Source organism: Artibeus jamaicensis, unplaced genomic scaffold (genome assembly GCF_021234435.1).
Source record: "Artibeus jamaicensis isolate MK-2021 breed Jamaican fruit bat unplaced genomic scaffold, CSHL_Jam_final contig_391, whole genome shotgun sequence".
Taxonomy (NCBI): Eukaryota; Metazoa; Chordata; class Mammalia; order Chiroptera; family Phyllostomidae; genus Artibeus; species Artibeus jamaicensis.
Window position 1 is genome coordinate 24,395,827 of NW_026521814.1, and position 144,179 is coordinate 24,540,005.

A 144,179-nucleotide genomic window follows, 5' to 3' on the forward strand; every position below is an offset into this window, starting at 1 on the left:
TCTGATAAGGGACTTATACCAGAATATATAAAGAATTCTTAAAGTTCAATAATAAAAAGAAAAATAACCCAATTAAAAATAAGCAAAGAACTTATATATTTACTTAAAGAAGATATACAAATCACCAACAATCACATGAAAACATGCTCAACATTATTAGTCATTAGAAAAATGCAAATCAAAACAATGAGATACCACTTTTCCACTAGCATGGCTATCATCAAAAATTTGGACAAAAGTGGACAAGGATATAAAGAAATTTAAGTCTTATTCTTTGTTGGCAGGAATGAAAATGATGTAGTTGCTTTGGAAGACAGTTTCACTTCCTCAAAAAGTTAAACACAGCCCTGGCTGGTATAGCTCAGTGGATTGAGCACAGGCCTGTGAAGCAAAGGGTCGCCAATTTAATTCCCAGTCAGGACACATGCCTGGGTTGTGAGCCAGGTCCTCAATGGGGGACACATGAGAGGCAACCACACATTGATGATTCTCTCCCTCGCTTTCTCCTTCCCTTCCCCTCTCTCTAAAAATAAATAAATAAAATATTTTTAAAAAAAAGTTAAACATAGAGTACCATATAACCTAACAATGCTAGTCATAAATATCCATCCAAAAGAATTGAAAACATATGTCCATACAAAATTCGTACATGAATATTCATAGCAGCATTATTCATAATAACTAAAAGGTAGAAAGAACCCAAATGTCCATCAACTGATGAATGGATAAACAAAATGTGGTATGTATATCTACACAACAGAATATTATTTGGCCATAAAAAGAATGGACATGAATGAACCTTGCAAGTATTAGGTTGACTGAAAGAAGTCAGACACTGAAGGACACATATTCTGACTCATGCACTGGCCTGCAGTGCCCATGGCATTATGGATGGAAAATCAAGACAAATTCACATGGACTACCAAGTCCTGTGGAGGAAAAGAGACAGCACGGCTACTCCCTCAAGGGGAGGGTGCCCCAACCCTTGCCTAGACAGCCTTTTATTGTTTTTTTTGCACAGGAGTTGAGGTACAACTTATTAATCATTGTCAGGCAGTAAACAGTAGATAGCATACAAAGAACTATTAGGGCTTCGTCTAAGTCAGGGTCTATCAGCTAAAAGGCTACAAAACTTTGGGAAAACAAACCCATTTTCTGCCTGGGCCTTTATCATTTAACTAAGAGTGTTCTTAGCAAAGCAGGCTTCACAGGATTTCACATATCTTTTCTCAGGCCTAATCACCCCTGGAGCCGGTCATTCCCAGCACAGGGCTGCACCACCCTCAGTCATTGGCTTAAGTCAGGCAGAGGAGGCAGATAGCCAAGGAATTCTCGGAGACTTCTCGCAGACAGACTGAGGACTCAGGCTTCGTCAAAGCCAGGGGGCGGGGGTCTATCACCCCCCTTTGCTGCAGTCCCCCAAGTCCTTTGTTGATGGCCTCCCAAGTGATCGTGTCTGGCTTAGGTTGCCCCCCCCCCCAGGGGTCTTACCAGTCATTGACTAACCAACCAAGCGTTGAGGGCCAGAGATGGATGAAGCAGAAGCAGCCCTCCTGCCAGGGAGATAAGCTTTGTCTCCTTAGTGGCTCACAGTCTGAAGGTCGCTCACTCAGCCTTATCTGTGGGGGGTGTACAGCTCCTGTAACCAGGCAGGGTGGTTCCCAACAATATTCCATGATTCGATTTACATAAAATATCCAGAATTGTCAAATAAATAGAGATAGAAAGTAGAGAAGTAGTTACCAGGGACTTCAAGGAGGGGAAATGGGGAATGACTGCTAATGGGTTTCTTTCTGGAGTGATGAAAATATTGTAAAATTTATGCTGATGGTTGTACAACCTTGTGAATATACTAAAAACATAGGATTACATATATTGAAAAAGTAAATTTTTGATATGTGAATTACATTTCAATAAACCTGTTATTTCAAAAAAGAAAGGAAGGAAGGAAAATAAAGACAACTGTGCGAAAACTAATCTGTTGGTTTAGGTCACCATCAGCTTCAATGATGTCAGGTATTTGCATTTATTAGCTTATGTGTAGTTGCGCCTTTTTCTTTTATTTTTTTCTTTTTTAATTTTGAGGCTTCAATCCAAGTCATCCAGCCAAATAGATTCTCAAACATGTGTTTCCAACCTTTCTGAGTTCATGGCCAAATGATCCAAATTCAGATAGGAAATCATAACCAAATTCATTTTTGTCATAGCTTAACAGACAGGGAGTCTCTAGAGATCCAAACACTTCTCTTTTCAAACATGGTGACATATGTATAATTACTAAATTGGTGATTGGTCCCCCTTAGCACCAGGTTAATATCCTAAAATTGATAATTAATTTAAAAGTTAAAGTTAATTTAAAATGGATAACAAATGGAATGAAACACACAGAGACATTCAAATGTACCCTGAGGAATGCCCTTTTATATCACTATATTAAGAGTATATTTTAAAAAAGGAGCTGTACCTGTGGGTGAGTAATGATTTTAGGTAATTAGCCAGTGTCCTTCTTTTGAATTGCTCAGAACGCTTCATAGTGTTTACTTCAGCAATTGTCACAACATCCTCGTAGATGGCAAGCATTGTGCTAACTCTACAGTACAACCCCAGTCAGACAATCAAGGGACAGTTATCACAGGAAGTCTAGAGCACAGGCAGGTGTGAAACCAGATGGTCCATCTAACAATGCCTCATCCACATCTGACCAAAGTGGCATCTTCTTGGACCAATAACCTCTGTAATGAAGATGGTTTTGAATTCCCATTATTCTGGATTTCCCAAGTGCATCTGCCATATCCTAAACAGATGGTCAGTATCACACAATATGACTGTTTTTGATGGTAATAGAAATCACATGGCTAACACTTCTTTAAAAAAACTGGATTAGATATTGAAAATTGGAACTTGGTATTTTTTCTCATCTGATTTCCTGTTTTATTTCCAGGAATGCATAGGAATTGTGAAAGCTTATAAAGAGGGTTTTTTCTTTTTTTGTTCAATTACAGTTGTCCCACCATTTTCCCTGTTGCTTTCCCCTTCCCCCCACCCCACACTTCACAGTCAATGAATTAATAGTTTTATTTGTTATACGGTATACAATTGGAGAACTTTAGAAGGACCTACAAGATAAGAAATGCTTCATTTAGATAGCAGAACTAGAGAGGCTAAAAGCATAACCAGTTTCACTTATATAGCATTTTTGACCTCATTTATAAAATAAAAGTTTGGATGAACTAATCCTTTGGTTCTCATGCAGCACTGGATTTGGTGATTATGATATTTTTCCTGATCAACTCAAAGCTTGGGCAGGGACATCCATGTGGGGGCAGCATCCATCTTATTTACCAGTATGATCCCCATGCCTAGCACAGAGCCTGGAAAATAAGATGTGCTCAAAAATAGTTTTGAATAAATAAATGTCCACAATATTTGCCTTATAATGTTTTCTTTGTATTTCTTTAAGGCACTATAGTTGAACTTAAATTTGTCATAATGCCCCCTCCCAAGAATATATCTGTTTTATTAGTAATGTGCTTTTATTCTTCCAGATTTCTTTCTTTCCCAATGCACTTTGACTGGTCATTCTAACAGGATATCATTAAGCTTTGAAGATTTCCAAACACCTTGGGGAGGGAATTTCTACAAGTGTTTCCATGTTTCTATTTTAAAAGGTTATTTATATCTTCAGTACTTTTGACATTTAACAATTGAATTCATGATACATCAACACTTACTTCATTGTTTTTCTTTTAAAAGTTCTTAAAATTTTTTTGAACATCTTCTCTGGTTTCATTTCTCTAATCTCCATTAGTTACCAGTGCTTACTCTGTTCTTTCTATTGCCAATATTCCTCTGGAAAACTTAGAGGGATGACCTATTCATCCTTGATTTTTGTTTCCAAAGATGCACAACCAAAGAATAGGAACTCCTTATAAAGTGCATATGTCTTAAGGGCACCTGTCTCTTGTCTTTAACTTGACAAAAATGAAAAAATAAGTTACATGTTTCCTTCGCACATTTAAAAGCCAGAAACAGATTTAGACGTACATTTTTCAATCTACATGACAACCCATTAAGCACAGTGAAACAGACTGCTGCAAGGATGGCCGCCACCACCCACCATCGTGCTCTTCCTCCTCTGCTGGGACCTGTTGCCCACAGCCACCGGAAGCCCCACCAGCTGCTCCCCTGGCAGCTGTGATACCTCTGGGGCTACTGTGCTATCCTCGTGTTTCTGGATGTCATTAAAATCATAGCATCACTGTGTGTCTTTGGACTGGCTCCTTGACACCACTTAATTTCTGCACATTATTTACTCTGTTTTAAACTCTTCATAATTTACCCACTAGAAGGGGTTGACAAGATACTGGGACCAGCAGATTCAGCTGCACTCTCCTGGGCATCTTCAGTCTCCTCTTAAAACAAAGGTCAAGAGAAGTGTCCTAGGTGCCCAGAGAGACGGACTTGATGGGGCAGGTCTGTCTGTTACTACTCTTCACCCTTCAAGGAAGGAAACCTCCAATGCTTCTGTGAATATAGAGCCCAGTATTATAATTATGCTTTTCAGAAGCATGTACTATATACAGGGTGGAGCAAGAATAAACTCTGTTACACACACACACAACTGTACACCTACTTTTGCCCCACCCTGTATATATACACAGTATACATTTTTCTTTAAAAAACAGAAAATCAGTTCTGTAATGCCTGTTACCCTCATCTTTGTCACCACACAATATATCGAGTGAAGACTAGCCCTCTGGCCTGAGGTGGACGGATTAGAGTCTCTCTCACAGAAGTTTGGAATTGAGACAGAAATGCTCACCTCACTCAGTCTGTCATGGTTTCTCCAACAGAAAAGATGTGCACTGGGGAGCTGTGGATCAGCAGTGTTTGGAGCTGTGTGCCCTGAGGCAGTAAAAACATCTGCAGAAAGAGGGAAAGAAAAATAAATCCACAGAGAGAAAAACAGAAAGGAGGATGCTTTCTGGCTTCCTACAGGCTTTCTGGCTTTTGGTTCTAGTCCCTCAGGAGACTGGGCTGCATTCATCCACCCTTGGCCTGAAGTATATTTTTCTTATACACAGTGAAAAGTCTTTCCTAAAACATTGACTTTTCAAGTTTCCTGATAACAAGCACAATTATAAACCTTTTATGAAGCTCAATTATCCAAACTCTCAAGAATCTGAACTATAATTAAGAACCGAGAAGTAATCATCCAACATTCCCAAAAAGCATGATTTTGACCCAGAATGTTGCAGAGCATCACTTCTGGCTGTGCCCAACCCTGCCAACTATCCCCTATTAAAAAAAAAAAACACTATTCACCAAATATCTATTGGGCAGCCGCTGTATGCTCTGTACTAGGTCAAATGCTTACGTTTTGAAAACCATCAAGAATGTCTCCCTCGCCTACTAGGAGCCTTCTATCTATTGGGGAAATTAAACAAGTAGAGTGGACGTATTTTCCTAATGTATGCTGGTGAAAGAATTCAGCCTTCTTTAACATCACTCTCAATAAAAACCTGAAGGTTAGTTAAGAAATGGTAACATTACTTTGCACATTTTCTTTGTTTAATATTTCAAAAGGCCAAGCATGATCAACTACACAATATCTCAAGAATTTTAAAAGTATAACTAACTTAAATTCTTTCAAAGATGTTGAACGAATATTGCAGAGTTCTATATGAGGACAAAACAAGGTCTTCCAAGACACTTACATAGCCAACAGATGATTTATATACACACCTGAACTTCCCTCCACTGGTTGTATGGAATAGGTCATACAACTCTGATATAGTCACACTGAACTTTGAACCAGGCTGTCTATGCTGAGAATATAGTAAAGTCCTTTTTGTCAAGGAAACAAAAACTTACTGTGACAGTCAGAGGTTAGTTATAATAACAAGTTGATTTTATAAAATTAATGCAAGGAAATCTGTATATTAATAATTTACTACTTTTATAATAATTATACATCAAAGATTTACATTGTGTTTTAAAGTTAAATTGGTATTTGGAATAGGATTTATAAAAGTAGTTTTTATCTGAATATATACTGACACATTTATTTTAAAAATTTGGATGATGTAGACTAATACTGTATGACCTAATCTACAAAACTGTTTTATTGGCATAGTCATAACTTTTATTTTTATAATTAATTTCTTAGATCCTTAGGTTCTCCCCAAATTATCTGAAGACCCCAGGGTTTTAGTCCAAAGGACAGGATATGTTCCCAATGCCAGGTCTAGAGGGAATTGATCTACAAAGAAAAGGTTTAGACCCTTCCACTAGGTAAGTCCATGCTGTGGTAATGCCCTTCATGGTTTTGGCCCCTGCCCAGCCAGAGGAGCCTCTGACCTGGGGAGCTGCAGTTAGAACTCTCTTGAAGTCCCTCACATACTCAGCAAGAGTCACCATTTTCCCCTAATGCACAGTATTGAGCCAAGGAGACTGGGTTCCAAGGAGCTTCCCGCTTAGCTGTGTGATCTTCTTCCTCCCAGAATCTAGGCCCTTATGTTTATGCCAGAACACCAACTTAGGTTTGCTCATTCCTGAAGATAACTTTATTTGAGGGCTTCATTGCTCTTCTATGATAATGGGCTTTTCTCAGGCTACCCTGATAAATCTCAAAAACAGTAGGGTAAAATATTTAGCCCTGCCTTTATAGATGGTTAGAGATCCATACTCAAAATACACAACTATTTCATCAGGAATTAATTTTGCCATCACTGTAGTATGTGGTAATATGTGATCACTGTAGAAAACATTGAATATTACAAAGAAAAAATTGAAGTAATTCCAACCACAAATAGCCACTGCTACTATTTCATAGAAGGATTCTTGTCCTGACTTACTTCCCCAGCCCCCTCTTGCACTGCTCTCCCATGCTCACCCTTGACACAACAATCTGGACAAGCTGCTGCTCTCTGAACAAACCCTACTTTCTCTGTCCATTGTATTTCCTTTTCCTGAAACACTTTCTTCACTATATTTGCCTGTTGATACCTACCTCTTTTAAGGTCCAGATTGAATATACCTCTCCCTTAAAGGTGAAGTTATAAACTTATCCTCTGGTGGAAGCTCCACCTACTCTGACCACAATCTGAATTTCTCTAATGAAACTACTTATATTATCATGCCCTTGTATGGTTCATATTTTTCCAGTAGTCTCAACTCCCTGACTAAATTGCAGCCTTGACAGTAATTCTTAATTGAAAGTAAGAATTTTGTTTTACTCAAATTTTCATCCTCCATGTCAACTGGTGCAATGCCTTTCTTGCAAACAGTATGTATTAAGTAAATATTTGTTGAAAATATATGTATGTACCAGCAATAGAAATATCAAATATCAATTCAGTCCAGTCACATTCTTTAAAATCAAAATAATGAGTATCAAGTGCTTATTACATGTAAGACATCAGGTATAAATGAAGAGCATTCATCATGAACTGTGCCTAGTGAAAGGGTCTAGACCTTTTCCTTCTAGATCAATTCCCTCTAGACCTGGCACTGGAAACACATCCTGTCCTTTGGACTAAAACCCTGGGGTCTTCAGATAATTTGGGGAGAACCTAAGGATCTAAGAAATTAATTATAAAAATAAAAGTTATGATTATACCAATACCAAGTTGAAAGTTATTTCAAACTTTCCTTGAATTTATTTGGGAAAAGTTCAGATATGAAAAATTATAAACAATATAATAAATAGCCATACACCCCTATCTATATTAAGAATGAAAACACTACCAACATAATCAAAGCCCTGTGAAGCCTAACTCAAATACATCTCTTTCCCTTTCTGCCATCTTGAGTCAAATCCTGAACTTGGGATTGACTCTTTCCAAGTATTTGTTTTATATTCTAACTATATGACATATATATTTATACTGTGTTTGTTGAATTATTTAAGAATATTCAATTCTGCTATAGAAAATAAGAGAAATAAGTATATAGGGAGAAGACTGAAACTAAGAATCAAAACAAATAGCTTGTGAGACAGGCAAAATTCATAAAATATGTTAAATAAGAATAAGTAACTTGGTAACCTCTGAGATGTGTTAGACATAATTTGTGTAATGAACATAATTAGAAAAGGATGCAAAGAGCAAGAGACACCTAGAAATCATGATATACTACACATATGCGGCTGTGAATGATCAAATACTCATGACACACCAAAGATACATGAGGCACACAGGCAGTTACTAATTATGAGGTCTTACTTGAGCCAACCATTGGCTCCTCATATCCTCTGAACAAGGAATGCAAAATAAAATCCATAGATGTTCACTGGGCTCATTGGTAAGCTATAGAGGTTCTTAATTCTAGCCAACACTTTGTGTTGTCAGACTTTAAAAGTTTTGCCGATCTGATGAATATCCATAGATGTACTCTAGTTACAAAGAAGTTAATGAACATGGCAATTAAAAAACCTCATGGAATTTCCTCAGTACTTCAATTATGAGGAAAAACTCTGTGCTAAGTCTGTGTTAAATTTTTGGACTATCCCATTCCCTGCTTAAAGCCAACTAGGAATTTCCTCCTTCTCTTTTTGACTGTGAACACTGAAGGAAAAACAACTTTGCAACAAAATCTGTCATTTTTCCCCAGGGAATTAGGGTTTGGAAGGATACCATGTTGGTTACTTTATGTCACAAAAATATCCCTCTGAGTATAAAGGGGCACGAGAAAGAATTTAGCTGTACCCATGCAAATCTGTTATCACTAAGCACATGCCATGATGACGGTGGGTCGGTAGCTAAACAACTCTTACTCATAGGCTGGAAATGCACTCATTTTAAAAATTCTAGAAAGTTGTTCCTTGCCCCAGAGTATCTACTCCAGGGGCGGGGCTTGTTCCATGCCTTAAATTCAACTATTAGAAGTTAATGTACTAGGATCAAATTTTTTCATATTTAAGAAAACCCCAAAAGAAAATACATCTCAAAAAATACATTTAGTACTCGTAAGTCATTAGCACCTTATTTGTCACATTTCTTTCAAAAATGCAAAGGGCATGGGTCACGGGACATGTGAACATGATCAGGCGTAAGATGGAGGCCACCCCCAACTTCCTCTCCCTAATCCAGCACATTCAGACAGGTAAACCTTTTGTTCTTAATTTCTTGCTTAAACCTTTTGGGTAACTCCCCAAGGGCCCTAGCAGTGCTCTCAGAGTTTGGTCTAGGAGTTCTTTGTGGTTTCTGATCCTCTAAGGTAATTGTTTAAAAATGCAGATTCCTTAGTCCTAAAATAGTTTTTCTCAACCGGAATTTCTGAGTATGATTTAAAAACAACAACAACAAAACAAACCCCACCTGTTTTTACAACCAAGAAGCAAAACATAAAAGTAGTGAAAACATAAATACGCAATACAATAAGTTCTTAGAAAGCCAACATCCCTATAACCACAGCCTAGGACAAGAAAGTGAGCCTTGTCAGCACTTCAGAAGCTCGTTCCAACTGCTGCCCTCTTCCCTCACTGTAACTACTTTCTGATGTCTAACACCACCAGCACGATTCTTACATTCTCTGGAGATGGGAACCACACTGTGGATTTTTATCCACACTGAGGATAAAAATCTATGCTGCTTAGAGTGTAAGTGAGGCCACTGCGTAACTTGGACTTTACAACCTCGACTTCTACCTCTGCCCTCCTCATATTTCATTCTCAAGTCATTTGGAACCAGTTATCTTTCATTTTACAATTATTGCCCTAATTCTCTGCTCACGCTTCACACTGTTTCACTGCATCTGTATTTGCTGCAGAGTGCCCTTAGTCCCTGAGTCTTTCTATTAAAGTCATCTTTCAAGACCTGTCCAATTATCACATTCTTCTAAGTGTCACGACTTTCACCCTCTGCCCCCATCCAAGGCAGAGCCATCAGTCTTTCCATTGTGTGGCTAAGAACATTGTATAACGTGGAACAAGTATTCTTTGACATGGCTGTTCTCCTTTCTAAACCAGAAATCAAGGCAGAGATTTCTTTCTTTAAAATTCTCTTGCATAAAAAGGCTTAGCCTGTGTCCCTCAGCAGGTGCTTACTTGTTGAACAAACAAATAATCTCCAGTATGCACGACTTTGGAAAAGTGGCACACTGCAACATTAACACCTCAGGTCAATTCAGATCAAATCATGTTCTGCCTTGTCAGGAAACAAACTCAGACATTAGGAGAATGCCGGGTGCCTGAAGGGAGGTGAATGCAAGCAAAGGAGGTGGAATGAAAAATAAAGGGGGAGGTGGGAAGACAGAGTGATACTGTCCAGACCTGGGGGCCCTGCAGAGAAGGGAACAATGGGACTGTTCCAGGCAGCACTGGAGGACTTGCCTCGCTTAAGTCCTTCCTTCTTTCTCAAATAGGACCCCTAGTTGTCAGACCAATGTGCTGTGTGGGAAGCCTAGACTGTTCTGTCTTTTTCTTCACATCTTTTCCTGCCTCTAAGTATCCCTAGACTTCCCATCTGCTTTCTGAGTACCCATTCTTGCTCGAGAAATGCCACCTTATAGGAACCTGCCTATTTCTTGACCTTAGCATACAAGCAAGGTGGAGCGTTCAGTTCTTGAAGACTCCTACCCATCCATAGTATGTGCGAGTAGGAGTGGAGGGCAACAATGGGACACACAGAAGAGCCTTGTGTAATGGCCCTGGTGCTCAGAGGATCTGGATCATAAGCATCTGGGCAGTTTGCCACGGGAACCTTCGCAGTAATGTAAATAGTCCTTACTCAAATGAACGTCGACTGTTAGGCAAACTGAGAGATTGGAAGAACAGGAATGAGTAGAATGACTCAAAATGGATATAATCCAGAAAAGATACTGTAAAACAAAATGAAAATCTATGAAAAAGTATTCTGAGAGAGAGGCACTGCTGTTGGTTTAATCCCGAGGATGGGGATAGGGGTGGCTTTGAGTCTGGAGGTGAGTCAAGGCCAGCCTGGAGCCCACACTCTTGGGAGGTGGCTGTGCTTGTGAAATGAACAAAGAGCAGAGCCCTGCAAGCTGCAAGCCTTGGGGACAGTGGGCTCTTCTGTCTTCCACCAAGGAACCACAGCAGCCTCCAAAAGGGTCTGTAGCAGCACTGGACCAGCACCACATCTGATAAGCCCAGTCTGCAGCAGCAAAACAGAGGCAGTGAGGAACAGTGACATCAGAGGCTGCCCTGGCACCAATTCTGTCACTGTTTGGTTATGAAGCCAAAAGAACTAACGCTACTCTGAATTACAAAGCCTTGGGACTGCCTAAGTCCCTGGAGTAGGGGTAATCAGACAAATAAATGACCACAACGACCAATTAAAGCAGTTCAAGCAAACTTCATCTTATCTGACAGGTGGCAGACTCTTCAAGACATGTGGGTTATACAAGACTGGTTTACATACAAAAGGCCTCAATTTGTTTGCTGGGAAACAATTTGTTTCCTGATTTTTGTTGTCCTCCTCAATCAAGTAGATAAACATAGTAAAATTTTAATTTTTTTCATTGTAAACCAATTTTGAAGTAAGATCTTTGTTAAAAATAACATTTAAAAAATTTCTCCATTTTCAAAATAATGCATGTTTGTTGAAATTTTTGAAAATTAAAAAGCATAAAGACAATAAATATTATCTACAGTACCATCGGCCAGAGATAATCTCTGTTATCATTTGGTAAATTTCCTGCCATGTATATGTAGGTAGAGAGATTATAGATTATAGATTGTTCTGATCTATTTTGACCAATATTGTATCATGAACATTTCCCAATACTATTAAATATTAATTAAATATATTCCATTATAAGGATGGGATATAACTCAACAAAATCATTTATTAAATGTTTTGATTTTTCCATTTTATAAATAAAGTTGTGATAAATATCCTCTTCTTAAATGTTTATAAACTTAGAATAATATCCTGGGAGTAAATCTTGTGCATCAAATCATGTAAACACTTTGAAACTTGTGGTTCAACTTGCAAAACTGCCCTTGTAAAGGTCATTTACCTTTTTGCCAACACTTTGCATACCAGTAATTTGTATAACAAGAAAATTTGGGAACTTTTATTCAAGAAACATATTTTATAGTTGGAAAGCACTCTCACTCTGTCACTATTAGAGACTGTTCTTATAGTAAGACATTAAAAAAGATAATAATAGATTTAAAATGAAGAAATCAAGGTCCTTAAAAATTTTGACTACCATATATTATCGCCAATCCTGGGCCAGTTTATGAGTCGCAATGTCTAAATCTGGGTAAGCACAAAAGTATAATTTAAACTATAAACATGTTACTTGGCAATTAAATGTAAACAGAATCATGTTTGATTTACCTTTGTTTCAATGGTTTTAAATTTCTTATTGTCCTTTCAAAGTGTCTGCTTTTAGAAGGCAGTCAGTGTGACTATTAGCTCAACTCACTAAAAACCTCAATTTCTTTATATCTTTCCCTTAATCCTCAGGACATGTTTATTGATTTTCTTAGAGAGAGAGAAAGGGGCGGGGAGAGAGAGACATTGATATGAGAAAGAAATATTGATTGGTTGCCTCCCACATGTGCGCTGACCAGGGATCGAACCCACAGCGTTTTGGGGTATAGGATGATGTTCCAACCAACTGAACCACCTAGCCAGAGCAATTTCTTTATATTTTAACTAGCATGATGAAAGCACTTGCTAGTTAAGCATAGAAAGAAATGGGTTTTTTAAACCCATTCTGCTTTTCTTTCCTTTTTCTGATATATACCTATACCTGTCACATAAACCACTTCTTCCAATCTAACCAAAAGATATACGTATTACAAGCTCTCTTCAGGTGAAGAGCGAGTGACTGCTCTTTCCCTATGCATTCTTCCTGAAGATCTGTCCCAACTATTCCAGGCCATTGTTGCCATCTGTCCCAGGTTAAGAGAACACTTTTATGGCTTAGAGGGATTTATGTGAAGATGAGCACTTCTCTGTCTCTTCTTTTTTCCTCTTCAGGAAAGTCATGTACTTCAGTACTTTTTCTTTGTTTTTTCATTTCTACCAGAATTATTATGTCCATTGTCATCAGCTTCTCACAAGTACAGTTATTTTCATCCTTTGCTCTCTACTTTCTTCCACCTCTTGTCCATTTACTTCAAGAAAGGCTGTCTTCTTTCCATGCTTTCCTCCCAGTTCCTGGCTCCTTTTAAGAGCTAGAAAAAGCCCCACAGCTTGGCTGACAGATCATACATCTTTGTCAAGGAAACAAACACCCTCATGTGGAATGCTTAAAAGGGGTACTCTAGCTGGTGGGTTTCTGCCTGCAGAGTGTAGATCTAGAGAAGGAGAAACCCTGAGACAAGAAGGAGAGTAAGCACAGACTTGCTATCATTCTCAGTGAATTGGGTGTAATAAAAGAGCAAAAGCTAATCGAGGGGTCGTGAGGAGCAAGAAAGCTAAGAATTAAGTCTGCGAATGGAAAATGGTTTGGATAAATTCCAGAGACTGGGAGCAGAGTTGGGGTTTTTTTTTTGTAACTACTCTCCAATCTGCCTGTTTAGCTGGCTAAGAATTATAAATGGCCATTGTCTTAGTACATTCAAGCTGCTATAACAAAATATGATACACTGGATGCCTTAACAACAAACATTTATTTCTCTCCGTCTGGAACCTCAGAAGTCCAAGGTCAAGGCACCAGCAGATGGTTCAGTGTCTGGTGAGAGGCTGCTTCCTGGTTCATGGATGGCCATCTTCTCACTGTGTCCTCATGTCCTCACATGTTTAAAGGGGCAAGAGAGCTCTCTGGGGTCTCTTTTGTAGGGGCACTAATCCCACTCATTAGGGCTTCACCCTCACGACCTAATCATTTCCCAAAGACAGATGGATTTCAACATAAGAATTTTGGAGGGATGCAAACATCCAGTCCCTAAAGGCCAAGGGTGAATGGACAATAATCAGTGTTGCTGAGACCTGAAAGTGTTACAGAACAGTTCATTATACAAATCCTGCACAGCAGGTGCCAGAGAAAGGGGAAGAGCAGAGAAAGAGCAGATGAACTGTAACCACGATTGCCAGAGGGAAGGAATTGAGGAGGAAGAAAAACAAGGCTCTAATCCTAAAAATATGTCTGGAAATTCTCTTTAGAAAGTCTTTCAAAAGTTTCCGTTTACATCCCAGTCTTAAACATAGCTTTTAAAAATAAACCCCAAATTACTCTTCATTCAATTAAATATTTGGTTGTATTTACTGCCTAATATTACATTATTTTCTGCTCTTTATATTAGCAGTGTATGGTATAGATTTACTTATCTGTAGGAGCCAATAGGATTAGGTGACTTCTAGTATCTTACCTAGTCCCCCCAAAGTCTATAATACTATCTTCTCACTTGCATTTTATAGGAACTTGAAGCCCATTCCAGGGATCTAATGATCCCATTTCTTTTTCCAGCTGGGACTGATAATTAGAAGTTCAAAGTAACCAACTTATAAGTAAACTATTGTAAACTAAACTTGTTGTAATATGTGGAATTTCTGCAAAGTATCTAAATATATTTTGAATGTACAAAGGAGGTTGAACTAGGTGAACTTCATAATCATTATATCTTAAAAATTCTATAGTATCTTGTAACAAAAAGCAATGCATAAAGATTTTCTTATTTTTTAGGAAAGCAGGTATTTTTAAAGTCATGGCTCTTGAACTGATAATTTATCATATATATTCCTATTTATTTTACCTTTAAGAAAGTTGTTTATAATTTCCATATATTTAAAAATATTCAAATATCCACATATTAAACTATATTTAATCTATAATACACATTTAAAGTTTTAAATTTCATATTGCAAAATGTGCAATATGAATTTTATATTTAATTATATTTAATTCATAGTAAGTATATAGATATATTTTATATATTTAAATATAAAATATAAACATACATAGCTGTATATATACAACTATATTATATATAAATATATAATATATAATTATACCATACATATATAGTTGTTTATATTAAATTATATTTCTGGTAATATGAATATTGTATATGACTCAATTAATTGTAGGGTTACCACCACATATAGCAGAAAATTCATTAAACATAGAATTGTTCTGAGGTAATAACAGAACAGGAAAATAGAATTATATTGTCTTAGATATTGTAGGTCATAAACCATATTATTCTTTCTCTCCTCTAAGAACATTTTAAATCTATTATGAGTTCTTTTTGTTTCAATCACTGAAGCATTTTAAAGTAAGAAGTCTTTCTGAAAGTAAAAATTAATGCTCTTTCAGTGAAATTTTCACTCTAATGCCAGAACCACTACTAATGTTGTACATTTTTTTACTAAAATTTTTTTAGTTCCACAATGTGGAAACATTTTTTTTAATCTAAAGAATTTTTTATTTTTGCAAATGCACTAATAATTGAAGTATTTTTAACAATGCATTTAAAAATACTTTTAAGAAAACATATATTTATTGAATTCAAGAGAATTTTAAGTATAAAAGATACTTACAGGATGGAATGAAATACGGAATAGACACCATCATTGTTCTTACAGACAGAATGCTTTTCCTCTGCAAACCACTAGGGCCTGGTAGAGAGAGAAGATCATGTGGGTGTGTGTGTTGGAGGATTGGAAGCAGTGTTTAGGATGGGATGACTGTCAAAGGGGAGGTGGTGTGTACTGGTGGAATGGGTGACAAAAGTGGTGAGGAGATAAACAGGAATATGAGTTGTCTCAGACATAGGTGAATGCCTCAGTTCTCCTTCTGAGCAGCCACATGGACTAAAGTGTTGTGATATATAATACAGAATTGGATGCCTAAAAGCTTAACATTTTATCTTCATTTTCCTTTCTCCTACCACCTGCCTCACTATAAAAGGGCAATGAAGGCAATGCAAAGTGGGCCAAAAATGCCATTGTTAGTGTGGGAAAAATATACTATCTACACGTGCCTAGAAAATGAAGAGAGATTTCCTTGTTTAACTGTAGAAATAACCAGTTGCAAGGCAGAAGAAAGGGTATCTGCCCTGATACATTTCCTTTTCAGCCTCATGTTCAGTACTGAACAGACTACACCACTCAGGAAGAGGACTTAATGTTATTTCTCCCAACTCTGGAAACAGTTCTAATGGGAGGTTCAATTAGTCCATGTAAAACTATTCATTTCATGACTTGTGAATCACTAATTGTATATTTTTTGTGGAAGGAAGTTATTTTTCTCTAGCTGTTCAGAACCAACAATGTTTGCAAAACATCAGGATTCCAGAGAACTGGAAGAGAAGAATTTTGCAGATTCCACTGCCTGAAAATTTACTGACCTATATCTTCTCAAGAAATTGTTTTTATTTAATAGCAACCTAAGGTAACTCTTTAGCAGAACAAGGTCCGCAGCTATAAAATCGTGACAGTTAGGTTGGGAGAAACTTCAAGTAGTGATTTTTTCAGCTGAAGAATTAGAGGAAGCAAATGTGCTTATTCATTTGCAATATCAACACAACTACCTCAGACAAAATCTTTTACAAACACTGGAGAAATGTTTAATTATATTGATTATATACTCCATTGTGCCATCGCTCATTTCTATAACATGTTTTCGCAGAAAGAAAAGAAAAAGGTTCAGTACTTTAATAAGGTCTTTTTCTTTCAATGTTATCATCCCATCCATTGCGCCAACATAAAGATGTGGTATGAGGAATTTCCCATCTCAAAGAGTGCCTTGTATCCCCATCAGGAAAGTAGGCATACTCTGGGAGGCCAGCCAGGATGTGGGCATGGCCTCCTATAAAAGTGGATTTTTATATGTACGCCAAAACGGGATTCTACCTGTACTTGCACTATTTTCATATTTACTAAACGCTCTCTTTCAAGAACTCAGTGCTAAAATTAGGGGAATTCTTTCATTTTCCCAATTTTTCAAAGAAAGTAAAAATAAATTCTGTAACAAATTTCCAATTTTTTTGGCAATTGTGTAAGTACATTTTTGGAGGTGTTTTAATACTTTCTTTGGTTAGCAAAGTTCACGCAAGCCAAACTAAAAAATTCTCTAGCGTGCCTTAGGAACGCTATTGTAACACACCCCAGAACTGTTCTAGCGCTCTCGAATTTCTACACAATGAAAATAGAAAATACTTACCAGCTAAATAACTGGCAGGTTTTCGGGAGAGTTCATATGGTTGGGATTAAGTTACCAACAAGCAGGACACTTGTCATTGCTGCACTTCGGGTTTGTGGGTTCTCATTCCTCCCCTCCACCCCCACTCGCAAAGCCAGGGCAGTGGTGGGGAGAGGGCAAGATGGACGAGACAGATTCTCTTTGAACCGCCAGTTTTCCACCCAGCTCCGCGCACCTGCCGCCCCCACCCTAGCCAATTTCCCGCCGGCAGTCTGGGCATGGGGCGCACCTGGCCCACCAGCCTCCCGACTCCGGGGGCGAGGATGGCGGTGAACCCTGTGCCCAGATTAGTGGGCCGAGAACTCTATTTTTTTAAAAGTCTGTCTCCCAGGGGAGAAGAATTTGGCCAAGTGTGCTCTTTGAAATACTATATTGGGAACCTCACACATTAATTTTTTTTTTTTAATCGCAAACCTTCCCAGTTCACTCGGCAGCTGGAAAGCAGGCCCGACGCGGCGTCCCCTCCCTCCACGCCACCCCCGTTTCCCTCCTTCCCCTCACCCTCCCTTCGCCTGGAGCCCTACTCGCGGGAGCCGCCCCCTCCCGGTCGCCCACTTGGTTCCTCCCAGCTGCCGTGTGAATGGGCCGCCCTCCGGATTCCGCGGAGAGGGAGGCGGGAAGAAGCCGTGCCCGGCCCCGGCGGCCGCCCGCCGCCCCCGCCCCGTGGCGGCCCACGCCGGCATCTGCGTCACTCGGCCGCGCGTGGGTGGGAGCAGGAGCGGCGAATGTAGCAAGAGCGGAATCTCCCCATGTGACAGCGCGCGGGGGGGGGGGTGGAGGCGGCGGAGGCGGGCGGGGGAGGGGGCGGTGCGGCGCGCCGGGGGAGGGGAGGAGAGGGAGTCCGCGGTGGGGGAGCCACCGCCGCCTCCGCCCTCTCGCCCGGGAATCAGGGAGCTGCAGCCGCCGCTACCGCGACCGAGCGACTGCCGTCGGGGCTGGCGGGCGGGAAGAGCGGCGGGTCGGAACTGGGGGGGAGCAGGAGAGCGTGCCCACCACCTTCCCTTCCCCCCTCGATGGGCGCGGGGGCGTCCCGGCCGCCGCTGCAGTCTGTGGAGGGAGAGCCGGGGGCCGTCACTTCGGAGTTGAGGTTGAGCAGCCTTCGGGGGAGAGCGCGCCAAGACCGCTGGCCGAGTACGTACCAACTCCCTGTCTGCCTGCTGCAGGACGCGTTTGTGTTCGTGCAGCCGCGGGCGAACTTGGGGCGACGCGGGCACAGTGGGGTGGACGTCCAGGGGAGTGGGCCCAGCGCGGCCGCCGCCTGAAGGAGAGGGTGTTATCGGGCTCGTTTGGGCAATTCCCGGACAAATTCGGTGCGCGGGGGCAGCGAGAAGAGGACGAGCAAGGCAGCGGGCCTGACTTGTGTGGTCCCTCCGCAAGAAAGCCGGGGTTGCCGAGTCCTTTCTAACCCGGCTGGGGTCGTCGTGTGGAGCAATGGTGGGGTTGCGTGGTAGGTACGCGCGTGTACCTTGCCATGGGGCAGAATCTTTTTGTTGGTTTGTTTACTTTGTAAAAGTGTTATACTTGCAGTCTTAATTTTCGTCCTGGGTAGCGTCTCTCTCTCTCCGAATGGAATGTACAGTAGTTTTTAAAAGCGGAAGGAGAGTTTTGCTTGGAAGTGGCTTGCAGAAACTTGGCATCGAGGTGCAGAGAAGCGAGACACTCATTGTGCTTTCTAAGGCAGAGTGTGGAATTTGCAAGCGCACGTGGGACATACAAGCCTTGGATGCAGAGATGTGTGACCTTATTCATGGAGAAACATTGCAAATGCTCTACAATATTTATGGCTTGCAACCCCAGGGTTCACAAAGCTTAAGATGTGAAAGGATACTTGAAGTAAGCCTAAATAAGGTCTTAGGGAAAAGGATACTTGAGTAGGAATATGCATTTATAGGATCCGCAGACCAAGTTTTGCAGCTGGCGATCTGGAGGAATCCCTGACTTGCGTATATTTATCTCCCGCTCCATGAGATCTTGGAAGAATACAAAATTTGGGGCTAGCTGTCAATTTAAAATTTCATTCGAAAGAGTTAACCTGTCACTACCAGTTGGTTTGCTACTGATGTGTCTGCAAACTTGCAAACTTAAGGAGTGCAAAGATCAGAAGCTGAAAGGGAAATTCTCAGATCTTGTTTTAAAATATTTTGGCAGTTTTAATAGGTAATATTAGATTGCATAGGAACAGAAGAACGGAATTTAAAATAGATTAGTCACGTAGGAAATGCTAGGCTGTTTTGTTGGAAAAGTGTGCATGCAGCGAATTTCCTTCTTAGATTTTCACTTCTTGAAAATTTCTCCCTGTAAAACATAGCAAATTATGACATGTGTGGGTTTTAAGGAGGAATACTGGAAGAGAAGATGCTTGGCATTTACTTGTTGGAGGCTGATAGCTTCTTGACTCAAAAGCTCCTTCTAATCTTATCTAATCTAAGTGCCAATAAAGTGGCTCTTAAGTTCCAGGGTATTCTTTTCCCTCCATTTTCCGTATTATTTGATATTTAATAAGTCCTTTCATCAAGTTTTTAAAATTATGTTGTCCTTCAGGTGTTGACATGCATATAAGGATTTTCTTGAGAATTTATAGATGTCTGATAACGTGGAGAGCATTTCCTTATTCCTTTTTGGGTGTTAGATACTGGAAAATAAGGTCTTGAAAGAAAATTTCAAGGAACCATTGGAATGTTTCTTGTTTAAATTTTAATATTTTTGGTATCTTGCACAAAAGTTAATATGCCATCTTGGTAGTGCAAAAATTTTTGTTGTCTTTAACTCTGGTGAATTCCTTTTACATGTGGACATTAATAATAAGAAGAATATGAATAATAAACACAGTGAGGCATTGTAGCTTTTTATTTTATTTCATTCTGCCTTCTGGTTAAAATGACAAAATCCTTAGGAAAATTATAACTGACATAAGGAAATGTAGTGAGTGCATATGTCTAATAAATAACTTGCTTTACTTAATAAATACATCCTTGTATTTTAGAATTATCAATAAAGTTGAATAATCTCAGCTAAATTAATTACAAAATTTTTTTTTGTGGCTAGTAAATTGCTCTATGGGGAAGTTAATAGGTTTTCATTCTTGTTTAGAGAATCATTTAAGTGTTAGATATTTTCTTTTAATCTTACTTTAAGATAATATTGGTTTGTTATTAAGGATTTTGGGGTTTGCACTGTGGATTCTTTGAAAGAAGAAATTACATGTATTACAAAGTGAGGGAGACCTTTGAAGAATTTATTGCATAAACTTTTAAATATTTAAAGCAGAAGATGGTTGGATGAAAATAGAAGTATGTAAGGGTATTGTGTCTGTTGACCTAGACTCTGTCCTAAGACTTAGGCCTCATCTGTTCCACTGTAATAAGTCTAATTGTTTTTCTTGGTGCTATTTGTGTACATTATTAGAAATGAAATCTCTGTAAATAAAACCTTTAATTGTGAGGCTCTATTCTGGATACCACAGAATCATAATATATTTTGTTATTTTCGTGGAAATGACCATTGTATATGTTTTACACAGTTTAAGATCTTACCAATGTATAAGAAACTTGGGTACATACATTTCACTGTGTAGTTTATTAAATATATTAAGGAATAAGTCTTAATCATTCATGCATAATATAAGTTTGCTAGCCCCTTTGTTTGGATTTTCTCTTACCTGCTTCTTTCATTCTATTTTAATAGAATGAAGAACTGTACAGTTATTATGTTAAATGCAAAATTCTTTTCTGCTCTGATGTGTTCAGTATCTAGTACAATTGAATGTACTCTGTTAAGCTTAATGATGGAACAAGTGGGAAATTAGAGAAGTTGATGTTGGGGGAAAAATAGTAATCCTCATATTGTCAGAATTCTCACAGCTAAAAAATAACCATTAAGTTTTCAACTAGTTTGTCATTTCTCAACACATTACATTTAGGGGGCTGCACATTCATTTACACAGTATGTTAATTTTATAATTTTTAAAGAGAAATTTCTGAAAGCAATAAAATTTATATATACTGCATGCTTACTACATGATCAGAGAGCACATAATGTTTGATGAATGACTTGACTGTTGGTTGATTGAAGAATTTCCAGCCATATTAAATAATTCTGGTTTTTACCTATCGGTATTAGAGTTAAATTAGTGTATAGTTATTGTTTAATTGTAGGATAAATCTGATTTACTTTTTTCTAATTTTGATAAATTTAAACTTACACTTTCATTAAAATTTTAAGGAGTCATAAGAATTTTTTCTAGTGTCATTCATAATTCAGAAAAGGATCATCAATAGAGGAAATTATTTTAAGTTTCCCAAATTATCATTAATTCATTAGAAGCTAATGTTTATTTATAGCTATGACAGAAATAAGATCCAAAAACATTTTTTAAAGATTTTTTTATTGGTTTTAGAGAGAAAGGAAAGAAGAGAGAGAGTGTGTCATTAATTTGTTATTTTATTTATTTACACATTTATTGGTAGATTCTTGCATGTGTTCTGAGTGAATTGAACCTGCAACCTTGGCCTGTCAAGGCAACACTCTAACTAACTGAGCTACCCAGCCAGAGCTAATAAGGTCCAAAAATATCTGGACTTAATATCACTGAATTCTTATTAATATAAATGCCCCTGGGTAACTCGTTTGGTACTTGAAACACAAACACTGGAGTTTAATACCTAGGCCAACCCTGCAATCTTAAGTAACCAATGATGTAACTGAACTACGATTAATTGGTAGTTTTACGATTAATTTTAGCTTGAGCTTTAGGACTAGGACACAAGTGAGAAGAATTCATTTCCTAGGCTTAAGGCTCATTCCTCCCTAAGCCAAATTCTTTTTATAAACCTTTTCAATTTCAACCTTCAAGTGTAGGTTGAACAACCATTACACCCTTCTCCCAAGGCCTTTAAGCTGCCCTCTTCCAAACCTGGTGGTACTTGAGAGGCTTAAATATAGTCAGTGCCCTCAGATTTCCTATTTCCTTCCTTGCTATTTTCCATCTGTCTTTTCATTCCATTAGTGTGCACCGGATCTCATCTAGATGTGAAGAAGAAAACAGTCTGGTGGAACTAATTCACCTTAATATGTAAATGACTCATAAGCTAACTCTTCCCAAGTTTTTTCTCATTTTTAATAAGTCTGTAAGTTGCTGTTAACTAGATATTTTACTGTAAAAATTTCAGGCTGTGTTGGGAGGAAAGGATTTATATTTTTCTGTGTAAGCCAGGTCTTATCAGAATTTTTACCCCATGTTTCTCCCTACTCCTGGAAGAGTGTCTCTTTGGAATGCCATTGATTTCCTAAGTGTGTATACATGTGTTATGTATGTATGTGAGTGTGTGAATAGATATATGAAATACCTATATTTATATTCCCAACAACACGGGGAGGAGGATTTGAGAGTAGTGATTATGAGTCCCCTTGACTATAAATGATCATTTATAATATATTTTTTATTTGAGGATAGCTTATGCTGCATTTTAACTTCTAAAAATAGTGGTTGGGGCTGGACTAACACATGATGTATATTATAACACTCTCATGTGTAGTTCTTGTATTTGGGAGAGCATCCTTTGATTATTGGAAAAATATCTGTTATGGGAACTCACCACATAGCCTTGTAAGAAAGACGAAGTAATGAGGTTGAGCGAATGAAGAGGATTGTAGGTAAAATAGCAGGATATGCTGTTATTAAATTGTTAATGCACTGGAACACCAAAGGAAGGCATCCCTTTTGGAATATGAAAGGAGGCTGTTGATCAGATTCTGACTCAGATGTTGAGTTTTATATGAGAACTACCTTTATAGAAATGTCATTGAACACTATGGTAGAAACAGAGGGGGATAAAAGATGAATGAGACCCAATCCCTACCCTCAGGGAGTTTATAACCTAACAATAACTCCTGCATAGACCTTGAACCACAGGGAAGCACTTAATATGGCTGTGGGAAACAAAACCTCCCTGACATTGCCCAGGCTGGGATGTGAGGACGGAGGCCCTCAGTGGTGTCTAGGGAAAAGAACTGTTCCTTCAGTCCTGCCTCAGTCTGTTCCAAGTTTCAGCCTGCAGTGTGGCCCCACAGCGCTCTCAAAACTCTTGAATAACTACTGACTTATCACCCGCCTCTCTCTCTAATCTCTCCGCAGCTTGACATCCTTGAAATGCTTTTCACCTATCTTCCCTTTGCAATTTTTTGCAAACCTTTAATTTCAAAATTTTAAATTAAATCTCTTTTCTACTGTCTTTCTATATTCTCCCTCGATGATAGCATCCACTCCCAAGCTTCAACTCTCACCCCTTTCAGACTTAACTTCCAAATTGCTAAATGTAGCTTGGATCAGTAGTTCAGGGGTCAGGGGCCATGAGTTACTCAAAGTGTTCTGAAATTCAGAAGCACACCAAGCACTGGCTCTGAAGTAAGATGCCTCTCAACATGTCCATTTAGCAAGTGAAAAGTAAATAAATTCATACTTTATGACTTAAGGAAATATAAACTCATTTTAAAGTGTAACCAGATTCATAGTACTAGTTGTCATATGTATTCTCAATCAACAAATAGTAAAAGTGAAACTATCAATGAATATTTGTAATTTTTAAATTTAAAGTGATCTTCATACATGAAAAGTTTGAGAACTGTTAGCCCAAATCATTTTTATGATAATTCAGCATGTTGTACCACCTGGGGATTATCAAAATCTCAAAATTGATAAGTCCAAAAGCAACTTAAGTTTATCTGATTTCCTTCTTCCAGATTCCCAAATTATTCTTCCCAACTTATTTCTTTTAGTTGCACCATTGCTCTCCCAGTTTCTTGGATTAATAAAAGTAGGGATTCCATCTTTGTGTTTTGCTCTTCTTTCCTCAAATCTACATGTTCTTAAGTCACATTACAACCCTTTTTCTTTCTCTGCCTAAAAGCACCTAATTCTAGTTTTCACTGCTTCTTGTCCCAACTTTGAAAAAACAACTTCCTGACCTACAATGCATCCCTCTCTGCAGAGCCAACTTTAATTTCCTTAAGTACAGATGTGGCTCTTTAATCACGTGTGCAAATTCCTCCAGAGCATAGATAGGCATCCCAGTCTCACACCTGCCTTTCCACCTTTCTCTCTAGTCCCTATCATGCCCCTATGCTCCTATCAAACAGATACGCTGGCGTTCCTCAAAGATGCCTGCTGCATCCCTGACCCCATCTCAGACATCCTTCCACCCTCATATCTGCATGGCTTTTTTCAAAAAAAACCTATTCCATGCGCCTGGCCATAGGTGTACTCTGCCTTCTCTGAACCCCACAATATGTTCTCTCTCTCCCTCTCATTTTATTTTTCACTTATTCAAATATGCCAGTTACTGAGCCAGTCCTGGGAATACAGAGGAAGGATGGTCCTTCATGGCGAATCCCTTAAGAGGGAGGAGACACAAGGAAGCAGCCACTTAAAACACTGGTAAAGACTTTGCTAAGTATTACATATGAGGAGTCATGGAATAGCCAAGTAGATTTACTGTACTATTATAGCTACGTGTGTAATGTGCTAGGATTCTTTTATATTTACTCCAGATGGAGAGGTGCAGCTAAAATGAAAGCTCTCTCTTGATCTGACCTTCATGTTGAAGCATGATTAGAGTTTGTAAAAACAAAACCTCATTTTATAAAATATTTTCTTTTAAATCCAGTTAATATATGAAGTGGTGGGTGTTTAAATGATCACAACATGCTTCTGTAGGAAACACATGGTAACAGTGGGCCTTTAGAAAGTCTCCCGGGACTCTGTCTTGACTTTGGAAATGTATACTTGGTCCTGTCAGTCCTTACAGAGATACTATAATCACAACTACTTCTTTCTCACCAGCACATGAGCGCTTACTAGGTGGGGTTCCTTTATGGGTAAAGATGAGAAAGGATAAACAGTTGAAAATGAATATCTTTAAAAATCATTGCCTTATCTCAGAAGAATAAAACCAAAGTTTGGGTCTTCAGTTCCCCTTTTAAGTTTTTTAAAAGTTTATCTACTATGTATTTTTTCTTATTGCTTATAAAAAGATTAAAAAATTCTATTCATCTAGTTACATTCTTATTTTTTTCATATAGTTTATTCTCTATTTCATAATTTGGGGGAGTACATATGATGAGAGAATTGATGATAGCATGCACCTTGCATAGTTACAGTCCTCTGATAAAAAAGATTGTGTGTGTGGGTGTGTGTGTACATAGGTGTGTATATGTTATTTTTTTATATGCTCTTGAGTTTGTAGCCTGTGGAGCTACAGCATTAGATGTGTGATGGGAAAGTAAGTTTCTTAACTTTAAACACTTTCTAGAAGCCTTTCTCTTTGGTGTAATGGAGAAAAACAAAATTTAACTTGTGTCTGTAAATCTTGAGAGCTGTGTTTTTGTGGGGTAATTTCCAGCTGGATGATACACTTTCTCACTGGAGTCTCGTGTGGGCAGTTTAGAAGATGCAAGAGTCTTTTTGTCTACAGGACTGAGGTGATACGAACATGAAGGTGGACTTAACCTAGATGATCACAGAACATATAGGGGTTTGTGGTACTAAATAGGAATCTTCTAGTATGGTTTCCCAAATTTGCTAAATCATGGGAGCCTTGTGAGATGCAGCTCAGAAACCTGGAAGTGTTCTTTCGAAAGCACCCCAGGTGATTTCCTGGGTGTTTGTAGAATCTACTGGGGCCCAATTCAATTTATTTTATGTCTCTTGGAAAGGCATCAGTTCACCTGGTGATACAGACTTTTTAGAATAAAATGTCTGAAGATTTAAGGGAGTCACTAGTTCATCAAAGAAGATGGTAGTTAACCCACAGGTTCCAGGAGATGGGGCTTCCCAGGAATCACTCCTTAGGGTGGTAAAGAGATGCATTCTCCTTGGATAGGATGACTCAGACTAGAATTTTGGGTAGCATTCTGATTGATGGCATAAAGCAGAAGTCCACATTTGGTCTCTTCCTGGCCTTCAGGGATGTTCCTTATATTCCCCTGCTTGCCTTATCTTCCACTTAATGATTGCTCCATACTATTTTGAATTGAGAGTGGAGCTTCCGTTCTCCTCTGATGTATGCATTTTTTGGCCTTCTGTAATTTTCTCTATAGAGGACTACAGGGTCCTTTTAATCCTAAAAGGGTGCATTATTACACGTTTGTTTCTCTTAAATGGAAGAACTTGGCCAACTCCTTGTATGTGGGAGGTCTCCAGGCAACTGAATAACTTTTAAAGGCTACTAAGAGGTCAAGACATACTTTGCTAGGTCTTGTTCTTTCTCGTTGAAGGCAGGCTCCTCTGTCTTGCTTGGGCTCTAAAATGTTTCTTCGTGGCTCTATCTTAGGCTCTCTGTTGCTTCTTTGGACGGTTTACTCACCGGCCTTCGTTTCATCCTGTATCTCTAACCCTTACACCCTTGGACTCCAGTCCTGTGCCATGTGCCATAAAGTACAATGTATTTGAAAGGGAATCCATCCTGATTTTTCTGTATCCCCAATGCCTGTCACAGTTGTAGACTCTCACATGTGTATTCCAATCCTCATGTTACTCTTTTGTTCCTGGGACTGTAGGAAGTGTAACCGTTTACTCTCCTTCATCACTTATACCTAAATGATCACCAAGTCTTGTCATTTATTTGTTTGAATTTTTCCTGCCTCTTTTTCTCTTGTTTCCTAATACACTACCTTCTATCTTCTCACCTCCGATTCATACTGAAAACTATCTTCCTTTGCCTGTCAGACTTAATGTTGTTATTTTTTCTTTATAGAAAGGGAATAGCTATATCTATCTTGCAGGGCTGTGATGAGGATTAGACATAATGTAAGATAAAGTGTTTATCATATTATCTGGCACAAAATAAGTATTCAACGAATGGTGTAATAATATCCTTCTTACCTCCTTCTGAATTTGATTATCCTTCACTTCACCTCTGTGTCCACACCATAGAAGCAGCAAAGAATAGTAAAAAATATCGGCCATAAAGCCCTATGAGCCTTGGTTTGAGTCCCTAGACTTCTGCTTAACTAGTTGTGAGATCTCAGGCAAATTACTTCTTATCTTGGAGCCTTTATATTTTTCTCTTTAAAATGGAAACAATTATACTGACCATTGGGATTGTTAGGAGAGAAAAATGAGATATTTGTGTTCAGAGAGCATGCTTCCTTAACAGTCAGTTGCTATGCAAATGCTTCTGGTTTCTGTCCTTCCCATACTTCAACCTTTTTTTAAAAAAAGATTTTATTTATTATTTTTAGAGAGAGGGGAAGGGAGGGAGAAAGGGAGAGAAACATCAATGTGAGAGAGAAACATCTATTGGTTGCCTCTTGCACACGCCCCCACTGAGGACCAAACCGTAATCCGGGCATGTTCCCTGACTGGGAATCAACCAGCAACCCCTCGCTTAGCAGAAGGACACTTAACCAACTAAGCCACACCCTTCGGGGCCCATACTGTGTTCTTAAATTCTGTACTGTCTAACAAATACTGAGTTTAAGAAGTTTGGAGCAAGTGTGATGAGTATTTCCTCTCTTTTTTTTGCAGGTTAAACACATCCACAGTAATGGCTGCGGCCTTACCCAGGACCCTGGGGGAGTTGCAGCTGTATAGAATATTACAAAAAGCCAATCTGCTCTCTTATTTTGATGCCTTTATCCAACAAGGTGGTGATGATGTCCAGCAACTCTGTGAAGCTGGAGAAGAGGAATTCTTGGAAATCATGGCCCTTGTGGGCATGGCTAGCAAGCCCCTTCATGTTAGAAGGCTGCAGAAGGCGTTGAGAGACTGGGTTACAAACCCTGGCCTTTTCAATCAGCCACTGACTTCCCTGCCTGTTAGTAGCATACCCATCTATAAGTTACCAGAGGGATCACCAACGTGGCTGGGAATATCCTGTAACAGTTATGAAAGGAATAGCAATGCCCGGGAACCTCATGTAAAAGTCCCCAAGTGTGCTGCCATCACCTGTGTGCAGAGCTTGGGACAGGGGAAATCAGATATGGGGAGCTTAGCACTGCAGGGTGTTGGCGAGTCCAGACTCTGGCAAGGCCACCATGCCACTGAGAGCGAGCACAGCCTCTCCCCAGCAGATCTTGGCTCCCCAGCTTCCCCTAAAGAAACCAGTGAGGCACTGGATGCTGCAGCCGCGCTCTCTGTAGCCGAGTGTGTGGAGCGAATGGCCTCTACACTACCAAAAAGTGACTTGAATGAAGTGAAGGAGCTGCTAAAAACCAACAAGAAGTTGGCCAAAATGATTGGTCACATCTTTGAGATGAGTGATGATGATCCACACAAAGAGGAGGAAATTCGAAAATACAGTGCAATATATGGCAGGTTTGACTCAAAGAGAAAGGATGGGAAACATCTCACACTTCACGAGGTAAAAAGACCATGTTTTTCTCTGTTATGTGGCATGTTGTGTTCCTAGGAGAAAAGTTTGGTTAGCATTTGCATCAGAGGAGATATACTCTCTGAAAGCAGTATTAAAAACATTTAGGTCTTCACAGAATATAAGTCTTTTATGAAAATAGACCATATGTATTGTGTTAGGGTATTTTTATGTTGAACTTTGGAACTACAGTGTAGGATGGCTTAAAAAAATTAAACAGTGAAGGCATAAAGTCTTTGCCTTTACAAGACAGTTTGTTTTTTTAATTAATATATCAAAAGGGATTTTAAGTGTTTTCTCATTTAAAAAACATTTTTGTAGAAATTTTTTAGAAAAGAAAATTTGTAGGAATTAACCAGAACTTAAAGTCATTTTCAGCTAGCATAGAATACAAAATTATATTAGGTGAATGTTGGAAGAATTAATTATAACTTTGTTTTCATGTATATGGATTTATATTATTTTGGTTTGACATTTGGCATTTAAATATCTGATTGTTTTATCTTCAGTGCTCTACCCAGAAATATTTTGCTTAAGTGTAAGAATGCTTATATACATAACATTTCATTTACTCCCTCTCTGTTGTCCATTTGGCCAACACAACATTTTTAAGATTTAACTCAAGCATAAGCTTAACTCTCTTCTGATATGTTTTCTCTCAATTAGAATGACTTTTTCATTTTTATCCCTACCTATAGTACATTGCAGTAGCTTTAATTTCAGCACTTTATTGTATTTATTTGTGTAATAGTCTGTCTCAGTATATTTGGGTCTCTTCAATGCAGAGATGATAACTCATTCATTTTTATATCCTCAGAGCCTAACTCACCCAACAAATACTTGAAAAATAAGTGCATTTTCAAAACTTAAAAAGGATATTTCATAGCTAAATTTTTAATAGCCATTTATTTTTTAGAAGAAAGAAATAAGCCCTGTTTGGAAAAAAAGTCCAGTGGGACGCCGAATTTCATCTTAGAAACATGAGGTCTTTCCCCCAGACTTACACTTTATAACACCAAAAATAGAATATGTATTTACTGTAAAATGTTTGTTTTTTGTGTCACATTTATTTGTATTATATTCATTTATTATAAAATAACTGCAGTTATTGCAAAAGGATATAAAATGATTGAATCTGTGAACTTTTAGGTGCTTTTCTTTACATATACAAATATGAGATCATATTTGCACACTGTTTTTCAAATTCTTTTCTTTTTAAAAATTAACAGTAATGCATAGTACGGTATACTATTAGATATGTTTTTAAAGTATATTTTATTGATTATGCTATTACTGTTGTCTCATATTTTTCTCCCCTTTATCCCTGTCCTTCCAGCATTGCCCCCCTTAGTTCATGTCCATGGGTTGTACATAGAAGTCCATTGGCTTCTCCATTTCCTGTACTATTCTTAACCTCCCCCTGTCTATTTTGTACCCACCAATTATGCTTCTTATTCCCTGTACCTTTTTCCCCATTCTCCCCTAGCCTCTTCTCCGCTGATAACCCTCCATGTGGTCTCCACTTCTGTGATTCTGTTCCTGTTCTAGTTTTTGTTTTTTTATTAGGTTCAGTTGTCGATCATTGTAAGTTTATTGTCATTTTACTGTTCATACTTTTGATCTTCTTCTTCTTTTTCTTAAATAAATCCCTTTAACATTTCACATAATAAGGGCTTGGTGATAATGAGTTCCTTTAACTTGACCTTATCTAGGAAGCACTTTATCTGCCCTTCCATTCTAAATGATAGCTTTGCTGTATAGAGTAATTTTGGATGTAGGTCTTTGCCTTTCATGACTTGGAATACTTCTTTCCAGCCCCTTCTTGCCTGTAAGGTCTCTTTTGAGAAATCAGCTGACAGTCTGATGGGAACTCCTTTGTAACTAACTGTCTCCTGTTCTCTTCCTGCTTTTAAGTTTCTGTCCTTGTCTTTAATCTTGGGTAATTTAATTATGATGTGTCTTGGCATGTTCCCATTTGGGCCCAGTTTCTTTGGCACTCTGAGCTCCCTGGAATTGTATGTCTCATTCCTTTACCAGATTGGGGAAGTTTTCCCTCATTATTTGTTCAAATAAGTTTCCATTTTCTTGATGTTCCTCTTTTGGCACCCCTATGATTCGGAAGTTGGCCCAAAGTTTCCTAAGCCTCTCCTCATTTTTTTCAATTCTTGTTTCTTCATTCTATTCTGTTTGGATGTTTATTTCTTCCTTTTATTCCAAATCATTGATTTGAGTCCAAGTTTCCTTCCCTTCATTGTTGGTTCCCTGTATATTTTTCTTTGTTTCACTTTGTATAGCTTTCACTTCTTCCTTTATTTTGAGACCAAACTCAACCATTTCTGTGAGCATCCTGAATACCAGAGTTTTTTATTCTGCATCTGATAGGTTGGCTATCCCCTCATCACGTAGTTTTTTTTCTGGAGTTTTGATCTGTTCTTTCACTTGGGCCATATTTCTTTGTTTCAGGGCACAGTTTATGTTGTAAGAGGCAGAGCCTTAGGTATTCACTAGTGTGGGGTATTCACAACCCACTTGGCTGTGTCATGGCACTGTCTGTGGGGGAGGGGTCCGAGATGGAACAGTACCACTTGTTCAGCTCTTGCCCGCTTTCAGTTACTTCCCACAAGTGTATTGTGCCCTTTCAGATTCCCAGGTGGGTGGGCTTGTGTGCGGTCTGGGATCCTGTGAGCTCCTCCAGCAGACTCTCCCGTGAGGCTGGGCGTTTCTCCTGCTGCAGCAACCCCCACAGATTTTTTACAGCCAGAGGTTTTGAGGCTTTAATTTCCCATGGTGGAATCCTGGGTTGTATGGTGTCTCACTCCCTAGTTGTTCCTCCCAGCTTATCTGCACACAAATGTGGGGCCACCTGCTCTGCCAGCTGCCACCTTGTCATGTGTCCCCTGTGCCCAGGGTTCCCATCTCCACCCCTCCTACCAGTTTAGATGAATGTTTCTTCTTTAACTCTTTGGTTGTCAGACTTTCATACAGTTTGATTTTCTGGGAGTTTGGGTTGTCTTTTGTTTTTAAATTTTTTTAAAATTGGTTCTTATCTTTCTTTTGGTTTTGCAAGGAAGCAAAACATCTTGGCCAGAAGACCTGTCAGATATTTTTTAAGTCAGTACACATAGAGCTATCTTATTTATGAGTCACATTCTATTCCACTATTTGTCTTAGCCATTCACTTTTTGATATTACATAGGTTGTTTCCTTTTTTGATATTAAATATGGTGATAGTGAACATTTGATATTAAATATGGTATAATTGAACATTATACACATGCACCTTTACAGACTTCTGCATGTTTTTCTATAGGTTTCAACATGTAAGATTATGGGATCAAAGGATATGTATGTTTAATATTTTAGTACATACTCCTAAATTGCCTTCTAAAAGCTGCAACAATTTACGTTTCCACTATCATTATACACAAGTGTCCATTTCTCCACTTCACTGTTTTGCTAATATTGTGTTTGTCATTCTTTTAAAGTGTTTTTTGTTTTTTCAATTACAGCTTACATTCAGAAGTATTTTGTATTAGTTTCACTGTATAACATAGTGATTAGACAGTCATATACTTTACAAAGTGTTTCCTTGCTATTTCCCAAGCAGTAGTACATAGTACTATCCTGGCACTATGTATTTCTTAGCACCATACATAGTTATTACAGTATTGTTGACTATAATTGTTTTTAGTCTTTTCCAGTCTAGTAGAAGAAAAATTTTTATTGCTCAAATTTACTTTGCTTAGTGAGGATAAATATCTTTCATATGTTTAACAGATTCAATTTTATGTTTATATTCTTTTCTTTAATGTTGAGATTTTTGTCTTTAAAAATATTGGTTATGAGCTTTTTATATTCTGAGGATATTAACCTTTTGTCTTATGTTGTAAATATCTTCCCAGATTCTCATTTGTCCTTTGGATTTTCAGACTACCATGTAGAAGTTTAATTTTATGTCTTATATGAATTTACCAGTCTTTCTTTAATCTTTCACCAGTATAGAGTTATTTTAATTAATTTAGCTAAATAATATAGTTTAATGTCTGGAAAGGCAAGTGCCCCTTCAATAGTCTTATATTGCAGCCTCTGTTTTTTTTTTTTAGGTAATTTTATGCATTTTTCCTTCCAAATCAAATTTTTTAATATACTTGTCAAATTTCCCAAAAATTTCTGCTGGTATTTTCATTAGAAATGCCTTACAAGTAGAGATTAATTTGGGGGAAAAATGACATTTTACAATAATGAAAACTCCCATACAGTAATACAGGGTATGTATGGTAGTTACTTTCTTAGATCTTTTATATTCCTGGATAATTTTTAAGTTCTTTATTTATATAGGTTTTGCATCTTTCTTGTTAGGTCATGTACTGCGTAGTGTATATATGTATGTTAAATGTCTATATAATGTATATGTAAATTTCTTTTTAAATATAGGATATATAGACATATAAGATTGTTATAAATAAATTGTTGTAGATGAATGTTTACCACATTTTTAAAAATTTCTCTCACTGCCTGACTTTTGTATATTAATCATGTTTGCAGCAAGTTTACTATCTGACTTTTTTAAATAAATGATTTTAGGTATGAGTGTATAGTGGAGCTTAAGATCATAGAATTGTTTGGCAAAATTACTTAAATGCAGTGAATCAGTGATTTGATCTTTTTTGGGCATATCCTATTACAATTGTTATGTATTGTTGTTGCCATACAACATCTGACTCACGAGAACTTGTGAGTGGAGCTAGAAAATACACTTATGGTATAATTCAGATATACTTGGATACTTTCACTACCTATGAACCAATAAAAGAATCTACTAAAAAGCTATCAGCAATAGAAAACAAAGGGCATAACATATTGGCAGTTTCATTTCATGCTTTAATACAGTTTTCATGTAATTTTTAATTGCTTTTTTTGTTTGTGCTCTTACAGTTGTCTCCACTTTTTCTCCTTTTGCCTACCTTCACCCAGCTCTCTCCCCAGGCAGTCCCCATATCATCGTATGTGTCAGGCATATATAAAACACAGCAAATGAAACACGAAGTTTAGTGATAAGACTTGTATTTTTATCAAAGCAAAAGTATGTTAAAATTACTTTAATAAACCCACTTGACCTCACATTATTTAAAAAAATTGTAATGTATGTTAAAAAAATTCATAACAAATTATTTCACACTTGGCTTTTGCTTAAGGGCTTTTTGCTTCTTTGGATAAATAGGTACAGATGGTATTTAAGTAATGAAACCATTGTGATTTTCCCAAAATAAGGGAATACTTAAAAATGAATGCTAGTAGGCTGAGATGTGGGGGTGGGGGCTTTGAAAAATGTGGCTTATGTTTTTGAAACTTATACCATTTGTTATTTGTAACTCAAGTATGTGAATCTGGTCCAATAATATAGTTCAGGAGAGAAGTTTATAAATCAGGATTGTTTTTCAAAGTAGTAACCATTTAAAAGCATAGCAGAAGTTATAAAATCCTGAGGAAATTAAAAGTACTATTAAATGTACCTTTTAGGTATTATGGTAATTTCACATTTTTTACTTGACTATTTAAAATGAGAGAGATTTTTTGAGTTTTTATAAATTCCTAAGATTAATGAATTAATGAATGTTACTTCTTTGTCTTCAATTTCCAAATAAGGAAATATATGCCTTATTAATTAACTGTTGGTAGTATTTCTGAGAGGCTTTTTAAAATATATAAACCCCATGGACAATCTTCTTTTAATCTTTCAAGACAGAGAGCTGTATGTAGGTCACTGGCGGATGAAAGATGTAGGAGCTTATCTACATCTGAAAAGATTTTTTTAAACTCTCACAATTATGGAATGAATTATTGTTATAAATACTTTTTTTATAAGCTAAAGAATCAGTGCTCATCTTAGGAACTGGCTAGGGATGGCCTGGTTTATAGGAGTCAGATCATGAAGATAGTGTGAGGGGCTGAGGCTTAGAACTACACTGATTGCTGGTGTGAGGGGCTAAGGCATAAACCCGGAAGCAGTACTAGAAAGAAGTGCAGGCAGGCATTGTTCCATCTATCCAAAGAAGTGTTAGCAGGTATGTGGTAAACTAAACAGTCAGATGTTAAATCAGTGAATGGATGAAAAGCAATAAACTACAATTTGAGAATAGCAAGGCAGTAGAGAATGTAGGAGCTCGTAATATTTAGAAACAAGTAAGTGGAAAACTTGGCATAATAGAATATTTCTCAGCAGATAGCAGTCTCTAGCCAAGGTAGCTCTAGAACTCAAAAATAGGAAGAGGAAGAGGGGCATGTATATAGATTGAGTCATTCGGTAGATTGTAGACCTAGTAGAGCTTCTGGAGGAATTGGAGTGTTAAGCACATTATCGAGATAAGGATGATGATAACTTTATAAGGTCAGTTTCCATTGTAGTATTGAGAAGTCAAGGCTGAGTGTTTCATAGGAGTTCAACAGTCTTAGTTTTGAGAGAGGAAGAATGCTGAATCTGGGAACCCTATAGACCTGAATACATTTATTAGTAAGATATGCTTTATTCTGAAGTCTAAGCTTAGAATGGATAGGTTTCAGCATCTAATACTTAAACACAAACCGTGGCCATTTCCTTTTCATCATTTCAAAAAATGGATTATAGGACTTTTAGGGTAGTCTGTTTCTTTTTCATTTTATTTTAATTTCTTAAAATATTTTATTTGTTTTTAGAGAAAGGGGAAGGGAGGGAGAAAGAGAGGGAGAGAAACATCAGTGATTGGTTACCTTTTGCACACCCCCAACTGAGGACCTGACCCAAAACCCAGACATGTGCTCTGCCTGGGGAACAAACTGGCATCCCTTCAGTTTGCAGGTTGGCATTCAGTCCACTGAGCCACACCAGCCATGATGGTAGTCTGTTTTTGGGCCACTTTTGTTAAGTCACATTTTTCTAAGAATATGTTCATCTAGGTTTACAAACTCACTAGCATAAAGTTGTTTGTAGTTTTTAAGCTCTAATATTATTTTTATAGTTAAATCCATTTTCCCCTGATCAGTTTTGCCAGAGGCTTGTCAATTTCATTAATCTTTTCAAGGAGCTGCAAACCAGAGCCTGTGGCCAAATTTGACCTGCCTCCTGATTTTGTAGATAAACACTGGAGCACAGCTCATACCCATTTGTGTATGTGTGTGATTGCTTGTAAGCTATGATGTCAGAGTTCAGTAGTTGTACCATAGACTATGCTGGCCTGGAAAGGTAAAATATTTTCTGTTTCACCTTTTGCAGAAGAAAGCTTTCTAATTCCTAATCTTTTTCAAGAAGCACCTTTTGATTTAGTTGATACAAACTTTTTGGTTCTTAGTTGTGCTGTATGTGTGTTCTGTTTTCTTAGTTTATTTTATTATCCTTATTTAAGTTGGGTGCTTAGTTAATGATTGCTAGTTCTCTAATGTAAAAAATTAAGGCTCTAAACTCTCACTATGTATTGAATTAGCATCCAAAGTCTTAATACAAAGTTATTCTTAGTATTTTTCAATTCTGATTATTTCTCTTTATAATTTATTTGCTGACTCTTGAGTTATTTAGAAGTGGGTTTTTTTCATTTTTCAAGTATGAGGGTTTTTTCTTCATTATTTTTCCTAGTGATTTCTAACTGAATTATATTATAGTCAGAGAACATAGCTTGCATATTGCCAACCCTTTAAAATTTGTTGAGATTTTAGTAATGGCCCAGTATGTAGTGAATGTTTTCTTAACATGTTTCTGCAGTTGTGGTCAAAGTGTTCTGTGTATGTCTGTTTCAACAGGCTTATTAACTCTGTCCTAGTGTTACTTTTTTTTTTTTTTTTTTACTTGCTCTATCAGTAACTGAGAGTTGTGTGTTAAAATCACCTACTGTGCTCTGGCTGGTGGGCCTGTGAACCAAAGGGTCACCAGTTCAATTCCCAGTCAGGGCATGTGCCTGGGTTGTGGGCCAGGTCCCTGTTTGGGGGCATGTGAGAGGCAACCACACAGTGATGTTTCTCTCCCTCTCTTTCTCCTTCCCTTCCCCTCTCTCTAAAAATAAGTAAATAAATATTAAAAAATATGAAATTGCTTATTGTAATTGTAGAGTTATCTATTTCTCTTTATATTATGCAATAACCTTACATATTAGTCTTTAATAATGCATTTTGCTTTAAAAACCTATTTTCTTTAATAGTAATGAAAATACAAGTGCTTTCTTTTTGTTAGTAATTGATCGTTAGAACTTTTTTATAATCTTTTACTTTTAAGTCTTTCCTAATTCATGTTTTAGCTATATCTTTTATAAATACCATTAGTTGGATTTTTTAAAAATTCAGTCTTACATTTTTTTTCCTCAAAAATTTATTATTTATTTAGTTAGTTTTAGAGAGAGGGTAAGGGAGGAAGAGAGAGAGAGGGAAGCATCAGTGTGTGGTTGCCTCTTGAGTGCCCCCTACTGGGGACCTGGCCCACAACATAGTCATGAGCCCTGACTGGGAATCAAACCTGCAACCCTTTGGTTCACAGGCCGTCATTCAGTACACTGAGCCACACCAGCCAGGGCCTAGTCTTAACATTCTTTGTCTTTCAACCAGAACATTTGGTTCATTTACATTTATTACAGTGACTGATATTTTGAATTTATTTCCATTAATTTGTTTTGTATTTCTCCCCCTTTTCAATTTTTTATATCTCAAATTGACCATCTGGAATAAGTTTACTTTCAGCCTGAGGTACATCATATAGAATTTTCTTAATGAAGTTCTACAAAGGGCAAGCTCTGTCCTCTCCACCCCACTAGAAAATATTTTGCTCCGATTTTTTTTACCCTGATTCTTATTTTAAGCTGTTATAATGGAAAACAAAGTAGAAAGAATAATACAATAAATTCCCATGTTGCCATCACCTAAATTAAAAATTATCAACCTTGTTTCATACATAACCCAATAATTTCTTAAATAATAGTTAGATATAAAAAGTTGATTATATTCAGTTATTTTACAGAAGAATAGAGCATACACAGGTCTTGCTCTGTATTTCCTCTCTTTTCCCTTTTATCAAATTTATTGGGGTGGTACTGGTTAACAAAATTATACAGGTTTCAGGTGCACAGTTCTATTACATATCCTATGGCCTCTGTATAGTGTGTTCGCCACCCCAAGTTAGGTATCTTTCATCACCGTTTATCCCTCTGTACCCTCACTACCCTCTCCTGTCCCCCCAGCAATTACCACACTTCTGTCTGTGCCCAGGAGCTTCCTCTCTCCCTCTCCCCTGTCTCTCCCTCTCTTCTCTCTCTCTTTTTTCCCTCAATCCCTCCGTTAATCAATTCCTCCTAGGACTGTTTTCACTTTGTCCCATAGATTTTGGGTTGTTGTATTCTCACTTTTATTTGTGTAAAAGTATCTTTTTGATTTCTTCCTTGATCTCATTGTTAACACATTCATTGTTTAGTAACATGTTATTTAGTCTTCATGTCATTGTGTGATTTTCTTGTTTTTTCTTGTGATTAATTTCTAGTTTTGTACAATTATAGTCAATAAAGATGTTTGATATGATTTCAGTCATATCAAATTTATTAAGACTTGTGTCCTAAGATATGTATTCTAGAAAATATTCCATATGCACTTGAATTCTGCTGCTTGGGAGTCAAATGCTTTGAAGATATCTATTAAATTGATTTGCTGTAATGTATCATTTAAGGCTGCTGTTTCCTTGTTGATTTTCTGTTTGGAAGATCTATCCATTAATATCAATGGGTTGTGAAAACCCCCTTCTGTGACTGTATTACTGTCAGTCTCTCCCTGATGTCCATCAAGATTTGCTTTACTTACTTAGGTGCTCCTTTGTGGGATGCATAAATGTTTACAAGGGTTATGTCCTCTTGTTGGATTGCTTCTTTTATCATTATGTAGTGTCCTTTGTCTCTTACTGTAGCCTTTTTTTAAAAAAGTGTTTTGTCAGCTGTAAGTATTGCTACCCACCTTTTTTTCCCCCTTTCCATTTATTTGCATGAAATATCTTTTTCCATTCCTTTAGTTTTGGTCTGTGTGTATCTTTTATTCTGAGGTGAATCTCTTGTAGACACCATATATATGGATCTTGTTTTCTTATGCATTTAGGTAACCTGTGTCTTTTGATTGGAACATTTAAGCCATTTACATCTAAAGTGATTATTGATAGGCATGTCTTTATTGTGATAGGGGGTTTTCACAACCCATTGATATTAATGGATAGATCTTCCAAACAGAAAATCAACAAGGAAACAGCAGTGATTATTGATAGGCATGTCTTTATTGTGATTTTTAACTGTGTTCCTTTGTGTTGTTGTCATTGTCGTCTTCTTCCTTCTCCTCCTTGATCCTTTAACATTTCTTGTAATAGTGGTTTAGTGGTAACAAATTCCCAAAGCTCTTTATTTCTCCTTCCATTTTAAATGAGCCTTCCTGGGTAAAGTATCTTTGGTTGTAGATCCTTACTTTTCAGCACTTTTAATGTTTCATGCCGGTTCCCTGTGGCCTGAAATATTTCTGTTGAGAAATCAATTGATAGTCTTATGGGAGCTCCCTTGTAGGTAATGGTCTGTCTTTTTCTTGTGGCTTTTCAGAGTCTCTCTTCATTGCCAACAGTGCAGTGATGGGGTGAGGGTGGGGGTTGTGGATGGAGGTGGAAGAGAGTATAGGCAGGATAAATGGTAATGGAAAAAATACAAAAAATAAATAACTGGCAAGTTTGAAATATGAAAAAAATTTCTCTGGGTTTTTAACCTTTGCCATTTTAATTATGATGTGTCTTGGTTTGGGCCTCTTTGGGTCCATCTTGTTTGTGACTCTCTGTGCTTCATGGACTTGTGTGTCTTTTTCCTTCACCAGGTTAGGGAAGTTTTTGGTCATTATTTCTTCAAATAGGTTTTTGATTTCTTGCTCTCTTTTCTTCTCCTTTTGGTACCCTTGTAATGTGGATGTTGTCTCAAGGTCCCTTAAACTATCCTCATTTTTTTTAAATCTTTTTTCTTTTTGCTAGTCTGATTGGGTGTTCTCTTCTACCTTGTCTTCCAAATCACTGATTTGATTCTTTGCTTCATCCAACCTACTGTTTATTCCTTCCAGTGTATTCTTCATTTCAGATAGTGTATTCTTCATTTCTGACTGTTCTTTTTTTATGGTGTCTATGTCTTTATTTTCATGCTGTTGAGCATCCTTATAACCATTACTTTGAACTTTATATCTGATAAATTACATTTCTCCATTTAACTTAGCTTTTTCCTAGAGATTACTGCTGTTTTTTTTAATTTGGGTCTTATTTCTTTGTCTCCCCATTTTGGCTGCTGCTCTGTGTTTGTTTTTATGTATTAGATAGATGTGCTATGACTCCTAGTCTTTGTGGGTGGCCTTATGTAATAGGTGTGGCCTGTGGGGTCCAGTGGTGCAGTCTTCTTGATCACCTTAGCCTGGTGGTGCATAAATGTCCCTTGAGTGGATTATGTGGGCCTTCTTCTTGTAATTGAGTCTTCATTGCCATTGGCCTGTTCATGCATGGGATTGACCCTTAGGCTGGCTGACTCTGAGGTTCATCCCCATCTACAGCATGTGAGCTGCTGTGCAGGTAGGTGCTGATCACTCCAAGGGGAATTTGCCTCAGCAGGGTTTGGTGCCTGCTGAGATCTCCCTTTGGATATATTGCTTGTGGAGCTTGTTGGATCTTACTCTGATATTGTCTGAAGCTGGGTTTGTTGGTTCTGAGCCTCTTGGGAGGGTCTCTGGTGCAGACCAATGTAAGATGCTACCTGTGACTGGTCCTCTGAAACCTGTTAGAGCTACAAGTGATCCACAGTGTGGCTGCCTCTGCTGGGCCCGGGTGTGAGTGGAAAGTATCAAGGTGCATACCAAGCCCATCTTTTACTAGCACCAGGCTTGGGGGCAGGTCAGCAAAAGTCCTAAGGCATCCTGACATCTGCCTTGGCCTACCTCTGCCTTCTGGCTACCCATTTGGCTCAGTCATTGAAAGAACCTCTGGCTGTACTCCCCAGCAGTGCATAAACTCCAGAGGGTGGGCCTATTGCTTTCCCCCATGCTAATTCCACATGGAAGGGAATTCTCCATCCGAAAGATGACATCTGCGGTATGGGAGAGGGACTCAGCATGGGGATCCTGACTGCTGTTCCTTCAGCTCCCTTCCCAGAGCCACAAACCCCAGTTCCTCCTCGTGTCTCTAGTCTGCTCTGCCTTCCCTCTGCTGGAGCCCAGGTTCTGGCTGCAAACAAAATTTTGTGTGGTGGTCCTTTTAAGAAGGTGCTGGTGTCTCTAGCAGACTCTCATCTCTTTCTGATGGGATAAACTCTTTCTTTCCACAGCCTGGTGTTATGTGGGCACCTCTTCCTAGCTCTGGTGCCCTGAGCTGGAGAGCCCAGCTTGGGGTTTAGATCCCACACTGCTCAAAGGGAACTCCCCACAGCCAAGATATCTCTCCGGCTGCTGCCTGTGGGAGTGGATCCAGCCCTTTTTGTGTCTCTGCTCCTCCTACCAGTGTCAACATGGTTTCTTCTGAAAATCTCTGGTTATAAGACTTCTCTTCAGCTAGTCTTCAGTTGTTATTCAGGATGCTTCTTTTATAATTCATTTGTGATTCCAGTTTGGTCCTGGGAGGGCTTGAGGGCAGCTTTCACCTACTCCACTGCTATCTTGGGTCTTTTGTCCTGATTTTTAATTGATAATTACTCTGGGTGTCAAATTCTATATTGTCGGTTATTTTTCCTTAGCAATTGAAGATACCATTTCCTTGGCTTTTGGCTTTTGACTTTTGACTTTCATTGTTGTGTTTAAAAGTCAGTGCTTATCTGATTATTGTCTGCTTTTGAAATTCTGTTTGTCTTTGCCCCAGTTTCTTCTCCTCTGATTTCTCAATTTTTAAAAAAAATTTTTTTACCATATTACTCTTTAGTCATGTTTTCAACTTTTATTTCTGTAAGTGAAATTTTTGACATCTGATTCTATTATCTGTTTTTTTCTGCTGGTTTTTACTTTTGATGATTTTTGTTTTTTGGATGTTTTATGATTTCTGTCTATGATCTCATTTTTCTTGGAACTGTGGGACTGTTTTGAGGCCTAGGAAGGAAAGGGATTCTCCTAGAAGTTATTTGCATTTGCTTCTACCAGGTACCTATACTGTATACACAGTGCAATTCTGGGGCCCTGTGAAAATAAAATCTCAAGACTACTTAGTGTGAATTGGGGCTAAAAATATGAGGGCTGATTTGGGTTATGAAACCTCTAGAGAGTATCTTCTGTTCTCTCCCACTCGGTACCAAGGTTCAAGACAAGTAGTTTCCCTTGCATTGCCCCTGGAGGTAGAGGTGTCTTTCTAAGTCAGCCTTACATTGGATGTATAACACTGGGATTTTGCCTTTACTGAGGAGAGGTCTTAGACCCCTCACTTTTGGTGGATCCTGGGTGTTTCCTCTCACTACCTTCCCTCCACACTCACTTTTTCTCTCACTACTCTCCCTGCACTCTCACCAGCCACACTAGGCTGTGAAGGTTGAAGCTCAAGTTCATCTGCTTTAGCAACCATCCTTAATGTACTCCTATGAGATACTCCCTTCCTTCATTTTGTCCTCAACAGTCCTTACTGTTTTACTGACTCATTGATGTATTTAAAATAATGTGTTTCCCCTCTACTTTATCCAAAAATTGTAGTTGTTACCTGTGAGAGGGGCCAGTCAGTACCCACACGACCCCGTGCCGGAAATGAAAGTCCTGGTTACCTCTTGAGCCTCCCTGCCGCACAACATTCACATAGTGTCTTTCTGCTGACAGTAATGAACCTGAAGGCCTGATCATTTGATTGTTAAAAGTTATGATTTTAGCTACCAGTAAGGAGACTTTTAAGTCCAGTTATAATGATAGAAAGCAAACTTGTAAGAAATTTTTTACATGAAGCTATGAATGGAATTTTGGTATTTTTAGCCACGAAAAGAGGAAGTGGAGGAAGTAAGTAAACCAGTTAGGGAGAATATCTTATTTTATACTTTTCACAAAATTAGAAACTTAGAATTTAAAAAACCCCAGCATGGTGACACAGTGAGCAGCCATTGTTTTTCAGTATTTTATTATCATTTGAAAAATGTAATGGTTTTAAAAAAGTATTTATTATCATTTAAAAAAAGATAATGGCTATTGATTTAATTACTAGTGACTGGCATCATGTAATCTAGAAAACATTGACAAAAAATACATTTTTGATAGGGAAGTTTGATGATGGGCTTCTTACTGTAACTTGGGGTAAGCTATGTATTTCTCTGGCCTCAGTTTTTCTACCAGAAAACTCCCTGAGGGCTTGAACAGTTCAGTCTACTTTGTCTCTTGGAGCCTGAATTCAGTGACAAAGAATGTGTTGTGTTGTTTTTCTTGGTAGGATGATGGAAGGAATACTAGAACATTGTTTTTAGTTTATGTTGAAAAGTTGTTTTCTATGGTTGTGCATGAGCTGGTACTGAAATGTTATCAAATAGTATTTAAATCAGCCTCACTCTGGACATTCAACTACCTCCCATTTTTCTTAGAAGTATTTATTGAGCATCCAGTCAGTGCCAGATGTTAATGTAAACAAGCCAAATTTCTGCCTTAATACATGGTATAAGTAAAGAATATTAATGGAAAAGGGAGATTACAAATAATTATTCATATTTGTGTTTATATGTACACAGAGGAATATTGGAATCATATAGATCAAAAGATATATTAAATCATTTTTGGTTCACAGGCCAGCATTCAGTCCACTGAGCCACAACCAGCCAGGGCATATTAAATCATTTTTGATGGAAAGATTGCATGCTGTATTTATTGTCTTCTTTTGCTTCTCTGTATTTTTTTTTTAAACTTAAGAAAAATTATTGTTAATAAAATGGGATACCTGAGTCAGGAAAAACAGTAAATGCCTGATTTCTTTAAAAAAAAAAAACAGGAACTGTTACTAACAACGAATTTGTGTCCAGTGTGTCTCCTCATTTACTTCTTGTTACAGTTTTTTTGAGGTAGTGCTATCCCTGTTGGGCCCTGAGAAAACAGACGTCTGCCATCAGATTCCCCCCTTTTTTTTTTTGCCATCAGTCATGTTTTGAATGAGCCTGTTTCTTGCTTTTTTCTTTTAATCCTCACCCCAGGAATATGTTTTTATTGATCTAAGAGAGAGAGGAAGAGAAAGAGAAACATCAGTGTGAAAGAGAAACATCAATTTGTTGCCTCGTATACGTTCCCCCATTAAACTCACAACCTATATATGTGTCCTGACTGGGAATTGAACCTGTGACCTTTTGGTGTGTGGGACAGTACTCAAACCCACTGACCCACCCGGCCAGGGCAAGAATTCTTGCTTTTTAAAAAAAATCTTGGCAGTTCTACATCTATTTAAATTGACAAAATTATGTGGGGGAAAAATGTTTTAGTTTATTAAACAATTACAGGTTTTGAGTTTCGGATAACATTTACTATTTTAGATTTTAGTACAAGGTGTTTGGTCAGCTAGCAGCTCAGCTAGCAGTTAAATATTCTATACTGGCAATATTTAACTGTTAGATGAAAAAGTAGAATTAGATGACTCTTAAGAGATTCGGTGACTCTAAGACCTTACTTTTCCAGTATAGCTTAATTTGTAATAACCATTCTTACTGTTTTAGTAACTATTTTAACTAAAATAATTTAACTTTTATTCCTTGAGGAATTTTCGTATCAGTTTACATTGAAAAAAAAAATCTACCGGACCGTGTATACTCACTTTTAGTTAAGGAAACATTATCACCATATCACATAGTCAAATCCCTTGGCTTTTTAGATAAGAAAAATGAGATGCAGGACATTTTTTACTTTTTATTTTGTTTTACTTATTTTCTCATGCCTAAACAAAAAATAAATAAAGCACAGATTGCCCTGGCTGGTGTGGCTTGCTTGGTTTGAAGTATCTCATAAACTGCAAGGTCACAGGTTCAGTTCCCAGTCAGGGCACATGCCCAGGTTGCAGGTTCAGTCCCCAGTTAAGGTGTGTGTGAAAGGCCCCTGGTCAGTGTTTCTCACATTGATGTTTCTCTCCCTCTCTCTCTTTCCCTGCCCCTCTCTCGAAAATCAATAAGCATGTCCTTGGATGAGGATAAAAACATACATATATACATACATAAAAATCATATAAATAAAACTAAGATGACTATTTTGATCAGTTTGAGTTCTGAGAGATGGCAGATGACTTGATTTTCTTTTGAAATTATGCATTAAGACTAATTAGTAGTAAAGACCATCCTGATTTTTATCAATTATGACTTCAGTATATAATTATAGGACTTTTTTATATTCTTCAGTGAAATATTTTATATATTGATGAAATAAAAATGTTTATAAACTTGAAAACTTTATTTTGCTATGCAGCTCACTGTGAATGAAGCGGCTGCCCAGCTCTGTGTGAAGGATAATGGCCTCCTGACAAGAAGAGATGAACTTTTTGCCTTGGCTAGGCAGATTTCTCGAGAAGTCACTTATAAATATACTTACAGAACCACCAAGTAAGTTTAACCAATTGGCAGTGCTTTTGCATTACTCGATAGAAGTAGAGCTTGAAATACCATCCACTAATAGTATATAAGAATGTCTGAAAAAAGTGTGATTGTAATTTTCTAAAATTAAACAGTAGAGCGACCTTTTCAAAACTTTATTGCTGAAGTGTTGTTGTTTTGTTTAATTCTCTTTGGTGTTTCCTTTAAAAAAATAGTTCCATAACACTATAATATTGTTCTGGTGGGGTTTTAGACATTCTCTCATATAGATGCTTTGGTTTTGGGTATAATAGGGAGTCAGCATTTATAGACATATTTATATACCACTAACTACAGGAAATTGAACTTTCAGAAAGCAAATTAGTTCCTTTTATAGGTGTTTGCAATCTAACGAGATTAACTAAATAGATAAAAGTATTGCATTGACCAGTATTTAAGGGAAAATTGGAAGATAATTTTTTTACTAGCAAGTGGAATATGGAACATGTTTGAAATTTAAAGAAAAACTTCATGTTAAAAAGCAGTGATAGTTTTAAAATTTAACATAAACACACCATATTACTCTTCATCTTCTCCTCACTTATACCCCAAGCGTTGTCTGTAGTTTTGGACCATTCTGATTATGTTCACTCGGTTCCACACGAACCCTGATTTCCAGTGCACCGTCATTGTGCATGGCAGGGCTTCTCTCAGTAGATGCAGATGGTCATTTGCATTAGAATAACTGAGCCTGCATTGAAAAGCCACATCCTGAGCACCTTCCCAGTCCTAATAAATCACAGTCTCTGGGGATGGAGCCTTGGAATGCGAACTTTGACAAGCATCCCACATGATTCTTGTGCACATTCAAGTTTGAAAACAACCCTTATAGGCATTTGCTGTCATCACCATTATTTTTCTAACTCATAGCTGCTTCATTTTTTACCCAACTCAAGAGCTCACATATTTACAAACTGACAAGTAAAAATATTCAGACTAAATAAACAGGGTAAGCATATACAGGAATATGATAGGATTATTTCTAAGGTTTTTTTTTTTTTAGAGTTGGTTACTCAAGAGCTGATTTAATGATTTTTCATTTCTAATACAGAATTTTTCTTAGGGTGCTTTATTTAAATAATTTTAATCAAAGTCATATGTGCACATTATTTAAGAAGTTGCATCATACACGAGGCTTATAATGAAACTCAGCAGTTCCCCTTCTCCACCCCTTTTTCCCTTCCCCCTTTTTAATGCAGCATCGCAGAGGCAACTACTCACAACAGTTTTTAGCTGTTTCTTGTAGTATTTATATTTATATATTTTTAATTAAATATACTTTGAAATACATAATTTAGAAGAAAAACTAAGTATATAGGTAATACAAAAACTTGCACTCCCATTCCCATCTCATTTTACCTTGTACCTTGCACATGCAGGGAAATAGTTTCTCATTTTTCACCTTTCTTAAAAATCAATAGGTAGCATGTGTCTACATTATTCTATGTTTTTCTTTTATTTTAACATGTCTTATACATTATTCTGTATTTTGCTTTTATTTTAACATGTCTTGGAGCTCTTGCTATAAGTATTGGTATATATACATCTTCATTATTTTTTACACTTGCCTGGTATTACACTGATGTATCATGATTCATTTAACTAGTCCCCTATTGATGGATTCTTGAGTTGTTTCTGGTCTTTTTCATTATAAATAATATCATAATAAATACCATTGTGCATATCTTATTTTGTTGATTCTGAGATATACTTTTTTCACATTTTAAGATCTTTTATATGAAGATGTAACTTACAGTTGATGGCTTGCCATAGTTTAATTGGCAGCAGTAGTTCATGTATGTGTAGGTAGCTCTGTGCATTAGATTCCCAGCAGAGAGATCTCTAGGTCAAGGGGAAATGCATCTGTCATTTCAGTAGATGGATAAAATGCATTTTAATCTCATGTAGCTTCAAGTATGCATCTTAAGTGGCCATTGTTGTCATTTTTGTCCTAAATCCATAAAGGGATATTATAGAATACAGTCCTCCTTGATTTTTTTCCTTTTTCATTATGTGATAATACTTATTACTTTCTATATGGGGAGTTCTATGTAATGGTCTTTTAAAATATATAATATAATTGTGTGTGTATATTTTTAATGTTAATTTAGACATGATGAAAAGTCTAGTTTCTATTATTTCATTGTTCATTATACATGTTTTATTTTTGTTGTTAGGGTTTCAGGGTTATGTTTTGGTGGAAGTTTATAGATTGAGCTGGAATAAAATTTCTTTCTCAAGTTTTTCTCTCTTTCTCCCATTTCCCTCAGGTCCAAATGTGGAGAAAGAGACGAATTATCTCCAAAGAGAATTAAAGTGGAGGTATGATTATATACTTTCTTAGAGTAATAATGTTTGCTTTAGTAGTTCACACTAAAAAAAGGATGGTGCCATAAGCTAGTGAAAAATGTAAATTGTAGAATCTTTAAAAAAACCTTTTTTTGCTTTGAAGTATCTGTAGTAATTTGAACTAGGATACTAAGAAAATTCATAGAAGAAAACAACAATTACAAGATTGATGTCTAGTCAGTTTACCAAAGGTTCATTTGTAAATAGGTGTTGATTACAGATTTAAAACTGTGCTCGTTAAAGTGTTTTTTAAATAATATTATTTACAAATTTAATCATCTTGTCAAATGTTTTTAGAGGAGCTAAGATTTAATTTCTTTACATTCTCTCCGAAGGAAATTACAATTTAGTAGGTGCAAACTATGGAGACTTCCCTGTGATTAAAGCCCCTTTTCGAGGGTCATAGTTGAGGCCCTCCTTCTGATTTTCGGCCTGCCAGTGGTAAGGTGGAAGTTGAGCAAGAAAAATATGCTTTTCCTAGGGCTCTCAGAACTGTAGGATAGTTTGAGAACTACTTTTTCTTAATTTGGATTGAATACAGTAGTCCCCTTACCCCAGCTATGTTTTCACTTTCCACAGTTTCAGTTACCTACGGTCTCAGTTACCCACAGTCAACTGCAGTCTGAAAAGATTAAATGGAAAAATCCAGAAATAAACAATTTCTATGTTTTAAATTCTGTACCATTCTGAGTAGCATGATGAAGTCTTGCAGTGTCCCATCTAAGACATGAAACATCCCTTTGTCCAGCGTATCCATGCTGTGTATACTGTCTGCCCAGTAGTCACTTAGTAACTGTCTAGATTATCAGATTGACTGTTGCTATGTGACAGTCCTTGTATTCAAGTAACCTTTATTTTACTTAATAATGGCTCCCAAGTGCAAGAGTAGCGATGCTGGCATTCAGATATGCCAGAGAGAAGCTATGAAGTGCTTCCTTTAAATGAAAAGGTAAAAGTTCTTGACTTACTAGGGAAAGGAACAAGTATGCTGATGTTGCTAGGATCTAAAGTAAGAATGGATTTTTTTATCTGAAATTATGGGGTAGGGAAAAGAAATTTACGTTAATTTTGCTGTTGTACTTTAAGATGCAAAAGTTAGATGCAAAAGTGAGTGATAAGGGCTTAGGTAAGATGGAAAAGGCATTAAATTCATGGGTGGAAGACAGGAACAGAAAATGTGTATCAGCTGATGGCGTGTTGTGCCAGAAAGCACTGAGCCTGTATGAAGACTTCAGTAAGGGTGCTGCTAAAATGAGTGACACCAGGCCATTTTCTGCGGGTAAGAGATGGTTACACAGATTCAGGAATAGGTTCAGGCTGAAAAAATGTAAAAATTAATGGAGAGAAAAAGAGCACATTCACATAACTTTTATTACAGCGTATTGTTATAATCGTCCTTTCTAAATTATTAGTTATTATTGTTGACCTCTTACTCTGCCTAATTTATAAATTAAACTTTATCATAGATATGCATGTATAGGAAAAAACATTGTACATACAAGGTTCAATACTATCTGCATTTTTAGGCATCCACTGGGGGGCTTGGAATGTATTCCTTGTGAATATAGGGGTGCTTTTTTAGAAGTCAGTGTGTGGCAGAGTGGATATTTTGAAGTTAGGTGGCACCTTTCTTTTTTTCTTGGGTAGGAGATACGGGTCAGTACTCCTAGTCATTTGTTATTTAACTTCAAGTTAAAGAAAGTAGGCTGTGTTCGACTATCTTAAATATCCATCATCAAATTATTCTTACAAAAAATCTGTTTATATGGAACAATATTTCATTTATACCAAAGCCACAGTTATCTTTTAAAATCATAAATCCCCTTCTTAAAATCTGCACTTTGTCCTGCGGCATCTAAAACCCTACATGATCCAACTCTGGCTTGTATCTTGAACCTCATCTGCTACCACATTTCCCCATTCTTTTTTTTTTAATTCTCATGTAAGGATATTTTTATTGATTTTAAAGAGAGAGAGAGAGACATTGATTGGTTGCCTTCTATATGCACACTGAGCGGGCATTGAACGTACGACCTAGGTATGTGCCCTGACCAAGAATTGAACCCGCAACCTTTTGGTGTAAGGAGGCAATGCTCCAACGGACTGAGCCACCTGGCCAGGGCATGTTGTGCTCTTGTTACTGTGTCCCAGCTTCATGGACCAATTTTCTGTATCTGGAACGTGCTAAACTCATCTGTGCCTCAGCACTCACTGTTATTCCTACCCAGATCTTGAGATTTTCACATGGTTTCAGCTCATGGCTGAGAGTTCCCTCTGACTTCACTGTCTCCCTTTCTAAAAGGAACACCCTTACCCCAAAATCACATTTAAGCTCATACTTATGGCTTTGTGTAGTTTGTTTTGTTAACACTTAACCAGTATCTGCAACTATTATATATTTGTTTTTAATTTATTATCAGTCTGCCTCCTTAAATATGAATAGAGCTTATTATCTGTTTATCTCCTATTTTATACTGAATTTATAATAATGACTACACTTAAGAGGCACGTAATGAAATCTGTTACATGAAGTAAGGAGTATGTATGAGTAAACATATTTGACTTCTAAAATCTTTATCCTAAGTCACTGGTTCTCAAAGAAGAATTCTGTCCGAAAGGGGGCACATTTAAAAAAAAAAAAACTATGATTATGTTTGTAATCAACCTCACTGTTAACTCTGGAGTAAGGGTTAAGATGGGTTGCCTCAGATACCACTCAAAAAGTTTTTTGATACTATATAAAAGGCCATTAAAAATTTATCTTAAGGCGTAAAATAGTTTTATCCTATTGCGACCAAGATAACAAGTAAGAGAGGCTCCCTGTGGATATAGCTGTTAGTTCTTCTGCCCCCGAAAGGAAAGGCAGGTAAACTCAGAAACTGATAAGAAGGCAGGTTCCATGGGAGGATTTAGAGGAAAGAAGGTACAAAAGCTACCCAGTGGCCAGTAAAGGTAGTTAGTCAGCTGCTACGCTAGAAATTAGGTCCACATCTCTTTCTGCTGCTGGCCCTTAATGTGATCAAGATTCAGGCTGCTCTCACATTGAAACTCCACCTTCCTTTTTGTCTGTCTTCAGAGGTCAATATTGAACATTAAAATTTGAGATCACAAATCTCATAGAGTGTTTCAGCTCTAGTTTTTCTTCTTAGACTGTATTGATAAGTCTTTCTGACTCTCTGAATAGTCCTGATCTGAAATTTAAGCAAAATGTTTTTTGTATCCAGTTACAGTATTTTGAGTTTCTTTTTAATAGCATGGAGTATTGGGTTATAGCATTAGATGAGGCCTTTCTATTCCTTTATATATATTTCACTAGAGATAATGGAATTAGAGATCTAAATGGTAAGTTTATTATTTTACTGGAATTCACAAAGCTCTTTAAACAATTCTGAATTTAGAATTAAGGTAATCACTGGTTCCTTTTTGTGAATAACAGTTCTAACCCTTTCTAAATAAAACAAGTGACTAATCAATCCCAAGCTTCTTTAAATGCTTTTGTAGACTCTAAACTCTTCATTTTGTTTCCCAGAACTAAATAGGGGTTCTAGCTTTGAATTTAGGACAGCAGTTTACTTTTTTTGTTTGTATTTTAAATTTTGTTTTATTTTTACTTATTTTTTTAAAGGAACTTATTTATGTATTGCAGGGCATCAGTAGCTCTTCATAGTGTATGTGTGTTACATATGTGTGTATACCTACATACTATATAGTGTAATTTGCAAAATATACAATATTGGCATAAATCATTGTCTAAATTATTTTGTGTACTCTTAGGTAAAATTTGAGATACAACAGCTATTCATTTGGTTTTGGAAATTGAAACAGAGGTAGTTAGTGTTAGCAGTAGAGGGTTACTACTACTTTCTTAAAACTTTTGACCACACATAAGTGCTTTGCTTATGTCCACCTTTTGTGTGGCCACTGGGAAGGGGGAGAATTTCTGGCATGAGAAGAGATTAGGGGAGGTTCTGTTGAGGAGATATCATTTGATCTGGATTTTAAAAGAAGGATAGGATTTCAGAAGTTACAAATGTGGGCTGGAGGGTAGAGGGGCATTACAAAGATATACTAGCATGGGCAAAGACAAAGAGGTGAGAAAATACTATGCATGTTTCAAGGATATTGAGACCAGTTTGTCCAGTGTATGTGAGTGACACAAAGGACTTCATAAGTAAAATTGGAAATACTTTAGAATTCTTTGAACTTACTTGTTTCTCTTCACTTGAATATTTCTTTTGTGATTCTTAGCTTATTAATTCTCTATTAAAAGAAAGTAATAAAAAGATAAGCTTAGCTCTTTGTGAAGTATAACAGAGTACTAATTCCTAGACCTAAATTAATGAGACACCTTTTTTCTCTTTTCCTTTTCATCTTTATTTTTCCAAAATTGTTGACAGTGACATATGATCATACATGCCAAATTGCTGACTTTTTTTATTTTAAAAAGATAATTTTTACAATGAACAAAAAAATGTAATGCCCAGTAAATAAAATAGAAATGACATTATAACAGACATGTAAGGGAAAGAATAACACTCTCTTCTATGTCATTGTCTGTACATATGATACACTAATAAAATTAGTGCTTTGTTGAGCTCAATAAGATGTTTTCTTGTTGCTAAATGCTTTATTTTCCTGATTTCTTCTGAAAGATTGGATGAAATGAAGTATTAAAATCCTTGTCTGATTTTTCTTATTATGTAGCAGGTTGTTTCCCTTAGGGATATTTGGCTATTTATTTGGTGGTTGTGGTGGTGGTTGTTTAATCAGTGTACATGTTGTGTTACGGTTCTCAGAATAACCTGTTGTCCTGAAATACTGCTTTCTACAGGGCATATTAGACATTTAAAAAAAGAATTTTGACTTTTATAATTCCTAGAACGTATGAGATAGACACAGAATGTATGAGATAGATCTCATAACTTGGGGAAGCCTTAGGGTGACCCATCACTTGGAATGAGGCCTCTAACGAAAGCACTTCTTCAACCTTCTGTGTTAGTGAGCGAGGTTTGGGAATATTTCTGCCCAGGATAGATAAATAGCTTATCCACTTGGGATGTCTACCCTATGTGTGAGTCCACTTTCAGCTAAAACGAATGTGGATTATGTTAATTCCTTTTTGTCAGAGACTTCAGGTTTGTAAAAATATTTTGTAATTGTAAAAATAACTGCTGGGGCCATTGTAAAAATAACTGCTGGGGCCATTGTAAAAATAACTGCTTCCTATTGAATACTTTATATGTCTGTCCCTCTGAGGGAAATTTATTATCACATGCCTTCTTGTCCACCCTATATGCAGGCTGTATGGTTTTTATTTTACAGCCAAGGAGAGACCCAGAAAGGTTCAGTAACTTGTCCAAGTTGCCATATTGCTATCTAGTAGCCGAACCAGGAGCTTCAAATCTACATCTGACTCCTAAACTTCAAAGCAATACAACCTTTCTGGGTGCTAATGGACATTCACAATGCACCTTAGGTGTGAAAAACACTATTAGGATTATACTTTTCTTCCTGCTACTATGGTATGAAGGGCAGAATGTGCTGGCAACTGGTAATCTTTGAAGACGGGGGAAAGAGTGGCAGTCACCATTTTCTTATCCAAGGGACCTTATCCAATAAACAATAAGGCTTGAGTAGAAAACTTATCAATATAAGTTATACTATAAACAATATAAACTTAATATAAATATAAGACATTATCATTTGACATATTGTTTTAAGTGAGGAAGAACTATCGAGAAGATAAACAGTAAATAAAAAACATTAGTTTGATTTATTCATATTGTACCCTATGACAGAAAGTATTTAAGATAGTTTGACAACTAGTTAAAGGAGATGAAAAATCAAGAGCCAAAGCCCTGGCATTCTTGCCTTCCCCTCATTTTTTTGAAACATTATTTAAAAGTAGATTTAGTTTATAATCTTTTCCATTAAGAATATACTGTGTTCCATGAACAAATCCTGTTATTGCCTTTAATGTCACAAGTAATAGTATCTTAGAAGGAGAGGAAGAATCTGTAAAACATCCAGTCTCAGGACCGGTGATGGTAGCTGACTAGACGGGCTGTTAACTGTTCATATCTCATCTGTAAATTTCCTTCTTTCAGTGCAATTGCTGGAGACTAGGCAAAGAGATGGGAGGTAACAGCATTCTTGATCCTGTGTGGGCTGGGAGTGCACAGCAATCAGAGATAAGTGCATGAAAGAGATGAAGTTTGTTAATAGAGACCAGAAAGTCAGAGAATTGGGGTTTGAAGAAGAAAGACTTAGAGGAAACATCTGCTCGCAGTTCCAGTAGGGTGGGGGTGGGAGCATGAGGAGGGTGGGGGAGGAGGGTCAGAATCCACCTACACTGTTACTAAGCTTGTTGAAAAGAAAGCTGGTCTAATTTGATGTAGATTCTTCCCCTCTGGATCAGAAAAACAGAAGCATTGCACTCTGCTATTCATATAGAAAGTGTGAGTAGAAAAAAGGAAAACGCACGTGTGAGACTGAGAACATCTGCTGGAACAAGTCATATTAAAGACAGCTAAGCAGTAACTTTAAAAGCAGTTTGCTAGTATTTGGTGGGAAGCTTGAGGAGGAATAGGGATGGAGACCAGTGCCAATGGGATGAGAGCAATTAGGTCACAAATAGCATCCCTCTCTGTATCTTTTATTTTCTCAGTTCTCAGACTCAGAGTCTTGCCAGTAAGGGAACACTGTGATTAATGGCAGCCGCCAAGAATATGACATGAAGATAAATTGTTCATAGCATAGTACAGCTGGTTCCTGGGGGAAAAAAGCTTGAGAGACATAACAAGAGTCCTGTACCAAACATAATGTGAAAGAGACCATTTCTTGGTAATATTCTCACTTTTATTTCTCAGTCATATATTTTGGGTTCTTAAAAACTACTTTATATGTCATGAAGTGATAGCTACTCAATCCTGTAATTTTCCCATCCACAGTGAACTATCAGAGACTGGGAGGAAATCAGAATGACTAATGTGCTCAGTTGCAAGGACCACTGATTACTTACTGTTATTTATTGTTTATTTTGTGCCTTTATTTCTCTTTATTAATGAGAAAGCAGTGTCCATTTTCCAAAACCTTTCACATGTAGAGTTGGACATTCCCCCTTCCAGTTTTTCTGTGTTTTTTGTGCTTAATCCTGCCAGTGGTGCCACCATATATTTTTGTATAGCAATGTACACTTTTCAAAGATTTACCATTTGTATTTCTTTATTTAATCCCCACAAATCTTCATTGGCCCATAATGCAGAACATTTTACCTCCATTTAAAAATTCGGGACACTGGAAATAATGAGGTTAACTTTTTTGCCTGAGATCACACATCTAATTCCTAATGTAAGACTAGATCACTCCTTTCTCATTCTGAGATATCAGAGGTTCTGGCCACGCTGCCCTCCATTCAGGGCACAAGCCTTGGTCCTGAGTTTCTTATTCTAATGAGTGTTTCCACCAAACTCCTGGTTGCTAAAGCCTTATGTCTGGAATTCGTGTACTTCTCTGTTGTATCTGTCACTGTCCCGGGCTAGGCCACCGTTTTTGGTCTCCAGTCGCAGCCTCTGACCAGTTCCCTACCACCACCCTAGAACCACCCCTGATCCATTGTCTCCATCACATCAGATGGGGTTGGATTTGCTGAAATGCAGACCTAGTCAGTCTCTTCTTTGAGACCTTCTATGTCTTCACTTTGCATTTAAGATAAAAACTAAAATTCTTAACATGGTTTACAAGGTTTCACAAACTTTGTCCCTGTGTATCCAGCTGCTTCTCTCACCACTCCCTCTTTCTCAGTGTATTCCCTATGTTACCTATATTAATTATTTTTCTAGCTTCTCTGGTGTATCCTGTTCTTTTGCCTTCAGGCCTCTTTATATACTGCTGTCCTACACTAGAGACACTCTCTTGTCTCAGGTGTCAGACTAGGTGTCATATTCTCCAGCCTTCCCAAAACAGTGCCCTCCGCTCTGCATCTCTTCGTTTCTCCCTCTAGACTGTATTTATCATCAGGGCAGGAGTTGTCGTACCTCTAGCCTTGATTGAGTACAGAGTGTAGAACCTGTTAGGCAAACAAGATATTTTTGTTGAATGAATATGCAAGTATTTCCAGTTTTCCATTGTTCTTTTCACTAAAACAGTTCCTCACCAATATAGTCAATACTCTTTTGCTGGTTTTATTGTTATTTTTTTACTTTATTTCGTTATTTTTCAAGTACAGTTTTTTGTCTATTTCTCCCATCCCAGTCTGCCCCCGCCCCCCCGCCCCATGCTCCCCTCCTCCCTCCCATTTCCACCCACCTTAGTTCTCCTCCCTGTGTCCTTCCTATTTGTTCCGCCAAATCCCTCCCCCTTTTTCCCCTTAAATTCCCTTTCCTCTCCCCTCTGGTCACTGTCCCCCTGTTCTCTATTTCAGTGTCTTTGTTTTTATTCTGCTTGCTTGTTTGTTTTGTTGTTTAGCTTCCTGTTAAAGGTGAGATCATATGGTATTTGTCTTTCAACACCTGGCCTATTTCACTCAGCATAATGCTTTCCAGTTCCATCCATGTTGTTGCAAAGGGTAGTAGCTCCTTCTTTCTCTCTGCTGCATAGAATTCCATTGTGTATATGTACCACAATTTTTGGATCCATTCATTTACTGATGGGCACCTAGGTTGCTTCCAACTCTTGACTATTGTAAATTGTGCTGCTATGAACATTGTGGTGCATAGGTTCTTTGAAATTGATGTTTTAGGATTCTTAGGATATAATCCTAACAGTGGAATTGCTGGGTCAAAAGGCAGGTCGATTTTTATTTTTCTGAGAAAATTCCATACTGTTTTCCATAATGGTTATACCAGTCTGCAATCCCACCAACAGTGAACTAAGGACCCCTTTTCCCCACACCCTCTCCAACATTTGTTGTTGGTTGCTTTGTTTATGATAGCCATCCTGACCAGTGTAAAGTGGTATCTCATTGTGGTTTTAATTTGCATCTCTCTGATGGCTAGTGATACTGAGCATCTTTTCATGTGTCTCTGGATCCTCTGTATGTCCTCCTTGGAGAAGTGTCTGTTCAAGTCCTTTTCCCATTTTTTAATTGGGTTGGTTGTCTTCTTAGAGTGGAGTCGTGTAAGTTCTTTGTATATTTTGGAGATTAAACCTTTGTCTGAGGTATCATTGGCAAATATGTTTTCCCATACAGTTGGTTGTCTTGCTAATTTAATACTGTTTTCCTTAGTCACGCAGAAGCTTTTTATTTTGATGAGATCCCATTTGTTTATTCTTTCCTTTATATTCCTTGCTCTAGGGGACATATCAGTAAAAATGTTGCTGCATGAAATGTCTGAGATTTTCTTGCCCATGTTCTCTTCTAGGACTTTAATGGTGTCACAGCTTATATTTAAGTCTTTTATCCACCTTGAATTTATTTTGGTGTATGGTGTAAGTTGGTGCTCAAGTTTCATTTTTTTGCATGTAGCTGTCCAGTTCTCCCAACACCATTTGTTGAAGAGGCAATCTTTACTCCATTTTATGTTACTGCCTCCTTTGTCGAATATTAATTGACTGTAGAGAGTTGGGTTGATTTCTGGGCTCTCTGTTCTGTTCCATTGGTCTATGTGCCTGTTTTTATGCCAGTACCAGGCAGTTTTGATTACAGTGACCTTGTAATACAGTTTGATATCAGGTATTGTGATCCCTCCTACTTTGTTCTTCTTTCTCAAAATGGCAGCTGCTATTCCAGCTGATTTATGGTTCCATGTAAATTTTTGAAGTGTTTGTTGTATGTCTGTGAAATATGCCCTTGGTACTTTAATAGGTATTGCATTGAATCTGTATATTGCTTTGGGTAGTATGGACATTTTGATGATGTTAATTCTTCCAATCCATGAACAAGGTATATGTTTCCATTTGTTTCTGTCTTCCTTGATTTCTTTCTTTAGGGCTGTGTAGTTTTCTGCATACAGGTCTTTTACCTCCTTAGTTAGGTTTATTCCCAGATATTTTATTTTTCTTTTTGCTATATCGAATGGGATTTTTTCCTTGATTTCTGCTTCTGCTGATTCATTGTTGGTATACAAAAATGCCTTTGATTTCTGGATATTGACTTTGTAACCCGCTGTTTTGCCAAATTCATTAATTAGTTTTAGCAGTTTTTTGGTAGAGTCTATAGGATTTTCCACGTACACTATCATGTCATCTGCAAACAGTGAAATGAAGTTTGCTTCCTCCTTTCCTAGTTGGATGCCTTTTATTTCCTTTTCTTGCCTGATTGCTGTGGCTAAAACTTCCAATACTATATTGAATAAAAGTGGTGAAAGTGGACATCCTTGTCTTGTTCCTGATCGTAGTGGAAAAGTTTTTAGTTTTTGCCCATTGAGTATGATGTTGGCTGTAGGTCTCTCATATATGGCCTTTATTATATCGAGGAATGCTCCCTCTATTCCCACTTTGCTGAGTGTTTTTATCATAAATTGGCATTGTGCCTTATCAAAAGCTTTTTCTGTGTCTATTGATATGATCATGTGGCTTTTGTTTATGTGATGTATTACATTTACTGATTTGCGAATATTGAACCATCCTTGCATCCCTGGGATGAATCCCACTTGGTTATGGTGTATGCTCTTTTTGATATATTGTTGGATGTGATTTGCCAATATTTTGTTGAGGATTTTAGCATCTATGTTCATCAGCAATATTGGCCTGAAGTTTTCTTTCTTTGTTGTGTCTCTATCTGGTTTTGGAATTAAGATGATGCTGGCTTCATAAAAAGAATTTGAGAGTTTTCCATCCTTCTGGATTTTTTGGAATAGTCTGTGGAGAGTAAGGGTTATCTCTTCCTTAAATGCTTTGTAGAATTCTCCTGTGAACCCATCTGGTCCAGGGCTTTTGTGTGATGGGAGTTTTTTGATTACTGCTTCGATTTCTTTTGCTGTTATTGGTGTGTTTAGGTTTTTTGCTTCTTTTTCACTGAGTTTTGGAATATTGTATTTTTCTAGAAATGTGTCCATTTCCCCTAGGTTTTCAAATTTCTTGGCATACAGTTCCTCATAGTAATTTCTTACAATTCTTTTTATTTCTGTGGTGTCAGTTGTAATCTCTCCTCTTTCATTTCTGATTGTGTTTATTTGTGTCCTCTCCTTTTCTTGATGAGCCTACTTAAAGGCTTGTCTATTTTATCTTCTCAAAGAACCAACTCCTGCATTCATTGATCCTTAGAATTGTGCTTTGAGTTTCTATGTCATTTAATTCTGCTCTAATCTTGGTTATTTCCTTCCTTCTACTTGCTCTGGGCTGTCTTTGTTGTTGTTCCTCGAGTTCTTGCAGGTGTAGGGTTAGGTTGTTTGTTTGAAATGTTTCTATCTTCTTTAGGTAGGCCCATATTGCTATAAACTTCCCTCTCAAGTCTGCCTTGGCTGTGTCCCGTAAGTTTTGGGTTGTTGTGAGATCATTTTCATTTGTTTCCAGAAACGTTTTTATTTGTTTCCTAATTTCATTTTTGACCCATTCGTTGTTTAATAGCATACCATTCAGTCTCCATGATTTTGGGTGCTTTGGGTTTTTTCCTTTGGGGTTGGTTTCCAATTTCAGTCCCTTGTGGTCAGAGAAGATGCTTGGTATGATTTCAATATTCTTGAATTTGTTGAGGCTTGTTTTGTGTCCTATCTTGTGGTCTATCTTTGAAAATGTTCCATGAGCATTTGAAAAGAATGTGTACTTAGCTTCTTTGGGGTGAAGGGCTCTATATATGTCAGTTAAGTACATTTCATCTAGGGTGTTGTTTAATGCCACAATATCTTTTTTGATAATTTGTTTGGAAGATCTGTCAATTTTTGATAATGGGGTGTTAAAATCCCCTACTATAATTGTGTTGCTGTCAATATCTTTCTTGAAGTCCTCTAAGATTTTCTTAATATATTTTGGTGCTCCTATGTTTGGTGCATGTATATTTACAAGGTTAATGTCTTTTTGGTGGATTCTTCCCTTGAGTATAATGAAGTGACCTTCTGGGTCTCTCTTTATGGCCCTTCTTTTGAAGTCTATCTTGTCTGATATGAGAATTGCTACCCCAGCTTTTTTTTCTTGTCCGTTTGCTTGGAAAACTTGTTTCCAGCCTTTCACTTTTAGTCTGTGATGGTCTTTTGTCCTGAGGTGGGTCTCTTGTAGGCAGCATATGTGTGGGTCATGCTTTCTTATCCATTCAGCTATTCTGTGTCTTTTGATTGGAGCATTTAATCCATTTGTGTTTAAGGTTATTATTGATAGGTACTTATTCATTGCCATTTTTGTACCTGTGTTCCTCTCTGTTTCCCTCTTTTCCTTCCTTTCCTTAAAGCAGTCCTTTTAGTATTTCTTGTAGAGCTGGTTTGGTGGAGGCGTATTCTTTTAGACTTCTTTTGTCTTGGAAGCTCTTTATTTGGCCTTCTATCTTGATTGAGAGCTTGCTGGGTAAAGTAGCCTTGGTTGTAGGCCTCTGGTTCTCATTACTTGGAATATTTCTTGCCAGTTTCTTCTTGCTTGGAGTGTTTCCATTGAGAAGTCAGTAGTTAACCTTACTGAAGCTCCCTTGTATGTTACTTCTTTTTTCTCCCTTGCTGCCTTTAAGATTCTCTCTTTGTCTTGGAATTTTGCCATTTTGATGATGATGTGTCTTGAAGTGGGCCTCCTTGGGTTCCTCTTGATTGGGACTCTCTGTGATTCCTTTATTTGTGTGACTTTTTCTCTTATCAAATTAGGGAAATTTTCTCTCATTACTGTTTCAAATACGTTTTCTATCCCTTGTTCTTCTTCTCCTTCTGGTATTCTTATTATTTGGATATTATTACATTTCATATTGTCTTGCATTTCTCTTAATCCCTCTTCATTCTTTCTGAGCCTCTTTTCATTTTCTTGCTCTTTCTGTGAGATACTTTCTACTTTGTCCTCCAACTCACTAATCTGATCCTCCGCCTCATCTATCCTACTTTTGAAACTGTCTACTGAGTTCTTCAATTCGAAAATTGTATTCTTCATTTCCTCTTGTCCCTTGCTGATATTTTCTGTTTCCTTTTTCATGTTCATATAGTTTTCAGAGAGATCATTGTAGTTCCCCTGTAGTTTCTGATAGCTCGTTGTGAGCTCTTTGAACTTCGTAATAACCAGTGCTTTGAATTCACTATCTGATAGTTGATTAGCCTCTATTTCATCTAACATTCTTTCTGAAGTTTCTGCTTTTTCTTTCATTTGGGGATTGTTTCTTTGTCTTCCCATTGTTTGAGACTCTTCTTGTTAGTTTCAGCTTCTAAAATTGATCTGTTCTGACTCCCTGGGTTTATGGTATGAACTTCTGTGGTATGATACCTATGAAATTCAGTGGTGCAGACTCCTTCAGGTATCTTGATGTTCTCCATCTCCACCTACTCTCATGCTGGTCGCCTACCACTGCTGAGTGTCCCGGCTCCTGTAGCCGACTCCCCAGCACCCAGGCCCATCGCTATGGCTGCGGCACAGAGGCCGTGTGTGTCCCAGCTCCAGTAGCTGACTCTGCCGCTGTCTGGTGTTTCAGTGTTGGTCACAATCTCTGGTCTTTTAATTTCATAAATGCTGGGTAACCAATGGTTTATTGTGCTGTTTCTCTATAGATCTGCCAGGATTTTCACCCACGAGTACAGGAGCTAGAATCCGCTCCATCCTACTTCATCGCCATCTTCCCAGCATCCCCCAGATTTTATTGTTAAATGACCATTTCCTACTCATCCCCTAAGATATCTGAATGCTGTAAATATCCCTACAATTTATCTATTCATATTTCCCCAGTATTACAGAGATACAGTAAGTAACATAGCATGCTATCTATTTTACTCTGGTTAAATCTGATGGTTTTTAGGAGGACCTTAATAAATATAAGTAGCAAACTTTTAGTGGATAATTTCTCTGTGTTAAAACATCATTCTGAGTGTTTTTTCATGAATTTTTTTGTTTTTGTAAAATGGTTCTATAGTTAGCTGAATACTGTTTTTATCTCCATTTTATAGATGGAGAAACAGACACAGAAAGAGGAAATATTCTGTCCAGTATCACAGCAACTAAGTTGTAGAATTGGATTTTAAACTCACAGAGTTAAACCAGTTGAATTTATGAAAAGCACACTGTAAGAGAAATGCCTCTATTTACTGTTGTCAGTTTCATAAAGGGTGGTATGGTAGCTCTAGGGATTTATGGTTTGAGCACAGGATTGAAAGCCCATGTTTGTAGCTGTAAAATGAGGGAAACCTGGTGTTTTGTGGTGGGGATTAAATGAGATAATATGTGTAATATACAGAACATAGTCAGGAACTGTTACCTTCTAGGTGCCAGAAAAAAGTGATAGCTGCCTTTATTGTTGCTTTCTAAGTCTACTAGCTTACCTTGTTGAACTTTAGAACATAAAGAAGAGTTTGCTAAAGAGAAAGTTGGATTTTTAGGTCTAAGTAAGTCCTTAGGAGAAAAATTAAATGATGTAGATTTATACTGTATATACTTGTATAAAGTTCATTCTAGCTCAGTTCATGATTATTTTCTATACATTCCTTTAAGCCAAGTGTCCTTGATCACATGTAACAGCCTAAAAAGGTGACTATTTTCAGTACTTTAAAAATGCTGACTGTGGGTATTAACCCACCATTAAGCTACTCATGACTGTCTCAGTGTGTCATATTTATTTGCTCTTTTCTCCATTTCATGGCTTTGAATTTAAAAATAGCAAATTATTACTTAGGAAATAAGTTTCAGTAGGTGAAATATTTGAAAACATGATGTTGGTAGGGGGAAGTAATTTTTTTAAAAGACCCTAATGGGGAAAATTTTTGAACCAGTATCTCATATTTCAAAGAACAGAAAAACTGTTATTACATCTTTTTCTGTTGTTATTGTAAGAACTTTGGTTTTTAATGCTTTACCCTTTGGTATAAATATATAGCTTGTCAAACAAGGGGAGAAATGTCTTAGAAGTTAATGGCAATTTCTGTGAGGAATTCTTTAGTAGTTTTCAGTGAAATTACTAAAACCATGCTACCATGATGTTTTCTAGTCATAAATTTCATGTGGAACAGCAAACAGTCACAATTTTTTTTAATGTGAAGAAAGTTGTAGATAGATTGACACTAATATATATAAAGTCTTGTATAAAATAGAAATAATTTAAGTTGGAGGGCTGTCAGGAGTAGAGTGCCCCAAATAGGCTGTGTTTAATACAAGAATTTAGTAGGTATAGGTACATTTACTTAGCAGTTACTACATGGTAAAGGCACCATTTCACTTACTTTATCTATCTCTTTTGGTCCTCACAACAACCCTAATAGATAGGCTTTCTTATCCTTATTTTTCATGAGGAAACTAAAGTTTTAAAAGGCTAAGTTACTCATTCTGTTTCACAAAGCTGCCGAAGTGTGGCAGTGGAACGTGAATGCAGGTCTTTCTAATTCCAAAGCTCCACTGTCTGTCATATGCAAAAGTGAAGGAGAAACAACAAGGCAACATAGAAAAATTCTTCAGAAATTTAGGTTGAGATTACTGGGTAACGCCTTAAAGAAAATTTACTTTGGATCTTTACCATGTTACATATAACAAAATAGATTCCAGATGGGTTAGTGTTAAATTTGAAAAACAAAACAAATAAGAAAATAAAGGCTTAGAAAAACTAGAGGGTAAATTTGAATATTTATCAAATCTCTAAAGCAGAATGCTTTCCTAAATTCTATAGCAATAGAAGAAATCACAAAATAAAATTTTAAAAAATTTTATTATCAAAACAAAAATATAAATTGGCAAAAATTAATAGAACAACAACACCCAGTGCTAGCCAGGAGAACTATTATATATTGTGTGTGGTATAACAAACCGGTTAACGGCCCTTGAAGGAAGTATTTGAAAAACATAAAAATGTTCACCTCTGTGCAGTAATTCTACTGCTAATCACTTGCATTGGATAATCTAAACTATGTGAAATGCTCTTCCCATGAAAGTATTTTTGCAGTATTTTTCAAACCAAAAGTAAGGAAAATAATCTAAATGTCCAATATGAAGGTAGTGATTAAATAGTCAAATCATTAGATGAAATGTTACATGAAATGCTATAGAAGCGTTATTATCAGTGATCATGAATTCTGCCTTTCAGTATAAAACAACGTGGATCTATAGATCCTTTTATCTTTTTCATATATGTTTTTACTGAGGTTACAATAATAGAGTAAGGTAGTTGTACCATAAAAGACTGAAATGAGATATTGACATTAAAATCTTAATCATGATTATTCTAGTAGTAGAATTAAGGTGGTTTTCTTTGCTTTATTTCCTGAGTTGTTGATTATATGTTTATTTTATTTACAAACTCTAAGTAAACAGGACTTATTCTTTGATGTACAGGACGGGTTTCCAGATTTCCAGGACTCTGTGCAGACCCTTTTCCAGCAGGCTAAAACCAAGAGTGAAGAACTCGCTGCTCTTAGTTCACAGGTAATGCAAACCACCAGTTAATATTGCATAATAATATCTGTAGGTTGGAAAATAAATGGCTGCTTAAACTAGCTTCAGTTTTGAGCATCCAAGGAATGAATTTTATATCTGGTTGTTCTTAGAGTGTCATCTGATCCACAGCTGTATCAACAAGACAGCAATAACAACTTGGTTTGAATTGGTTTATGAGCAGAATCTTTTTGAACAGAATCTGATACAGTGATATTTATTCTTTGTAGTTTTGTAGGAAGTAAGATAGCTTCTCTACCAAATAAAATTCAAAAGAAGTAATTTGATACCAAGAAAACAGCCAACATGTTGACCACATCTGTGTGAAATACAACTCTGAAATAGTACAAGTTTTTCATAAAATATTGTCAACTTTATAGCTTTTATTACATCATTTCAATTAGTGTATAATAAAAATTGTTAAATTAATATGTAGCTCTAGGTACATTTGCTGTTATTTCATTGTGTATACTGAAATAAACATTTAAAAAAGTCATTTCTCCAAACATTACCTTTTAGAAAACACTGTAAGTTTTATTCATGTTAATCTTCTCCCTAGTGGCTGCTTTTGGTCAAATTTAGTAGTTCCAAGTTTTGTTTTTTTCATGTTAAGAGGATGAAAAATACATTTCTCACTCAGAAGTATTATTTTGTCAATTAATTAGTAACACATTCAAATGAATTGGAGTTATTGTTTCTTTTGATCTAGTTTATGAGCATTCAGAAAAATAGTATAAGTATAAGCTTTTATCCTATTCTATAAATTAACATTTCACTTAATTGATTTTTTATTGTGAATCAGGTTGATTTGTAAATGACTTTATGTAGCAACTTCCTTGTATTACTCTTTTATGTAGCATGGTAATGATTCATATCTACATTTTGACTATCTGGCAAAATATCACCAATACACTGCTTTGAATACCACATATAAGTAATTTAGAGCAGTACATAAAGAAGGAACTTAAAACACACATGCAGAGATAAATTTATATTTTAGCCAACTAATTGTGTGTTTTAAAACATGTCTTTTTATGATTGGTTGAAAATACTGCCTTTTCATTCCATGATGAAGGTAGAGATCCTAGTGGGCACTGATGTTTTTCTGTATAATTTGCATTGTTTAATGTTTGTGGGACATGTGTTTGTCTTCTTCTGGACAGCCATTTTACACCTTTTCTCCCCCAATATACTGTCATTATATCAGAGTCTGTGTAGTGCCAAATCCTAAAATAAAAATGCGAAGCCTCCCTGTGTGTTAGAAGCAGCTTATAGCAGATGTTGCTGTAGCAATAAGGTGCCTTTTTCAAAAAACTCTTTCATCCCTAACTGGTGTGGCCCAGTGGGTTGGACTTTGTCCTGCAAACTGAAAGGTTGCTGGCTAGATTTCTGGTCAGGGCACATGCCTGGGTTTTGGGCCAGGTCCTTGATTAGGGGCATGTGAGACGCAAACGATCCATGTTTCTCTCACACGTCGATGTCTCTCTCCCTTTCTTTCTCCTTCCCTTCCCCTCTCTCTGAAAATAAATAAATAAAATATTCTTAAAAAATCTTTCAGAGGACTCAGTACTTTGGAAAGCAGAGCTCAAGTTATTTTGCTTTTGAGCTGAAATGGAATTTTCTCTATGGGATTGAGCAAAAGAACTTTTTTCTTTTGCCCAAAATCTAGCATTTTAAGTGATGATATAGACATCTATGCATATTTATGAAATGTGTGTACCGCATGAAGTGTGAACTAATTTTAATGAATCCTAAATATATTTGCTGGAGTCTGAAATTGGCATCTTTAAACCATTAAAAAATCTGGATTGTTTTAGTTACTGATTTTATTTTTGCTTTACTTACTAGCAGCCTGATAAGGTAATGGCAAAGCAGATGGAGTTCCTTTGCACCCAAGCTGGCTACGAGAGACTGCAGCATGCTGAAAGAAGACTATCTGCAGGACTTTACAGGCAAAGCTCAGAAGAGCACAGCCCTAACGGCTTGACTTCGGATAACTCTGATGGACAAGGTGAATCTTGTAGAAAGACCCACTACACCTTTAGAGCCGCTATTGTGTGCGCTTCAAAGAGAAACAAGAATTGCTGACTTTAAAATTGTGACATTTTTAGGAGATGATCTTACAGGTTCGCTATCATATTTAGTTTTCAACTTGTCCCTTTTTCAAAACAGGAAAGAATTCACCCAGCAAATTTAATTTTTAATGTTTTTTTAAAACTTTATCCTTAAATAGTAGCTGGCATATACAGTTGATATGTGTTTTGTAAAGGGTGTGTGGGAATTGGAGGTGTAAATAAATAGTGCATTTGTTCCTGGGTATCGATATAGGGGCTAGAGGATTGGTTTCAGGACCCCCAGCAGATACCAAAATCTGGATGCTTAAGACCCTTATAAAAACAGCATAGTATTTGCATATAACCTCACATGTCTTCCTGTGTACCTCGAATCATCTCTAGATTACTTATAGTACTTAATACAATGTAAATGCTGTACAAATAGTTGTTACACTCTATTTAGGGATAATGACAAAAGAAAAAGTGTTGTACATGTTGAGTACAGGTGCAGTTATCATTGGCCTAACTACATACTACATGTCAGCAACAAAATAACATTTTTCCCAAATATTTTTGATGTGCAGTTGGTCTGCAGATGCAGAACCCATGGATAAGAAGATTGTGCTTACCATTTTTCTCAAAGAAATGGATTCTATGGGAGATCTTTTTAAAAAGATTTTTTAGAAGATCTAAACTTCCTCTTTTTTTAGACTTCAAAAAACAGATTTGTCTGTAAAATTTATAATATTTGATTCCTAAGAGAATATGGTGACTGCTTCTCAAAGTATTACAACCAAGCACAGAAGTTTTAAGAGACAGTATAAGAAGGGAAAGACCTGAAGAAATTTTGTCTACTTTCAGGCTTCACATTGTCCAGCAGTCCCTGTGAAAATATTTTGGTACTGTGCTCTTTGGAAATTGTCCTCTTAAACTCTTAGGTTTAGAAACTATGATTTATGAATGTTTTTACTATTTTAAAATTTATTTCATTTTTTTCTTTATTCACACATGAAGAAAATCTCAAGTCATTGTCATTCACTCACTCTACAATTTTTTTTAGTACCTCCTATGTGCCGGGCATGCTTCTAGGCACTGAAGATGCAGCAGTGAACAAGATAATATCCCTGCTCACCCGGAGGTCATACTCTAGTGCAGGGAGATGTGCACTGTATAACTATAGAAATAGATCCTGTAGTTTCAAATATCAATAAGTGTTGAAGAAAACCTAGTTTTGTAGGACCTTTTTAATGTATTATTCTTATACTTTCTAGAGCGTGGTTACTGTTGTCAGAAAAATAAGATCTCTTTTTAAGTAAGCATGCCATATTAAGCATTCACCAACTGTAGAGTAAAATATTATACATGTCAGCAGACCAGACTACTGGAGGAGAACATTCTTCCTTTCTCAAACGTTACAGAAACTTTTTAGTTGAGGTTTTGTTTAACTTGTTCAGTTATCCTTGATAGTTGAGACTTAACAGTTAAGAAGCAAAAGCATTAATGAAAGATTTTGATGACTAATTTGTAACACCAGGATAATTCAGTGTGGGGGGCAATTTGCTAAGTGTGATGGATTTAGGTTTATGACAGAATGTACTTTGGTATTTAAAGCATTTTTACCATATCTGTGATAATTCTATTTTTTCATAGATTTACAATAGGTCTTGTTATTGTTTTTAATAATAGGCAATTGGCTTGAAGCCGTCTCTGTTCCTCTAGTATTTGTTATTATGTGCTTAATGACATACCTTGGCAAAATGGTTGCACCAGTGAAAAAATGCCTTATGGAGGGGATGTATTATATGCCGAAGTTGGAGTGCTTACTCAAAATCTCAGTGTTTTGTTTAGTTTATGGATAGCTCTTAAAAATGCCCTGGCAGGATTGTAAACCTTGGGGCTATCATGAATTGCCATTTACCTCCTATATTATTTCATAAAATATTTCTCCAATTATTACTCAAATTCTGCAGTGCCTATTGATTTTTCTTACTACTCTCTTAAGAAGTGTTTAGGCAATTTGTGGAAATAATTTTAAAGAAAAACCATGGTGTGTTTTTAATAGTATTCATACTGCTTTTCCTCCCCTTTTCATTAGGAGAAAGACCTTTGAATCTCCGAATGCCTAATATACAGAACAGACAACCCCGTCATTTTGTGGTGGATGGGGAGCTGAACAGACTTTACTCCAGCGAGGCCAAGTCCCACTCATCAGGTGAGAATGTGGGATATGACTAGAGAGAGGAAAACTTGAATAAAGCATCTTTAAGTTCTGTTCTTCCTCCCACTGTTTCCTCCCACCCCCAAGAAAGGTCATTACTAACAGTGATGTCACTGGTCAGTTTTCCTCCCCTTGGAAGAAACAATAGATTGGCATAGTAATAACTGGTCTTTTTGAGAACCTGGTATTCCCAAGAATTGACAGGGAAAAATCTCAGGAAGGTTGAGATTATTTTGATTAGCTCTTCATGAATGGTGACTTTCATACAAAATTTTAAACCAAATAAGAAATGGATGGTTAGAGTTATGTAACTGTCTCTTTTTCTAGCCTTTCATAACTTGTAATTGATGGATTACATGTTTGCTCTCATGCTAAGAAACCCTTGTATTTCAAAATCTAAATATTTCATGCATATGCATTTTGGAGATGATATTCATAGTTGAGAAGTTAACCGAACTCCATAAAAGTATAAGTTGTTCCTTATTATAGTTAGATATTTACATATTTTTACCCAAGTAAAATGAGTTAGGTTAGACAAAGTTAAATTGTTAGAGACCAAAACCATTTGAAAGAATCTGGTATCATTCAGTCTTTAAGTTAAAATAAAATTAGGAGTCACTTAAAGTCAGTTGCTTCTTCTGTAAAATAGAAATAATTTCACCTTCATAGTGTAGTGACGAGGATTAGACAAGATAATGTATATGAATTGTCTGGCTGTTAGGAATTCAGTAAGTTGATAACTACTATTTTTATTACTCTTCTTTGCTGAATTTAAAATTCATGTTTGTATATAGAGAGTAAATTTATAAATTGAACTGCTTACTTTCAGATAAGATATTAGTATTGGTTACCTTTCTAGAATGTTTTTCAAAGTGCACGCGCGCACGTGTGTGTGTATGTCCCCCAGCACTAGTACCTCACATAAATATGACATTTTATTGTCATTTGGTAGTGTTTGTATGAGATTGAAATAACTATATAGGCACAACTTCAAGCAATGATTTCTTACAAAGTAGAGTTTTCATTCTTTTATTCCTCTTTCTCACACCTTAATGTTTCATAGCTAGAGAAACTTTTAAAAATAGTTCTGACCCTGGCTGGTATAGCTCAGTGGGTTGAATGCTGGCTGTGAACCAGAGGGTTGCCAGTTCAACTCCCAGACAGGACACATGCCTGGGTTGCGGGCTGGACCCCCAGTATGGGGTGAGTGAGAGGCAACCACACATTGTTGTTCAACCACACATTGATGTTTCTCTCCCTCTTTTTCTCCTCCTCTTCCCCTCTCTCTAATGATAAATAAATAAAATCTTTTAAAAAAAGTTCCATGTTTAAACATGGAAGATGTTTTTCTATGTTGTTTTCTTTGTTGGTCATAAATATTTTGACTAGTAACTTTGTTGTATATCAGTGACTGGTTTTATTTTATATATGTTATTTATCATATTGGACCAAGCATTAAATAAAAATATGTTCTATGTGCTAAGTACTTTATGTACATTTCATGATGTAACTCACACCGCCCTATAGAGATACTATCCCCAGTTTATAGATGAAGACACTAATGCTTAGAGAGGTGTGTAAATTGCCCAGAGACAGATACAGCTAGTAGTTGGCAGAGCTGGAATTTAAATAGAGAATCCAAGCTCTTAACCACAACTCTGTAAAGTTTTTATGTGGCATTGCAGAATTATGAATAATTGATACTATTTGCCGTAGAGTTTGGGAGTTTGTTTTGTAAGTTTGTTTGAGTTTGTATTTTGTGATCCACTGATTTAAAGTATCAATACACTTTGTGTTTCTATTTTTATGCAGAGAGCCTTGGGATTTTAAAAGACTACCCTCACTCAGCTTTTACTTTAGAAAAGAAAGTCATTAAAACAGAGCCTGAAGATTCAAGATAGCTGTGATTTTCGCCCTGTTCTTTGGAAATGGCATCAGTTTTAAGGATAATGCTCCATCATAGAAATAAGCCTTAATAACCAGTGTTGCCTCATTCAGCTCCAACAGATTTCATAGCCAAAGCATAAGGACTAATACAGTGGTCTGTGGAAACCAGGAAGAGAGAACAAGAGCCACAAAGGAAAAAAATCTAAAGAATGTTGTAACAAAAATATTGATCCATTCACATTCCTGTGTAAGTCATTTTATGTGGAAAGGCTTACAAATTAATATTGTAAGCATCTATTATTTAAGAATGTACAATGTGTTTGTGTAATTTATAGAAGTAAAATCTAGATGTTAAGACCTGTTTGGTCCAGTAGATATGGATAGTTTATTTTACTTGAAATTTCATTGTCTACTTTAAGTGTATTTAGCATAAGTATTATTATATATGTCAGAGTTTAGAATCTTTGCAGTCATAAAAAAGAAAGTTTAAGTAATGTAGTTATTGGCAAGGTTGCAAGTGACTTTGGAAGAACAGAATTTAGCAAACACTCAGTTTAAAACAAGGAAAATTTAGTGGATTTAATACTTGATGAAATTGATTTTGTTTAATAGGAAATGTGTCCTTTATAGTAGTAAAATGTTCTTTTAACTGGCTTAATCAGGTATATGTACCCAATTAGTAAATATTGGAGTAAAGTTGGAAAGGTGAGAAACACAGTAGAAAATCTTTCATACTTAGTTGACCCAGATTGCATTATATGATAGCTACTAAAGATATAACAAAAATAAGGAGCTATTACTCAAAGAACTTGAAACAAGTGGACTGATGTGTAAAAGCCTTGACTTAAACATTGCCATTTCAGAATGTGTTAAGTAGATTAAGATATAGTAAGTTAACCCTAAATGTGATAAAGATGGTGACTGTTAACAAAGACTGTAATATATAATAAAGTAAATACCGTTTTATATCCAGAAATTCTTCTCTACATTCTGGAAACAGAGAAACTAAATTGCTCTCCCCCGGGAATGTCTTCCCACCCAAACCTTCACAAGTGTGGACAATCACTACATCCGCATTTGCAGGCATATTTCCATGGTGGTTTACTTGACATATATTCTTTATTTATTTTTTAATTTCCTTTTTGTACACCTTTCAGATTTGTGAATGCAGATTTTTTAAAATTTGATTTTCACTTGAAAATACATTTTAATTCCCCCTATTTAATGGGCTGTGTGCATATATGTGGGGGTGTGCTTAAATGTTAATAGCGTACATGCATACTTATGAGAATTTCACACATTAGAATACATAGTAAGAAAATAAAATGCTATTAGCAACTTGTATTTTTTCTGTTGGTTTAAGAGAAGATATTTACAGCTTTACCTACTTCCTCCAGACTCATCTAAGCCCAGATGTTGCTGAAAAGAGCATATTGACTTGGAATATGTGGGGGTTTTTTGTTCTCAGTTCTGCTCTAGGTCATAACTGTTTAAAAATATTAAGTCATAATTGTTATACTAAAATTCATCAGCCAAATGTTAGATGAAATGTCTGTACTGTAGTCTCTAATCACTGTCACATATATAAGTGCTTTTTCATTTTGGTTTGTAGAATAGCTTTACAATAGAAATACCAGTAAACAATATCTATACTGTTACAAGGCTTTTTTTCCCTTCCTACATGTTTTAACTGTACCATAGTGTTTTGCCCCCAGAGAAGCTTTTTATGGATCTTGCAACTTTGTTGCTAGCTTGAGGTTGATTATTGTGGTTGTATTGTTCAATGTGTGTAGAAATAGTATGAATGTGATTTAAATAGATTGTTCAGTTTTTAATATTAGCCATAGAACTGGTTAGTATCTCAGTAGTTTCATGAAACGTTTCCTGTATTCTAATCTATTTTGAGAAATTTTGTGGGTTTTTTAGAATTGTGTCTTATAGTTCAAGTTTGGAAATTTTAATAAGCAACAATTTTTAAAGATGCTATAATTGTCCAAGTAATATTTATCCATCTTTTATGGCCCCACAAACTGCATCTTTAAATCTATAAATGTTTCCTTAAGCATCATACTTTTCTGCTCTTTCAAGCTTAGTGGTAAGAGGGAAGCACAAGAATTTCAGTAGAATACAGTTTTTATTTTGTAAACACTAATGTATTAAATTTACTATACATGGAAGCAAATAATATATATTTTTATTTGAATTGTATATATGAATTGGATGTTATAACAGGTTGATTTTTTTCATTGTGTTAGAGGTATTTTCACTGAACAAGGTCAATTGGTTACCTCAGTATTACAGCCAATATAGTACAAGGGACCATTTCTCCCTCAGTCCGTGTTGTATTTTATTACGTGAAGTCTGCGTTTCTGTGACTCTTAAAGCTGTTGGTGAGGTGGGATGAGTGCACTTGCTTCCTGTGGCAATAAAGATTTTCTGTGCCTCACACATTTATGTTTATAGAACTTTCTACATGTAGCACTTTCCACAGACCTGCTGATATCACCTGATATTAGCTACTTTGCCTCCCTCTTTGAGTACTTCATCTGGGCTTGGGATTTAGGGGCCAAAGGCTTATGTCTTAAGTCAAGACTAAATATTATTGCCAGCTCTCTTCATACCTAGAAAGATACTTGGCAAACAAGTACTCAGTGGATTCTGGTCTATCAGAAAGAGTTTAGTTTGTTCTAACAAGAAATTCACAAAGACATTGTAAAAACTATATCTAACCAACTAAGTATTTAATAAATAAAAGGAATGTTGGGATTTAACATTCATAGTATACTAATTTGTTTAAGGTGTTCATGTGATTTGGCTTTTGTATATTAAGTTAATTATATGAAATTGAACTCACCTGTCACAGAAAATTAACAAAAGCTTTGTGACAAAGTTTTTTTTCCCTCACTTGAGAACATTCTTACTGATTTTTGGAGAGAGGGAGAGACATTGACAGGTTGCCTTTCATATGTGTGTACATTCTACAACTGGGCTGAACCTGCAACCTAGGCATGTTCCCTGATTGGGAATCGAACCTGTGATCTTTTGGCTTATGGGTCGATGATCCAACCAGCTGAGCTACACTGGCCAGGGCTGCACTAAAGTTTTAGCTGATGAGCTTAGAAGATTCATGAAGAGCTTCAATGTGTCAAGCACTGTGCTAGTTGATGTGGTTAGGGTGAAGGCCACAGAAGAAATACAACATGATCCTTTCCCTTCGGGAACCCAATACCTAGTTGAAATGATACGAATACCACTCAGATAAAAATACAAGTTTTTGTGTGTTACACACTTGAGATGAATAAGGAGCTGACATTTAAGTGCATTCAATGTCACAGGTGAAAGAAAGCCCGTTTAGTGAGTGTGACTCAGAAGAGACTGACCGGGACTGAAATACTTAACAGAAAGCAGAAGGATGTGATATAAAGCCATAGTGGTTACATTCCACAGCTAGGCTGAACCTGCAACCTGGGCATCTGCCCTGATTGGGAATCGGGGTGTTTCACTTTGAGGCCAGTTTGTAAAGAAAATAATTACCATTTTATTTTGAAGCTGAATGCCAGTTAGATCTTCTTCGTAGTAATTCTTTTGATAGTCCATGGAATAGGTCAAAAGACAGGAGAAAAAAATGGGCTTTTTCCTGTTCTTAATCAGTAAAACCACTTGGGTAAAAGCTTTAGAATTTAGTGATTACACAGCTACTAGTAGCTAGTATATCTTTACAATTATAGTTGATGGTATTTAAGACTTAAAACCTAAGTACACATGCATGGAATTTCCTAAGACGGTTTGCTATTGACACAATACCTATTTTGTTTAATACTTCACTGAATCTTCAAAAGAAAATGAACCAAGGTATTAACCTAATGAAACTAGGAAGTCTGTCTCTTACGGGAAATGAATTCAGTTAGTTTAGGACTGAGCAAATGTTCTGTGTTTGTTACAGTTTGAAATATATGACCAAATATGGTAGCTGCTATTTAAATAAAAACCACCTTATGGTCCAGCTGTGTGCATGGGTGGTGTTTCAGGGAATCCAAGTTTGTTTATTCGTTATTATGTGTGGGTGTCCTCATAAGTGAAATTCTCAAGTGGGCCTACAAAGTTAATGAAAAAATGATCTGAAGTCCAGAAACCTTGCTATTAACTATAGGACCCTGCAAGATGATTCTTATTTTACATAGAAGTGATCAAAAGCTAAATGGGTGGGCTACGGGTTTTTAATTCATTTTTTGAGTATGCAACAAACAGTTGCATTCTTAAAACCTCTTCTCTAGCATCTGTTCCTACTGACCTGTGAAAATTAAAATTTAAAAAAACCCTCAAAGGTGTTTTTTTATTTTTTTTGTTCAGAAAAAGATAGAAATTTACTTTCTAAGTTCAACTTACAAATCTTTGTAAGTTTAGCAAATTTTATCCGCTTTTATGGGAACTGAATAATGATTGGTTCCATTTACAAAATTGGTTAATTAAACTCCTTTATTTTTTCATATTCCTGTGTTTTAAGAGCCAAATTTTTTTTCATTAAAACATCCTGTTGAGTTCTGGGTCTCCTAGTTTTGTCTACTTGGTCACAATTTCCAGGGTTATTTGATAGCTAAATAATCTGCTTACAAGGTATCACTTCAATATTGTTAAAGGTCTAGTCTTTACCAGTTCCTCAATTAAAGAAAATCAGATGACATTTTTGTAACAATTGGATAAAACTCTCAAACAAGGAACATTGGAAATGAATCACATAAAGTACTAATCTTAGTTTTATCTCAACAGCCATATGAGATGTTTAGTTATGATCTTTCTTTGTTTTATTGCCTGATTCAAAACACCTCAGTGAGAAAGTGTGTTTAATTTTTTTATTATACACTTGCTGTCTATAAGTTTTTCAATGTCATATTTCAAAAGAATTGACTTCACAGTCTCAGAGAAATGGAGTTAAGCGAATGCTGCCATCAAATAATGTTGCAAAATGCAGATTTAGGTACATTTCTCTCTCGAGGTGGTGCTGCCACACAAATGTTAAAATCAACCCAAGTATTTTTCTCATCGCCAGATTTTGTGAATTTCCTGGTAATCTAAACAATTTGGTCATAAACCCAAGCAAATTTTGCTGTGGGTGAGGAGCAGTGACGGTGTAAGTTAGATTGTGCTTCATATTTACACATTCTGAAACCTTATGAGTCATCTGTGCATTGGAAGTTTGCACCTCATAAATTTATGTTGAAGTACCATGTTCAACACCTACACACAATCCTAAACGAGTAAGGCCATCCCCTTATAACTGTCATAGACAACCTCTGCTGACAGGTCACTCGGGCTCAAGTATGTAGGAAGATGTTTAAGTAGTGCGTACGTAGGTGGAATCTTACCGGTAACTGGCTCAGCAGAAGCATTTTATAATTTTCTGAGACTACCTACCAGCCCCAACTGTGAACTGTTAAACCAAACATCTGTGGCCTAGCCCCACACCCTGCTATTTATTGTCCTTCCCAGAAGACAAAGTGATTTGTTTGGTACTATATTCTTATGCTATAAGCCCTCCAGATCTCATCATTTTAGTTATGTTTCAAAAAAAAGTACAGTGGACCCTTGAATAACATGAGTTTGAACTATTGGGGCCCACTTGTACACAGATTTTTTTCCCAATAAACTCTGTAAGTGTATTTTATGATTTTACTAACATTTTTCCTCTAGCTTACCTTATTGTAAGAACATAGTATATAATTCATGTAACACAAAATATGTGTTAATCAACTGTATGTTATCAGTTAAGGCTTCCAGTTAACAGTCAGCTATTAGTAGTTAAGTTTTTGAAGAGTCAAAAGTTATATGTGGATTTTTGACTATGGGGGTTGGCACCCCAAAACCCCATGTTCGAGGTCTGTTCATGCTTTTCACCCTTAGGTCCCTGGCAGCACAATGTTGGGATGTCTTCCACCAACAGTTAAAATGGACTAGATTATCCTTTTCCTCTCTGATTTCAGCCAGTTATTCTATCATCAGAAAGAATATACCCAATATATTGAATGAATTACTTTTGCATTTATTGGCTAACTCAAATTAGACCACATCTTTCTGATTTTATTAATGAGAAGACAAAACAGCTCATATAATAGATGTAGCGAGGTACTTTGTGTAATTAAAAGGCAATTTATTCTTTTAAAAAATTAGCATTTCAAAGTGAAATAATTTTGAGGCTATCTAATTTATTCAAAGAATAAAAATATATTTAAAAGAAAAGAGAAGGATCTCATTTCCCAAGACTTTAAACACAGTTTATGATAGTTAAAAGGAGAAATAAGTCACCCTCTTCTATTTTTCCCTTATTAAAAAGACAAGAACTAATTCTTTGTAAAGCAAATGATCTCAAACTCAGGCTTAATTTCTTTTTTTTTTAAGATTTTAAAATTTATTTGTAGAGAGAAAGGAAGGGAAGGAGAAAGAGGGAGAGAAACATCAGTGCGAGATTGGTTGCTTGAACACACCTCAACCAGGGAATCAAGCCAGTGACCTTTCACTTCCTGGGAAGATGCCCAACCAACTGAGCCACAGAAGACAGGGTGAACTGAAGTTTATACTCTTAATCTAGTAGTAATTGTAGGAGTGCTATATATCAAACTCACCATTGCCTAGCACTGCACCAACTGCTATGCATTTCATTCTCTCTGCAACTCCAGAAGTTAATTATCAACCCCATTTTGCAGGTGAGAGCACGGAGGTCTTAAGTTAGGTACCAAGTTATCATACAGCTAATAAGTATAATAGGAATGAGCCAGTCCACTTGTTTGATACCAAAGTCCACTTGCACCCTATCCTGTCAAATTTCCTTTGAACCCAGTGGCCTGCAATGTGTAAACATTTTACACTTTAACACAGTTAACTCTTTAAAATGCAGATAAATCCTAACCATACATGTGAAAACAACTAGACTACATATGAGTATTCATCAGCTGGTAAGTTGTTAGTGGTATGTAGATTGCAGCAGAAGCTTCCTGAAGGAAGTAAATATCAAGCCATTCTAAAGGCAGGTCTTCAAGCAGAGAAGTGAAAGGATGTACTGCTTTGGGACTAGCACATATGAAAAACCCAGGTAAGACAACAGAAAAATCACCCTTAGGAACCACAGGGAAATTTAATGGACCAGAGTAGAGAATTCAAATAAGTAATTAAGATGAAACATCCAAGAAACAATGCCCACTAAATAAAATCTTTTGAAACTCATAGAGTTCTCATTTCATTTGGGAAGCAATTAAAAGCTTTTGAGGAGGGGAGTGAAACAGTCCAAAAATGTTTGGAACATAAGGACAAAGTAGTACAAATTATCAACAAACAGCAAGGGCTAATGAGGATGTGAAGAAAGAGGGAACACTTTTGCACTGTTGGTGGGAATGCAGATTGGTGCAGCCACTGTGGAAAGCAGTACGGAGTTACCTCAAAAAATTAAAAATGGAACTGCCTTTTGACCCAATGATCCCACTTCTGGAAATATATACAAAGGAACCCAAAACACTAATTTGAAAGAACATAAGCACCCCTATGTCATAGCACCATTATTTCTAATTGCCAACATATGGAAGCAGTCCAAGTGTCCATCAGTAGATAAATGGATAAAACAACTATGGAACATTTACACAATGGCATACTACTACTCAGTCATAAAAAAGAATAAAAATTCACCCTTTGTGGCAGTATGCTAAGTAAAATAAGCCAGTCAGAGAAAGATAAATACCATATGATTTCACTCAAATGTGGAATCTAAGGAACAAAGTGAACAAACAAAATAGAGACAGACTCATAGAAAACAGGTAACAGCTAGTGGGGAGGGCCAAGGAAGAAGCAGCATAAAAGCACTGACAGCTTTAGAAATAATAAAAATCAAATGTAGTTATTGTACTTTGTTTCTTAAATTGAGGGTCTTTAAGATAAAGAAATTATGTGTTGTTAAAATATTTTTTAAATCAAGGGTTTTCTAATACAAAAAATGATAATCATTAACATTTTTAAAGCTCACTTAAGGATCAGGCGACCATAGAACAAATTAAAGTATAATTCCTGAACTTGAACCATAAAACAGACAACATTCTTCTGAACAAATGCAAAGAATTAGAGAAAGAATTACCAACTGTACCCATCACTCAGACCTATTCTCTGCCTTCACTCAAGGGTGTGAATACAGTCAATGGGTATCTTTGCAGGCCATCTTGGAGGCTGCCTTCCACAGTGAGTGGGGAACATGAGCTCTGTTTGATGTGTTGAGTTTGAGAGGTCTTCATTTCATCTTAGTGGAGCTATGTAGGATTTCCTTGGAAACAAAAGCCTGGAGCTCATAGGTTTGGGAGTTACTGGTTTTCATCAACCAATAACGCCATGGGAATGAATGAGAATGGTTAAAAATAGAGGATAATTAAAGATAGCCTCCTGGAGAATATTAACTTATATAGAGCATGTGAAATGACAACAGCCACCAAATCTACTAAGAAAGGGCAGTTAGAGAGGTCGGAGAGGAAAAGAGACATCCTGGAAGCCACTAAGTAGAGGTCGTCAGTAAGGTCAGATTAGATAAGGGTCCAGTGAGATGAGAATAGGCTGTTGGATTAGATAGTAAGGAGGTCATTGTTAACCTTTAAGAGAGTGCTACCAAACACATTAACTGGGAAGACTAATTAGTGTGCTTTTAATATGCAACTTAGTAAAGTAAAACACAACATGCTGATTGAATAGAGTATGAAAATTAGTAATGGATCTGGTATAAGCCATCTCTTATTCAAATCAAAGAGTTGTTTCTTTCTTCATAAATATCACATCCCTTGTTCATCATAGAAGGTTAAATAGCTTTACTTACTGCCCTGTATTGTAAAACACAGGGTCTGGCAGGAGTAACACCTGCTTGAGTGTGGTTGGTAGGGTAATAATATGGATGTAATAAATCATAGTTTTGATTTGAACATTTCACCTAAAATGTCATATGGTATGCTTGAGTGTGATATTTTTATGTACAGAATTACATGCTTATGATTTTGTAATAAAAAGGGGGTGTTATTTATGCTGGTCCCTGTATTAATGATTCTTGACCCATGATTCGAGGCCACCATCAAAAACATAGGCTGTTTACAGTAACCTTGTTTTCTTTGTTTTAAAACCCTTGATTTATTTGATCACTTCTAATTTGCCATTTCATGGCTTCAAAAATAGCAAAAATCAAGAACAAAGAGAATGTTTTAAATAAAACAATAACAATTTACCAATGAATATGTTTTCTAAAAGATCTGAAATATATTTTAACCTCTAAATTGTACTTGTTTTCTTCATGCTATGGGAAGGGCAGTTATGATTAGAACACTCTTGTAGCTGTGGTTCCCCTAAAACTACTCTCCCTAATCTCACAGAAATGATGAATTTTGATGACTTTTGATGACTTTAATTTCGTGAAAATAAACTTGATACATCTGTTCTTTGCTTCTGCCACCAAGGGAGTGAATGTACATAGCCTAAAAGGAAAATGCGCCCTGGCAGTTTGGGAAGACAGGACCTACCCAAACTCAACAAATGTAGGAATTGGGAGTAAACAGCTATAAAAATTAAAATTTTAGTTGCCTACAATTCTTGAGCTAAAGTACAAGGTAGTTAACTTTTATAAAATACCTCCAAGTTAAGGAAATTAAGCTAATTAGCCTCTTCGTAATCTGCTGTTTTTAACTTCATAAAAGTAGCTTTTAAAATGCACTTCATTCTGTCAAAACCTCTCACAAGATGTCCATTTTATGTTTGTTTGTCTGCAGACGGAATTCAAATGAGGTAAATGTTACCACATGGTCTGTGACACACACACACAGATGGAAGGATCTACGGAAACTTTTCTATTGAAAGAGTGTAGAATGTTGAGATTACCTGCTCAAGTCCCAAAATGAACGCAGGCCCAGCTGTGAAGGGACTTGTTAATGGTCTCACAGCCAGTAAGGGACAGAGCCAGGGTGAGACCCCCAGGTCCCTCTCTCCCTAGCCCAATGCACCACCCCACCTCACCACTAGGTGAGATTTTTTTATTACATCCCCAAACAATTAGTGGTTAGGGAAAATTCAGGCAAAATGACTTTGAGTCCTGGCTCATCTACCATTTATTTGGCTGCCATCATCAAATCACTTGGTATCTCCAGGCCTATAGCTGCATGCCCCTTATCCAGAGAAGTATACCCTGGTAGTTCAAAGGTATATGCTATAGATCCAAAGACCAGCGGTCAAAAAGCCCCAGTTTTATAACTGGTTTTATCTTCAAGTATGAGACTTCTAAGCAAGTCATTAAAGCTTTTTGACCTTCAGTTTTCTCACTTGTAAAATGTCGATCTTGAGATGATCCCCAAATCCCAGGATGACGGTGGAATTACAGCATGTAAAAGACGCAAAGCTGCTCTAAAATAGTCACAGACTTTTGTGAGCTATGGATACGACCTTACCAAATTGCATGAGTATCCCCAAGAATCATGAACTTATTTTTACAATGTTTAAGTTATGGCTAATAGTTGCTGTGAAAGAAATGCTTGGAATCTGCTGTTTTTCTTCCCATTAATGAACATGCTTTACTTACTCATTACAATCCTACTCACAAAAAATAAAAGGGCTTTTATTTGAGCACCCAGGAGGTGCTGTCCTGCAGCAAAAGAACATTGGATAAGGTTCAGGACACCTGGATTCCAGTCTTAATGTGTGACTTACTGGGTCACATCTTTGCTGTGCCTTAATGTCCTCCTGTGTACAAGAGGTTGGGCTTTCACTGATGGTTAAGCTTTTGTGCCCTGTGCCATTCTGATAATCTGATAAAGTCCATCAATCCTCTCTTCATAATACACACAGGCCTGAACTTCTGCATACACTTCAGTGGACTCACAGTCTCACCCAATAGAAAGTGGACTCCCGGTTAAGAAGCTCTAACCTCATTGATCTCTTCTAGCTTTAATCATCTAGGAAAAACTTCAACCAAGCTGTCTATATCTGTTTTGGACAAAGATGGCACTCCATTTTCAGTTAGTTTTTTCATTCGTTAGTGTTCAATCTGAACTCTACAGATGGTAGTGACTTTCTGACACAGTGTCACCCCACGAATAGTTCAAATTTGTGAGCAAAGAATCTGATGTTCTCAATGTTATTTAAAATGAGAACTCTAAATATGTCATCCATATCTTAGGCATAGATAATTTTTAACTCTCACATCTAGGCCTGCAGCTAAAATAAAACAGCATTTTGTAAAACAAATTCTTAAACCACTGTTCATATTAAAAAACAAATTTAAAAAATTGAAACACTTTTCTTCGCTTGGAAATATACATGGAAAGAAAAAAATAAACTTGGATTATGTTCTTTTGCTCTGATGTTACCTGTTTTGAGAATCAGGTGAGTGGGTGACAAGCTACGTACTCTATGGATTGTGTAGTGACCCACCCCTGCAGTGAGCTCTTGGTTGACTGGATTAGAGCCCATTCAAATCAGTTTAAGCACATAGGGAAGTATTTTGGAAGAATACAAAAATATCTCCCGGGTAGGAATTCCTACCCAGGGTAGGAATTAGCATAGCTGCAGCTAGAACTGGAAGCCCAGGACACTGAGAATTCAGAAGCAAAGACTCTTCTTTTCAGTTGTGGGAGGCTGAATGCATCCTCGCTGCCCCTTTCCCCGTTCACGTCTGCTCTGCTAACAACCAGCAATGTCTGCTTCAGGATGCTCGTGGCTGCCTGGCTTAGCCTGACAATGACTTTCTGCCCAGACCCAACCAAGACTGATAGGAGTCTCCTAAAGCCCAATTCCAGGTTCCCTACAGGGAGAATTTGATTGCTCCAGCCTAAGGCAGGAATTTGTTCTGATGAGCTGTGAGAAATTGGGCCATATTAACTACCTACTCAGCAGGAGCCAGAGGAGCAAAATTCCCAAGAAGGACACTTGCAGAGTTTCCCCCAAAAGAGAGTGTTGGAGAGTAGAGTTGAAAATAGAAGGGAAAGACAATGACTTTCAACCCTATTAGGTGACAGACCTCAGATCAAGGGCAGAGAATCAACATCAGGAGCGTCTGGTGGCCAACTGGGGATGCAGTACTGACACCTGCTCCCAAGATTCAGTCTCGTCCTGCCACTCCTCAGTGCTCTCTGAAAGCCTTTATCTGGATATGTTCCTAGCCCAGCGACTACCAGTCAGCATGGGGAGGTAGTCTGTTATTTTGTTCATGTCTCTTTCCAGATGGGTACCAACACTAAAGATTTTATGTTGCAACCACATTCTGAAATCTTCAACAGGAAAATGTTAATTACAGACTTGCAATAAATAACACAGACTTGCATAATAAATGTTATAGGACCATTTAATGACCTACTAATGTTAATCTTGATAGTGTTTTTTAAAAGACACTTGGGAAAATATAGATTAGCTTTGAAACTATAAAACTATATTAATTAGCACTGTTTTGGTTGCTAAATATATAAGCTTGCTTGAGCTAGCTTAAGAAAAATTAAAAATTTTATTTAAAAAACAGTGATATATAAGTATACGAGGATAAAAGGGCAGCTCTAGTTTGGCAAACACTGGGAAACTAAAACATATCAGGAACACAGATAGTCCCCTCACCATTGAAGAGAAGTCTTCTCTACTTCTCTTTGTGAGTGCTCTTCATTATTTTCCCCACCAACTGGCTTTTAGCTGCTGCCTAACCCACGAGGTGGAGTGTGACTGCCAACAATAGGGAGTTAACCATGTAGTGAGGTGGTTTCTTGAATTATGAAGTGTGTGTGTGTTGTGCTTCCTTCTGCTCTGCCAGAGCCAACCACATTGACCAAAAGAGAATTAAGAAGGATTAAGCTGGTATTTAAAGATAAAGAGTTAATACTTGCTTTTTAAAAAATTTGTTCGCAGAATGGATTTTTGTAAGAGGCTATGAGAAACAACAGTTCTGGGAGCCACAGCTTTTGTTGTTTCAGTAGGACTTGACTTTTCTTAGAGCTGTTCAGAGCAAAATGGAGGGGAAGGTACAGAGATTCCCCACCTATTCACTGCCCCCACACATGCACAGAAGCCAAAAAGCTTTTGATTTGAATAAGGTAAATTTCGTTGAGATTTAAAAAAAAAAAAGCATTGTGAAAAGTGAAGAGAAAGACCTTGAAGGAAGCGAGGCATAGAATTTATGTCCTCACAGCAATACTTTGAAAAGGGACTAAAAAAAGACCCGACTATAACCATCCCCTCCCCAGGGGGAAGGAAGGCGAGGTCACTGGAGCCTGGGATGGGGGCAAAGATGTCGGGGGAGCCCCGTGGATAGAGGCAGTGCTGGCCTAGAGAGACTCCGAGTACTTTATTCACCAGGACTGGGAGCCACGTGGGGGAGCCCAACCAAGCCCGTGGACCATGAGTCACTCACTACCAGAGTGAGCCCATACTTGTCCTGTTTCGGGGTGAGCCAAGGAGCCACAGTTAGCTTAACTTTGTTACCTTGCTACCTATAGATGCCTTTTCACTGTTAGCAGCTACTATATCATGTCACCTTGGCCCATCCAACAGAAGGGGGCCCCCCAGACTCAGGAATTTGAGGATCCCTATCTGATCTGTCCAACGAGGATAATAGGCTTTTTCAACAGAAGAGGCATTCCTAAACCTGTCACTGTAAAGGGTGGGGAAAGGTTGCTATTGCCCCTGTACTTGGATACTACTGGACAGTGGGGAATCTGACCTTGTCAAAGGGTCCAGTTACATAGATTGCTGCTCTCTACCTCCAATTCCAATTTCAAATTCCCAGGGAAGGGACTCTGATTGGCTTAGCCTGGGTCAGGTGTCCACTCAAATTTAACCAGCTGTGGAAAGGGCGGTGTAGTTCCTCCACTCACCCACTTTAGGTGGAGAAATGTTGTGAACTGGGCAGACACTCCAAAGTGCTTTCACATGAAACTCTCTACACAGTTATAACTCTTAGTATCAGCTCATGACACATCTTAGCTTTCAGTCTTATACATTTAATTTTTTGTGAACTTTTATGTAACCTTGAACAATATTTCTGTGTCCCAGTTTTTTCACTTAAACTACAAAGATACTAGTAAAAGTATCTCTAAGTTTTCTTATATGTCTTTATTAAGGTTCTATGATTCTTCTTATATCACCATAACTGTAGATGGCTACAGATTGATCATTCAGACAGCTGGTGTTGAACCATCAAATTCTTTGCTAAAATAACCAATCCTTTCTATACATACAGACACACCACACACCCCTCACTCCTCGCACAGCCTGCCACCACCTATACTGCCCACCCTCGGCACTCAGCACATGTTCGTATGCCAGAGGTTGCTTGTTTCCATTCTTCAGGATTATAGTCCATGTCATGAAACTATGAGGACATTTCGTAAGTTGGACAGGCTGAGGTGGAGGGAAGAGAAGGCTGGATAGGGAGGGCAGAAGAAATGCTTTCCTCCAAATCCCTTGAACTGGTTTTGGGTTCCCTGTGTAGTCAGAGGCTAGAGGCTGAAGCTGAGCGAGTTAGTCACAGAGACTTTGAGTACAGTCACAGTGATTTAGGAGCCCAATGACAAGTGTGGTTGGGAGCATGGCTGTGACACCCCAAGGACTACCAATTACAAGAGCAAACCCTTTATCTTGGACAAGGACTCTGAAGATCCCATAGGCTGGTGGCCTCAGTGAGCCTTTTCCAAGCAGCCTTCTGAGGAGCAGATATAATGAAGCAGGAGCTGAACTAAAAGAAGTAGAAGAAATCCCAGGATGCATGCCAGGCAGCACTAGTGGGGTTTGGGGACACATTTGAGTCATTTTGTCTGAGAGCCCATGTCCTACAGTGTCTCAAATAGGGGCTAAAGTTCTTTAGCCTTGTCTCCAGATTTTATGCAATGAATTGTGTCTCCCTAAAAATTCATATGTTGATGTTTTAACCTCTCAGTATTTCAGAATCAAACAGTATTTGAAGGCAGGGTCTTTAAGGAGGCAGTTGAATTAAAACGAGGTCTTATGGGTGGGTCCTACTTCAATATTACTTTTGTCCTTATAAAAAGAGGAACTTTTAGACACAGACATGAACATAAGGAGACAATGCAAAGACATAGGGAGAAAATGCCCATCTACAAGCCAAGGAGAGGGGCCTTGGCCAGATCCTTTCCTCAAGCCTCAGAAGGAACCAATCCTTAGATCTTGGACTTCTAGTCTTAAACACGCTGTTTAATTTACTGAGTCTGTGACATTTCATTGTGCCAGCCTTGGAAAACTAAAGAGCCAGAATATTGTTCTCTGAGGGAAACATCTTGATCTTTGCATTTTATGGGTTTCCTAATACCACAGACTAAAACATTCATGGAATTATGACTGCGGTTTCTTAGGAACAAGAAGATGACATTGGTATTGTTCCTGTAAACCTAAGCACGTAGCTAGAGAACAGAAAAGAAAACTGTACCTTCAGCTTGTTTAGTGATGATGGCCTCACAGTAGTAGTGAAGTGGCCACATTTTCAAGTGATTTCATAACCATGTTCTCTGAAACAAACCAACTGTTTAAACATTGAATCCTGCAGGATTTCTCACAAAAGGAATTATGTTAAACTCAGAGCTTCTTTAAAAGATAACTAGCTTGTTAACTGTCATAGGACACCGATCTCTAGTAATATATGTTGTCACACTGGAACAAACTGGGAATATTGTGCTGGTTCTTTAACTCCTTGTATAATAGGCTAAATGTAAGCTGTCTTGCTCCTTTGATGTTCTTGAGTAGAAATACCAAGTAACAATCTCTGGTGAATATCTTGCCACAGACAAATGCAAGTTGCACACACAGTTCTAATTGAAAACCAACCATGAGATTAGCTGATAGTCTTCTGAAGTTTCAACCAGCTAAAATCACAATACCAAAATATGCTGGTGGCAAGGCATGGTGCTGTTTACTAGGAACAAATTATTTGTTTTGTTGTCCAGCTTTTGAACCATTAATAGGACTCCCAAGAAGTTTCCTACTTTAAAAGACTGCAAAAGAAAACTGAAGGGGAGGGGACAAAAATACTATAAAAATATGGGAACGTTTGTTCACATATTTTAGTCTCGACTTTAAGCTATAGGAGTAAATCTCTAAATGGATATATCTTTACCTTGTTTCTGTAAAGGGTTTTCTGCAGAATATATTTCATTTCTGATCGTAATGTGGAAAAATCAAATAGAATGGTGTCAGGTGTCTGCTAGGTCACATAATTGTTTCTCAGATTCTAAAACTGAAAGCCAACTGAAATTGGAACAGTGTTTTTTTTCCAAATGAATCAAATTTCAGTAAGTTCAGCAAAATAAAATTTGACTGATACTATTGACAGGAATGATGGAAAAACTGTGAAATCTGAAAATGTTATGCTATGTAATAAATGAATTCTTTTGAATATAAGGAGATATAAAACTTTTGTTAAAAGGAAAATCAATTTATCCCCATCCCTACTAAATTCAAGTAGAACAATATTTAAAAAATATTGGTGTGAATTTAATATTATATTTGTTGGGCTCAGCTTATATGTATTGTCTATTTAGTTGGAAGAATTTTCTAAATAGGAAAAACTCATTTTTTCTCTTTCCCTGTTCAAATTACATGATGCAAATATTTTTAATTTATGAGCTTCCATAGAACATGCTATTTCTCTCAGTATATGCTCAGGGAGCCCTGGCTGGTATAGCTCAGTGGACTGAGTGCGGGCCTGCAAACCAGAGGATTGTGGTGCGATTCCCAGTCAGGGCACATGCGTTGGTTGCAGGCCAGTTCCCAGCAGGAGACTCACGAGAGGCAACCATACATTGATATTTCTCTCCCTCTCTCCTTCCCTTCCCTTCCCCTATAAAGATAAATAAAATCTTTTAAAGATGTATATACTCAGGGAAAACTTGAAGTGGGGGGGCAATTGAAAGCCAATTACTCTTACTTCTGAATGGTCCCAACATTTTTCTCTTCCCTTGGATTTGAAACCTGAGACATCTTTGGAAATTGTTCTCCATTCTTCATATTCAATCATATACCAAGTCCCGTTAACTCTTCATTTGTACCTTCTCACACATACATCCATTTCTTTCTAGTCTCACTGTCACCCCTTAGTTCAGTCTCCTATCTCATGTAATTTCGACCTTTATTTTCTTTATCCTCTGATCCATTCTGTATATTGTTTCCAGAGTAATTCCCCTCAACAGTACTATTCTCATTCATTGTCTTTCTAGAAGTAAAACACAATACAGCAAACAAATTCTAGGACTCTCTATTGCTAATAGAATAAAATCCAAATTCCTCAGGCAAGCATTTTTTTTTAGGTCAAGTCAGGATCATTAAGAGTTTTCTCCCTATCTGGATACCAGTACTCCTGGGTCAACAGAAAAAGCAAAGTATATGCTTTGTCTTAGAAGACCCTCTTACTACTTCAGACCTTCTGTCCTTTGTCCCATCACCATAGTTCTTGTTGCTCCTTCAGAATGACAGTGAGTTTGTATGGAGTTTCTTCCCAAACGGTGTGTCTGGAACTCAGCTCCATATAGTACAGCCAGTGATGTCCTCTGACCAATCTGACTCAGCTGGGGAGCGACACCCTGGCGTTTACCAGCTGGGAGAGGGACATCAAATAGCCTTTAATGTTCTTTTCAACATGGTCTCCACATATAAATTTTGCCTTTTCTTTCTGTGAAAATGATTTATTTCAGCAAAGAGTCCACCTCTGGTACCCTAAATCTCTACTCACCTATCCTAAGCCCCCAACTATGAGAGACCAAAGGAAAATTTTCCTTATCAGACAGAATCCCTATTACTCATCAACAGAGAAAGAGGAGGCCACTCCTATTTTGTTTTAGGAAGTTCTCTGCTAATATATGGATTCAATCATCTGTGAATCATTGTGACCATCTCTGTGCTGCATAATATTCTCTGTTTCTGTAGATATTGGGTCTCTTTATCATTCCTAATAATCTATTTGGGGGCAAAGTACCCTCCAGCTCTATCTCTGCCTGACCCTTTGGACTTCCAGTTTCTACTTGGCTGTTCAGTTTCTACTAAACAAATAGATCCTCATTCAAGTATGTGAAGTGTGGTGTTTTTTCCCATGGGAGTGTCAGATTGCAGGGTAGCAGGGCAGTGTGAGAGAAACACTGACTCTATCCAACTCATTCCCTTGTTTCACTGAAGGAAAGACCCTTCCCAGTGCGGGTTTTAAAGAGAAGATGGCTTCTGTAAATCCTCCTTCAGTCCCTTTTCTCCCTCCATCTTCCCCTACCCACCTTTAATAGGCCCATCCTTCCTTTGGGGAAATTCTGAAATTCCTTCCACATGAGAAAAAGGAAAAAGCTCTATTTAGAGAAACCTTTTTGAATCTTGAAAACTTAAGATCCTCAGGCTTTAGTAAGGTGTTCTTTGGGGCACCAACACTGATTCAGTCAACTCTTGAGAAGGACGAGCTCCAGACCTTTAAAGGAGGGTGGAAGTGACTTCCAACGCCAGTCTCCTGACCATGAGAACTGCAAGAGATTTCCCTATTGGTTCTCTAGCAAGTAATCACATCTCACCAATGTAAGCATTACTTTTTGTCTAAGATGTTGCACCCTAAAGTCACATCGAAGAAAGGATATTTTTTTCCTGTTAGTGTAACAGGGAGGCTCTGGCCAGGTTGCTGGGCAGAGGGCAGGGAGCCCTGAGACGGTGAGTGAGAGCCCAAGCCCCTGAGAAGGGAGGGGCCGCGAGTGCTGAAGGTGGCAGGATTGAAATTGCAACTGAAACCTCATGACAGACAGACAGACTTCCACACCCCCGGAGAACAGTAAACAACTAACATGGTTCATGACACAGCTTGCACACAGCACGCACAATCCGAAAAGGTCACAACACAAGTGTGTTGTGGAGGTGAACAAGTTGAGGCCCCGTCCCAGGCAGAGGCGCTGTTTCCCTGAGTGTGGCTAGAAAACCTCCTACTGGCTCCCGCCTGAAGAACGACAGAGATGTTACGCAAACTGACATGCGCAAGTCTAACCCGTGGAATTGGCTAGAAAAGTTGGATGCTCTCACAGTGCGCAGGATTTTAGTACGAAGATTTATTTAAATGGAGGGTGCAGTGTCTGGGCCCTTTTCGAGTTCCCCTCATTCACCTAGTCAGGAGCCAGCTTGCAGAGGCTGAGTCCTGTGCACGTGCATGGGACACACACCTCGCCTGTGGCAGCCCACGGGATGCTGCGCGGCACCACACAGAATGGGTCCCAGAATGCTCCAATTCTCTTGCTCTGAGAGCAGCACACAGATGCATGGGTCAAGAACATTCGCCAGCTCCAGGGGCAAGAGCAGCCTTGGATGCCAGGGCCCTGTGCATGCAGCCTCTCACACAACCAGCTGCAGTGATCTGGCACCCAGTCCCGGGAGAGGGAGGAAGCCGTGGTGAAGCAATGACATTGCTGGCCCCAGAAGGGCACACTCCAGGAAGAGAGAGACCCTGGAGCTGGAGAGCCAGAGACCTGCTCACATAACAGTCTTGGGCCCCAGAAGGGCAGGTAGGAATGGAGCGAGCTGTCTGGACACTGACTTCGGTTCTGGGGCCGGTTGACTGCTATCTGTGTTTTGCGGAACAGATTGGAGTGGAGCTGGGGAGTCCCCGGTTCCTCAAAATTGGGCAACTTTTAATAAAACCCTTTTTCCTTCCCCACCAATTTTTGTGTTATGCTTGTATTTGGCGGCAGATGGTCAAATCCCATTTTGTTCGGTAACATTAGCATGGCTTTTTTCTTACTGTTTTTTTTTTTAAAGGAACCTGATATTTTTTATGCTAAGAAACATTTGTTTCTTTGCTGAACCAGCTTGAAGACTTGAGCCACCAGACCAACTGTCAAAAAGGGGTGGCTCAGGCTTCAATCAGATTCTTAGGTTTCACGGTTCCCCGTGACAGAATTGGGACAATGAGGGGGATATTCTAGTTTATCCCACCTCTCGGTGTCATCCTTATATAGCAATTGCATAGCTTCTTCACAACATATTTGGAGGAGATAAATGTGAACTTTGCAATATATACACAGATAAATGAGACAATCTGAAATCAAGGGTTGTAGAAGCTAATGGCTGATATAAGCATGTGAGCAACTAGTTACAATATACAAAATAAAATAAATAATAGGTTGAAAATGAGGATGGAGAGGTGTTGATTTTAGCTGGGGAAGGTTGATTTTGATCAGAAAAATTTCTTGGAAGTGTTGTCATTTAACCTCCTTCAATGTGTGTAATTTGGACAATGGCATTAGGGTCAGATGAAATAACATATAAAGGCCTAGAGTGTTAGAGAATATGGCATTGTAGGGGGGAATAGAATGAGTAAAGATTTCAGCTAGGAACTTCTAACTGTATAAGCAATAAAATGCACTTCTACTTTTGGGGAAGAAAAATATTCTGATCTAACTTGTGGTTAAGGACTATAACTCTATGTCAGTGAGAAGGCTGGATTAGAAAGGTACATATCAAATACTTAAGAGGACTTGTGGGCTTTGCTTGGACATATCATCCTTTTTTTAGTCCATCTGCAGCTAACAGAAATTCAGTCCTATCATTTCTTATGCCTTATAAAATTTTTTTCTGTTACTTAGGGTCCCTGTCTCCTCACCTGTGCCATTAACCATTTTTTATTATGCCTTGTAATCCATGAAGAGGGTCACAATCCCTTTTTGTATTATGTTACACTAGAAATACCATTGAATACATAGACAACTGATTACAGATATAAAAGAAAAACCACTAAAGCAAATGGAAAATGTGCTACTACCACTTTAATATTTAGCTTTATTATTCATGTTGGTTATTATGCATGTGTGAGGATCCATAAAATTGATTTTCTACCCACTGGGTAATAAATGGGCTATTTAAAACCATAGGCCCACAAACAAATCCCCTGAGGTGCATGAGCACATTTCCCTACTGATAATCACCCACAATTAGAGCAGATTCTTTCAGATACATAAAGTAAAGCAATAAAATAACTATAAATAGTAGTGCTTGTTCACACTGAAGGAACTGAGCTGTAAACTACAAACCCTAGCCCAAAATAACTTTGTTCTGTAGATGCAAGCACTGATAAGAATAGGTTATGGAATCACCAGATGGGAAGAAATCCTAGTCTAGTACAATTTTTTTCCCCAAACCAGATTGGATCAAGCCTTCCAGGGGGACAAGAATCTGTCTTGCTTTGAGAATCCACATTGGTGAATATCCACAGATTAGACTGATAAAGAATTGAGAGTGCCTGAGCTGTCCCTTACTTACCGGTCACACCTACACAGTAACCCTTTCCTGGGAGGTGAGAAGTGGACAAAGGCTGGTGGATCTCACGTGCTGCGGCTAGTACTCAGGGCAGAACGGATCTTCTTATCTGTGGTTGAGATGGTTGAGGCTAGGTGGTAATACTAGAGAACTCAGTTCTGAAGAGGCTTCTGAGATACTAAATTTGAAATTGGGATGAGACCACAGATAAAGGTATGCAACAAAACTAGAGCAAAGAATTAAAAAATCAAGAATCCAGAAGGGCTTGAGTGGATGGGCTGGGTCCCTTTAAAAGATTTTCTTCTCTGTCTATGAGATTTTTTAAAAATTAATTCCTTCACCCAACACTCCTACCCCTCTGCTTTTTTTTCTTTCTTAATGAGTCTGGTTAAAAGTTTGTCAATCTTGTTTATCTTCTCAGAGAACCAGCTCTTGGTTTCATTGATCTCTTGTATTTTTTTTAGATTCTTTATTTCTGCTCTGATTTTTATTATTTCCTTTCTTCTACTCACTTTGGGCTTTTGTCATTGCTGTTCTTTTTCTGGTTCCTTTAAGTGTAAAGTTAGAATAGATATTTATTTGAGATTTTTCTTGTTTCTTGAGGTAGGTCTATAATGCTGTGAATGTCCCTCTTAGGACTGCTTTCCCTGTGTCCCATAGATTTGGGGTTGCTGTGTTTTCATTTTCATTTGTTTCAAGGTATCTTTTGATTTTTCCCCTTGATCTCGTTGTTAACCCATTCATTGTTTAGTAACAGTATTTCCTGCCAGGTCTTTGTGTGTCTGGGTGAGCCATATACCTCCATTCATGAATATTAAGTACAGATACTTCTTCCTCAGAGCAAATGTTTTTTAACAATTGCTTAAAACAAAATAGACTAATTAAGGAACATGGTTTGCATAACACAGTTTTCTCTTGACTACAATACTCACAATCAAGAACTAGCACCAAAATAAGAAAAATTAGATGTTTATAACATTTTTTGATAATGTGGGCTTTCTATAACACTATAATTTTTGCTGTGACAAATAGATATTTTCATTTAAATTGCTTTAAATTTAATACTATTCATTTCAAATATACAGAAAATGACAAGAAATGCATCTGGAAAGACATACCCTCAAAGACTTTACAATCCAGTTGATGAGATCTGCCCATTTCTCCAGCAATTCAATCAACCACAATTTCCTCAAGAAGTTAACTTTTTAAAAATATTATGTTTTAGAATAATCAAGCCTTAGAGATAAAAAAGAAATAATTTGTTTCAATTATCCTTTAATGTACTTTTGGAATAATAGTAACAACCAGAGAGAAACTCTGGAACAAAGGTAATGCTGGGGCTACTGAGAGCTTGAGCAGGAATTGCTAATATTGAGTAAGATCTGGGCAAGGAGATCCTCCAGGGCATTTCTGAGATGGAGTCAGAATGGGGAAGAGCCTCCTTGCTCATTTCATCTGGTGCTACAGAGAAGCTGATCTTTCCTGTACTAAAGATTTGATTATACTAAAGTTAGGATTATCAGAAAAAAATATGTTTATCGGCTTCATGTGTAAACACCATTTCTTTCAATGACATGGCTTTGCAACCTAAATTGCTATATATCTATTTGAGGAATGTGTCAATACAGTTATGGTGGCTTAAATATTTCATGAAGAAGTACAGCATACAAGTCTGCATGGTAGTTGATAAAAGGGTTTTATATCAGTGAACTGTGTTAGAAAAGTAGAAGAATATTAGATTTTGATCTCAGAATCTCAACTGTCTCAACTGTAATGAACTATATTCAGGTATAATTTTTTAATGAGACAGTTGATATGTATATCACAACAGGTTTGCAAGACAGAGATTTTAAAGATGAAGATGTGGAAGTCCAGCGTGGGTACAACCTGCTTGTAGTTAAATATAGCAGATAGAGGCTAAGCAAGGATTGAAACTGGATCTGACCTACTGCAAAATTTTTTAAAAATTATGGAAGAAAGAGTTGTTTCTTCAAGATTTCTGTTAATCTTATTTTAAAGGAAATATTTTTATTTACTTATTTTTTAAGCTCTTCAGCAATCTTCAGGTTTCTCAAAATGAAACCTTGGTAAGCTAATCATTCCTTATTAATGAAAAATCAATCAATATTCCTGTTGTCTCACTATAACCCGAGGGCATTTTATATAAAACTCTACAAAGATTGAACAGCTATGAGAAAAACTAATTTAATCTGTCTTCTTTTAAAAGATAATACTAATTTTATTAATTTAATCTTTTGACACTTTAAAACATGAACCATCAAAATTTTATTATAAAATGATATATCCACATTATATTTTTAAAATGTAGAGACTAGAGATGAAGGAAATGAATTCTAATCCCACCAGCCTAAGGCAACTGCTTGCATGTTGGTGTGATTTTTAAATTTCATAGTTTTTTCTTATGCATATTTTTAAAAAGCTGAATATATTATGAGTATAGGATGTCTTTTTTTAACCTCTTTCAATGTATAAGAATTAGGAATTTAATCTCAACTCTACTGTTAAAGAAAATAAGACTAGAAAGAGATGTATAAAAAGGAAAAGAACAAAAATGATAGATGAAAGTTTCATCCATCACTCAGACCTAAATTTGTTGTATTCTAATTTTTTCTAAAAGTTTTATCCTATTCTCAAATATTGTGCAAGTGGGCATAAATATCTTAGCTTGGGCTGCTATAACAAAATGCCATGGAGTGGGTGGCTTAAGCAACAAACATATTTCTCACAGTTGTGGAGGTTGGAAGTCCACCCAAATCAAGATGCCAACAGATTCTACCTCTGGTGAAAGCCTGCTTCCTGAGTCACAGACTGACTGCTACCCTCTGCAGTGTGCTCACTGGCTTTTCCTTGGTACGTGTCCATGGCCAGAGAACTCTCTTCCTCTTCTTACAAGGGCACTGATCTCCTCATGGGGCTCTACCCTCATGACCTCATCTAAACCTAATTAATGCTAAAGGCCCCATCTCCAAATACCATCATTTGGGAGTTAGAGATTCAACATACAAATAGGGGAATGGGGTGGGAGAGACACAAACATCCAGCCCAAAACAACAGGCAAATCATAGTTTAATGCAGAGTAAAACCCCATCAATATTCTATAAGTGGAGTCCAAAAGGTTCACTCAAGTAAAATTAGGGGTGAGAGTTATAGCAAGATTAGAGAATGAGCTGGGTAGTAGGAAACAGTCATTAGTTTCATCGCATCTGCACTGAAGTTCTCACAGGGCATGCTATTCCTCTGTTTTGAGGGGATGCTTACAAGGATGGTATAAAAATAGGATCTGAGCTAATGAAAACAATGACCATCATCTTCCTTTGTTGGATACCACTGTGAGTTTAAGACTGCCGGGTTTCATTTTTAATGCTAATTCTCATTGGTTAGTACTGGCAACCTGGAGTACTGCATTGAGGAGAATGTCAAAGCATGTTTTGGCTCAGGGGAATCCAGTGCCTGACTGATTAGTACGGTCCAGAATGATTGTGGGTAGGAGATGTAGATACTGCAAATTGGCCCACAGGGTCTTTAGTTATTATTACTAAAGAGGACATTCAAAAGACACTTCCAGAAAAGCAAAAGCGGGAAGGGGTGGGAGGAAGTTGCCTGAAAGGATCACCAAGGAAAATCTGAGGGAGTGAACAAAGGTGGTAAACTTCAAAAAGAACTTAATTATTCCAAGGACTCAGAGTAAGCCAATCATTAATGCCCTGAAAATTAATGGAGAACGGGGCTCTCTCTCTAACTTAAAATGAGAGAGCAGTTCAAGAGGGGTTGAAAGAGAAAATGCTTGAGGTATCTACTGTGGTAATTTTTAAGGGCAGACAAGCTTGCAGAATAAATAACGTATTTTTGGACTATAAGATGCACTCCCCCACCCAAATTTGGGAATAATAATGGTTGTTAATGCTGCTGTTGAGTTCTGTTTACATTTGCATTGGTGAAATATTATGTATGTTATTGAATATTTTACCACATTTTTTGCTTCAAAAATTTTTTCCTATTTTCCTCCTCTAAAACCTACATGTGTCTTATGGTCTGAAAAATATGGTAACTATCACCAGTGCAACACATCTGTGGGTGGGACAAAGCTAGAAAGCAGTGCTTCATTTAAAGTAGTACTTATTTTTTAGTAAAAAAAATTATTATAGTTAACATACAATATTATATTAGTTCCACATGCACAATATAGTGATTAGACATTTACATCTTATGATGTGATTACCACAATAAGTCCAGTATACACCTATCACTGTACAGAGTTATTACGATATTATTGACTATATCCCCTGTGCTGTATACTACATCCTCATGGTTGATTTACTTTATAACTGGAAGTTTGTACCTCTTATTCCCTTTTCTCTTTTTCACCAATCCCCCCCACTTAAGCTCTCCTCTGGCAATCGTCAGTTTGTTTTCTATGAGTCTGTTTGGTTTAGTTTTATTTGTTCTCTGTTTTGTTTACATTCCACACATAAATGAAATCATACTGTATTTGTCTTTCTCTGTCTGACCTATTTCACTTAGCATAGTACTCTATAGGTCCATCTATGCTGTCCCAAATGGTAGGATTTCATTTTTTTTATTGCTGGATAATGTCCCATTGTGTACAGGGGTGGGGCAAAAGTAGGTTTATAGTTGTTCACATGGAAAAAGACATGTAGGTTATGATTATTACAATAGTTTTATTAACTCAAAAGAATTGGCACTTTGATAAGGATTGCATTGTACCTGTAGATTGCTTTGGGAAGTATGGACACTTTAAAGACCTTAATCCTTCTAATCAATGAGTATGGTCTATCCTTTCATTTATTTGGGTCTTCTTCAATTTCTTTTATCAACATGTTAATAATTTTCATAGTAAATGTCTTTTGGCTCCTTGGTTAAATTTATTCCAAGGTATTTTTTGATGCAATGGTTTTCTTAATTTCCCCTTCTGATAGTTTGTTATTAGTGTATGAAATGCAACAAATTTCTATAGATTAATTTTGTTTCTGTAACTCAATTTTAATTGAGTTCATTTATTAGTTCTAACAGTTTTTATGAAGTTTTTATTCATTTTTAAAACCATTTTATTTTTTATTTATTGATTTTAGAGAGAGAGAAGGGGGAGAGGAAGAGAGCGAGAGAGAAGCATTGGCTTGCTGTTTACTCTTTTATGTACCCTGACCAGAGATGGAACCCACAACCTTGGTGTTTCTGGACGATGCTCTAACTGAACTCTCCAGTCAGGACTTTATGGAGTCTTTAGAGGTTTTGCTACATAGTGTCATGTCATCTGAATGTTCTTTCTTTCCAACTTGGATGGCTTTTATTTCTTTATCTTGTCTGTTGTAAAATGGTAATTATTAATGCTAATTGCATCTTAGGTTCACTTGGGGAGTTTTACAACCCTATTTCTGCCTGGGAACTATCACAGGTGAATTAAATCATTATTTCCCAGAAAACGAGGGTATTTTACCTTAAAAGCTTCTCAGGAGATTGTGGCCCATTGATCTAAAGCAAGAAGAACCAGGATAGGGTATTCCCAGTTAGTGAGGAGGATCAGAAAGACTATTCTGGATGAGAAGGATCCTGATGAAGGAATTTAAGCCCTCTCCTCTCACCTCCAACTAGTAGTCCACTGACCTCTATGTTGGGCCACATCTAAAAGGTCTGAGGACTTCATTCAATACCTTCTCTACCAAATCTGGAACTGAATGGAGAGGATGCATCAAAAGTAGGAGTTGGAGGCAGGAGAGAGAAAAGGAAGCATGGAAAAAATACCAAGAAAGGTAAGAACTTTCCCAATCTTTAAATGTCTGTAAAATACTACTTGGGGTCTGATACTTGAGAGAATCAGGTGAAAGAGATAGATATGCTTAGCTTAAAGAATAAAAGTCGTAGGGACCATAATAATTGTCTTCAAATGTTTGAATGGAAAGCTAGTATTTCTTGACCTCCTGATAAAACCAGCCACATTCTAGAGCAAACAATATCCAAAACTCTTGGAGTGTAGAGGGAATTAGACTTCTACAATGTGGTCCAGAGGAAGAATTTGGACTGGGGGATTTACAGTTCCAAGGATGCAGGTTTGAACTCAATCACACAAAGAACTTTCTGTGAGGGACAGTTTACAAGGGTTGAAGGGCTTTAGAGTCTGATGTACTGGTCAAAGTACTGGATCTATCAATATTAACTGTGCCATCTTTAAAATGTACTTAAACTCTCTCAGTTAGTACAATTATTTCCTCACCAAGAGAATATAGGTAATAATATAGAAGTTTGAGGGTCACATGAGATAATTTATATTAAGGCTCTAATATAATATCTGGTATTGGGTAGTGACAACACAACATTCTTGGAAAGTTTTCCTGGAATTCAAAGTTAAGGGCAAAGTGTCAAGGAACAAACAATAAATAATAAATGAACAGGGATCAGACATTCCTTTCAGGGCTTATCAAGAAGTGGCTTAAACTGGCTCTGCTTCCCCAACTTTCATCTCTTGTCACCTGCTTCCAGTCCCTATAAGCAGACAAGAGCCAGGAGGACAGAATTCGGGAAGTCACCTGTATCCTTGTGGTGCTGCATGTGATGAGATGCTTTTCCTGCTCGCCCCTCATTCACTTATTGGGTGTTTTCTTATACCATAGATGGGTTGGTGTACCTCTGTCCAATTTGATAAGCAGAAGACAATTGGAAGAAGAAGGCAGAACAACGAGAAGGAGTAGAGTGCAGGAACTTCCATGCCGAACATTTAGTTTTTGGTAACGAATATCTGATTTTACTTACCATGGACCAAAGGGACACTGTGGAAGACAGCCAAGCTCGAGGCTGTTTCACCAGCATCCCTCCCAAGAGAACCTGCTGCCATAAAAGTACATTAAAAATTTTTTTTATTGTTGTTTAAGCACAATTATCTCCATTTCCCTCCCTCCGCCGCCCCCCCCACCACCACACTACTCCGCCCTATCCTACCCTTGATCCTAACCCCCCTTTGGCTTTGTCCATGTATCCTTTATACATGTTCCTTGACAGCCCTTCCCTTTCGTACCCCATTATCCCCCTCCTCCCTCCCCTTTGGTTAGTGTCAGTTTGTTCTTTATTTCAATGTCTGTGGTTATATTTTGCTTGTTTGTTTTGTTATATATGTTCCACTTATAGGTGAGATCATATGGTATTTGTCTTTCATTGCCTGGATTCTTTGACTTAGCATAATGCTCTCAAGTGAATTCTAATAACAAAAAACATTAGGATGAATCACCAAGGGTAGGAGTGGATGATAGAAATGGTGATGTGGGAGGCCCCCCATGGGTCTTCGGAAAGTTCACTTAAGCACCGATGAGGGAGCCAGGTTTGGGTGTCTGCCACAGAGGGGGAGCCAACAGCCAGGCATCACTGACTAGAGGAGCTTTTAATAAACACTCCAGGTGTATCTGTCTCTTCTGTTTATCCTACCCATCTTCACACAGACAGCAAGAGAGCAGGAAGTAGAGGAGGGTGCCCTAGGAGCCGGTAAGCCCTTATGCACTCTAAGTCCCTCCAGTGGGGGGGGTCAGCCAGGGCTGAGAGAGCAGATATGGTCATTGTACTGAAGTGAGATTGAAGTTTTAAGTAGACTGGACTGGATTAAGCTTTCCATCCCCCAAAGTGATGGGAACTTTATAGATATGCCTAAGATGTTGTTAGAGAACACATAGAGAGATTGGGAACAGTAGAGTTGTAAGAAGTGATTATAGAAAAATAAATTCATTTCATGTTTCACCCTTCTGTGAGCTAGGATTATTTGATAGCCCAGATGTGGTAGCTACTATTTTATTAACAACAAATTGGCAACAGGCAAGAAGACTGAATGATACAGCTTTGGGGGAATGCACTGGTCATGAATCACTGTGTGACTATGCGGGTGGGGTTTCCCCTGAAAGAGCTGGAACAACTCACTGCCAGCTGTCCTCGGAAGAGGTCAGTGGTGGGGCAGGAAATCAGAATTCTGGGACTTGGAGCTAGACTTCCTAGATCTCCCAGGAAGGGTGAGTCCTGAGGCCCTGAGGTACTCTCTGGGGCACCTGAGCTGCCAGCAGGGAGAGCAGGCTTCCTCCTGGAGGGGAGGGAGCCTATGGTCAGGCATCGACTCATTCTGTGTTCTTTTTACCATTCATTGTCCCTATACCCTCACTAAGATTCAATCAACAGTTTACATATTTTGACTTGTAATGTCATGAGGGATTATGGAGAAAGGTCTTCAACTACACTTGGGGCAAAGCAGTACAGAGGGGTGTGACTTCTGTCCTACAGCCACAGGGCTGGTGGCAGCGACCAGCCTTGGGCACTAGTGAAAGAGCTTTGCCCAGAAGTAATCATCTCACAACAGCCAATTACATGGGAGGTAGTTGCCAAAATAGGATACTTGAGGGGCCGGCTGCTGATACACATGACAGGGAAGCCTGAGGGAATGTCAAGATTCTCAAGCACAGCAGAGGACACTGTGTATGGGGGGTGTTAACTTATGTCAATAAAAGTAGTATCAGTCAAGCCATATACTTTGAGTTAAGCTATGATTAGAGTCATCCAACACTGGAATGAGCACTTTGTCACTGTGTTTAAAGGATAAATATTTGCCATTTAGAGAGTCTTCTAATGATATTCCTATGATATTTATTTATTCAATGTGTATTTATTTTACATTTACTGCATGTAAAGAATTGTGCTAAGTGCTTTACATACAACCCATATTCATAAAGTTTTATAGATGAGGAAATTGAGACTTAGAAATTAAATAAGTTGCCAAAGGTCTTAACAGCTAATAAGCAGTAGAGATAGGTTGTCTACCTCTAAACACCAGCTATACTCACTCCAAAGGTGAGTACACTCGATAGAGTATCCAAGTCTAGTGGGGGAGGTGGAAACAATTATAGAATGATTCACTGAGGCACATGACTTAATATGATGGAAGGAGGAGAGTGCAATGGAGAGGATGAGTTGCCAAGAATGTGTATTAAACGATGTATAGGTGTTACAGAAAGGAGGAGGAGCATCACGGGGGTGGCTGAGAGGAGGCTGACATTCCAGACAGAGGGGCCATCTAAGTGATTCTCATAATGGGGTACTTCTATAAATATTTTAGTAGGTGGACGATAGCATGGGCAAAGTCATCTAGTCAAGGCACACATGGATTTGGGGGACAGGAGTGGGGAGACTGCAAGCACATCAGCATGGGATGCAAAAGGAAAGGTAAGGAGTGTCAACAAGGCTGCAGATATCTATCATGGGAGGCCATGAGCCAAACTGGAAAAAAAAGTAGCAGCTGTGAAATGTTTGGAGGTTGTTTTCCAAGAGTAGATTTTGGAATTTAAGATTTCTGATGTGAAGCACTTCCAGATGATGAGGAGATGCATGGATGGGGTCACCCAAGGAGTGCTGGCTGAAATAAACAGGTGGTAAAGGTCACTGATGTTCAGAGAACATTCCAACACTTGTGGTTAAGTACTTACCACTCTAAGCATCTGTAATTCTATTAATTACCTGGCTTTTCTTGAAATGAATGTGTTTGTAAAATCCTTTAGTATTATTATACCAAAGCTGGGCGCCTAATTGAAAGTTGCTATTTCACTCAGCTTTCACAAATAGGGCATTAAGATCAAAGCTTGTGATTGTTATAATAGTACCCAATTAAGCCTCTCAGTTTTGTGAAGTGTGGACAGAGTGTTTATTTGTGACCCCCAACACCTTGTAACCTAGTTTTCATGCAATTGGTCAAGCTTATATATGTGTTAGCATAAGAAACAGATAGGCTACCTCGCTTTAAGGGTGCAGGCACACAGCTTAGCTAGAAGGCTCTGAAAGCTTTATTAGCCACTAGAGGCATCTTTGGTGTTTGTAGAAGAAGTTTCTACAAATCTTGAGAAGTTTCTACCTGTTCTGTACACTCTGCTTAGATACCTTCCTGGTGTATGAGGCACAGGTAGCAACTATCAATGTAAAAAGACACACCTGAACAAGACTGAGTAAACAGAGCACATCTGAGCACTTGAATATGTTTTTACATTGAACAAGAGGGTTTGTGGATATCATGACTTCTTGCCACATTAATCCCTACTACACTTTACTGTTCTTTTATTTAAAAAAGCAAAGATCCAAACAATGTGTAAAAAAATGTTTAAAAGGGTTCACTGCCAAAAGTAATCATTACAGCTAGAACTTTTACCATCTCCCCCCAAAGAAGATCGCATATAAACACAAATAGGTAACTTGAGTTAAACAGAACAAACTAATTTTGATCATCAGTAAAGGCACACTCCTTCTCTATTGCTCCCTGGGAAAGGTCATATTGATCTCAACTCTATCATTTGAGAAAAAACATTCTCAGCCTTTAAAAAAAATAGCCTCGAGTTTCAGCTTGTGGTGAGTTTTTATGGTTGATTTACAAAGGGCTAAAGACCGAAGGGAACATGAGAGGTTTAGAGTGGAAATGCTGACTGCTTTCTTACTTTAGTGGTGCTGACAAGAATCTGCTTCTCTTAAATCTCACAGATGCAAACATGAATCTTGCACTTCTGAGTTTCTTGTGGGGTTATCGATGAAGGAGACAACAGATGTGCTGATTGCACTGGAAATTCCTTGGTTAAAAGACCCTTACTGACATTTTGAAATTTGGGTCTTTAGGCTCTTATAAGTCTCATTGTCTGTCAAAGTAATGCATTCCTGACCATTGTAACTCGTGGGAAAAAAGTGAAATGAATCTTCTCCCTTAACCACATGATCACTTAGGAGGAAGAAGTCCCTGCCAGTGAGTAGGTGTTTCTCAAATGCTTGCCCACTGTTTTAGAGGAACGGTCCAGTTCTGACCAGGACATAGCAAAGGTCTCTACACATAGCCTGGTGTTCCCAAGTGTCTTCTGCCTCTAGACTTCTTAGAAAATTGGGAAGAAAAGCTTCCATTATTTTTCTTTCTCAGGAAATGATTCATGGTATTTCCAAAATGAACAGAATCTCTCTGATACAGCAGAATATTTAAATTCCCAGAGCAGGAGGATTTGATCTTCGCCTACCTCCACAATCTCCTTGTTCATTAAATTTGTGTCCTTTAGGCTCTAACTTACTGGTGATTTTGGCACTTTGAGGCCAAACAAAACAAAATAGAATTTTTTATTGTTAATACTTAACATTGAAAATTTTCCAGTCTCTCTGAAGCACATTCGGGGCCTTGGTTCTGCCTTTTAAGAGAGGGATTTAACAATGATGCAGAGGAGACATGTGTGGGTTAGTGGAAAAAATGCTGGAGTTCAGACTCATCACATCTCAGGCCTGTATCTCTTACTTACTGGCAGTGGAACTCTGGCCTCATCCTGTAACCTCCATTTCCTCAATTATAAGAACTGTAACATGGCCTGCTAAAGTTTACATGAGATCAGAGGATCTAGTATTTGTTCAGAGATCTGAAAGATATCAAGCAAAATAATGCCTGAAAATCACTGTGTGTAATTATTTGGAAACTGGACACTTGTGTATTTAATGGATAGAATGCTTCTGTCTGCTACTGGGGCTGATTCCTTGCTCCTGAGCATAACATTTCAAAGCAGAATTTCTCTAAATGACTGGTGGGGTTGGTTATAGGATTTAGTTGAGGGTCAATGGTTGATCAGTAAAGTTCCCCATATGGTCTTCTGGAGAAAATTTAGGGCTGTTCTTAGGGCCCCTAGGTGCCAAGATCCTTTAGAAATATCCTGTCCTATATATCCTACATACTCTCAGAGCTTGTCCTGTGTACCTATACACCCTTATTGCTTGAATTTAGACCCCCCGAAACTCAAATTTCTGCTATTAGTATTCCAACATCTTCAAAGTGGTTGGATACCATTAGCAAAGAAGCAATGGTGCGATTTATACAACCAACAGCACTCAATTCATCATGCCCTCTGAGGTGGATGCTGGGGTGAGCTAATCATAGACTGAAACACTCATCGACCTAGCTTTCTGAGAGGTTGTCCATGGAGGGCTCAATTCCTTTCTTCCTCCCTTAGGAATTGCTCTCAGCTGAAAAGAGCTCACAATGCCTGGTCAATGTGGAGGCAGGAAGGTCTGGCCCCCAGGGCTTGATTTAGGACATCTTTGAAGATCATCAGTTTCCAAGCTCTCAGTGATACTGGCTGAGGCCTTTGTTGCATCTGCTTCATGATTCAACTTTCGCTCTGCTCAGTCCTGCTTCCCTTCTTTCTATACAGGTGATATTTCACTTATGGTGAAAAGAGCACAGCATCCTAACACTGCTATCCTTAGAAATGCCTGCTTACAAGTTTGGCCTTTGGCTGGCATCTGGAAACTGGGGTTTCAGTGAGATTTATACCATTCCCAAAACTGATAAGAGCAGCTCAGAGTGCTTAAATTGTTCATAAAAACAATGTGGTTTTAAGCTTAACACCTGCTTTCCTTCTGGGAGTCTGGAATTTTGGTATGTGGTTGGCCAAGGATACCTATGTGGCTGGCCTCCAACAAACACCATGGGCATTGAATCTCTAATGAACTTCCCTGGTTGACAACATTTCACACATGTTGACAGACAAGTCTTGTGTGACTCCACAGAGAGAAGACTCTTGGAAGCTTGCACCCAATTTTCTCTGGACTTTGTTCCTTGCATCTTTTTTCCCTTTGCTGATTTTAAAAATACCCCTTTGCTGTAGTGGATTATAACTGTGAGTACTACTATATGCCAAGCCTGTTATTCCTCCTAATGAATCACCAAACTCCACAGTGAACTTCCTGCATGCAAATCTCTGTCATCTCAGAAAACCTGGCTTAACTCACCCCCTTCCTTAGTGTTAACCCAAGCACTACACTTCCCTGAAGCTTTATTTAAGTTCATTGTACTGCCATTCTTCCAGTCCCTACTTTTACAAGCTCAGAATCAAAACCCTCCCATCCAGCTGGTTGATAGTTCCTCCAAATATATCTCTACAATGTCTCCTGTGTCCTCTACATTTTCACCATCATTATTGTTATCATTTAGGCCATCATACTTCCCATCTGGACAAACACTTCAGTTCCCTAATTGTTCTCTTCCCAGTCACACCTATACATAGTGCTGCCAAGTTAATCTTCGAAATGCAGATTTGGAATAAGTGAGTTTCTATCTTGAGACGCGTGGTCATAAACTAAAAGTGGGGGGAATGGTGGGGGAAGGGGTGTGCAGGGTAGAGGGGAATGAAGGGGGGAAATAAAACAACTGTAATGTCATAATTAATAAAATATATTTTTAAAAATAAAAAATAAAACAGAAAAATAAATAAATAAATAAATAAATAAATAAATAAAAGTTCCTTGAATTTGCAAACTAGAAAAATAAAATAAAACCAAGCTACACCGAAACTTCAATTTTTTCTCACTGATTTCTGAATAATGTTAAGCTTCTTAGAAAGGCATTTAAGGCCTCCACGAACTGGACTCAGCAATGATGTCAGTCAGTCTCAATCTCTCCTGCCCAATGTACTATACCTTTTAGCCATATGGAAACTCACACTGCTCACTGAACAAGCCTTGTATGTGTGCGCCCCTTTTTCTGTGTTTATGTTATTCATTCTTTCTCAAAAGGTCCTGTATCCATCTTCTTTTATCAAAATTCTATCACCATTTTCAATGACAATCTTCTTTTGAGGAGTCTTTTCCACAAAACCTTCCCAATCTGCCTTTTCAAGGTAAAATTGGTCTGATCCTCTGCTTTTCTACAGCATAAAATGGATTACTGTGTCTCCTACCCCTACCCTTGATGTGTGACTCTGAAAGTAACAACAAGGCTTCCCCTCATTTCTCCTTTGATCTCAACCATTAGATTTAGCTAAACAAGAACAAGAAGAAATTCTTGATCGATAGTTTTTATTCCTTATGTGACAGAGAACCATCCATAGTTTATAAATTATATGCTCTGGACCAGTGGTCTCCAAATGTTCTGAATTATACATCCCAAACTAAATTTGAACATTTATCTGCAACTTTATATGAGCTTATTTATATGTTATATTATACACATAAATTATGTGTATAGTCATTAAAACTGACATTTTCCATACACCATAGAACACACACATAACTAGTAATGCTCAAAGGATGAGATAAAAATAAAGGTAGAACATTCTGATATTTTCATGCCATGTCCCAGTGAATCCCCTTACACTAAGATATGTACACTCCTATCTAGAGAACCCCGATTCCCACCCACAGGACTGTGTGCTTAGTTTTCCCTTTGTGACCTCCCTTCCTTGAGTCAAAGTTATGCTATGAGCAAAGCTAGAACATATTAACTTCTTTGTGTGTGGCCAGAGAACAAAAATGTCATTTTTCTCAAGGGAAATGTGAAATTCATGAACAGTACAAGGTCCTGGTGGTTTAGCGGTCCCTCTGTAGCCAGAGATTGTCCAGAGGGAATCAGTATCATTTTTATTAAATAAGGCAGTGTTCTTCAGATAGATCCTGAAGATTTCTGTTTTTGTTGTCATTGTTGTTGGGTTTGCTCAAACCATACCTTCTAATAGGATCTATAATTAGGAAGACTTTTCAGAGTCTGTGCTGGGCTGAAGGCAGACTGAGGCAAAATGTTTTTTCCCCTTGTAATTTCAAATCCAGCATGATAATGCAGAATGTAAGTAGCAGTGACCTTAAATATGAGTTCTAAGCTCACTTCGGCTGTCACAATACACTACTGAGCAGCCCAAGCAGAAAAAACAGAAGTACAAGAAATATGTAAAGGGAGGAGTGGCATAAAAATAACCATAGAGAGGTTTTTGGAAATTAGAGTCAAATGCATATTAGCATCAAGCATAAACTTGAGAATAAGAGAGTACGGCTCAGAAAGAAAGCATATTTTAAAAGAACATTTACAAAGCATTGGATTAAATAAGCTCTTTGAATTTGAATTATTAAGGAAAGAGAGCCCCAAAAGATAGAAAATTGCTGTTGTACAAAGCTATCATTTAGAATCGAAAGGTAGATAAAATGCTTCCCAGGGAAGAAAAAGCTCAAGGAGTTTATCATCACCAAGCCATTATTATACAAAATGTTAAAGGGACTTATCTAAGAAAAAGAAGATCAAAACTATGAACAATAAAATGGCAAAAATACATGTCTATCAACAATTGAATCTAAAAAACAAACTAAGCAAACAAGAACAGAGACAGAATCATGGATACAGAGAGCATTTTGATGGTTGCCTGATGGGAGGAGTTGTGGGGGAAGGGGAGAAGGGGTGAAGATGTGAGGGGATTAAGAAGTATAAATAGGTAGTTACAGAATAGTCATGGGGGTGTAAAGTACAGTATAGGACATGGGGTAGCCAAAGTATTTATATGCATGACCCACAGACATGAACTATAGTAAGGGGATTGCCTGAGGGAGTTGCTAGGTGAAGGGGGAAAAAGGGGAAAAAAGACAACTGTAATAGCACAATCAATAACATAATTTAAAAGAAGAAGAAAATTGCTATTGTACAATAAAATTTGGGGCTAGTATTCTGGAATACATTTCCTGCAGAACTATAATGTGATTACATTAAGATGAAAATTATCTGTGACCTTTGTATTTACACATGGACTCTACTTCTTCCAACAAAGCTTACTGGAAATCACTATATTGAAAGCCATTAAAGCATATAGGTACTATAACAACTCCAAAAGACAAGCTGAGCACATTAATTGCCATTTGACACACCTCCCACACCTCCCACACAACAGAGGTAAAGATGGGCTGCAGTTCACACTGTAGCTCTGAGTATGTTTCAAGTCCAATCACTAGTCCACTGCTAGGAATGGACAGTTTGGGGTTTAAAGAAAAATGCATCTTTCCCTGGGGAAATTTCAAGGAAGGTCAAAATAAATGGGGCAGAAAGGTACATAATGAATTGCTTTCTTCTCCTCAGCCATGCTGGTATATTCTATGTCTACCTGGATGCCAGGGCATAGCTTTTGCCTTGCACACAACTCACATTCCCAGGGGAGGTAAGGCAAAGAGGAAAGGGAGAAAAGTATGCCATACTCTTTAAAAATCACTCCAGTGCATTATGAAGCAGATGTGGATCATAAGGGTGCAGTTTGAGGATGCTGGGTTGTGGTGTTTTTACACAGCAAAGCCTACATGCACATCAGCAAATGTACATCAACTTGCACAAGTAATTAATATCAGTGTATTTACCTTTTCTGCCTTCCACCAAGATGGAGGCATAGGTGGAAACCTTTGCTTCCTCACACAATCAAATCTAAAAACAACAAAGTTTTAACAACAATAAACGCAACCAAATCACAGAAAATCGAAAAATACGGAGTCCAAAAACAATAAACCATTCAGCTAAACTGGTGAGAGGGGCGAAGCCAGCAGCGGAGCAGGTAGGGCAAAAATGATTCCTGGACCTGGGCAGCGTGTGCAAGCAGCTGAGGGAGCAGATCCCTGGTGTGGGGTAACTATGTGAAGGTATGGCAAGGCTGGCTGTCTGAGGTCATGCATTTGCACACAGATAAACCAGTGAAGAGACGTGCATTGAGACAGACCAAGCAGGCCCCAGCACAGGGTGGCGGGCTCGCACATTTACGCTCAGATAAACAGGTGGGGGCAAGCAGTGAGGCGGACCAGGTGAGCGGAGAGGACCACCATTGCTCCCTCTCTGACCCTGCCCTCACATACAGCATCACAAACCAGCGACCTGGGTGGCCCCACCCTGGTGAACTCCTAAGATGCCTCTCCTCATAAGTAACAGGCACAAACAGATCAAAACATGGCTCAAGAACAACTCAGAGCCCCAGAGCCAATAAATCTAAGTGATCAAGAAATAGCCAAACTTTCAGATGCACAGTTCAAAACACTGGTTATCAGGATGCTCACAGAACTGGTTGATTTTAGTCACAAATTAGAGCAACATATGAAGGCTAAACTAACTGAAATGAATGGAAATGCACAGGAAACCAATAGTAATGGAAAGGAAACTGGGACTCAAATCAAGGGAGCAGACCAGAAGGAAGGAAAAAATGACCAAACAGAAAAATATGAAGAAACAAGAGTTCAAAAAAATGAGGAGAGGCTTAGTAACCTCCAGGACATCTTTAAATGCTCCAACATCAGAATTATAGGGGTACCAGAAGGGGAAGAGAAACAGTCACAAGTGGAAACCTTATTTGAACAAATAATAAAGGAGAATTTCCCCAATCTGGCAAAGGAAATAGACTTCCAGGAAATCCAGGAAGCTCAGAGAGTCCCAAAGAAGTTGGACCCAAGAAGGAACACACCAAGGCACATCATAATTACATTAGCCAAGATTAAAATGAAGGAGAGAATCCTAGAAGCAGCAAGAGATAAGGGGACAGTCACCTACAAAGGAGTTCCCATCAGACTGTCAGTGGATTTCTCAAAAGAGACCTTACAGGGAAGAAGGGGCTGAAAAGAAGTATTCCAAGTCATGAAAACCAAAGACCTACAACCAAGATTGCTCTATCCAGCAGTTTTCATTTAGAATGGAAGGGCAGATAAAGTGTTTCTCAGATAAGATCAAATTCAAGGAGTTCATCATCATCAAGCCCTTATTATATGAAATGTTAAAGGGACTTACCTAAGAAAAAGACTATAAAGAAGATAAAAAAGATGAACAGTGAAAGAACAGCAAACTCACAGTTCTTAACAATCACACCTAAAACAAAAGCAAATTAAGAGGACAGCTAGATCAGGAGTGAACCATAGAAATGAAGATCACATGGAGGGTTAGCAACAGGGGAGTGGGAGAAGGAGAAGGGGGGAGAAGGTACAGAAAATAAGTAGCACAGACAGTAGATAGAAAATAGATGGGGGGAGGGTAAGAATAGTATGAGAAATATAGAATCTAAAGAACTTGAGACATGTGGTCATAAACTAAAGGGAGGGAATGGTGGGGGAGGGGTGTGCAGGGTGAAGGGGAATGAAGGGGGAAATAGAACAAATGTAATGGCATAATCAATAAAAAAAAGTAAAAAAAGAAATATAATTAACATGATATTTTATCAATAGCTAACATTTCTGGAAATGCTACACATATCTTGAAATGTGACTAGTTAACACAGGAACAGTCTATAAGAGAAGTGATTTTTATGTCTCTCTAAAGTATAGTTACAGTGTGCATTTTGAGGTCTTTTGTTCTGTTGATCTTAGATCAAATAAGAATGAAGAAAACACTTCATTATTCAACAGTTGGTGAGCAAAGAGAGAAATATACCAAGATTTAGAAGTTTTTCTCCAATTCTAGGGAAATAGTAATATTTGATATTTGTAATTCAGGCTATCAGAATAAATGAATACAATGTGCTGTTTAGATGTAGTAATTTTCTAATAATTGCAAAGCTGCTAATAATATCAAGTAAGGAAACACCAAAGAGAAATATAGAATGTAACCAAGAGGTCAGATTATAACTAAGAGAGATCAGCAATATGGGAATATTATTTCTGACACCAGGATAATTTTGAAGGAGAAGTCCTTATCGAACCAATCAAGACTTGTCAGTGGCTTTTAAGGCCTACTCAGTAGATCTGTAAGCCATTTGTTGCTACCATGCTTTTTTCTTTGTCTACTGTCTATCCTCAATGTCCTTTCCATGATCTAGGAATGACAGACAGGAGGACACCTGGAGAGACACCTCTTCAAATACTTCCCACGGGCATAGATTGACTGAATCAAACCTTTCCTATCTGGGTAACAAATAACCAAACATATGCAGGCTTAAAAAATACACAGAAACTTCATATTGGTTTGCTGAAAAAAAGATAGCCTGATTTTATTTAGAATATTACCTTATTGAGGGAGCTGATAAATTTAAAATACAGTTTAAGGCATTTGCTTACTCAAAACAAAAGTAATGTTTATTATTAAAACAGTAGAAAATACAGAATAGTTCCCCACCCCCCAAATTAAAATTTCCTATTATCCTACCTCCTAAAGATAATTCACTATCAATATTTTGGGCCCTGACCAATGTAGTTCAGTTGCCTGGGCATTGTCCTGCTGAGCAAAAGTTTGCTCAGTCAATTGCCCATGAGGGCACATGCCTGGGTTGAAGGCCAGTCCCCAGTTAAGGAGCATGCAAGAAGCAACCAATCAATGTTTCTCTCCCTCTCTTTCTCCCTCTCTTCCCCCCTCTCTGAAAATAAATAAAAAATTTTAAACGAAGATTTTGTGTACATTTCCAATAATTTTTTCTATGTATATGTGTATGTATATAAAACACCTTTATATCATGCACAATGTACATTTGTAACATTTTTTGAAATAAGATTATGTTTGGAAGCTCATTTTTTCACTTAATATAAGATGAATATTATATGTCATTAAATGTATTTTTCCAAATTCTATGGCTACATAATATTCCATTTTACAGATAAACTATGATTTATTTAGCTGCTTCTACTATTTATTACATTCCATTAATTTTTATGTATTATGAAAGTGAGAGAGAAAATGCACAGTTCCTTCTTTTCTTACTTCTCATGGGTCAAAAGCAAGTATAGGGATGACTAAGTTGTACTTAGCTGTGACAATAAGCAAAAGTGGTCCCCAGTAGAGACTGATTTTTACTCACTATCACTTCTAGAACCTTGATTTTATTGAGGCAGAAATGCCCCTGGCTTAAAAAAAACCAACAACCCCCCCAAAAAACAGCAAAACCCCTTTTGTTTCCCATATAAGTAAGGTGATGTGATCCAGTTCTAAGCAGTGAGAAGTCAGAAGAGTGGTTAGTAGAAATATACAGAAGGGCATTTTTTGTGGAAGAAGGGCAAAATCAGTTTGGAGGTACTTATTTTTCTTTGCATTTTTTCCTTGTTCCTGGCTGAAAAGTATGCAGATCTGATGATTAGAGGTCTGGCAACCATCTCAAGAGCAAAAAGGCACACTGGTGTTGTCACAAGAATTTGTAAAGCATGCCAATACACCTGACTATTTAGTCAAAGGCATTGACCTCTTTTCCCTTAAACTGGCAAATAAAAAAATGACAACGGCTAATACAACAATAGCCATCTGGTATGAATGAATCAAAATTATACTTAGTTTTTCTGTCAGATGAGCAAAAAAATATTTTTTTGTGTGCTGCAGAATTTTAGTAATTAATTTATGTGTGCCATAAGATGAAAAAGGTAGACAATCTCTGCCCTAAATAGTTCACTAAGCACCCGGAAAAAAAACTGGAGCATTTTCCTCTATAGTCAAGACTGGTAGGAGAGGCAGAGACGCAGAACAGGCTGGTTCCACACCCATGTGTAGTGGATAAAAATTGAGAGGGATATCTTGAGAGCAAGGAATTCCAGCCCCACAATGGACCTCCCAGCGCAGGGTTCCAGTGCCAGGAACATAAGTCCTTATAAATTCTGGCTGCAAAAACCAGTGGGGTTGGGGGGAGGCTGTGTAAGACAGAAACTGCTAGAGATTCAGGCTATTCCCCTTAAAGTATCCATGCACAGACTCACTTCCTCTGAATTTCAGCACCAGGCCAGCAGCTTGAAAGGCACCAGAGACATATGAGGAGGAAGTGAATTGTCTGGCATCAGAACAAGAGCTACGGGACAGCTTTCTCCCAGATAGAACTGCTGACAGAGACCACTGTTCCTTTTCTGAGCCCTCCCCCTACAGAGCTGAAAGGAGGTGCCATGTCTGATATTCCATCAACCTGGCTCACACAGGTTGCCTCATCCTGATGATTCCCTGAGTCTCCTCCCCACCTAAATTTTTGGCCCACCCAAGCTGTTTCCAAAGGCTTTTCCATGCAAATGTCTTGTCTTGGCTCATGCTTCAGATTTTCCTAGATCCTCTTAAACAAGCAGCATTTGGCCTCAGAAAGCCCCATACCTCTTGCTAAGTGGCCCCTAGCCTGGCAGTAGCAGCAACAGATCTTGATTCACAGCTTGGCCTCACTTGGACTCCTCCAAGCCTAGCACACAGAGTAAGTGTCTTCAGATCACTTTGTAGCTTATGCCTGGTAGCTTCAGACAGAACAAAGGTGGTGGATGACCTTAGTCTGTACCTCCCATGACGCCCCATAGCCTGCATATCCAGTGGATGACTACAAACCATGTTGGAGGACAACCACTGTACCAACTCCAAAAGTGACACACTCAAAGGGCAGACTCAATAGGCACCAGAGCCCTGCTGAAGTAAGTCCTGCCCTGTGGAATGGGCCCCTGCACAGCTGATCCTCTGCAGTGGTTGAAGGTTGGTGGTCAGTGGTCACAGCAGTTCATCGAAGGTGATCAACCCAGGTAAATTTCTCCTATTGACCTATCAACAGCAATCAAGTCTCAGCTACAAGAAGATGTACACAACCCACATGGTGGGCACACCTTGAATACCCAGCTTGAGTGATAAGGGAGGCTGTGCCACTGGACCCTACAGGACATCTACTATATATCAAGCCCAGGAGTCACAGCAACTCTACCTAATATATAGAAACAAACACAGGGAGGCTTCCAAAATGAGGAGACAAAGAAACATGGCCCAAATGAAAGAGCAAAACAATTCTCCAGAAAAAAAACTAAACAAAATGGAAAAAAAAAACCAGTATCTCAGGTACAGAGTTCAAAACACTAGTTACAAGGATGCTCAGTGAACTTAGGGGAAGAGCAGATGAACTCAGAGAGTACTCAAACAGCATTAAAAAAGACATGGAAACCATAAAAAAAAGAACCAGTCAGAAATGAAGGATACACCAACCAAAATAAAGAACAATTTGCAAGGAATCAACAGTAGAATGGATGAAGCTAAGAATCAAATTTGGAATATAAGAAAGAAAGGCCCCACTAAGCAATAGTAATCCTGAGAAAGAAGACCAAAGTTGGAGGAATCATGCTACCTAATATCAAACTATAATACCATAGTAACCAAAATAGCACAGTACTGGCATAAAGCAGACATATAAATCAATGGAACAGAATAGAGAGCCCAGAAATAAACCCACAGCTTTATAGTCAATTAATACTCAACAGAGGAAGCAAGCACATACAATGGGTTAAAGATAGCTTATTCAATAAATGGTGTTGTGAAAACTGGATAGATATGTGCAGAAAAATATAACTAGACCACCTTCTTATACCACATACAATAATAAATTAAAAATGGATCAAAGACTTAAATGTTAGACCTGAAATGAGAAAATTCTAAAGAAAATATAGGCAGCAAAATTTTTGACATTGCTTGTAACAATATTTTATTGGCCATATCTTCCCACACAAGGGAAACAACAACAAAAATAAACAAATGGGACTACATCAAACTAAAAAGTTTTTGCACAGCAAAGGAAATCATCAACAAAATAAAAAGACAACCCACAAAATGGAAGAACATATTTGCCAATCCATCTGATAAGGGGTTAATATCCAAAATTTATAAAGGACTTATAAAACTCAACATCAAAAAACACAAACAACCCAATTAAAAAAATGGACAAAGGACCTGAATACATACTTCTCCAGAGTACATACAGATGGCCAACAGAAATATTAAAGGGTTCTCAATGTCACTAATTATCAGAGAAATGCAAATTAAAACCACAATGAGATACCATCTCACATTTGGTAGAATGGCTACCATCAAAAAACCAATAAACAACAAGTGTTGGCAAGGATGTGGAAAAAGGGGGAACCCTTTTGCGCTGTTGGTGGGGATGCTGATTGATGTAGCCGCTGTGGAAAGCAGTATGGAAGTACTTCAGAAAATTAAAAATGAATCTACCTTTTGACCAGCAATCCCACTCCTGGGAATCTATATGAAGTCACACAAAAAACTAATTTGAAAGAGCATAAGTACCCCTATGTTCATTGTAGCATTATTTACAATTGCCAAGGAAGCTGCCCAAGTGTCCATTAGTAGATGAGTGGATAAAATGACTATGGGACATTTACACAATGGAATACTACAAGGCCATAAAAAAGAAGAAATTTTTACCCTTTGTGACAATATGGGTGGACCTGGAGAACATTATGCTAAGTGAAATAAACCAGTCAGAGAAAGACAAATACCATATGATTTCACTTACATGTGGCATCTAATGAACAAACTGAACTAGCAAGCAAAACAGAGACAGACTCATAGGTGGAGATCAGATGACAGTTATTTGATGTGGGGAGGTGAGTAAAAGGGGACTAAATGATAATGGAAAAAATACAATAAGTGTTTTTAAAAGTAATCAATTAGGAAAAATAAAACCCAATCAGAACAGCAAGAAGAAAAAAGAACTCCCCAAAATGAGGATAGAGTAAAGAGCCTCTGGGACAACTATAAGCACACCAATGTTTGCGTCATGGTGGTACCAGAAAGAGAAGAGAGTGAGCAAGAAACTGAAAACCTATTTGAAAAAGTAATGACAGAAATCTTCCCTAACCCGGTGAAGAAAATAGGCATACAAGTCCAGGAAACACAGAGTCCCAAACAAGATGGTTGCAAAGAGCTCACTCTAAGACACATCATAATTAAAATGCCAAAGGTTAAGGACAAAGGGAGAATCTGAAAAGCAGCAATAGAAAAGCAGTTAGTTACCTACAAGGAAGTTCCCATAATACCATCAGCTGATTTCTCAAAAAACACTTTGCAGCCTAGAAGGGATTGGCAAGAAATATTCAAAGTGATAAAAAGCAAGGACCTACAACCAAAACTACTCTACCCAGCAAAACTATCATGTAAAATTGTAGGGCAGATAAAGAGATTCTCAGACCAAAAAAAGCTAAAGAAGTTCATCACCATACCATTATTATATGAAATGTTAAAGAGACTTCTTTAAGAAGATCAAAACTATGAATAATAAAATGGCAATAAATACATGTCTATTAACAATTGAATCTAAAAAACAAAATAAGGAAACAAGCAAAACAGAAACAGAACCATAGATACGGAGAATATTCTGACAGTTGCCAAATTCAAGGGGGATTAAGGGGATGGGAGAAAATGGTGAAAGGATTAAGAAGTACAAATGAGTAGTTACAGAATAGTCATGGGGATGATATAGTACAGCATAGGGAATAGAGTAGCTAAAGAAGATATATGTATGACCTATGAATATTAACAATGGGGTTGCCTGAGGGAGTGGGGGGCCGGGTGGAGGGGGGCAAAAAGGGAAAAATTGGGACAACTGTAATAGCATAACTAGTAAAACATAATTTTAAAACAGCAAAATTATTTTTTGTCAGACCAGCAAAAAAAAATTTTGTGTGTGTTTAGCCACAGAATATTAGTAATTCATTTATGTGTGCTATGAGATAAAAAAGATTGAAAATCGCTGTTTAGGGAATAAAGTACTCTCAAAAATATGTGGGCCTCTTGTGAATTTCATTGTAGTTCACCCCGTTAGATAAAGGCCACACCTGCCAAACTCTTTCTCTACTTCGTGCCCCTACAGAGCCTACTGAGGGACAAGAAACTACTTGGAGGCTCTAGTGTTTGCTTCAGAAGATCTGTGAGGCGTACTCTGAATCTTTTTAATGGACCTATTGTGTGATTGAATAGTACTCTGAGGAACCACTTTTGATCTTTGAAAATCTCAACAAAAGGTTTTACAGTCACACTGTTTGCTTTGTCTTTAGATTTTTATCTCCTGTCAGTGCCTTGGATTTGAAATTTACTCACCATCATTTCTTTTGTTTTTGAATTTTTTCCTCACCTGATGACATTTTTTCATTGTTTTGAGAGAGAGAGAGAGACAGAGAGAGAGAGGTAGATAGATATGGAAGAAACTTGACTGGTTGTCTCCTGTATGTACCCTGACCAAAGATCAAATTCACAACCCAGGCCCTGGCTGGTGTGGCTCAGTGGATTGAGCGTGGGCCTGTGAACCAGAGAATCGCGGTTCAATTCCCAGTCAGGGCACATGCCTGGGTTGCAGGCAGGTTTCCCTGCAGGCTAGTTCCCTGCAGGGGAGGCAACAGAAGCAACCATACATTGATGTTTCTCTCCCTCTCTCCTTCCCCTCTAAAGATAAATAAATAAAATCTTTTAAAAAGGCATTAAATTCACAACCCAGGTATGTGCCAAACTGGGAATTGAACCCACTACCTTTTGGTGTATGTCACAATGCTCCAGCTGACAGAGCGACACTGGCCAGGTAGGATTTCTGAATTCTAAAAACTTCTGCTGTCTTAAGAGGCTTAGCATTTTCAAAATCATCAGTTTAACAGTACTCTCAATTTATCTCTTTCCTTTGACACCTTGCTATAAGCAGGTTCTACCTTCAACACTTTGTGTGAAAAGCTTCTTAGCTAGATCATCAAGTCTATTAGGCATATCCTCTGCTCTCCACATAATTAAACAACAGTTTTGCTAAGATTTCTGCCACAACTAACAAGAATCCCCCTCCTTGTGTTTCTCACTTCCTTTTGAATGTTTACCACCAGCTTTCTCAAAGTTCAGATTTCCACTAACAGTCTATTCAAAGAAATTTTGGTTTTCTCTAACATGCTTCTCAAAATCCTTCTAGCTTTCACCCACCACTTGGTTTCAAGGTTACTCACACATTTTTAGGCATTTATTATGGCAAAACTACTGGGTTTCATCAGAGAAGAACTACTCGGATGGATATATGTATACACAGAATTTGATGTTCCTGAATTGTAGGAGCTGGTTATTGTGGAAACAGTCTCTGTAAAGCTGCTGTCTTCATATCTGAACCTAGAGCTTGAAGTACACCATGCAGGCAGAGTCTGAAAAGGATGTTGGAGATCAATAACAAGCCAAAACCCATGAGCATGCTGTTTGAGTCCCATGAGTACACACTGAAATCCATGCCAATTTTTATTGCCTCTACCTTTTGGCAGTGTGAGTATCCTGCAGAAGCAATATCTCATTGTCACAGAGCTGAAACTAATACCTGGCTCAAAAGTAAGATGCTGAAGAAAAATCCCAGGGAAGATGGAGCAACTGCTGCCTCACATCAATGAAGTGGATCCTCAGATCAACAACATTTTGTAGAGAGCTAGTAAAAATATGTCACAGTAAAAATATGTCAATTATATAAAGCCAGTCTTTTAAAAAATTATAGCATCAAAATTTAAGTTTAAAAAAAGTCTGTTACCGAATTCATTTATCAGTTCTAATAGTTTTTAGGTGGAATCTTTAGGGTTTTCTATAAATAGTATTGTGTCATTTGCAAAATAGTGACAATTTTACTTTTTTCTTTCCAATTTGGATAACTTTTATTTCTTTTTCTTGTCTGACTGCTGTGGCTGGGACTTCCAATACTATGCTGAATAAAAGGGGTGAGAGTGGACATCCTTGCCTTGTTCCTGATCTTAAAGAAAAAGCTTTCAGCTTTTTACCATTGAGTTTGATGTTAGCTGTGGGTTTATCATATGTGACCTTTATTATGTTGAGATATGTTCCTTGTATACACACTTTGCTGAGAGTTTTTGTCATAAATGAATGTTGGATTTTGTCAAATTCATCTGTGTCATCAATTAAGAGTATCATATGATTTTTATCCTCCATTTTCTTTTTGTGGTATATATCATGTTTATTGATTTGCAGATACTGAACCATCCTTGCATTCCTGCACTAAATCCCACTTAGTTCTGGTGTGTGATCTTTTCAATGTATTGATGAATTTGGTTTGCTAATATTTTGTTGAGAATTTTTACATCTATGTTCATTAGGAATATTGGCTTGTAAATTTTTTTAGTAGTGTCTTTGGTTTTGGTATCAGGGTAATACTGGACTCACAGAATGTGTTTGGAAGCTTTTCCTTCTCTTCAGTTTTTTGGAATAGTTTAATAAGGACACATATTAATGCTTCTTTGAATGCTTAGCAGAGTTCACCTGTGAACATGTCTAGTCCTGGGATTTTGTTTGATGAAACTCTTTTGATTACTGATTCAATTTCATTTCTAGTAAATCAATCTGTCTTAAAGATCACATGTTTCTAAAAATTCATCCATTTACTCAAGGTTGTCCAATTTGTAGGCATATAATTGTTTGTAGTGTTCTCTTAAAATGCTTTATATTTCTTTGATGTCAGTTGTCACTTCTCCTCCTTCATTTTCAATTTTATGCATTTTGGAGCCCCTATTATTTATTTATTTTTCTTCGGTGAGCTTAGCTCAAGTTTTAATTATTTAATTTATTTTTCAAAGAACCAGCTCTTAGTTTCATTGATCTTTTTGTTTTCTCCTACTCTTTTGAGTCTCTAACTTATTTATTTTTGCTCTGATCTTTATTATTTCCTTCTTTATACCCCCTTGGGGTTTTGTATTTTCTTTTTCTAGTTCCTATATGTGTATGATTGGATTGTTTATTTGAGATTTTACTTGTTTCTTGAGGTAGGCCTGTAGCACTATGAATCTCTCTCTTAGAACTGCTTTTGCTATGCCCCAAAGATTTTGAATCGTTTTGTTTTCCTTTTCATTTGTCTGAAGATATTTTTCAACTTTCTCCTTGATATCTTTATTAACCCATTTATTGTGTAGCAGTATGTTGAATAGTCTTTAATAAATGAATTCAATAAAATTATAGGATATAAAATTAATATTCAGAAATCAGTTGCATGTATATAAACAAATAATAAACTATCAGAAAGAGAAATTAAGAAAGCAATTCCATATACACTTGCACCAGGAAGAACAAAATATCTAGAAGTAAATTTAACTAAGGAGATAAAAGACCTGTAACCTGAAAATTAGAGTTTGATGACAGAAGTTGAAGAACACACAAATAAATGGATGGTTATACGGTGCTAATAGCTTAAATAATTAATGTTGTTAAAATGTCCATACTGCCCAAAGAAAACTATAAATTCAAAGCAATTCCTATACCAATGCCATTTTTCACAGAAGAACAAATAATACTAAAATTTATATGGAACCACAAAATATTCTGAATAGCCAAAGAAATCTTGAGAAAGAAGAAAAACTGAAGGTATGCTCTCTGATTTCAAACTATACCACAAAGCTATAGTAATAAAAACAGTGTGGCACTGGAACAAAAACAGGTACATAGCTCAAAAACAGAATAGAAAGGCCAGAAATAAACCCATGCTTATATGGTCAATTAATCTACAACAAATAGGTAAGAATATACAGTGGGGAAAAGACAGTTTCTTCAATAAATGGCATGGGGAAAACTAGACAGATACATGCAAAAAAATGAAACTACACCACTTTCTTATACCATATATAGAAATAAACTCAAAATGGATTAAAGATTTAGATATAAGACTTGAAAACACAACAATCCTAGAAGAAAACATAGGTGGTAAAGTTTCTTTAACATATTTCTTAGCAATATCTGTTTGGATCTTTCTCCTATGTCAAAGGAAACAAAAGCAAAACTAAGCACATAGGACTACATCAAACTATAAAGCGTTTGCACAGCAAAGGAAACCGCCAAGATGAAAAATCAACCTACTCAATGGGAGAAGAAATTTGCAGATGATATATTGACAGGGGTTGATATCTAGAATATATAATAAAACTCATATACATCCCTTTCTGGCGTTCAAGGTGTCAAAGCCAGGATGTGGTGAGCCCTCTGGTACAAAATTCCAGATTTTCCTTAGTCTTCCAGTAGGAACTATCACCAACTGTGCTGACAACACAGGAGCCAAAAATCTGTACATCATCTCTGTGAAGGGGATCAAGGGACTACTGAACAGGCTTCCTGCTGCTGGTGTGGGTGACATGGTGATGGCTACCACCAAAAAAGGTAAACCAGAGCTCAGAAAGAAGGTACATCCAGCAGTAGTAATTCAACAATGAAAGTCCTACCAGAGAAAGATGGTATGTTTATTTTGAAGCTAACGCGGGGATCATAGTAAACAATAAAGGTGAAATGAAAGATTCTGCTATCACAGGACCAGTTGCAAAGTAGTGTGCAGATCTGTGGCCAGGATTGTATCGAGCACTGGCAGCACTGTATGATTCTCTAGTGTATTTGTAAGGAAAAAAATTAAAAATTATTTCCTTCCCCCCAAAAAATCATACAACTCAATATCAAAAAATAAACAAAAAACAAATAATCCAATTTAAAAATAGACAGAGGACCTTAATAAACATTTCTCCAAAGAGGACACACAAATGGCCAACAGACACATGAAAAGATGCTCAACAACACTAATCAGTAAGGAAATACAAATCAAAACTTCAATGAGTTATCACCTCACACTGGCATAATGGCTATTATCAAATAAGACAACAAATTACAAGTGTTGGTGGAGATGTGGGGAAGAGGGAAGCTTTGTGCATTGTTGATGGGATTGTAAATCAGGGCAGCCATATAGAGAAGAGTAGGGAAATTCCTCAAAAAGTTAAAAATAGAACTACTATATGCCCCAGCAATTCCACTTCTGGATATTTAGCCAAAAAAAACAAAAATAATAATTCAAAAAGATACATGTACGCCTATGTTCATTGCAGCATTGCTTACAATAGTGAAGATATGGAAACAACCTAGGCATCCATCAATAGATGAATGAAGAAGAGGTAGTACATATAAACAATAGAATATTAATCAACCATAACAAAATATAAAATCTTGCCATTTGTAACCACATAGATGAAGCTGCATAGTACTATACTAAGTAAAATAAATTGGACAGATAGACAAATTAAAGGCAAATACAGTGTGACTTTACTTATATGTGGAATTAGAAAATAAAACAATGAACAAACAAAATAAAACAGAAACAAACTCACAGTTACAGAGAATGGACTGATGGTTGCCAGGAGAAAGTAGGGGGTTGGGGGCTTGGTAGAAAAGGGGAAGAGAATTAGGAAGCACAAATTCCAGTCCTAATATTTTTTTAAAAAGGGAACTGTTACAGGAATAGTAGTATGTTAGCACACATGTGTGTATGCGATAGTGTTATGAACATTTTCTTGTTCAAACATGTGAAAAAAAGATAATAGGTAATTTGAATATAAACATATGAGGGAGTAGTGATACAGACTTGTAAAATGCCAAGTTAAATTTTAAGGATGACATGATTCTTCTCATCAAGGTCTATGTAAAATTTTCTAAAATTTCTGTTTCCTAAAATTTCATGGATTCTATCAGAGATCTGCTTTATGTTAATTTGAGATCTGTAATAGTGCACACACACATAGACTCAAAAACTGAAAATCAAAGTTTTAATTAAAACTGATATAAAAATTAAAGCCATTATGCACAATTTTGAGCAGCCACAGAATTCTAACAGACATCCTTTCTCTTTGAACCTTTGCTTCCTCACACCGACAGATGCAGTCTAAAACACATGACCCATTTTCACACCTACACATTCAGCTGCTCACCGGCCCCTCTCCGCAGTTCTGACACATTTGTTCCACCTCTTTCATCACCATAGGAGATGGTGTGAAGGAGAAATGAAAGTCAGGAGCACAGATGCAGATCATATAAATATATGTACTACACAAAACCTGTTGGAAAAAATCTTTCAATGAAATAACACTAATTTATTTCAGAAAAATTAGCTTTCAATAGAATCAATGAAAACAGAGCCAGCTCCTTCAGGTCAAGTTCATGAGACTAAAAGGGAAGATTGTGATTCAGATTTTAATCCAATCTATTTTTAAAAACAATATATCTAAGTAAATACAATAAATTGATGATTTCTTGAGAAAAAGGGTTTAAACCAGTACTACTAAATTAGCTCTCAAAGTCCTAAAAAAAGAAAAGAATTTAATTTTCTTCTCATGGTACAAGAGGACTCTAAATTTAACTCACGAGAGGTTTTGTCCTGGAGCCTAAAGTCTTTCTCATTGTGCACTATATTTAGGTCGAGGGTACAATTAGCTCAAATATCAGATTTTTAAAGTACATAAATATAAATCATCATCAGTGCTACTGCTAAAAATACATAAGCCAGGAACTGTGGCAAGTCTAAAACACCAAGTAAGACAGATGTTATGAAGTCTCCCTGAAAGTAGTGGCCATTGACTGTTACCATTACTGACAAAGCATTTTGTATTTTATGTAATAAATTCTTGTTTATCAAGAATCTTGGAGGTCCTGGCAAGCAATAAACTTATTAACAATGGATAGAAAGATGCACACTTTTTCCACTGATGCATAGAAATAGTTCACCTTTGTTGCAGGATAAGACTATAGGGAATGAGTGGGACTCTTTTCATTACAAGTGGCAGAAAACCTGACCCAAACTGGCTTAAAAGGAAATTTTTTGTCTTATGTAACTGAAAAACCCAAGTATAAGGCCCAAGATTTGAGCATAGCTGAGTGCAGGCTAAACAAGTCACAAGTGCTTGGTTGCTCTATATTCTTTAACTACTTTCTGCCAGGCTTCAGTATCAGGGTCCCTACAGTAGTGCTCCAGTCCTTCCATCCTTTCAGGTTCAAGGTCAAAAAGAAACGGCAAGTTGGATTCCAATCGCAATGGCTAAGGGAATATGATGCAACAATGACTGAATTAGGCCTGAGGAGAATGTTTCACCTCCGAATAATGACAGAGGTGTAGTCTTGCTTAATTAAGGACATGGACTAAAGAGTAAGAAAAGAATAAAACTCAGCATAAAAATTGGGAACTATTAGAAGATAGAGTGGATGGCATGCCTGTTATAGGAAGAAATATTGTGGCCATGGAGATATTGTTTTACTGCCTCTGTCAGGACCAGTTAACAAGTACTCTTAGACCTAAGGTGATGATAAAAATGCATGGCGAATCCACTGTTCGTAAGGCAGATATACCATTAAATCATCCGTTTCTTTGGCTGTATGACAATTATACCACTTACAACTCAAGTTTTTCTTTGGTGAGGACTTAGTTCAGCAATGCATGTAAAAATATACCTGGTTAATACATGTCAATTATCTTCCCATATCTCTTTAAGTCAAATTTTCCTTTCTTATGTTGGGAGCTTTTCAGAATAGAAAGTATGTCTGATTCATTTTTTTAAGCTCTAGAACCTATGAGAGAACCTAATACATAGTAGAAATTGAATGTGTGCTAAGCAAACAGATGTTGGGTATGTTTTTACTTTTTTTTAAGCACTTGCTTTTTAAAAATATATTTTATTTATTTATTTTTAGAGAGAGGGGAAGGGAAGGAGAAAGAAAGGGAGAGAAACATCAGTGTGTGGTTGCCTCTTGCACGCCCCCTAGTAGGGACCTGGCCCACAACCCAGGCATGTGCCCTGACTGGGAGTCAAACTGGTGACCTTTTGATTCACAGGCCCACACTCAATCCACTGAGCTACACCAACCAGGACTATTATTTACTTTTAAAGGACTTTCATAATTAGGCCTGGAAAATTTTAAGCTTAGATTGTAGGATAAGCTCCTGTAACAAAGAAACCCCAATATGTAATGGCTTAAAGAAGACACGTGTTCATTTCTATCTTGTAAAGCAGTCTAGAGCTTCTAGACAGTTGTTTGTAGGAAGACATCTCTGTTCTTATAGGTTATGCAGTTTCTGTTATTTCCCTTGTTTTCCTCATCAGCACTTTGAAGCTAGCTGACCATCATCAAAACTGTGTTCCAGCTCATGGGAAGTGGGAAGAAGATATGAAGGTCAAACAGTTTCCTTTTATTTATTTTCTTCTTCTTTTTTAAAAAAAATTATTGATTATGCTGTTACAATTGTCCCATTCCCCTTCCTTTATTCCCCTCCACCCTGCACACACCCTCCCACCCACATTCCCCCCCCCCCCTTTAGTTCATGTCCATGGGTCATACATATAAGTTCTTTGGCTTCTACATTTCCTATACTATTCTTAACCTCCCTCTATTTTCTACCTACCATTTATGCTACTTATTCTCTATACCTTTTCCCCCCTCTCTCCACCTCCCACTCCTACACTGATAACCCTCCATGTGATCTCCATTTCTGTGGTTGTTCCTGTTTTAGTTGTTTGCTTAGTTTGTTTTTGTTTTGTTTTGTTTTAGGTGTGGCTATTAATAACTGTGAGTTTGCTGTCATTTTACTGTTCATATTTTTATCTTCTTTTTCTTAGATAAGTCCCTGTAACATTTCATATAATAAGGGCTTTGTGACGATGAACTCCTTGAATTTGACCTTATCTGAGAAGCAGTTTATCTGCCCTTCCATTCTAAATGATAGTTTTGCTGGATAGAGTAATCTTGGATGTAGGTCCTTGCCTTTCATGACTTGGAATACTTCTTTCCAGCCCCTTCTTGCCTGTAAGGTCTCTTATGAGAAATCAGCTGACAGTCTTATGTGCACTCTTTTGTAAGTAACTGTCTCCTTTTCTTGTGCTGTTTTTAAGATTCTCTCCTTCTCTTTAATCTTGGCTAATATAATTATGATGTGCCTTAGTATGTTCCTCCTTGGGTCCAACTTCTTTTGGACTCTCAGAGCTTCCTGGACTTCCTCGAAGTCTATTTCCTTTGCCAGATTGGGGAAATTCTCCTTCATTATTTATTTAAATAAGTTTTCAATTTCTTGCTCTTCCTCTTCTCTTTCTGGTACCCCTAAATTCAGACATTAGAATGTTTAAAGATGTCCTAGAGGTTCCTAAGCCTCTCCTCGTTTTTTATGAATTCTTGTTTCTTTATTCTGTTCTGGTTGAATGTTTCTTTCATCCTTCTGGTCCACACTGTTGACTTGAGTACCAGTTTCCTTCCTGTCACTATTTTCCTTTATTTTACTTAGCATAGCCTTTATTTTTTCATCTAATTTGCAACCAAATTCAATCAATTCTGTGAGCATCCTGATTACCAGTGTTTTGAACTGTGCATCTGATAGGTTGGCTATCTCTTCATTGTTTAGTTATATTTCTTTCTGGAGCTTTGATCTGTTCTTTTATTTGGGCCATTTTTTTTGTCTTGGTATGCCTGTTATGTAGTAAGGGGAGGGGCCTTAGATGTTCACCAGGGCGGGGCAACCCACCTGGCTGCTTTGCGATGCTGTATGCAGGGGAGGGGTCCAAGAGGAAACAATGGCACTTGCTCTGCTCTCTGCTGGTTTTCAGTCAATTCTCCTGCTACCCACAATCAAAGTGAGCCCTTCTGGTGCTGATTCCCAGGTGGGTGGGTTTGTGTAAGTTCTAGGACCCTGTGGGTCTCTCCAACAGACTCTCCTGTAAGGCTGGGAGTTTCTCCCACTGCCACCTCAACCCCCACAGGTATTTTCAATAGGAGGTTTGAGACTGTATTTCCCTTCTCTGGAACCCTGGGTTGTGGGGTCTGTCTCATTCCCCAGTTGTTCCTCCCAGTTTATCCACATGTAAATGTGGGACCACCGGCTCTTCCAGACACTGCCTCGCCAGGTTTGTCAGCTGCTGCCTTGCCAGCCAGCTGCAGCCTTGCATGCCCTGCTCCACAATCTGCCTCCTCCCTGGGTCTGCCAGCTGCAGCCTTGTCCTCCCTGGTCCTCCAGCCACCCCTTGCTGTGAGTCCTCCACCTGGCTATCCATCTGCCCATCTCTACCCCTCCTACCAGTCCGGATGAATGTGTCTTCTTTAACTCCTTGGTTGTCAGACTCTGATACAGTTCAATTTTCTGGTTGTTTTTGTTTTTAAATTGTTGTCACCTCCATCTTGGCTGGAAGCCTTCTTTGCCCATTTTTTAATTGAGTTGCCTGTCTTCTTACAGTGGATGCATGTGAGTTCTTTATATATTTTGGAAATCAAACCCTTTAAAATTAAAAAGTTTTCTTTGTCTGGTAGTAGAAAGGCAAGTCAGAGAGATTCAAAGCATAAGAAGAATTCGACATGAAGGAGGTTTTCTGTTGCTAAGATGAAGGATCCACGTGGTAAGGGCCTGAGAATGACCTCCAGGAGCAAAGCATAATTGCTAGCTGACAGCCTGCAAGACACAGGAACCTGTCTTACAACTTAAAACAAATTCTGTCAACAATGTGAAAGGGTTGAAGTGGATCTTTCCCTAGTTGAAACTTCAGGTGAGGAAGTAGCTGTCCAATAACTTGATTTTAGCCTTATCAGACCCTGAGCTATGAGACTTTTGTTATGAGAAACTAGAGGTATAAATTTATACTGTTTTAAGTCACTAAATTATTGGGTATTTTGCTTGTTCTTGAGACAAACACAATGAAAAAGACATGCCTTTTCCCACTTCTATGGTGCTGCAATAGTGGAGTTGTTTGGTGGAACTCTGACTTCCGCCCTGTATTAGTTGCCTGTTGCTATTGTAGTAAATTGTCACAAAAGTAGTGGTTTAAAATAACACAAATTCATTCCCTTATAGTTCTGGAGATCAGAAGGCCTAAATGGGTCTTATGGGACTAAAATAAAAGTGTTCATAAAGCTGCATTCTTTCTGGAGTCTCTAGGGAGAATCTGTTTTCTTGCCTTTTCCAGTTTCTAAAGCTACCTGCATGCCTCGGCTCACAGACCCTCCCTTTACCTTTAAAGCACATCATTCCAATTTCCACTTCTGTGATCACAACTCCTTTTTTTGACCTTTTTGTCTTCCTACTATAAGGACACTTGTGATTACATTGGCCCCAGCTAGATAATTCAGGATACTCTTCCTATATCAAGATCCTTAACCTGCCTTGACCAGTGTAGCTCAGTTGGTTGAGCACCATCCCACAAAGTGAAAGGTTGCCAGTTCAACTTTCGGACAGGGCACATGCCTGGGTTGGGTTGCAGGTTCAGTCCCCAGTCAGAGTGCAAACAGGAGGCAACTGATTGATGTTTCTCTCTAACATTAATGTTTCTCTCCCTCTTTTTCTCCTTCCCTTCCCCTCTCTCTAAAATGAGTAAATAATCTTTAAAAATAAAAGATCATTAACTTAATCACATTTATAAAATTTCTTTTATGATATAAGGCAATACATTCATAGATTCTGAGGGTTAGGCTGTGGACCCTAGGAGCAGGGGTTGGTGGGGAGCATTATTCTGTCTATCATGACCTCCTGCAGCAGAGCACTGTCAAGGCTTTATAAACCAAATTGATATTTTAATTACATCCCACAAAATTGGGCTAGCACATACATCCTGAACATAAAAAGGTTATCTACATGCTAAATTAAGATATCTAAATAAAGAACCAGAATCTTAAAATATAATATCCAAATTTCCAGGATATAGTCTAAAATTACTCACCATATCATAAAAATTTCAACTCAGGAAAAAAACAACAGATGCCAACACCAAGATGATGCAGATGTTGTTATGAGACAGGGATTTTTAAGCAGTTATTATAAAAGTGTTTTAATGTGCAATTACAAATACTCTTAAATCAAATGAAAAAATGGAAAATCTTAGCACAGATTTATGGAAGATACAAAGAAGAGCCAAATGGAAATTTTAGAAATAAAAATACTGCCCTGGCTGGTGTAGCTCAGTGGATTGAGCACGGGCCTGCAAACCAGACAATCGAGGTTCGATTCCCAGTCAGGGCACATGCCTGGGTTGCAGACCAGTTCCCTGCAGGCCAGCTGCCAGCAGGGGACACACGGGAGGCAACCATACATTGATGTTTCTCTCCCTCTCTCCTTCCCTTCCCCTCTAAAGGTAAATAAATAAAATATTTTAAAAAAAAAAGAAATAAAAATATATAAGAACTGAAATTAAAAACTCATTAGATATGTGTTTTGACTGTACTCAGGATTTAAGTTATAGAGGTGGCTGAGTGAGGACACTGAGAGGTGAATGTAATTGAAAACAGTCTATTACGGAGCATGCCGTGCCATGCAGAGCTACATGAGGAAGTGCCAGGGTAAGTTGGGAGGCAGGAGGAGTGAAGAGAAAGCACAGGCACAAGCCTTTACTGTGATTTGGGTCGGCAAGTTTAGGATTGAATAGTTTGAATAATTCCAACGGGCTCTGGAAATAGCGGTGGTCTCTGGTTGTCTAATACCTGGTCCTGGAGTGATCTAGAGCAGGGGAAATACTGACTTGGAGTGTGAAAGTTAGATGAAAGAGGTGGTTGGGAGCATGGGTTCTGGGTTGGTTGGTTGGCATATGAAAAGCACTTGGTGTGGGGGAGGTCATTTGTGATCTCTAGAAATTTGTTAGCTCTGAGAGGGAAAGCCTTTCCCTATGGAAAATTTAAAAAAAAAAACATACTTAAAACAATGGCTCAATAGCAAAATGAGGGTGTCAGAAGCCAGCAAACTTGAAGATAGAGTGACCGAAATCATCAATATGAATGAGAGTGAAAAGAAATTTTAAAAAAATGAATGAATCCCACAGAACCCATGTGATAATAGCAGAAGACCTAATGTTCACGTTATCAAAGTTTCAGAAGAAAAAGAACACCGAGCTGAAAAATACTTGAAGAAATAACTCCTCAAATTTGGTGAAAGATGTAAACCTAGAGAATCAAGAAACTGAGTATACCCCAAACAAACAAATTAAGGAATTGACACCCAGACACATAATCAAAGTTCTAAAAATGAAAAACAAAGAAAAACTTTTAAAAACAAAGAAAGACAATGACCAATTAGAGGATAATTATTCAAATGACAGCAAATTTCTTCTCAGAAACTTGAGGGACAGAAAAAAGAGGCAAACATTCTTCAGGTCCTGGAAGAAAAAGCACTACCAACCCAGAATTATCCAGTAAAAATTATTTTCCAGAAAAGAAAATGAAGAAATGCCAAGAGAATTTGTTACCAGCAGATCTTCTCTAAGAAAATGGCCAAATGAAGTTCTTCAGACAGAAAGAAAATGATAAGGGAAGAATATTTGGAATATCACAAATGCAAAAAAAGAGCAATAAAATTATATAGATTGAATCTTGTATAATATTATCAAAGTGTCAAAATTATAGTGATGGAGAATAGACCAATGGTTGGAAGGGGGTTAGGATTGGGAGTGAGTGTGATTGTTAAAATATAGCACAAGGGGGTTTCTTTTTGGTGATGGAGCAGTTCTGGGTTCTGATTGTAGTGACAGTTATAGAAATCCACAAATTAGACAAGATTTCAAATTCTACCCTCTAAAAAGATATATGCAAAGGAAGACTGGTGAAATCCAGAGGGCCATTGGCACAGGAAGAAATTTGGTTAGTTCAGTGAGATCATCTGTGCATATCCCCCTACAATCTATATACACATATGTGCATATGTACACTTACACACATCACAACTAGTCACTTGAGTTTTAATATTTCCCTGGTGTTTTTCTAGTATTTTCTTTCTTAAATTTTATTTATTTATCTTTAGAGGGGAAGGTAAGGAGAGAGGGATAGAAACATCAATATATGGTTGCCTCTTGTGTGTCTCCTGCTGGGAACTGGCCTGCAACCCAGGCATGTGCCCTGACTGGGAATCAAACCGCGATCCTTTGGTTCACAGGCCTGCGCTCAATTTACTGAGCTACGCCAGCCAGGACTAGTATTCTCTTCCTAGTCAGCTATTTTAGATTTTTCTGTGCTTAGCATTCAGAAAGATCTGTCAAATTATCCCTTTTTTCCTGTTGGTGGTCTAACCCATTTAACTCCTCTCCCCATTCCCTCATCTCCTAACCCTTTTTGAAACCCTCATGCTTTCATAAAGTTATAGCTTCTGTTATTAATAATTATATTGCTAGCAGCCTATTTAACATCCCATCGTTTACTGAAGTCTTATTAGATGTGATGGGTGAGAGGACACAGGCTGAAGCCTGACCAAAGGCTAAGTGATGTTAGAAACAAGGAGTCACCATAGCGGTGCCACATTCTCACTGTCATATTCCTGTGCCCAATATGTCCTCTGGAGGGGGATGGGGGAAGAACAGTTCCAGAAAAATCTGAGGATACCATGGCAGGATAAGTAGAAGTTGGAGGAGAGAAGGGAATGAATGATAAGAAGTTATCCCAATTATGAAAATACCATCCAGCTCAAATCCTTCGATAATCATTCAAACCAGGACTGAGAAAGGATAAGAAAAGTAAAGAAAACAGAATAAACAGAAAACTCCTTACAGCCAGACTATTCCCATCTTGTTCTGAGGCTAGAAGGAAAGGAAGGATCAAGGATGGTAGACCAAGTTCCAAGGCTGCTGGGAGAGGGAGTCAAGAGAGCTCAGTTGCTGTGGATGACTCTGAGAATCCAGTCTGTATAGTGAGAAACCTTGGTGTAGTAGCCAATATCACCTCTCAGAATACACCCATCTGACCAGGAAAGGATCCCTTGGAGCTGATTTTGGCAAAGAATTGGGGCAGCAGCTATTTCCTGTTAGAAAGAGGAGAAATGAGTCAGGCAGAGTAGCCAAAACAAAGATGATCTATTACCAAATCCCTATCTGAGGGCCCCAAATAGAAAGACCTAGGTAGTGAAGACAGGAGAAATTCGTGGTGGCTGCCTTGGGCCCACCCCTCACCTTAGGCCACATCAGAGGAGGCCATAAAGAAATGAGAACATTCTGTGAGGTTTCCATCCTGACATCTAAGTTCATTCATGATTGGAAGGAGAACACTTATTCCTTCCTGGACCCCCGTTTACCTTGATCTTTTCTTAGATGTAAAGACAAAAAATTGGATTGGGTTATGAGAGAATCATGGACCCCAAAACCATCTAGACAAAACTTAGGAAGAAAGGGACAGAGGGGAAAGAGTTACCTTACATAAGTGCATGCTTTCCAGAGATGATCCCGCACAGAACATATTCTCTGTGATTTTAACAGGAATTTTCCTTACAGGGGACTCTTGACAGTATTCATTAGAGAACCAAAAGACAGTCTGATTTATCTGGATATCAGGGTCTGTGTCTGATTCCACATGTGCAGGCACACACACAGAGAAAGAGAGAGAGAGAGGGGATACAAATTTGTTTCTCTTTGATGTTTCACATATTCAACTCCTTGTCCTCTCCTTCCCTCCTCTTTTCTCTTATTAACCTCTCCATTGTTCAATGAAAGAAAAAAAAAATCAAAAGGAACCAGAGAAGAAGAAAAGAGATAATAAAAATGAGAAAACCAAGGTCTGATTCTAATATTGTAAACTGCATTCCTTGGGTTTACACATGCATGCTTTTATTTGTGAATGTTTATAAGTTTCTAATAAATGAACTGCACTCAGCATTTACCAGTAAGTTTTCCTCCAACCCCTTCTTCACCCAGACATCCTTTCACCTTCACCTGGGTGATGAATGAGGCAAGAACCCTGGATTCCAGAGAACTTCAGCCATAAATAGCCATGTTAACCCTGGGTGTATCATGTCAACAATTTGGGCCTCAGTTGCCACATTAATAAAATTAGAGGTTAAGATATATAAGTTTTCAGGACCCTTCCAGCTCTCATGTTATATGATAGTTAATAGTTATATGATAATCCTCACTGAGTGGTTATGCAAGGAACACTAAGGGTCTGTCTTGAGGGCCACTCACAGAAATTCTCCCATGCCCAGCCCCAGCCAGAAACAGTGCACATGTCCCCTCTTCTGTCGTCTGCAGGATTGGGCAGATCCACCAGCTTCACATGATTTAGAGGATGTGTCAGCTTGATGAGCATGAGGTCATGCTCAGCAGAATCCCGGGTGAAATTTGGGTGTTGGATAGTAAGCCTGGATTTTAAGTTCCCCATTGCGTTTAGGAAACCCTCCTCTTTTGAAGCAGCAATGTCTATCTCAAGAAATCTGAAACGGGCCATGAAAGATTAGTAGATGAAGGAGACATTCTATTGTTCATCTCACATCCTTTCTTCCCCTAATTTGCTTTGTGACTTGGCATGAGTTCCAAAACTTGCCAAGACCCCTGTCTCCTTGCTGTAAAATAAGCAATTTCCATAATTCTTTAATGTGCACCACATTGGTTCATCCCCTTGTCCTCGGCTTCCCCAATTCCCTCTGTCTATATCATCTCACTCAAGAATCTAACTCATAACTACATAGATCTATTTTCTGCCTCCTTCCAACCATTTCTCAGGTTTCAGAGTCCTCTGTGCATGTCTCTTAAGGGCTGAGCCTCAGTCCCCTCTAAGCAATGCCAGTGACTAAGGGGAAAACCTCTCCCTCCAGGACCTCCATCACTCACGGTAAGAAGCAGTGGGCTGCAGTGAGAGCCCACTGTTCGTGGATCAGGGTCCCCAAACAAGGCTCATATTCTGAGTTCAGGAAAATCAAAAATGTTGCTGCAGGCTTGGTGTTCATTTGATTGAATCGCTGAATTAATTTTTCTTGTGCTGGTATTAGTGTTGCAGTTGTTGTTACTGCTGCCAGATAGGAGAAAGGAGAGGAGAATCTTAGAGACAGAAGCTTAGATTCCAGAGGACAGTTCTGAGATGTTTCATGTGGAAGTGCTCTGAAATTGTCAATGGGTTATTGATGTCTAAGGTAGTATTGAACCACTTCAGGATCCTTCTGTTATTTTTCCCTTTGAGTTCCCTCTGTATGTGTGTCCTCTCTCCTATTCCTTTCCTTCCTTCCTTCCTTCCTTCCTTCCTTCCTTCCTTCCTTCCTTCCTTCCTTCCTTCCTTCCTTCCTTCCTTCCTTCCTTCCTCTTGCTTCTTCTCTTCAAGGTTTCTTTATATATATATATATATATATATATTGCAAAATCACACTCTTTTGCTAGCACCTACCATACATTGTATCAATTCTCACAATCTCATTTCCAAACCAGTGGGCTCTAGATATTTTTGAGTGTTCTAGGAAACTTCCAGTCACTGGAGTACTGAATTCTTTTTCTTTCTAAGTAAGAATTCCTCTTACCTAGACCCATTTCCTCGAGTTCCCTCCAATGTGACCTTTTCAGAATTTTAAGACAAAAAAAAGGAAACTGCACTCACCAGTCACTGTCAGAAAGGTGAATACTAGAAAAAGGTAGTTCATATCTGCTGTCTTCATCCCCTCTTCCAGTGAGAAGACCTGAGAAGGGAGTGAGCTGATAACCAACCTGATCAGCTGGAAACTTTGTAAAGGGAAAAATTACAAGGAAGGTTGGGAAATTTCAAGGGAACAAGGTGCTCTTAACTAAGGGTGGAAAGACATCAGAAGGAAGAAAGATCGCCAGACTGCATCTCTTGAGTGTCTGCCCTCCTATTGTAGTCTGGGAGATTTCTCCAAGGTGAGGTTCCTGACCCCTCCCCCCAGACAGATATATTATAAGCTAAGAGCTTTGCTCTTCTTTATTATCAAAGAGAAATCTCCACTGGCCAATCCTGTCTGCCTTAATCCACTGTTTCTAGTAATAATTCAGCCCCCTGGTTCCCCTAGGCTTATTCACCTGTCCTCACTTAGGGTGGCTGATCTCCACCTCTCTGCTTAACACTTACAAGCCCTTAACTTAAAAATAAACTTCCTCCTCTATGAACTACAGAGCCCTTCACCTAACACACTGAATCCTCCCCCCGGGTCACACTGCCCCTTGTCCTCATGTCACACTGGAGCTACCGCTATGTCATCCTCCCCCTACTCCTTAGATACCACTGACCCCTCCCTGAAAATTTGCAGAAGTAGTCAGTGACAGAAAGGGTATGCTCAGCATTGATTTCCCTTGGAATGGAATCAAATGGGTACTGAGTAGATGTATTAATTGGCTTTTGCCATATAGCAAATTTCCTCAACATTTAGTGGCTTAAAATGGTAGCCCACTATTTACTCATAATTCTGTAGATTGCCAATTTGGTATGGGTTCAGCTGGATAGTTCTGCTGTCAGTAGGAATCAGTCATGCATCTGTGATGAGCTGACAATCAATGGTCCCATGAAAATGACTGCTGGTTGTATGGTTGTTGCTTGGAGTGATGGGGGTAAACGGGCTATGTGTCTATATCATCATCCATTAGCCAAGATCATTTATATGATGGTAATTGCAAGGTCCCCAAGATCAGAAAAATGGTAAGTCCCAATGCCCAAGACTTTTCAAACATCTGAATATATTAGGACAAATCAAATTGCATGCCTAAACCAGATTCACAGGTGGAAAAAAATCTACTTCTTTTTTTTTTTTTTCAATTTTTTTCTTGATTTTAGAGAGAGAGGAAAGGGGGGAGAGAGAAACATCAATTGGGAAAAAGTGTAAAATAATATTGCAGGATAACAGATGTAAGAAAAATAATCTTTGGCCACTTCTTCTTGTCATTTTATTGTATTAGTCTTCAAATATAAAAATTTAAAGTATTGTACAGTGAACACTGCCATACCCACCACCTATTTTCTTCAACCAACAATTTACTATATTTGTCTCTCTTGGCTATCCAACTATAGTTGTGGCTGTTAGTACAATCTACCACACAAATTGTACTCGATCTCATCCCCTTCTCAATCTCCTGCAATCTGGCCTTCTTTCCTACTTCTCTGAGAGCTGCTCCTTTTTCTACCACCATTACCATGTAACTCTGAGTGACTGCAATAGCTTCCAAGTTGACTTCCTTGACAGGGACCCCTCTCTTTCTCTATCCAATTGATCCTTGCTTCATTTGTTGTGCTCTTGCTTAAAAGCTTGCAGTGGTTTCTAGGGCCTATCAATTCATGTTTTACCGTGTTAGTAATCTGGTACAATTATGCCTGAGTCTGTAGAGATATAACACAATAAGAAGAGACAGAGTTCCTGGGTAATCTCAAAACCAGCCTGTGTCCTTGGGAGGTCTGATGGTATACTTCTGATCTCTCTCTGACCAACTTTAGTTCCTGTGTGTCATAACTTCTTTTTGTAAATTGGCTGTAATCTTTGGCTTTTAACTCTCTTAACTTGGCACCCCCATAACACACAGTTGAGCATCTCCCATCTGCACTCCACAAGCACCAATTTCTACCTGGACCTGAATACCTTTTTTTCCTGGGCTCCTTGTCAAAAACCCCTTAATTTTCATTTCTCTAAGGTCATCTGTGTTCTTGCGTTTGAGCAAGGACTGTCTTCTCCCCCTGCCATTTGGTCAAATAGTGGTCCTGACTGTTTTCAATATATTCCTCTGATTGGCTGTGAATCCTTGACTATACTACTTCCTGGTTTGTAGCCACAAGAAAGGATTCCCAACCATCTTTTGATCTAGCTTCACCCCTCACTATACCAAGGAAGACCCTTCTCCTCTCCCTATCTGTGCCAATCCCTGTCTGGCACCCACTGTGCTCCACTTGTTCAGACTGGGTTTTAAGAGCCCCTCAAATTCCAATTTGAGTTTGTTCTCTTAAAAACTGTTCCTTAGTGCATCATTTTTCTCTTCTTACTAAGCTTTCCACTCTAAGACAGCCAGTTTCTTCAGTATTTTTCTAGTTGACCATTTCCATACATGCTTCCTTTCATTCTTTGGCTCATTGTACTGACATATCTGGAAGCACCTAACTTACTCACTCTTTGTCAGAGAGTCTGCCCCTGCCCATAACCCTTGCTGAGTGGCTCAAGTTTAGATGCCTAAGGGTAGAACCTGGATCCTCAGAGATACCTCCAAGATCAGTGCAGCTCAATGCCAAGCCACAGTTCTGTCTGATTTGGATCTACCCTTCTACACACATAGCTCATCCTATCAGAGAGACCTTCACATGACTCTGGATGGTCTCAGACTTAAGAAGCGCCATTTACCTGGCTTATGACCTTGATTTCCCTAATGGCATGATTTATATCTGATTCAACTCTGTGTCTCTAGATCCTAGCATAAAACAGCACCACACATTTCACACACACATACACAATTTATTTTGGGGGGGATGAATGAGGAGATAGCACCTGTGTATCTCTTAACTTGAAACTCCCCACAACCTGCCACACTGATCTGACCTCCAGGCAATCTAAGGTTACTAGCTTAACCTAGGTCACTTTCTTGTGAATTATAGTGGAAATAGGATTCTCAGAGTATGGTCTTTGATCCCAATGGCAGGTACTGGACATTATTGGCATAAATTTAATCTTTTTTTTCTTTTAACAGCTTAATTAAAGTATAATGACATATAATAAACCATACATATTTAAAGTGTACAATTTGGTAAATTAGTGAGCACATTCCCAAGACTCCTTATGACTCCTTGTAATTTCTCCTTCTTTCTCTCCCACCCATCACCATGTCACCACGCAACCACTAATCTGCTTTCTGTCGCTATAGGTTAATTTAAATATTGTACACTTTTATTTCTTTAATTGTAATCCTCATTTGAGGATATGTTTTAAAATTAACTTTAGAGAGAAAGGAAGGGGAAGACAGAGAGAGAGACAAACATTGATGTGAGAGGGGAGAAAGACAATGATCAGTTGCCTTCCATGTGAGCTCAAGTGGGGATAGAACCTGCAACCTAGGTTTGTGACCAGATGACACTCCAACTGTGTCATCCAGTCATGAAAAATATTGTAAAATTTTAGATAAATGGAGTCATACAGTATATTCTCTCTCCCCCCCCCGCCCCCTCTTTGGTCTAGTTATTTTAACTCAGCATAATTTGAGATTCATACATGTTGATGAGTGACTTTAGAGTTCCTTTATTTTCATTGCTGACTAGTTTTCCACTGTACTAATATATAAAATACCTGTCAATAAACACATGACTTATTTCCAGTTTTAGGTTGTTGCAAATAAAGCTTCTATGAACATTATATGTGGGGGTCATTATTATATATATAAGTACATGTATGCTTTTATGTAGGCATGTTTCCTTTTCTCTTGGGTAAATAACGAGATGTGAAATGGCTGGATCATATATAATAGGTATATATGTAACTTTTAAAGAAACTGCCAAATTATTTTCCAAAGTCCTTTACATTCTCATCAGAAGTGTATGAGAGTTTCATGTCCTCTATATTTTCACCAACACTTGATATACTCACTCTTTTTTTTAGGTATAATCAACATATAACATTATATTAGTTTTAAATATAGAATGTGATATTTTAATTTTAGTTATTCTCATAACTGTAAAGTAGTGTTTTATTTTGGTTTTAATTTGTATTTATCTAGTGACTAATGATGTTGAACATGTACTTGTTCTTTTGAACATGATCTTTTCATGTACTTGTTTGCCATTCATGTATCTTCTTTGATAAAGTGTCTTCAAATCTTTTGCCCATTGTACAATTGGGATGTGAGAATTTGCCTTACAATTGGGCTGTGAGGATTTTTTGTATATTTTGGATAGGAGTCCTGCAATGTTCCTAGCAGCTGGAGCAATGGAATTCATAGGTCCATCCATGTACCCCTTCCCCTGCTTGTTATTTTATTTTATTTTACTTTATTTTATTTGTTGTTCAAGTACAGGACCTGCTTGTTCTTAATTTTCTATTTCCCCTTCCAACTCCCTAACCAAACAGCCATACTACTTATTACTGATGAGTCATTTACATTTTTATTTCAGGCTACTTCCTTTCTACACAAAGTCGATAACCAGGTATACTACCACAGCTCTTCCCATTAAGGGAGTTTCTTTCACTGCTATCTGGTAGGGCCATCTTTGAATGGGGCTATAATGTAGTGATCCATTTCTGGGTTTACCATATAACAAGCTGACCCATCTGTGTACCAAGCATAGGTTTTTCTTTTCTATGAGTTGATCATTAGTATATCTCCCTGTCCCCTCTCCTCTTTCCCCATCTCCCAAACAACCATAAGTTGAAGAGGAGACAATGGTGCCACAGTAGTGGATGATGATGGAGTGTGAGCTAATGCAGATGCTGGAACGCAGTGTCCACATAATTATGGATGAAAGAGACATTACATGGACTACCAGGTCCAATGGAGGAAAAGGGACAGCATGGCTTTTCTCTCAAGGAGAGCAAAAGTCACTGCCCTTGCTGTCACTGGCCTTTATTGGGTTTCTCCACAGTTACATGATGGTCCTCATTTACTATGCACAGGTTGCTTTAGGTGGTTACCTTTTACAGAAAACAAAGGAGCCAATGCTGCTAATCATATCACAGAAGAGGGATATTTGCAAATGAAAAGGGCAAAAGTGGTTGAACTGGTTACACTTGTCCTTGGAAGGTTTAGCATGGATTTTAGGAAATTACTTTGCAGTAAAATGTTTGCCACAAATCTGGGTGAGAGAGTTTTTAGCAAAAAGCAAGACTCAAAGTGGCCTAGGCACATTGCAGGCCTGATTCCCCACAGGAGAACCTATCTGTGGGCATGGGTCCTGTGCATCTCCGAGTGGGAGCTGGGCCCATGCCATGCAGAACAGTCTCCTACAGTGAGCCATCTATTCATACAGCTTACTTGTCTACTGGCTCTGCTCAGGACCAATGCTGCTGGGTTCACATGACCCTATGACTTAGTGGATCTGACAGAACACGTCTTATGATGAACAGTTCTCACTGCATGGTCACTGGATGTCCCAAGATCAGGTGCTCCATCTCTACCAGGGCCCAGCAGTATATGGGAAACTATTTTTTGGATGGTTTCTTCTGCTGATCGGCATATCATTGCTCCAGAACTCTACAGTCTGCATGGTGATTCTCTTACTAGGGCTTGCTATAAACTCCACAAAATGTCTTTCCCTACCACAGATACCTCTCATAGCATAGATAGACAAGTAACAAGGCTGCTTGTGTTATAGCCTGAGGCTTCTTCAGAGCTTTTTCCTGTTCTGGACCCCACTCAAAGCCATCAGCCTTACATGTCACTCAGCAAGTGGTTTAGTGCAGTATTTCCAAGTGTTGAATATACTGACTCCAGAACTCAAAAAGCCCAGTAGGCAGAATGCATCTTTTTAGTGGTGGGGTGTGTGGCATGTACCAGACTACTAGATACTTATGTGGTGAATCTTAGAATTTATCTTTTACCCTTTAGAGCACAGGTATCTTACCAAGGTCATCAATATTCTTGCCATTTCTTAATCATCTGCTCTGATTAATCTGATGTAGTAATTATCTGTTGCTCTGTTACAAATTAGCCTTAAATGTAGCATATTAAAACAGTAAGGGTTTATCTCATAGTTTCTATAGGTCAGGAATTCAGGAGTGATTTAGCTGAGTGATTATGGCTCAAGGACTCCCATGAGGTTTCGGGTAAAATGTTGTCCAGGGCTACAGTCATATGAAGGCTTGACTAGAGGATCTGCTTCCAAGATAGCTCACTTAAATGGAGTTTGGCAGGAGGCCTCTCAGTTCCTTTTCACATGAATTTCCCTGTAGGGCTACTTCAGTGTCCTTATCACATGGTACCTGACTTCCCTCACAGCAAGTGATCCAAGAGAGAGCAAGAAATGAAGGAGTGATATCTTGGAAGTCATACATCTTCACTTGTGCAAAATTCTATTTGTTAGAAGCAAATTGCTAAGTCTGGCCCACGTTCAAGTGTAGAGGAATTAAGCTCCTCCTCCTGAAGAAAGGAATATGAAAAAATCTGTGGGCATACTTGAACACCACCACGTATATCATCAATTAGTGGATCACTCTGATGATATGCAGAATGTCCAGGCAGTGCAGACTTTGGGGTGTTATTATGATAGAGGGCAAAAGAATTAACCCCAGGAAAGACTGTAAATATCTGTGTCATGCACCTGCATTTGTTTCCCTTTCTTGATAGGAATTAAAATGAATGTGTTAGCTCTGGCTGGTGTAGCTCAGTGGATTGAGCGCGGGCCTGTGAACCAGACAATCGCGGTTCGATTCCCAGTCAGGGCACATGCCTGGGTTGCAGGCTGGTTCCCTGCAGGCCAGTTCCCAGCAGGAGATGCACAAAAGGCAACCATACATTGATGTTTCTCTCCCTCTCTCCTTCCCTTCCTCTCTAAAGATAAATAAATAAAATCTTTAAAAAAAAATGAATGTGTTAATATTTGCCAATCAATACAAGGTACCCAAGGCCATATTACTCTGTTCCAGTAGAGATGTTACATTTGGCATAGGAGCTTGCAATTAGGGCAGCTATTTGGTTGAGCTTATTATTCCTCAGGATGAGACATTTTTGTAAGGGCCAGACTGATGAGTTAAATGGGAATAAAAGAGAGCCATCCCCATGCATCATTAGGATAACACTAATCTCTGCCACTAGGTGGAAGGCAGACCATGAGCAACACCATGCCAAGGTTCTCAGCACCTTCTATGTCTCTCGTCTCCCTCAATGTGGGTTGAAGAACCCATACTTAATCTTTCACATTTTCTAGTAGTAATTGTTGGTGTTTTGGGCCTCCATGCATGAAATTGTTTATTTTTAAAGCATTAAATTAGTCGTGAAATATTTAAATACTTTCAGGTTTTCTCTTGAAAAATTGAAAGAGCTGGCTATTGTCATTTTTACTGGTGCTTAGAAGTGGATGCTCAGTTCAGAAGGGGTATGTGCTTTTCTATTGTATTAGGTTCTCACCACTCTTAATTATCTTTCACACTAAAGCTGAGGTCCAATTATCATTCATCAATGTATAAATAGGACCATTTTTCTTAAAGTTTAAAACAAAGTGATAGAGTTTTTATATCCAATTCCATATAAAAAATGGGAAGGATGAAATGTAGACAGAGTAGTATACATTTCAATAAAAATGAAAAGAGCGTTGTGAAGAGGCAAGAGAGAACAAAGATTATTCCTAAGCACTTAGTATGTAATACACAAATTATGACTGAGTACATAGACTGCAACTCAAGATATAAGTGCTCTAAGTTTGCACTCCTTCCTCTAATTCAGTAAAGAGGAATAAATAGTATACTCAACTTATTGCTTAATTTGCAAGGTACTTATTTCTTTTATAAAAATCTCTATTTTTCATTACTGTGCACCACAATTTTAGTTTCTTTTTTTCTTTTTTCTTTTTTTTTTTTTCACAGAGAGCATGCCCCCAAGATACATAGTCTCACTTCAACTTCCAAATTTGCCCTTTGGGAATGGAAATACAAAGGGACTCATTGCTAGTTCATGTGTTTTGTAACTGTTGCTTCCTTATTTGCATAAAGAAAAGTTTCACAATTCTAGCTCAGGAAAGACTTAGTTAAAATCTTAGCTAAGGACCCTCATTCTCTTTAATTTTGATATAAGGAGTGATTTATTTTTCCACTTGCTTTCAGTTGATGCTTTTGTAACTATAGTTACAAGAGTAGTAGTAAAATTTCATATTAGCCATTTGAATTCTGGGATGTCCTTAGCCAGTAAATACACATGATGACTAAAAAATTGTAGTAGCATCACATAAAAGTATCCAGATGTTTTTTAGAAGACCAAATTTCCATCATAGTCTTTCACTAAGCTAAGCTTAAATGGCAGTTAGGGTGGTGGTGCATTTGTCAAACTCTTGCAAGGAAACAAGGGTGTTCTTATATTTATCCGAACCTGGGGCATATTTGTTTTTTTTCTATCCATCACCTTTCTCCATTTTAATTCAAGCCAGCTATAAAAAATAAGGCAGTTATTGAGCCCATCATTCACTGATAGCCAAGCAGGAAGCTTTTGGGTATGAACCAGACTGGGGATGACTCATTGGAAGCCAAATGTTTGTATTAAAAGCTTCCCCTAAAATGGCACAAAAGCAAATATTTATAAACATGTTTAAAAAGCATTGTAGAACTCTTGGGAGGAGGGGATAAAATATTGCCACCAAAATTCCTAATTGCATAATTTGGTAAAATATTGCTTTATTACCATGAAGCCTGGTCCAGCCTCTAAGCCTTCAGAAATGGAGTTGCTATGATTGGTAGAACTGTACTGACTCACAGTACCTCTTATTTTGAAATATGGCTCTATTTTGATAACCTCAGCCCAATCTGTATTTTGAGTGCATTAAGAATTTATATGCTACTTGTGAAAAATTTAAATTTCCTATTGATATGTCTTAATTGTAATCTACAGAAATAGAGGTCACAAGAAAAGAAGAATTAAAAATGCAAATTTGTTTTTTACTGAGCAAACTTTTACCTCAAATGATGTAAACATATATTTAAATTCTGAACCTTGATGTTACCTATTGTTTTAAATACTCTTCTTTAACCCTCATGCAAATAAAACTGGTTGTTTTCCAACAAAAAAAGAACTGGTTGTTCTTTCTGGCAGATATTTTTGGCACACATCAGGTTTCTGCTTAGTCTTATCAGGCCCTCCTTTGAGAATCTAGAGCCCACCATGACTCAGACTGATTTGAGGCCTATGGGAAGTCAGTTCCTGGTAGTCTGAAAATGAGGTGATAGTAGTGTTGGAAAGTTGATGTTTTTCCATCTGATCCCAATTTGAAAGGGAACCAGGCAGCAGGAGGTGTGCAGGCCAAGAGGCCAGCCTCCTTTGAAACCAAGCTGCCTGCCCCTTTTTTGTGACTCCCCATAGGATTCTTTGTAATGTTGGCATATTTTAAGAAGAACATTGAGTTATTCAGGCATCGATGATTGAACTCATTATTGAACTAAGCAGTAAAAATCTTTCAGAATTTTGTCTTATATCCAAAAAAAAACCCAATATGAAGTACCTAGAACAGTGGCTATAAAGAGATGCAAAATCGAAGGCTGGTGTCAAAGAGAGATAATGTAATTTTCAATCTCCATATCTGGAGCTCATATTATCTATCTGTAGCAAAAACATCTTGACCAGACGAGTTTTTGGGAACTATGGTTATAAATATAGTCCTGCTTCCTTTAGCCAAGATCATAAGAAAATATGCTGAGTGAAATAAGCCAGGCAGTCAAAGACAAATACCATATGATCTCACCTATAAGTGGCACCTAATCATAAAAAAAAAAAAAGTGGGCAGAATAGAACCAGAGACATGGAAATAAAAAACAAACTGACAATAACCAGAGGGGAGGGAGGAGGGACATAACAGGGAAAAAAGGGAAAGAAAGGGTCATCAAGGAATGTGTATAAAGAACTTAGGGGTGAAGACAGTGGGGGTGGGGGGGACTGAATATGGGAGGTGGGGGTAGGGCAGGAGAGAGTAATGGCAGGGGGAAGGGGACAACTGTAACTGAACAATAAAAAAAAAGAAAATGGGTTCTTTATATAAATAAATTTCCTAGATTTTCAGGTTTCCCCTGTTAAGTACCAAAATGGACATGTAGCATGAACAAGAATGAAGCCTTTCTTGTGTTAAGTCACTGGGATTTCAGATGAATTGGGTAACTGCTACAATACATACACCTATCTCTTCCTCACATATTCTTTGTATTTTGTTCATCCTCCACATCAATAGCTCCAAACCTCATGAAGGCCCAAAGCATTAGTCATCCTCAGACCCTTATATCATTTCTTCCTTCCCTTATAAAATTGCTCAATGGCAGTCCAGGTAGATAGATACATGTGATAATAAACTAGAGTTACTTTCATTCTTCAGGCTAATTGAAATGATAGGACATTTTGTCAGTGTTAGAGTAATATTTTAAACTAGAAATAATTGGCAGCATTTGGATAACAAGTAATTCAATTACAATAAATGTTCCCAAGTGTGATTCACGTATATTTGACCTTTGTCCCTAGTTCCTGACACAGCTTCTAAAACCCTTAGAATTTCCCAACTGGGGTGATAGAACCATCTTTTGTATTCATAACAAGCATCTTTCAACCCTACCTTAGTTGTATATATGAATGAGGTGACTCTTGGAAGGCTTCTAGATAGCTTCAGGATGAGGAATGGTTGCCAGAGGAACCAACCGTGTGATTAGAAAGTTAGAACTTTCAACTCTACCCCTAGGACCCTGAAGGGAGGGAAGAGGGGCTGAAGATTGAATGAATCACCAATGGTCAATGATTTAATCAATAATGCCTATGTAATAAAACCTCCTTATAAACCCCTAACCAATAAGGTTGAGAGAGCTCCCTGGTTGGTGAACACATAGAGGTATTGGGAAAAAGGTATGTGCCTGGAGAAGACATAGAAGCCCTGTGGCTCCCCACCCTACCTTATACCTTGCCAAATGCCTGTTCCATTCAAATGTTTCTGAGTTGTATTCTTTGTAATAAGTTGGTAATAGCAAGTCAACTCTTTCTGAGTTATGTTAGCCATTTAACAAATTATGAAACCTGAGAAGGATGTCACAAGAACCCCCAATTATACAGCCTGTCAATCACAGGTATGGGTGTCCTGGGACTTGTAATTTTCATCTGAGGAGAGGGCAGTCTTGTGGGAATGAATCCTGTGGGGTCTATACTAACTCTGGCACTTAGAGTCAGAATTGAATTGTAGAAAAAGCAAATGGTGTCTGGAGAGTTGGAAAATTGGTTGGTGTAAGGAAAACACCGCCCTGGCTGGTGTAGCTCAGTGGATTGAGCGCGGGCC

General features: G+C 37.8%; 1 protein-coding gene and 1 pseudogene across 2 annotated transcripts; both read left to right on the forward strand.

Moving 5' to 3' along the window:
• The first annotated feature begins 17,997 nt into the window (after positions 1-17,997).
• Positions 17,998-72,462, forward strand: NAB1 (NGFI-A binding protein 1). 2 transcript variants are annotated; one of them, XM_053665179.1, is made up of 8 exons: positions 17,998-18,255; positions 27,647-28,481; positions 44,874-45,007; positions 47,308-47,359; positions 63,755-63,844; positions 65,705-65,864; positions 68,003-68,119; positions 69,938-72,462. In XM_053665179.1, exons 2-8 carry the CDS (start codon positions 27,666-27,668, stop codon positions 70,024-70,026), a joined length of 1,458 nt encoding a protein of 485 aa, XP_053521154.1. In that variant the 5' UTR covers positions 17,998-18,255; positions 27,647-27,665; the 3' UTR covers positions 70,027-72,462. The 2 variants fall into 2 exon arrangements, with proteins under 2 accessions (XP_053521154.1, XP_037018852.2); XM_037162957.2 differs by having other exon boundaries at positions 18,001-18,255; positions 65,702-65,864.
• Positions 72,463-112,415: 39,953 nt separating this feature from the next.
• On the forward strand, positions 112,416-120,152 carry LOC119062126 (60S ribosomal protein L23-like; annotated as a pseudogene).
• The last annotated feature ends 24,027 nt before the right edge of the window (positions 120,153-144,179 follow it).

What these genes read in the sequence shown, in the direction of transcription:
- NAB1 (XM_037162957.2), top strand. Translation starts at nt 27,666, where the DNA reads ATGGCTGCGGCCTTACCCAGGACCCTGGGGGAGTTGCAGCTGTATAGA. An exon ending in CAAAGAGAATTAAAGTGGAG is followed by an intron (nt 47,360 to 63,754) that starts GTATGATTATAT and finishes TTTGATGTACAG; the next exon opens with GACGGGTTTCCAGATTTCCA. An exon ending in GGATAACTCTGATGGACAAG is followed by an intron (nt 65,865 to 68,002) that starts GTGAATCTTGTA and finishes CCTTTTCATTAG; the next exon opens with GAGAAAGACCTTTGAATCTC.